Source organism: Ochotona princeps, chromosome X (genome assembly GCF_030435755.1).
Source record: "Ochotona princeps isolate mOchPri1 chromosome X, mOchPri1.hap1, whole genome shotgun sequence".
Classification (NCBI taxonomy): domain Eukaryota; kingdom Metazoa; phylum Chordata; class Mammalia; order Lagomorpha; family Ochotonidae; genus Ochotona; species Ochotona princeps.
Genome location: NC_080865.1, coordinates 60,320,170 through 60,464,348, shown reverse-complemented (window position 1 = coordinate 60,464,348; position 144,179 = coordinate 60,320,170). Strand labels below are relative to the sequence as shown.

At 37.2% G+C, this 144,179-nt stretch overlaps 1 non-coding gene and 1 pseudogene across 1 annotated transcript; both read left to right on the top strand.

The window, feature by feature from the left end:
- Positions 1-14,263: 14,263 nt before the first annotated feature.
- LOC118760527 (U6 spliceosomal RNA) lies at positions 14,264-14,369 on the top strand. Its single transcript, XR_004996835.1, has one exon. It is a non-coding gene; the product is annotated as a U6 spliceosomal RNA (small nuclear RNA).
- Positions 14,370-29,665: 15,296 nt separating this feature from the next.
- Positions 29,666-94,564, top strand: LOC101522254 (large ribosomal subunit protein uL14-like; annotated as a pseudogene).
- The last annotated feature ends 49,615 nt before the right edge of the window (positions 94,565-144,179 follow it).

Below are 144,179 nucleotides of genomic sequence, written 5' to 3'. Positions count from 1 at the left end.
CTCTGCTTGAACTAATAGTCTCCCTCTGTCTCACTCTCAAGTGTGTTTGAGCTTCCCCCAAAACTAACAAAAATAGTTCCTTGGAGCTGAAGATGTGGCATAGTAAGTAGTGATACTACTTGTGTCACTGGCATTATGCTCATGCACTAGCTCATGTCCCAGCTGTTCCACGTCTGATCCAGCTCCCTGCTAACATACTGGGGAAAGCAGTAGAAGGTGATTCAAGTACTTGGGCTCGTGCATCCACATGGGAAACTAGAACACACTCCTGACTCCTACCTTCAGCTTAATCCAGGCCTGGTCATTAAAAACATTTGGACAGTGAATGAACAGATAGAAGATTCTTTCTTTCTCTCTGTGTGTGTGTCTCTGTGTCTCTGTCTGTCTGTCTGTCTCTCTCTCTCTCCATATGTGTGTGTGTGTATCCCTTTCTCTGTAACTCTTTCACATAACTAACTAAATAATCTGTTAAAAACTGCTGCTTCTTGAACAATAGTCATATGTAAACGAGGTAGGACCTATATGTGATAAGACTATATTGGAGATTACATGTGTTTAATCAGATTCTACACTGGCAATTTTCCATGTGAGTTCCTATGGTTGGGTTGGAATTCACATATGAGAATCACGGTGGAAGGGGAAACTACTTCTGGTGCAACTTTAATATATATCTCATAATTTGCTATTTGAAAATGCACAGTTTGCACAGCAGCACATGTCTTTCATTTTATTCTTTAACTGTACTGCTAAGTACTGTTTTATTTGATGTTTTTATAAGTTAAAATATTCCTTAATTTATCTTTCAGAGAGTTGATTAAGTAATGCATGGAAATATAACTTAAGTTGTTCTTTTTTTTAGTTTGTATCTTCTTTATGTATTAGATTTGATTAATAGCTCTAATAGATGTGTGTGTATACACAGTTTTTAGGATTTTAAATATAAGGTATCATGTTACCTACAGAGATAACATTTATTCTTCCTTTCTGATTTGGATGTCTTTTTTAAAAAAGATTAATTTAACTTTATTTTATTGTAAAGTCAGATATATAGAGAAGAGGAGAGAAAGAGAGGAAGATCTTCTGTCCATTGATTCATTCCACAAGTTCCCGCAAAGGCTGGAACTGAGCTGATTTGAAGCCAGAAGCCCTGAGTCTCTTCCAGGTCTTCCACATGGGTGCAGGGTCCCAATTTTCTGGGCTGTCCTTGACTGCTTTACCAGGCCACAAGCAGGGAGCTGGATGGGAAACAAGGATGCTGGGAGTAGAACCTGCAACCATATGGGATCGTGGTGCATGCAAGCTGAGGAATTTAACTGCTAAGCTACCGTGCCAGGCCCTTGGATGTTATTTCCATATTTTTCTTGCCCAATTTCTCTTACTAGAACTTCTAGAACTTTATTAAATAGAAGTTTTAAAGAAAACATCTTTTTCCTGTTCTGGATGTTAGAGGAAATGGTTTCAGCTTGTACAAAAACAAGAGCACCATGCAGATATACTGGAGAAAGGGAAATCTTCCTCAAAAAATGGTGTTAAGAAAACTGGGTAGTCGCATGAAAAGTATAAAAACAGATTCTTATTTTACAATATAGAGAAAATCAATTTAAATTTAACATCTGAAACTAAAATTCCTATAAGAAAATACTAAGAAAACTTCATGATGTTGTCCAAGGAAGGAATTCCATGAATATGTTATGAAATGCAAGACAACAAGAGCAAAATTAAAGTGGAATAATATTAAAAATCCTTTACATAGCAAAAATAAACACGAGAATGAATATGCACCCTAAAGAGTGAGGATTCACAAACCTTATATGGCTAAAGATTAATTTCCTAAATACATAAAGAATTCCTTATGTATTCCAGTTACTAATCAGCATAGTCTTAGCATTTCAATAGACATTTCCTCCCTGTTTGAATTAAATCTTGCAAAGTATGTAAAACTGTACTGCATTTCGTTAATTCTCAAGGAAATGCAAATCAAAGTCAAAATGAGATATCAATTTACACCTGGTGAAACACACACACACACACACTCTACTGTATATACATATATATATATATATAAAATCATCTTAATAGAGGTAAGTATATTGTGAAGTGAGGGTGCAATGCAGTATGCGTCTCTACTTCCATATCAAAGCTGGACTCCCAATGAATCTGTTAAATACATCTTGACAATAAGGCAATGGACTTTCTACCATTGTCTGTATCTACAATGTCATGATATACTTAAAGAATGATGGATTTATGATTGTGCTAAAATAGGGGAAAACAGTGTGGGGGAAAGGAAATCTCTGAACCTAAGTAACTGTATCATGAAAGGTAAAAATTAAAAAAAGAAAAATAAAAATAAATAATTGAATGCTGTTTAATGGGGTCTTGGCAGAAGTACAAATAAGTGACTGTTACTCAGTGTACTTAAAGCTTTACTTTTTAAGATGAATAAGATCTGGAAATGTGGTATATATTATTGTGCTTATAGTAAATATACAGTATTGTGTACTTAAAGTGCATTGAGAGGGCAGATATAATGTAAACTGTTCTTACTAGAATTTTTAGGAAGACTACGAAGGAAAAATATATGTATAAGAAAAATGGTAGCAATCTCCCAAGTTATCTGAGTACTCAGAACAAATATCATAAGACTTATCAAATTTATCATCAAAATTTTTTAACCTCTTAACTATTCCAAGATAGAAGGTGACAAAATTTTGAAGAAAGCCAGATATTTTGAAAAGACGTTTTGATTACAACTAAGGCAGATTATCTACATTTATTTAAACATTAAAGCTCATTTACAGTTACTTACTACCTCATGGAAAAACTGAGTTGAGTTTTGTATAATTAAGGCCTCAATATGAATCTATGGTAAAATGGGGTTTTAGAGAAGAATTATATGATTTTGTGGATGAATTTTTTTCTTAAGTTCAGAATTTTCTTTTAGAAGAGCAAGCTTTTGAAATTAAAACTTAAAATTTTTCTTATAAACTCAATAAAAATTAGAAGATATTATGAAAATTGTTCATGCAACTGGAAGAGGAAAGAGAATGTATTGTCAAATGAGGGAGGAGAAAAAAGGGGAACTTTAGTCTTGTAAAGATCTGACTTGAAATTCATGATTATTCCTTGTAAGCCTGTGCATTTTTGGTGAAGTGATTTTTTTTCCTTTTCTAGACACACTTTTTTTAAAGAACTGTGATGGTGTTGTATACAAAGTGGCCCTTGCACAGTTTACTAGCAATGACTGAAGAAGTTGTATGCATGTTTAGGAGGTTGAACTAGTGTAATGGGTCCATAGTCCATAGTATAATGGGTATATATGTATTTCAGTCTGATCACATACATGCTGCAAAAGTTAGAATTGGGATGAATAACTGGAAATCATTGAAATTTTAAAGATAAGAGATGTAGTAGGAACTGGAGAAATCAATTTTAGATCTGAAATAACTATTGGAACTCAAACGTTTATGAACCTGAATATTTGAAATTTTGAAATAATCATAAACTTGGCTTGCCATATCACATGGGAAGCTAAGGAAGATTTTAATAATAGAATGCTTCATGAATATTCTTAGTACTCCACATGTATGTATCAACTTGGGAAGGAACAAAGGCTTATGCTGAGAAAAGAGAAACAGGTAAAAGCATATATGAATTTTAATTAACTAAACACTTATCCACCCATCAGTACACATTAGAACAGAATTTATAAATTAGAACATATTGCTGCATTTTATAAACCTTTTCTGATATTTCATGGCAAGAGCTACTAAGAATGATAGGCGGAAACATAATGTTAAGAAAAATCTAAATGTACCCACTCTATAAAGCTAACAGAATAGAAAATATAGAATAAAATGTTTATGAATTAATTAGGCAACAATTCTAAATATTTATTTATTTGAAACAGTTACAGAGAGAGATAGGAGGAGAGAAAGAGAGAGGTTCCATCTTCTCTAAGTGGGCAAAATGACTGAAGTTGGGCCAGTCTGAAGCCAGGAGCCTGAAGCCAGAAGCTTCCTCCAGGTCTCACAACTGGTTGCAGAGGCCAAGAAATTAACTGAACCATCTTCTATTGCTTTGCCAGGTGTATTAGCAAAGAACTGAATTGGGAGTGGAGCAGCCAGGACTCCAACGCAACAATTTTTAGAGGCAATATCAAAATAACATATAACAGATAAATTGTACTTTATTAGAATTAAAATGTTTGATCCCAAAATTATATGTGTGTTTGTGTATGTGTGTGTGTGTGTGTGTGTACACGTGGTCCTGGCACAATGGCTCAATTGACTAATCCCCTACCACCAAGTGCCAGGATGGATCCCATGAGGGTATCGATTCATGTCCTGGCTGCTCCACTTCCACTCTAGCTCCCTGCTTGTGGCCTGAGAAGGCAGTGGAGGATTCTTCAAAGACTTGGGACACTGCAATCATGTGGGAGTCCTGGGAGAAGCTTCTGCTCACCCCTGGTGTGGGTTGACTCAGCTCCAGCAGTTCTGGCCATTTGAGGAATGGGCCAGTGGATGGAAATCTTTCTCTGTGCCTCTCCTTCTCTCTGTGAAGGCTGCCTTTCTAATGAAAATAAATAACTCTTTTAAAAAATACACATTAGGGGATCTGGTGTTGTGAAGTAGCAGGTTATACTGCACCTGTAACATCATAATCCTGTATGGTCACCAGTTTGCTTACTAGGTACACCATTTCCAGTCCAGCTCCTTGCAAGCACTTGGGAAGACAATGAAGGATGTTCCAAGTTTTGGGATTTCTGAATTCATGTTGAGGACCCAGATGAAGCTCCTGGCTCCTGGATTTGGCCTGCCAATATATTGAAGCCCTGCAGGAAGTGAGCCAACTGCTAGAGTGTCTGTCTCTCGCATTTTCTCTCTCTCTTTCTCTATAACTCTATGTTACAAATACATAAATAAAAAGATTTAAAATAGCATACACATTAGGAAAATAATTTTAAATAATGAATACTGGAAAAACTGTATAGCCACATTCAAAGAAATAAAAATGAACACATCTATCATACACAAAATCAATTAAAAATGTATTAAAGACCTGGAAAAGAACATTGCAAAAATTTTTCTCTTGTTATAATTTTCTTGAAACTCACAGTGATTTCTTATATATGACACCAAAGTTCTAAACACAAAAAAGCAATACATACGATTATATCTAAATAAAATGTGAGGTTAACTATAACATGCATACCTGGTTTTAATCCTGGCAGCCCCACTTCCTATCCAGCTCCTTGCTTGTGGCCTAGGAAAGCAGTCGAGGACGGCCCAAAGCCTTGGGACCCTGAATCTACATGGGAGAACCGGAAGAAGTTCTGTGCTCCTAGCTGTGAATTGGTTCAGCTCCAGCAGTTGAAGTCACTTGAGGAGTGAATCAGAAGATCTTTCTCTCTGTCTGTCTTCCGCTCTATATATCTGACTTTGTAATAAAAATAAAATAATCTTTAGAAAAACAAATGTTTGCCAAAACTGAATTTAAAGGTTTAAGTTTACTTTGTGGTTGAAATGAATTTGAAATACATATATTTCAAAAATCTTCAGAAAGTTTTTCATAAATTCATATTAACAAAATTATTCAAAGATCTCAAATTTTCTACCAAATTATTTTTGGTTTATTTGCACATGTTTCTGGGACAAAGATTGATCATTTGAAAAATATAGTCTATATGTGAAAATCGTATCTAGTTAGCATTTCAGTTTCATTAAATATTTTATTTTAAAGTATCTATTTGCTGTTTGAAAGGCAGATTTACAGAGAAGGAGAGAGAGTAAGAGAGAAACAGAGAGAGAGAGAAAGAGATTCATCTACTAGTTCACTACCCAGATGGCTTCAATGGCCTGGGCTGAGGAGATGTGAAGCCAGCAGTCAGGAATTTCTTCCGGGTCTTTCACATAGATGCAGAATGCCAAAAATTTGAGCCCTCTTCTGTTGCTTCCCAGTTGATGAGCAGGAGATAGATCAGAAGTAGAACTGGCATCCATATGGGATAATAGTGCTACAAGGCAGAGGATTAGTCTATTGAGCTACCACAATGGTGCCTCATTAAATATTTTTGCAAACTGTGAGAAACTTTAATTATGTAGACTTGAGCAGAACACACTTGTGATACTTATTGATGTACTATTCTGTATGCCTTAAATATGCACAATAATTAAATGTTAAGTGTATCACTGTCAGTAAAATCAATATTAATGTCACAATGACATGTCACTGCACATCTGTAAGGATGACTATTACTAAAAAAAAAATGGTAGAGTCCTACACTGTAGCCTAGTGGCTAAAGTCTTTACCTTGCATGCACTGGAATTCTATATGGGCACCAGTTCTGATCCCAGTGGCTCTGCTTCTCGTGCAGTTCTCTGCCTGTGGCCTGGGAAAGCAGTCAAGGACAGCCAAAAGCCTTTGGACCCTGCATCCTTGTGGGAGACCTGGAAGAGTCTCCTGGCTTTGGATCAGCTCAGTTCCAGCCACTGTAGCCACTTGGGGAGTGAATCGGCAGACAAAAGTTCTTCCTCGATGTCTGTCTTCCTCTCTATATATCTGACTTCCTAATAAAAATAAATAATTATATATATATATATATATATATAACAAATGTTGACAATGATAGGAAAAAAGGGAAGCCTATACAATTTTGGTGGGAACACAAAATGGTACAATTGCTGTGGGGAATAGCATGATGATCCTCTCTCTCTCTCTCTCTCTCTCTATATATATATATATATATATATATATTTATTTATTTATTTATTTATTTCTACTGAAGAGTCAAATTTGCAGGGAGAAGGAGATACAGAGAGAAAGATTTGTCTGCTGGTTAACTCCCTGAGTGGTCACAATGGCCAGAGTAAAGCTGATCCAATGCCAGATCCAGGACCTTCCCACAGGTCTACAACGTGGTTTCAGGGTCCCAAGATGTTAGCCCATTGTCTACTGCTTTCCCAGGCCACAAACAGGGAGCTGGATTGAAAGTGGGCTGGCTAGGAGATGAACTGGTGCCCACATGGGATCCTGGCAGACGCAAGGTAAGGATTTAGTTACGAGGCTATCCTGCCGTGCCCAGATATATACATACATACGTGTGTGTGTATCTATGTGTATGTTTTTTCATGATATGGTTCCATAGGCACAGGGATTCCTTCTTCCACACTTTCCAATCCCCATCAATATCTCCCCCTCCCATATTATTATATTACTAAGGTCCTTCAGCAACAATCACAAGTCCACCATTCTGCTGTCAGAGTATATCATGACATTGTGGGTGTAGACAGTGATAGAAAATCTAGCATCCTGTTGCCTACATTTAATCCCTTTTTTTGGGAGTCTTCCTTTTATTTATGAGGAGAGATGTATCTTCATTTCATAATGTGTTAGTCTCCATTATACAGTTCCTGAGGATGAATATATATATATATATTTTTTCTTTAAACTCACAGTGATTTCTTATATATGACACCAAAGTTCTAAACACACACACACACACACACACATATATATATATATATATATATCTATATATATATATATATATATATATATATATATTTACCTATATATCTGTTGATCTTGTATGCTGCATGAAGGGCCCTTATATCAGAGAGAACATATGCTATTTTTTTTTTTAGGCTTGACTTATTTCACTGAGCCTAAGGGTCTCTAGTTGGGACCACTTGTTGCAAACAGTAGAATTTTTTTTTCTTTTTGATGACTGAGTAATATCTCATGGGATACATGTACCACACTTTATTTATCCAATCCTCTTTCGATAGGCATCTGGGTTGTTTCCATGTCTTCACTATTTGTGGATTTTCTGCTATAATTATGGGATTGAAGGACCCTTTTATATAGTTCTCAATTCTGGCATGTATCAATGAGAAGTACAATCAAGAAGGCAAATAAGTATTTGTATTAGCATGTTCATTGGAAAATTGATCATATTAACCAGAATGTGAGTATAAAAATTGTGATACACACACAGTGGCATATTCTTCAGCCTTCGGAAAGGACATCATGTTATATTTGACAATGTTGATGAAGCCTGAAAGCATTACACTGTGAAAAACAAACCAGTCACAGAAGAACAAGCATTGCATGAATACAATTACATGAGGAATCTAAAATAGTCAAGTTCCATAAATTAGACAGTAAAATAGTGGTTATTAGGACCTGAGGATGAAATAGAGAGTGTCACTTAATTGATATGAAGTTTAGTTTTGCAATATGGTAAATTTTTAAGGCACTCCTACTAGGTGCTTCTAGTTAATGATACTGTACTTTCTATGCTTAGGTGTCTTTTGAGAGTAAAGCTGTTCATGTAGATTAATTTCTGAGCCCTAGATTCTGTTATGTTTACTATGTATCAGCTTTTACATAAGTACCATGACATTTTAATTCCTTTAGCTTAGTAATATAATTTGAAGTCAGGTATTGTGATGCCTCCACCTGTACCTTTCTTGCTCAGGATCACATTGGGTATTCTGAGTCTTTTTTATTTAATACTAATTTTGTAATGATTTTCCCTAATTCTGTAAAGAATGACACTGGTATTCTCATGGTGATTGTATTACCTCTGTAGATTGTGTCGGGTACTACAGATAGTTTAAAGAAATTGATTATTTTTCCTGATCCAAAATCAGGAATACCTTTCCTTTTCATTTAAGTGTTAAAGCATAAGCAACAAAACAGAACTAAACAACAGTAACTATATCAAACACAGAAGCTTTTGCACAGTAAAATAAATGATCAAGAGTCGTGAGACAGTCAGCAGAAAGGAAAAATAGTAGTAAATCAATCATCTGACAGAATTAATATCCAGAATATATAAGCAACTTTGAAAAATCGAAAACAAAATCCAGTAAGTTCATTTGAGAAAAGGGCAAAGTACCCCATTTGAAAGTTCTCAGGAGGCTCTGCACAATAGCCCAGTGGCTAAAATCCTTGCCTCGCACGCACCAGGACTCCATATGGGTGCCAGATCTAATCCCAGCAGCCCTGCTTCCCATCCAGCTCCCTGCTTCTGGCCTGGGAAAGCAGTCAAGGACAGCCCAAAGCCTTGGGACCCTGTACCTGCGTGGGAGACCTGGAAGAAGCTCCTGACTCCTGGTTTCAGCCGTTGTGGCCTCTTAGGGAGTGAACCATCAGATAGAAGATCTTCCTCTCTGTCTCTCCTCCTCTCTGTATATCTGCCTTTCCAATAAATAAATAATCTTAAAAAAAAAAAAAAGAAGTGGATCTGCCAGGACAAGAACCGGCACCCATGTGGGATGCCTGCACCAGAGAGAGAGTATTATCTTACTACACTGCCATGCAAACTCCAGTTGTTAAACTCTTTATTTGGCAAAATATTGAACCTTTTTATTGTGATGTAAGTTTAAAATCTGTTATCTGAAAAACTAAAAATCAAGAGAGAGAAATGGAGAAGCAAGGAAGATGGAAGGAAAGGGGTGAGAGAATGCTATTATGTTCTGAACAATTATATGTATAAGTCACATTGAATCTGTTAAAAATAATGAAAAATTAAAAGTAAAAAAACACATCTCATTTACTATAAGTAACTTCTGTAGCTCATGATTTTTTTTCAGTCTTTCATTTTAGTGCACTCCATCTTATAATACAATCATTCTAATAAGACAACTAAAATTATCAAAAGCTGGTTTCCAACATCTAATTATATTGTCTCTGATGAGTTGAAATTCTGGTGACCAGGTTAAGCCACTGTTTGCTCTGCTTGTTCACATCTTACCTACTCCATTAACAGTACAATTCCCTATAGGAAAGCAATGGACCAAGTACTTGGGCCTCTATAAATCATAGGGAATAGTCAAATGCAGTTCTTAGCTACTGGTTTCAGTCGTTCTATCCCAGGGAACGACTGCTATTTTTGGAGTAAATCAACAGATAGAATTCTCTCTCTCTCTCTCTCCCTCTCTCTCATCCTGTCTCTCCTGCACCGTGTGTGTGTGTGTGTGTGTGTGTGTGTGTGTGTGTGTGCATGTCTTTCTCTCTGTAGCTCTGCCTTTAAAATAAATATTTAAAAATAAATCTTTAAAAAGTAAGTAGTCACTCCTCACCATGGTGTTGGGGATTTTCCTGCACACACCCCCCAAAAAAAATGTTCTGCACCTTAAATGTCGACAAATATCTTGTTAGACTTACAAGCCAGTCTAGATTATCCCAAAATCTGCCAAGATCAACAAAATTATACTTCAACACAACAAATGGCTAAATACTAAAATGAAATAGACACGAGACAGCTGAATGGTACCCTATAGCCATTTTAAGGTATATAGCAGCTGTTCCGGTCCTGTATATAAACTAAAATTGAAATGTCAATGAGCAAATCATAGGTTGTGGTTAAGAACTTGCTTTTTTTTTTTTTTTTTTTAACGTACTGGTTACGCAAAACCATGTCAATTCCATAATGTTGCAAATTGCTGTTAATGTTATATTGGGACTCTTAATTGACTGGGACGATATTCTGCCAGCTCAAACTTCGGACCAGAAAAGGTCTCCCCAAGAAACTGTTCAACCCATCTGGACAATGAGTAGCTGGACTCCATGCTTGGTATATGTTTGCAAGGAAAGAATCTTGATTGAATTTGAACTGTAATACTGCATCAAGGTGGAGGAATCCACCGGGGGGAGGGGCGTTAGGAGGGGTGGGGGGAATCCCAGAGCCTATGAAACTGTCACATAATGCAAAATATTAATAGAAATATTTTAAAAAGTAAGTAAAATTGTGTTGTAGCAACTGACAAGAAAATTAGATGATGCAGGAATCTTTCTTTTTTCCATAGTACACAATCATATCATTAACTGAAATCACCAGGAGACTATAATTTTAGGCCTAAAGTTACAACTTTCCTTACAATTTATTCTACTAATTTATATTTAATATTGTTACTATAGATTTTATTTACATTTCTTAAAAAATGGATACATTTAATGTAATTTTCTAGTTTTAGGAAGCCACCATCAGTGGCGCTCTGCTGCATTATCTGAGGCTCTTAAAAGGTACTCATACAATGTTCATACGCAGTGACACATTTCTAATTTTTGGGTGAGCAGGTTATATGTACTGATAATAAAAAAATTTACATTAACGGTATTAGACACTACATATTAAATATTTGAGTTTAGGGCAAATTTATAGCGATGTATATAATTGATTCAAACTGAATTTAGACATCTAGAAAATAAAGGTAGTGATCACGGAATAATAAACAACTCTCATGCAATTAAATCAATTGCTTAATATAGCTAGGTCAAACCATCATAATAAATTAATTTTAATTTTCTTAATGCATTTAAATCTGCCAAGTGTTCCTCAAATTAAATTATGTGATATTGACCCCAGTACATATAATATCAATTCTCCTTCCCCCCACACCTTTATATTCTCTTCTACATACGCTAAAATTGCTTCACAGGACGAAATTGTCTCCAGAGATTTTGAGACCAGAGCCACGTACAAATTCAGAGAATAATGGATCTGGAGACAGTTCTGTAACTTGTTCAACCCAAAGCATGGAAGTGCTGGTAAATCTTTAACCAATTGGTTTTCTAGAAATAAAAAGCCTTAATTTGTGGTGTTTATTATATCACTGGCCATTGCACAGGAGTCAGAAGAGATGAATGCAGTTGCCTTTTATGAGCAAGTGTTTTTGTACACTATTAAATCTAAGTAATTACTATGTGATGTATGTAGTGATTAAAATGGTGGCTAAGTGTTGGTTGCTTTGTAGGCTGGTTGAGCTGTTGTTTCATCTCCAGAAATCCCTTTTAGACATCCAATTGAGCTCTTGCCACAATCCAAGCTAATTTCATTTTGTGCTATTTGGAGATGAAATTTTTGACTAGTACTATTTGCATCTTCACTGCCTTGCAGGTCAGGTCATCAAATGATCTTATAGCATTTTTTAAAAAATATTTTAAAATATTTATTTATTCATTCATTCACTCAGTCACTTGTTGGAAAAGTGGTTATATGGAGAAAGGGATAGACACAGAGAGAAAGAGACAACACAAAATACTCCTAAAACGGGCACAATGGGTGGGGTTGAAGGCAGAAGTCTGGAAATCTATCTAGGTCTTCCACTGGCGTAGCAGAAGTACAAATATTCAGCTATTATCTGCTACTTTCCCTGGTGCATTAACAGAAAACTGGATTGTAAGTAAAGTTGCTGGGACTCAAATAAGCATAATCATGGAATGCTAGCATTGCAAGCTATGGCTTGGTTTGTTGTGCCACAATGCAGTACTTTTTTTTTTCCTTTTTAGGTAGAGTCAGTAAGCATGATTTTATGTTTCTTTAAAAACTGTTTAATACTTTATATTTTACATAATAAATGATATTCAAATCATATAACTTGATTGATGATTGAATAAGTTCAAATTGTTCTAGATTTCACATTATTCAAGGATATTATATCCACTACATGAATGGAAAGTAAGCATTTCTTGTTTATTTACATTTTGCTAATCCATGGTCATTTATTGGTACATTGTCTCTGGTCCTTATCTTTAGACTCTCCAGTTTTCTTCCTTTTCCTTATTTCATTTTATTTCTCTTTAGTTTTCTTTAGGCATATGTCTCTTACTGTCTTTAAAGAAGCTGATCACTTTTTCTAATGCTAAATGATATCACAATGCTTCTGACATTTTGCTGTAAAAACAAGCTAATAAATGTACTTACTATTTTTACCATGATGAGGATGCTTAAAATCTAAGTGTTTGCTATTTTCAAGTATATAATACATAATAACACTTTAAAATGCTTTTTCTTTGGGTGCCTGCACTATGGCTCACAAGTTAATCTTCCACCTGCCAGCACTAGCATGCCACATAGGCTCCAGTGCACGGAAAGCATCCAAGAATAACTCATGACCTTGGGCCCTTGCACCGATGTGGGAGACCTAGAAGAAATTTCTGGATCCTGGCTTTGGATTGGCTAAGCTTTGGCCTTTGCAACAAATTGAAAAATGAACCAGCAGATGGAAAATCTCTCTGTGCCTTTACTGCTCTCTGTGTAACTCTGGTTCCCAAATCAAAACCAATAACTCTCAGAAAACAAAACAAAACAAAACAAAAACACTGCTTTTTATTTAATTCAACTTCACTTGGCAATTTCACTGCTCTTAAGGAAGTTTCAAAAGTTAAAGCCATTAAAAAATGATAAAGACCCTCTCAAAACCTGATTTCCAGCTGTTGATTGCTTATACCATCCTTGTAGTAATATCTTTAACAAGCCCTTGTTAAAACCCCATTTTATTTCCTACCACTTAGTTTAATTGCTTCTAGATCGCACTTTGTGCCAATATTCATTGTCTTTTAACAACATAGATTTTTTCCACTCATATTTTGAACCTGCTGTTTGATTTATTCTTGGTTCAGCTTTCTAAATTGGAGGACTTACTGATTTAGATTATCAAATGTTTCCCAGACTACCCTGCTAACACCTTAGGAATATGTTATTTACTGGCCCGGCAGCATGGCCTAGCGGCTAAAGTCCTCGCCTTGAACGCCCCGGGATCCCATATGGGCGCCGGTTCTAATCCCGGCAGCTCCACTTCCCATCCAGCTCCCTGCTTGTGGCCTGGGAAAGCAGTCGCGGACGGCCCAAAGCCTTGGGACCCTGCACCCGTGTGGGAGACCTGGAAGAGGTTCCTGGTTCCTGACTTCGGATTGGCGCGCACCGGCCATTGCGACTCACTTGGGGAGTGAATCATCGCATGGAAGATCTTCCTCTGTCTCTGTCTCTCCTCCTCTCTGTATATCCAGCTTTCCAATAATAATAAATCTTAGAAAAAAAAGGAATATGTTGTTTATGTTTTTAATAATCATTAACATATAAAGAAAACATTCATTCACAGCGTTGGAAAAGACACAAAGTATTTTTTTTAAACTGAAACTATTTAACAATAAAATAGACCTTGTTTCCTTCCAAGTGAAACTTGTGAAGAATATAACAAATTTTAATTTTAGACTTTAAGCTGAATGTTAGAGCCAAATATTATTCTAATATGTAAGTATTTAGTGGTTATGAGATTAGCCGAAATGATAAAATGTTTACTCTCAGATTGCCTTAAAATGACAAATTATTTGAAATAAGAAAGTTTAAAACAATTTAGAAAGCTTATAAATAACTATCAATGTTTAACACAAATATTGTTGGGGAAATGTTAAATGCAAATATGTTTATACATATGGAAAGCATATTCACAGAGTAGAAATAGTTATACGTGTGCTCATTTTGGCAGCACACATACTAGAATTGAATGATACACAGTAGATTATCATGGCCCCAGCACAAGGATGACATACAAATTCATGAAGCATTCCATAGTTTTGGAAAAAAAGAAATGTGAAATGAAAACTAGTCATTTCCATATATTTTTAAATTTCCAGATTTCCTTCTGCTATTGATTTATAGTTTCATTCCACTGTGATCATAAACATATTGACATGAATTGAGCTTTCATAAATTTTTCATTATTTTCTTTGTGAGTTCATGTTTACTCAATATTGTGAAAGATTTCTTGTATCTGGAGAGAATTACGTTCTGTTGAGTAGCTTGTTCTGTTAAACAATTAATTCTATATGGGTTTTTGCTTACCTTTTGTTTCATTTTCTTTTGTGATAATTTTGTCCATTATTAAAATTTATATTTAAATTATATTATTTAATTACATATCATCTATTATATGGAATTGTATTGAAGAATTCATAACAATTATTATCAAAGTCTTCCTCAAATTGAAGAGGATGGAACACATCCACACTCATTTTTATGAGGACAGCTTCCCCTCAAAGCAAATTCAAATGAAAACAGTGTAACAATAAAATCACAAATACTCCACACAAAATAAAGTTACAAAAATTCTCAAAATGTACTAGCAACCAAATCCGACAGAACATTAAACGATCACATTTGATAACCAGTAGAAATTATGCCTAGGAAGCATGATGGTTCAAATTTATGAAAATCAATTATTGCAATATACTTCTCCAACTGATTTACTAACAAAGGTCCATGAAAATCTCAATAGATGCAGACTAATTGTAACATTTTATATCATGATAAAATTTATCTATTAATTTTAATAGAAGGAAATTACAACATTATAATGAATATTATATATGAAAACAGAAAAAAATATTATACTCAAGGATAAAACATTGCAAGATTTTTCTTTAAGATCCATAACAAGGTAAAGATATAAACTCTCCATTTCTATTCAGTAGAATAAAGTCCTACTTTAAGCAACTATTCAGGAAGAAAAGCTAATATACATCCATATTTGGAAGGAAATAAAACTGTACCTGTTTGCAAATGACATATTATGTAGAGAAGACCATAATTAATAAATGAATTGATTAAAAGAATAGAAAAATCACCTCACAAAGATCAATTATATTTCTGTAGGCCCACAGTAAGTTGTCTTAAAAGTTAGAAAATAATATCCTTTAAAATAAACTTACCTAGGGCTTGGCAGCGTGGCCTGGTGGCTAAGGTCCTCGCCTTGATCCCATATGTCCGCTGGTTCTAATCCCGGCAGCTCCACTTCCTCTCTATCTCTCCTCCTCTCAGTATATCTGACTTTGTAATAAAAAAAAAAAAAATAAATCTTTAAAAAAAATAAACTTACCTAATAATGTGAAAGTCTCATAGAGCAAAAACTACACACTTGGTCTAACCAAAAGGCCAAGAAGTGACAGAAAAAAAAAAAAAAAACATGAAAAACAAGCTATAGTTGGAATGGAGAAATTTGAATTCTTCAACAGTATTAGTAGGATTTTAATTGGTATATCATTATGAAAAACAGTATGAAGATTCTTAAAAAATAAAAACAATAAAAATAATCTTCCAATGTGGGATTTTATGAAACAGATGTGATCTTTATATTAAAGGGATTAATATTGGTCTCGTGGAGTAGGTTAGGTTTTTCAGGACTGTAGTAGCTTCCTCTATAGTGGTTTCAGCATATCTGAATCCTCCTTTTCTCTTCTTTTTTCTCTTGTCTTATGGGCTCTCATTCTTGTTACATGAATCTCATTATGTGATATTATCAACTGTGAGCCTCTCACCCAAAGACAATGCTAGAGCCATGCCTTTACACCGTAATTAACTATGTAAGATTGTTAACAATAAAAAATATATAAAAAAAGCTAAACTATAACTGTTTTTGCTTTATAGATACTCAGCTTTTTGTATTTTGTTACAGCAAAACAAAGTTGATTGTGAAAATATCTAATGATTATTTATTTAAGTTATTTACATTGTATCATTAACAAACATATCTGGAAGTTCAAAATGATAGATAAAATTTATGTACAGAACAAATTACTACAAACTGATAAATTTCTCATTCATCTAGTTTACAAGTTAGACTCGAAAGAGCTGGTAAAGCAAAATGAATAGGGACTACCCAGCTTATAGTCTTGGACAGTTATAAATTAATCTGCATTAACAACATTTACAGAAGCTATGCTTTTCAGAGGTTCATTATACAATTTCTGATTCTGACAGACCACTTAAAGATACTTTGTTCATTTTGCATAATTATCAGAATTGACAGGAATGTCTTCACTTTTCAAATGATAAAACATTTAATAAGTTTTTTTTATTCCTCATGGGTTAAACATGGTTATTTCCCTCATTATAATCTTACACATTTACATTTCTAGCAACATAAATACAATTACAACTTTCTATCACCTACTACCAGACTATACTCCTGTTCCGCTGAATTTAAAGCTGAGTTTTTTTTACATCTAAAACAGGTGATGAAATTTTTATAAATATTTTATATTAACTGTATCATGTTGAATAATAGTTCACTATGGCAATACTTTATATATGTCACTATCTTTCAAAATGCTTCAACCATAGCAGCGGAATTTTTATAACTCGGTAACAATGGTTGAGTGAATTATAAAACTCACGTTTTGAACGTGAAAATACAAGTATAATATTGAACATAATATAGTCCTCTGTGACCATTTTGATGCTTGTCATATATACAGGTTTAAAATCATGGCATGGCTTTAATTGATATTTAATTTATTTCAATGAAGTTTTATTACTTTTAGTAAATAAATATTGTACTACTTTTTGTTGTTTATTCCTAAGAATTGTACTATATTTGTGATTCGGTGTTGTAAGTAGAATTCCTTATGGATTTTTGCCACTCTCACTATAGAAAACTGATTTTGTCTACTGATCTGATACCATATAGCTTTCCTGATGAATGAATATTGTATTCGTGGAAAGTTATTTGATGAGTTCCTAGCAATTTCCTATTGGCAAAATAATAACATCCAAATGCAGAGATAGTGTTATGTTTTCCTTTTCAATATGAATGACACTTAGACTCTTTTGTTAATTTTGCTGGCTAGAACTTTGAATCAGAAGTTAAATATAAGTAGTTAGAATAATTCATATCTTGATCTTGAAGTTGGAGTCTAGGTGTTGGTTTCATTTTTAAATACTAACTATGTGTTATTAACTGATGTACTTTATCAAGCTGAGGAGTTTACTTTCATACATAATTTATTGGTGTTTTTATCATGTAAATATGTTGGGCTTTCTTAAATGCTTCAATGTGCGTAAATACAAGGTTAAGTGGATGTGCTGTTATTGAAAAGGATTTCTTTCTTTCTATGGGTGAATAACATTCTATTATACACACACATGAATGTACACACAAAATACATACATTTTCTGCCATCTATCCATAGGTTGAAAATAATTCTTCGGGGCCCGGCGGAGTGGCCTAGTGGCTAAAGTCCTCACCTTGAACGCCCCGGGATCCCATATGGGCGCCGGTTCTAATCCCGGCAGCTCCACTTCCCATCCAGCTCCCTGCTTGTGGCCTGGGAAAGCAGTTGAGGACGGCCCAATGCATTGGGACCCTGCACCCACGTGGAAGACCTGGAAGAGGTTCCTGGTTCCTGGCTTCGGATTGGCGCGCACCGGCCATTGCGGCTCACTTGGGGAGTGAATCATCGCATGGAAGATCTTCCTCTGTCTCTCCTCCTCTCTGTATATCTGACTTTGTAATAAAACTAAAATATTTAAAAAAAAAAGAAAATAATTCTTCAATGAATATGATGGTGTACATACATCTATAAGACATTGATTTTATTTCCTTTGGGTAACAGAATACCAGCCAACTGAATTCAATAGCAAAAGGATCATACACCATGATCAAATGTAATTGACCTCTGTGATGCAAGGATGAATTATAACATGCAAAACTGTAAATGCGATGTGCCACAATAATACAGTGAGATAAAAATCATGTGATCATCTCTATCGACTTGATTGTTAAGAGTTGCTCATGAGATTGCAGTGAATGCATTAACACACTGTGCTTTTGTTGACTTTTCTAAGAAATGTAGCAAAACTTTTTTATTTTTAAGAATTTTAAAAATTTTTATTGGAAAGTGAGATATACAGAGAGGAAAAGAGCTGGAGAGGAAGATCTTCCATCTGGGGACTCACTTCCTAAGTGGCCACAACAGCTGAAGCTGAGCCAATCCGAAGCCAGGAACCCAGAGTCCCCTCTGGATCTCCCATGAGGGTGCAGGGTCCCAAGGCCCTGGGCCATCCTGGACTGCCTTTCCCAGGCCAGAAGCAGGGAGCTGGATGGGAAGTGAGGCCACCCAGATTAGAATCAGTGTCCATAATGCGATCTTGGTACATTTAACATGAGGATTTTAGCTGCTAGGCTACCATGCTGGGCTCAAAACCTGTATCAGTCAGGGTGCTTCCTATGTTTTTCACCAATAGTTTGATGGTTTTTGCTGCAGATTTCAGTCCTTGATCCATGTAGTGCTGATTTTTGTATAAGGTGACAGGTGAGGGTCTTCCTTCTTACCTCAATTGTCCCAACAGCATTTGTTGAATAGACCAGGTTTTTTCCCCTGGATTATTTTAAGTTCACTTGTTGAAGATTAGTTAACTATACATATGTGCACTCTCTTCTGGGGTTTCTGCTCTGTTTCATTGATCTTCTTCTATGCCTTTGTGCCTGTACCACACTGTTTTGATGACCACTGACTTATAGTATGTCTTGAGATATGAATTTGTGATACCTGCTGCTTGATTTTTTTTTTTTTAATCTTCAAGGCAGCTTTTACTCTTCATGGTCTCTTGTGTTTCCACATTAATTGTCCTATTATCTTTTTTATTTCTAAGAAGAATTTTGAGATTTTGATTGGGATGGTATTGCCCCTGCATATTACTTTCAATGATATGGACATTTTGATTATGTTGATCCTGCGATACAGGAACACAGTAAATGCCTCCATCTTTTAGTGTCTCTTCTGTTTGTTTTATTTAATGCTTTAGATTTTTGTGATAGAGTTCATCCACATCTTTGGCTAGGTTTATTTCAACATATTTAAGGTTTTTTTCTCCACTATTTTAAAGGGGACTGTACTTAGGATTTCCTGCTCAGTCGTGGAGGTATTTGTGTATACCAGAGCCCTCAATTTATTTTAATTGATTTTATATCCTGCTACCCTTCCAAACTCTCTTATGAGTTCCAATAGTCTTTTGACTGAGTCTTTTGATCCTCCTATGTATAGAATCATATAGTCTGCAATTAGACATATGTTTAATCTATCATCTCCAGTTTTAATTCCTTTGATTTCTTTGCCTTGCATAATAGCTCTGGCGAGGAAGTCTGATAAATGGTGAACAGTGGTGAAAGTGGACATTGTTGTCTAGTTCCAGATCATAGTGGGAAAGCTTCTAGTACTTCCTCATTAGTATGGTGCTAGTCCTGGGTTTTTCATATATTTCTTTGAATATTTTATAAAATGTTCCTTGTATGCCTAGCATGAAATAGTGTTCATTTTTTTTTATATTTTCCCAGTGATCTCCCCTTCCCATCTTGACTTTGATGGAACTCCAATTGCTCCTGGGGTATTTTTTCACTGCAGCACCACTCTACTGTCTATATTTCTTATTCACAGGTATCCAGGTGTCCCTGTTTCATTGGCCTGTGCTCTCCTATTTGCAAAGACATTGCCTTCTCCGCTTCACCTAGGCTAACCCTTCTCCATCTGTTTAAACCTGCCTTCAATGTATTCTGCCATCTTCAAGCTCTTTCACAACGTCTTAAAAGAATTCTTGATAGGTTGAACTTCATGGGCAATAACAGAGATTAATGGTGTACTATAAAAACAATTTTAGGGAATTGAATACAATTTGTAAAGCACTGAAGGTATTTCTTATGCATAATAAATCATATAGTAATTAATAAAAGCATTCATAAAAATCACCCAGTTAATCACTAAAGGAGAAGAAAATCACAGATTTAGGTTAGTAATTCATGTTCTCTTTTAAAATTGATAATTGAGGCATTCCTACCTTGCTGGTAGTTGATTATATACTGTTCTAACAAAACATGAAGTTTGAAATTGAACTTTTTTTGCTTATGGTTTTTATAGTTAGCCTATTGAAAGATCTTCCCTCTTCTGCAAAAACAATTCCTAATTTTGATTCCTGGAACACTACTGAATTTATGGAAAAAAAAATAATTAAGTATTAAACAACAGAATGATAAATGATATGTGTCTTTTCTGTGACGCTGTTATGGCAGTGAGGCAGTATTGATGCTTAGGATCTCCTTCCCATTTTATTGGCAATTTTTTTCTTTTTCCTTCATAGCGTTCTTAATCAATACACACACACACATACATACACAGTTATACACAGGCATGCTCACAGCATATACATTAACATGCATACCTATTGATGAATATAGCTTTTGAATATGCAATAACAGCCAATAATATTTTACAGTGTGTTCCTTAAATAAGATTCTCACATTCAGGGTGATAAAAACAGCTGAAAGTAAAATTTCACTCTATCCACTACTATGTGCCCTGAATAAAGGGCTGCATTATCTGTCAGACATAAAAAAGATAATGACTACAGAAGGTGGGAAAAAAGAAAGAAGAAGAAAAAAGCTTACTTTGAGGAGAAACATACCAGCAAAGTAAGAAAAGCTTTATTTCTGGAGCTATCCAGACATACGTGGGAAGGGCAGCAATCCATCAAATAGAGTTTCACCATCATGTGTCACAGAAAGCTGAGGTCAAGATATAATAAGAACAACAAAAGCTTCCACTAAGTTTATGTTGCAATTTCTCTTTCCTAATCTCAATGTTTCACTGAAAGTGCAGCACTTTTATTTCAAATAATATGTTTACTCTCTTTGGTGTTTAGTTAGTGTCCACAACAGGTGTAGGTTTTAGAAGTTACAATTTAATAATTCTTTAACTGTTTGCTTCCTTTTATTCTCCTGTGCTTTTTTAAGATTTTGATTAGATGTTTCATACCATAAGTAATATGACAACCACATTAATAATTTTCTCAATATTTTTTACTCTTTCACTAATGGGTTACTTATTACCATCCAATCTTCAAGTTAATTCTGTTTTTGATTAATATGTCTTTAATCCCATCCAATATATTTTATGTTTCAAATATATTTTAGCCCAATACTTTTTATTTGAATCCTTGTTTCAGTTTCTATGATTTTCCTATAATCCCCCCAACTGATTCACTTCCCAACTGGCCACAATGGCAGGAACTAAGTCAATCTGAAGCCAGGAACCAGGAACTTCCTCCATGTCTTTCATGTGGGTGCAGGTTTCCAAGGATTTGGGCCATCCGTTACTGCTTTCTCACACCACTAGCAGGGAACTGGATGTGAAGTGGAGAAGCCAGGACACAAACTGGCACCTGTACGGGATCCCGGCATATGTAAGGTGAGGATTTAGCCACTAGGTTCTCATTCTGGACCCGGAAAAATTAATCCTTATATGTCTGAGTCAACTATACTTTTTTTCCTGCTTATTTTAAGCTTTAATGCATTTTGTCTAGCCTTTCATAATACAAAAAATGTAAGTTAATTTTACTCATAAGAATGAAAGAAGATACCATCTAGAGAGAGAAGCAACTGAATTAAAGATAAAATTATCTTCTACTTAGTTATTTCCATGAACAACGCAAAAGAAAATAAATTTAACATAAATTGTTTACTTTAATTGTAAAAATATTCTTATGGGATGAGTGCTATTGCTATTTGTATCTACACAAGAAAACCATATTTTGGAAAGGTTAGATATTTTTATTAAAAATCATCAAGCTACCATTCAGAATAATTGAATTCTTGGCTTACTTTTTGCCCTTGAGTGGGTTGTATATATATTATTCCATAGGCATGCACCTGCTCATGTGATGTTCTCTTTACAGAGCATTACTTGTAGCACTCATCGGCTGTTTGAAACTCTTTTACAACTTTTGAGTACCATTTTGATAGAGTTTTATATGTTACTTCCTATCTTCTCAAAGTAGAAAACAGAAAACCTGAAATTTTAAACTACATTTTAACCCTTGTGCAAATGTGTGATTTTGCAAATACATTAATCCAACACTTCACAGATAAACAGCATAAGGAAACAGGTTCTGAGTAGGCCATGAATTGTTCTAACCTAAATCAAACCTATGTTTTGCAAATCAGGTACCATAGTTACAAGAGAATTGATTTCCTAGCAACTGACATATGGGCAAAACAGCAGCATAATTGGCAGGAGTTTTCTCATCATTCTGATCCAACAAATGTTTATCAGTATTGTCACTAAGAAGCTTATCTTAGAGTTCATTTATCTTGAACAGCATGAGGTGTTTTAATAAACTCACTTCTGCTTAAAATAGCCATGATGGAATTGGTTTTCTACAATTAAGAATTGGCTGATATTACCACGGTGTATGGCACACAGGGATTTTTCTCAAAAATTGTTAAATTCAAACACTTTAAAATCTAGGAGTAAAATGTTATATTAGCATGCTTTTTCACATTTATTAAAATCTCTTTTTGTTGTCTTCAGTATACTAGAATGATCACAGACTAATATTTTTTTCTAAAGATGAAGTCTTGTTCAGAGGTTCAAGAAGTTTTACTTTAGCTATTTTTATAAATGAAGTGTCATAGTTAGCTAATATTTAGTATTTATCATTGTCATTAGATAGTAATTGCTGAAAAATATAATCTAATATCACTCAGTCACTTATTATATAACTTCATAATAATAAAGGTAAACATTCTTGTATGCATTTTAAGAGGACAGCATTTAAAGGTCAGATGTAATTGTAGAAGGGGATAATTTGTCATGTTATTTAAGAACACAATCACTACAAAACTAGGAAGAAATACTTTCCGCCTTCTCCCCAAAAAACTCAGAAGAAACTGTTTATCTTCCATTTAAATAGGAAAATAATATATAATTTTTATTTTAAATTAGCTAGAAATTAACCCTACCAGTAGAATTCCTCTTAAACTTAATAATGGGGGTGGGAGCACTGACATCTCATAAGGGCATCTGTTCTTGTCCCTGTAGCTCCACTTCTGATCCAGCTCCTTGCTTATGGCATAGGGAAGCAGCAGAGAATGGCTCAGTTTTTTGGACCATGCACTCACATGGGAGACCGGGAAGAAGTTTCTAGATTCTGCTTCTGATAGTCTCAGTTTAAGCAGCAGAGAATGGCTCAGTGTTTTGGACCATGCACTCACATGGGAGATCGGAAAGAAGTTTCTAGATCCTAGCTTCTGATAGTCTCAGATGGAAGATAGCTCCATCTCTCTTCCCTGTAATTCTACCTTTCAAATAAATAAATCTTAAAGAAGAAAAAAACTAACAATGAGACAATTTGGTGAAAAGGAATTTCACTTCAAAATACCCAGACTACTTTACAGATTGCATCCTATAGTTTGTCAAAGCAAGGCAATAGGACTAATTTAAAAGTTCATTATAAAACATCAAAATAAAAACAAGCAAAGTGAATTGAAATTTAAAATTGAATAATTCTGTTTAATACACTAATTGGATAACCTTGATTCTGATTAATAATGATTAGCTATTTTCTCCATAGGCAAGTCAAAACAATTGATCAGTTAGTCCTTGACATTTTTAAATAGAGGAAAAAACAAAATAATCAGATCCTAAAAACAAATTTCCCATCAGAAAATTCAAGTTTAACATCTCCAGTTTGAAAATTTAAAATCTAAAATTATTTTAATAAATAAGAAAGAAAATAAAAAATGTGGAATGTTTGGAATTCTGAAACTTTTGACCCTTAACATTCAGCCACAAATGGGCATCCTACTATTACAACTGGAAAACAATAGTTGATAGCTCAACAGCATCAGCTCTTGTCACTGACAGAGGACACTCAGATGCAGTGTCTGTCTTCTGGATTCAGCCTAGCCCAATCCTGTCTATTTTGGGCATTTTGGGAGTGAATGAGTGAACAGATCTCTTTCTCTCTGTTGTCATTCTATTTTTAAAGGAAACCAACAGATCTTTAAAACACACGCACAAGCACAATACAAATTTTGTATGAAATTACTTTCAGGACTGAGATCGACAGAGCACAGCGGTGTGGCTGGAAATCATTGAGGCAGAACTGTGATGTTCTGAATCAAGGGACTTGCACAGAAGCTAGATCAGGGAAAAAAAAAACGAATTGTAAGATGTGTGAGGATGTGATATTCTCCTTAGGGAACTTCCTCATCTAACTGACTTTGCTTGAGTCACTCCTTTTATCTTAAAAAAAAAAAAGATTGTCAGTGTGGGAAAATGGAGTATCACAATTGGATGCAAGAAATGATTAATTTGCTTACCTTTTTTACTCCATTCTGCAAATGAATAGGACCAAAAAAGTGTATCAGACTCTGATTAAATGGGCATAAGACTTCTGCTTGTTAACAACTGATTTGGCTCTGGTAAATGACCTTTATAATGAAAATACTAAACTATATAGAAATTATTAAAGGACTTGTGGTCACAGTGTGCCCTTCCACCTGTGACAGAAAGCCTCCATCAATGTACAGAATAATCAATTCCAATTTTCAGCAAGAATTAAACATAATAAAATAATGTGTTCAATGGCAAAAAAATCCTACTGTTTTCAAATGTAATGTAAGTAAATTTTGTGCTTAAATATAAGTTCTATCTCTAAGATGGCTAATTACTTGTATACAAATATTCAAATATTTTAAAAATAAAAATCTGGACACTTCTGGTCCCATACATCTTGAATAAAGGATTTTCTCTCTGTTATTATGTATGGATGATATCACAGAATAAGGTCCTTGCAAATTCTTCATAATATATCTATAGTAATAGCAACATATTGCAAATAAAATCAGTAAAATGCCAACTAAGAAATGGAAAAGGATTGATAGTGTTACAAAGCCATACTTTTTATAACCATCATGGTAGTAACTGATTCAGGAAATAATGGAGTGGAATTTTCTTATTTACTCTTTAAACAAACTCTTTAGAACAGAAACATACACATTCAAGGTATGTTATATATAGTTTGCCAATTAGGATATTATAAATGAAAATGTGTTGAACCTATAGTGAAGAAATTTAACAGTCACTGTATTATCTGTCATAAAAGGGTGCATTTAAGGACTGCAAGAATCTTTTTTTCCATTTATTTTAATAGTTGAATGTCAATTTCTGCTAAACTGAACCTGAAGATTATCCGTATCAAATGCTGACAGCGTAATTGACATGGATAGAATAGTTATTCTGTTCCAGTCCTTGTATTTTCAAAAAATGCTTGTAGCTGTATTTTTAGTTGATTTATTTTATTTCATTGAGCACATGACATGAAGCCTTAGTTGACATTTATCAGCTATAGAGTATGTAATGCCAAAAGGTTTTAGTTGTAACAAGTCTAAAAGCCTTAATGCTCCTTTTATAGTTATGTTTACACTCAAGAAAAACACCATAAAATAAAAAGCCCTATTGAGACGCACACTTTGTCTTCTGAAGTGTTAAACTGTTGGCAAGGATAACGTCAACTAAATAACCACAGCAGTAGGGCCCAACATCAAGAATATGAGCACATGGGCCCGACACGGTGGCCTAGTGGCTAAAGTCCTCGCCTTCAACGCGCCAGGATCCCATATGGGCGCTGGTTCTAATCCCGGTGGTACTGCTTCCCATCCAGCTCCCTGCTTGTGGCCTGGGAAAGCAGTTGAGGACGGCCCAAATCCTTGGGACCCTGCACCCCATGTGGGAAACCTGAAAGAGCTCCTGCTTCCCAGCTTCGGATTGGCAAAGTACTGGCCGTTGCACTCACTTGGGGAGTGAATCATCAGATGGAAGACCTTTCTCTTTTTCTCTCCTCCTCTCTGTATATCTGACTTTGCAATAAACATAAAAAATAATTCTTAAAAAACAAAACAAAACAGAAAAGAATATGAGCATATGATACTAAGAACTCTTCTGGAATTTCATTGGTTTAATGACTATTTCATCAGGTTGAAGAGTAGACATCTTCCTTATTTTGAATGTGACCCTGAAAACTATCATTTTTTCTGAATACAAAGCCATTATTATTTATTACAAACATATTTATGCCACATTTGTATTTAGTAGGACATCCAGTTGGACAAACAGTGTGAAAATCTCCTGCTCACTTTGTAAGAACTCATCTCCACAACAGTCCATCCACTCTTAAGGTTTAAAAGTAAAGACCGGGCCCGGCGGCATGGCCTAGCGGCTAAAGTCCTCGCCTTGAAAGCGCCGGGATCCCATATGGGCACCGGTTCTAATCCCGGTAGCTCCACTTCCCATCCAACTCCCTGCTTGTGGCCTGGGAAAGCAGTCGAGGACGGCCCAATGCATTGGGACCCTGCACCCACGTGGGAGACCCGGAAGAGATTCCAGGTTCCTGGCTTCGGATTGGCGCGCATCGACCAGTTGCAGCTCACTTGGGGAGTGAATCATTGGATGGAAGATCTTCCTCTCTGTCTCTCCTCTTCTCTGTATATCTGACTTTGTAATAAAAAATAAATAAATCTTAAAAAAAAAAAGTGAAAACCAAGGCCCCACGTGGTGGCCTAACAGCTAAAGTTCTCACCTTGAATGTGTCAGGATCCCATATGGGCCTGAGAAAGCAGTTGGACATGGCCAGAAGCCTTGGGACTCTGCACCTGCATGGAAGAACTGGAAGAAGTTCCTGGCTCCTGACTTCAGATTGGCAAAGCACTAGCCGTTGCGGTCACTTGGGGAGTGAATCATCGGACAGAAGATAAATAAATAAATAAATAAATAAGTAAATAAGTAAATAAATAAATAAATAAAAGCAAAGACCAGAAAAAATGGGAAAGATATTCTGTATACAGGGTGAATCAATGTCACTATTAGGAATTAGCTATTACAGAAATTGTGCGACACGGAATTATTTACTTTATTTCATTGATCATACTATTTTTTTTAAAGTTCAGAACGTATACCACTTCAAACAACACTCATAAGTTAGAGTTTCTATGATTATTTTGTATGTGATGAGACCAATCTTAAAATTGAATAGTCTTAATCTGAAGTGTCAGGGAGAGTATTGCTTAAGCTGCTACTTGCAATCATATATGAGCATCACATTAGCCCCTATGGTTCCAGATGACATCCAGCTCCATGCTGAAGCACATGGGAAAGCAACAGAAAATAACTATGAGTGCTTAGGGCTCTGCCACCTCTTTGAGTGAGCCAGACAGTGTTCCAGCCCCCTGTATTTGGCATGGCCCAGCCCCTGAATTTTTGCCCATTTGGGGACTGGATTGGTAGATGGAAAAATTTGCTGTGTCTTTCCTCTTTCTCTATAACAGTCCCTTTTAAATAAACAAGTAAATAAGTCACTATGCAGTGTTCTTCACCATTTTGCACTATAGATATTCTCAAGAATAATTACACCCCAACTGTTGTGGGCTAAAGAGTTGATTAGTGCTCATTAGTCTGGGCAGGAACAGGAATGGGGCTTGTGGCTAAAAACACCTAGACTAATTGGACTCATCTGTATCCAATATCCTGCTAAATGAGTATGTGGGGGGAAGAGTATATACATCCCAGAGTTTGGGACAAAAAAGGATGTGCATGTTACCATCAATACTTGCTCTGGATTTATTCTAGCTACTCCTCAGACAGGGGAACAAGTCAGGCATACTCTAGCCCATTGCTATGAATGTTTTTCCATCTTGAGAACTCCCAAATCTATCAAAAAGGATAATGGCCCTTGCTATATTAGCAGTAAGTTTCGTGATTTTGCTACCTCTTTCCACATACAACTAATTACAGGTATTCCTTATAATCCTCAAGGACAAGGTATTGTGGAACATGCCAACCATACTATTAAGGATTATCTTATTAAAACAAAAAAAGGGGAGTATAGCACTCCCCAAGATCATTTGACCCTTGTATTATTTATCTTAAATTTTCTAACATTGGGTGCTGAAGGATGATCTGCTGCAGATCATCTTTGGAATCCAACTCAGAAGCAGAAGGGTCACGTGATGTGGAAGTATCCCTTGACTGGTCAATGGAAAGGCCCATATGATCCCGTCCTCATATGCGGGCAAGGATTAGTTTGTGTTTTCCCAGAAAACGAAAATGGCCCATGGTGGATTCCTGAGAGGATTGTCCAGCAAGCTCCTGCTGCAGATTCTTGTGAAAGCTCGGGTACTGGCCATAGTGATGGCATTTGAGTCGGAAGATCGACGGGACAAGCAATTATATTGGGTTATTGTTAAGCACCCCTCCTTTTTGTCCTCTTCCTATGAGCACCAAGGTCCTGATATTTCCTGCCAGTTTCTCCTTAAATCAGAGTACCAGATTGCAGTGTGCGATCCCAGCTGTTGGGGATCTGGCCTTCCCTTTAAATACAGCTCAATTTCTACCCATGCTTTTTCTTATCATTCCCCTATTATTATCATGGGGAAAATACCCACCTTTTCTATGTGGCTGCTTTGTGGGGTATGGACATGAGCCGGTATGCCCCCCCCCCACTTTTTCCTTCTTCAGGGATGCAATTATTCCTATGGAATTTATTAGTTCTATCACTCCTCTGGATTTGAGGACTCGCTCACATGAGTGAACCTCAGCTCCTTGAATTTTAAGCCCATGTCTGCCTGTGTTAACCCCCTACTTTTCTCTTACATACAGAAAACGTCTCTGAAGTGAATTGCACTGAGGTCAGCTGCACCCTAACAGCATGTTGGAATGGCAATGGTGATACTGCTATTGTGATACGGCTGCCCAGAATCCTGCCTATGCCTGTTGGGACTGATGGAGAGGCCTCATTTGGCCTGATAAGGCATAAAAGAGACTTTGACATAACATCGATCATCATAGCCAGCATTGCCCTGTCGGCAGCCATCACCACAGCAGCAGTGACATTAGGACATGCCACAGCTACCGCTGAGATCATGAACAAGCTTGCAGAACTGACTGCCTGAGCAGTGAACAACAGAACCGTATAGATAAACACGTGTGGGTGGGCATGTTTACATGTTAAGAGCAGGTTGTCTGGATGGTAGAGGAGTGGCACATGCTGTGGGATATGGTTAGGGCCTGTTGTTGTCTATCATCATGTCTTTATGTATGTAATACCTGTGCAAGTGCAAAATGTTTCTCAAGCCTGGGAGCTGCTGTCTGCTCATTGCTACCAAGCTAAAGATACTCCTAGCCATGGAACAGGGCTACCAGCCTCCCCAAGTATGGTTTGTGCAGCTGCATCAGGCAACGCATTGAATGGCAGCCAGTGACGGGTAAGATGGACTGGGCACTGGCCAACCTTAAGCAGGGGCTCCGTCATGCTACGGAGATTCCAGATGACAGGTAAGGCTGATGACCTGAGAGTCCACAACCTAAGACAGGCACATTCAAGTCTGCTTTAAAACAAAAAATGGGGACCAGTTGTGGACTAAGGAGTTGATTAGTGCTCATTAGCCTAGGCAGGAACAGGAACTGGGCTTGTAGGTAAAAACACCTAGACTAATTGGACTCATCTGTATCTAACATGCTGCTAATGAGTATGTGGCGGGAAGAGTATATAAGGAGAGGTGAAGGGGTAATAAAGAGAGACTTCGCAGAGACTTCTACCATCACTGGTCTCCTGTCGGTGCTTCATCCCCAGACCCTGTCCGTGTACACGTTACTGGCTCTGCTGGCCGGAGCACCCAACAACTTGTTTTCTACATACGGTAAACTCAAGTTTAGAAAGCAGATATGCAGAGTAGCATACTTATGAAAGCCTAATATAAATTAAATCTTAAATTATATCAACAACATAGATGCAAAATCTAAATAGGTAAAAACAATGACAACTGAACACTCAGAATATAATCAAACAATCTAATCAACTGTCAACTTGTTCATTTTTATTTTCCATTACAGTTTTTCAGATATAGCAATTCCTTTCTCCCCTTCCCTCTCACATCCCTCTCATCAATTTATTTATTTATTTTTTTTTTAAAGATTTTATTATTATTGGAAAGCCGGATATACAGAGAGGAGGAGAGACAGATAGGAACATCTTCCATCTGATGATTCACTCCCCAAGTGAGCCGCAACGGCCAGTGTGCGCCTCTCCGAAGCCAGGAACCAGGAACCTCTTCCGGGTCTCCCACGTGGGTGCAGGGTCCCAATGCATTGGGCCGTCCTCAACTGCTTTCCCAGGCCACAAGCAGGGAGCTGGATGGGAAGTGGAGCTGCCGGGATTAGAACCGGCACCCATATGGGATCCCGGGGCTTTCAAGGCGAGGACTTTAGCCGCTAGGCCATTCCGCCGGGCCCTTATTTTTAAAAGGTATATTCTCAAAATAATAATAAGCTAGGTTTTTCCTCATACCACAGGATTTTTTGAGAGCTCAAAGTTGAAAAGAATATTAAAAAATATGAGGAGTCTTTGCCATATTTATTTCAATATCTAAGGGAGAAAGAATACAGATACTAAAATCACAACAGGTTTGAATAATTTAAGGATGATCTAATATGATTTTTCTGAATAGTATGAAATTTGAGCACTTGTGATAAGATTTTTTGGAAAACACAACATTTGTTAATGTGTTACATTCATGACTTCACGGGTCTTTTGTGTGCTAGTATATATTAATAATCATCCGAATGTAGAGCAGATTGAATTAGCTATGATTTCCATTATGTATTTGCAAACTTCATTCTTCTACCTTGGCTTTATGGGAATGTAGTTGGTAAATGAAAATTGTGCATGTTTAATGTATACAAATTGACGTTGATGCAGGCATGCATTCCAATATTATTACTATAGTTAATCTAATTAATATATCTTTTTTTCTATGGAGAGAACACTAGAGATCTGCCTTAGTAAATTTCAAGTGTACAGCACATTGATACTATGGTTACCCTGTTATACAATTGCTACTCAAATTTTTATCATTTAACTTTATTATGTAACAGTGCTTGTAGTTTGTTTATTTTTGGTGAAATATCTTGAGTGCCATAGAATATGTTTTAAATTCCACAAAGCACTCAAATAATAATACATGTGCCATAATGTTCAACAGAGGAAATAATAATAGCAAACATACAAGCAGAAACAGTAAATGAATGACTCCTGCTCCTGTACTTACAGGTAAGAACATTGTATTATATGCATTCATCTAGCTCTACTTCTCAATCCCTCCTCTATTTTTATATATAAATTAAAACAAGTAGATTTTCTTAAGCCACAAAGCAACAAAACTGGAAGATGAATTGGTTCTAAATGACTTAGCAAGACTGAGAAAACTGAATCCAAATATACAGGTGAGGAAAATTTAGAGCATATTAACACTACAGAACACTGAGACTCGGGGATTGGAAGCACAAGCACACCTGGAGTTGAAGAAAATCATTTTAAAATAAAAAAAGACAATTTGGAATTTATTTAAACAACAGAACTCCAAACCAAATTCCCATATCAGCAAAAGACAGCTTTTTATTTTTTGGAGTAGTGCAGAGGAATAACTGCTTCCTGGGTGCTGAATCATCCTCTTTCTGGCTCCTTAACTCCTCTGACTTAGAAACAGAGGCATTGATATTCATCAACTATTATGAAAGTAAATTATCATTAAAGAGATCTAATTGCCCATGAATAAGGTCGAACTAATCACATCAGTAATCCCAAGAAAAATAACCAAGCTAAGTCATAGGTGCATTCAAAACTTCAAAACATATTTTTTATTCTCCACTCTCAATAACTAAATATTTTAGAAAAGCATTTAAAAAAGAAATCTAAATACAGGGAAAAAAACATCTTAGACGAAACGACTATTTTTCAGAAATAAGAAATATGAAAAAATGAAAATCCATTCAGGATTACATTTTAAAAAGATAGCAGCAATTTTAAACTGTTTAAACATAAATTTTAATAAATCACCCGGAAATCAGAACAAATGGCAATGAGATGGAAGCTAGCAACAGAAGTCCTAGATCTGAAATAAAGACATTCTAGAATCCAGTATAAGCGATAAAATGGAGGGAACTTTAATATGTGAACTATTTTAAAAATATTTTCCAGAAATGAATGCAACCAAAAGAGACAGCAGAGTATCCCACATATTTGATATGAAATAAAAAAGTAACAAAGTGTAACCGTTAATGACTTTAAAACAATAAGAAAAAAGATATTATAGCTTCTAAAATGATACAAATATCGACACAAGCAGAAAATAAAATGTCAGAATGTTATGTGATACATGAGGAAGATAGTGTAGTTATCTACCACTAAAAGAAATCATTAATTATGATGTGATTTTACTTTTTAAAAAGTCATTTTTAGATATTCCTGGGCACAAAAAATTACTTCTAATAAGTGTGTTGTCAGAAAGTATTAGATGACATAGTCTATTGACATAAGGAAGAACATTTTTAAAATGAGGAAGACATGGATGCAAGATTTAAGAGTCTAAAATAGAAGATAAGGAAACAGACATAACCTCACAGAAGCTAGTAAGTGGAGATCACAGAATGATTTCTAGGTGAAAAAAGTTGAGAGAAAGCAGGTTAGAGTTTAGAAAGCTTCAGGACTAGATTCTCTGCAATCAAATAAATAAAACTGCAGATATTTCAAAATATTCTCTCTCTCTCTCTCTCTATATATATATATATATAATATATATATATATATATATATATATATATATATATATATATATATATTAGGTTTTATTAATTGGAAGGCAAATACACAAGACACAAGACAGGGGCAGGGAGGGGAAAAAAGAGAGACAGAAAGAAAATTCTATCTGGTGGTTTACTTCCCAAATGGCTACAATAGCCAGGGATGGGCAAGGCCAAACAAGGAGCCTAGAATTCCATCTGGTTCTCCAACTTGGATGGCAGGTATTCAGGTTGGTTGGGTCAACTTCTGTTACTTTCTGAAGCGCATTAACAGCTTTTGGGTCACAATGTGGATGCTGGCATCACTGATGGAGGCTTAGTCTATGGTGCCACACTGTTGACTCCAAAGAGATTTTTCTGTTTGTGTTTAAAACAAATTAGAGCTCTATAGGAAAAACAAAATCAGTTTTCCAGATGGTTCGATTTTGTTTTGCCAGATTTTTGGGAAATGGAGTGTTCCATCCAGCTGTCCATAGACAGCTATTTAGTTCAGTTACTCATATGCTATTTGAAGTATGTTGTATGTGATCCGGATATCCGCCATAACCCATACTCGGCAAAGAATCATTATTTCAGAGTTTTCTATGACAATAATAAATAATTTAAAATGCAAGTATGATAATTTCCATTAAATGTTCTTAAATGGGTTTTCACCAGGGTTTTCTTCAACCTATACAGCCTGAGCTGCCAGGAGTTTCATTCTATTCCTCAGGTTGCAGGGCCTGAGAACTCACGCAAGGAACTGTTGGATCATGTTTGGGGACTCATGCACATGTTTGAGTTCCACAGGGGTGGGTATAAACAGGAGAGAGAAAGGCTCCATGTGGGCATGGTATGTTGATAGGTCAGGCCTTGTGATTTGTGCACATGCTTGGGTCTCAAGTGGACGGAAGCGCAAGGTCCCGATCTAGTGTGTGTGCCAAAGAATTGAGTCTGGGGTATTGTGCAAGAGCTGGGGGTCCTTGGTTGATGGGCAAATCTCTAGGTCAGTATATCACCCCATCAAAAGACTGGGCTTGGGAAAACCACCTGGTAAACCCATGTGTGTCCAGGCACAGTACTGTGGATTGCTTAGGGTTTCAGGTATGTAGATGTGTGGGAGGTAGGGTCGCTAAAGGAGTATGTTGCATATGAGTTATTACTTCTTGCATGTAAGGAAGAGTGTTGAGACTGAGTGGCTTTTAAGAGGGAAGCTGGAGGACTTCCAACTCACGTGGAAGACTTAAGATGGTGTAGTTAGCCTTGACCACCACTGACCACTACCTACTCTTGCACACTAAAGCTAGGGCTGGAGGTCTACCTGGAAGGGGTAGACCACAGTACCCACCAGTGAAAGTCATGTCAGGGAACAGGTTACATTAGGTTCAGCCATGACACTAAGCAGTACATGAAGGAACCAGGTCTGGGAGCAGATTCTGTGGGGGATGTGTGGGCTCACATCTACGGGATTGCAAATGTTCACTGGCTTGCTTAAGAACTGGGGATGGTGATGGGCCAAAATTAGGCACGAGCAATACTCATAAAAACTGGGGTTGGGAATACACCAAGCTGGTTTAGGCTACAGCACCCACAGGTACAACCAAGAATTGGGTGTGCAGCTATATAAGCCAAAGTGTCCATTAGCATATACAAAGGCTGGGTGTGGATTATGCCAGGTAAGGATTTAGCACCAGCTGGCACATATGGGATCTGGACCTGGGAGTAGGCCTGGTTGAAGAACATGGGGAACTCCTCTGGTGGGATGTAGCTCCTGATGTAAGTCTAGCTGGGTGTGGGGCAGGCCATACAAGGCTGCTGCACTTGTCAGCAGGTGTGTGGCTTGGCTCTGGGTTGGGTGGTGTAATCTGGTATGTATAGGCCAACTCATGGCGCACTGGTAAGCTCAGTAGCCAGGATGGGGTCTAGTCCATGCTGGGCTAGGATATCACAACAACCAAGTTTGGATGAAGGCCAAGATAGGGCAGGATGAGCAGAACTAGGCTATTGGACCCACCAGTGAGATTTGGGACTGGGGGCAAAGTAGACCAGGTCAGACTGTAACATCTGATAGCAAAGATCAAAACAGGGTTTATGCCATGGTAGGCTGGTTCAGAGCAACCAATGGCATGAGAGGATCTGTAGCAGGGAGCAGGCACATTCCATGAGCTAAGGAGATGCTCCAGCTGGGTTGATTCCCACTGGTAAGTACAAAAGGTGGAACAGGGGCAGTGAACTGGGCCAATGCACCTGCCAAGACAGGAGTTGCATCAAATCAGCCTGAGCTAAGAACTCACTGGTGTGTGTGTGTGTGATATCTGCCACTGAGAGCTTACCTGATAGAGGAGCTTAGGGAACTCCTCTGTTAGGATGCAGTCCCTGCAGGTGAGCACAAGAACCAAGGCTGTGATCAGCCAGATCAGGCCAAGTTACAGTATCCCCTGGCATACATACATGTGGGTCAGATCAGGGTGGACAAGGTTAGGTCAGTTCATAGCACCCCAGATGTGGTGCAGGATAGACTGAGTTGGCCCACAAAACCTGTCAGTATAAGCTGGAACTGATGGCAGGTTCAAGGCTGTATCACCTGCCGTAAATGTTAATGTGAGACGGGCCATGCCAGCCTGGGCTATGGCACCCACTAACATATAAATGACTCTGGGCAAGGGCTAGGATACTAGGTGGGCTGTGCGGGCACTTATGTTAGCTACTGCTCTTGCTGGTGAGTGTGAGAGCTGCGACTGGGGGAGGAACAGACTGGGTGGGGCTATAACACATGTTGGCTTGCATATAAGCTGTGTCAAGGGAAGAGCCATGCTGGGTTAAGTGACCATATTCACTGGTGTGTGAATGAGAAATATTAGGTGCTTGCTGGTAGCACTTTGTCACAAAATCAACTGGCAAATACCAAGACTGCGGGCAGATACTGTCAGGTTTGACCACAGTACCGCCTGAAAAGGGCAAGATCTGGGGCTGGGAGTGGGCCTAGTAGAGAGACTGTGTAATTCTCTGGTGCGCCACAGCTCCAACCAGTGAGCATGAAAATGAGAGCTGGAGGTGGAACTGGTTGAACAGGCAGTAGCACCCACTGGCATAAGTGTAAGCTTGATAGTGGTGTTGGTCTGGATAGAATAATCTGTTGCACCATTTGATGGATATAAGAGCCAAATGGGATGAAGGAATGACTGGACCAGTCTGCTGCACATAGTGGTGTATGCAGGAGCAAAGCCACAAGGCAAGCCTGGTGGGAGCTATTGGGTGTCGTTCTGACTGGGCATCATTTCCCACTGGTATGCATGAAGGCCAAGTGTGTGGTGGGCAGGGATGGGCTGGGCCACAGCATCCACTGGATTACACATGAGATGGAGCTAAGGACAAAAATTACATGGCAACTGCAACCACCGGTGTATCAGACACAGGTGACAGATTGAGCTGAACCCTGCACCAGCCGGCACACACAGGAGTCAGGTCTGGAGTCACCGCAGACAAGGTTTCTTTCGTGATCTCCTGAACTGGAACACTGAATGCAAATCTCCAGCCTCGAGGAAAAACACAGGATCTGTGGTGTGATGGTGGAGTGCATATGTCAGAACTGGACCTGCTCAGTTGTTAAAGCCTTGCAGTGGACAGCATGCCCAGATGCACATGGGGAACAAGGCAGATGATTGAAGCCTGCGGAGACTGTCTAATACCATGCAGGGCAGAACAAAATGGACAACACTGATGGTTGAGCTTCAATAGCGGATATGGGGTATGCTGAGATTCTGACATGGATGATGTCAGCCAAAGGACTTTGGAGGGGTTTCTTCAACCTTGAAGCAATGAAATGAGTAATATCTCAGAACTACCAAAACTACTTTAAGCAGGACACTTATAACATAATCCACATCAGGGACTCTAGGATGACATTGATCAGTTATACCACACCCTCGGGTACTGGTGTGGTTAGGCATCTGGCAGTGGCCCTCTCTTTTTTCCTGAACTAGGAAAAAAATGGAAAGGAAAATTGGAAGCAGTTGTCTAACCCACTTTCCCCCATTCCTTGACCCTTCACACACTGTGGTCCACATGGGCATGCATCTTTTTCAAGTATGTAAGCATCATCAAAAATAAAATAAATGTATTATGAAAAAAAACAAAAAGAATAAAACATTTCTTAAATAGAAATGGAAAATTTATTTTTATATCGAATACTGTAATGACCCTAATACACACACACACACACACACACACACACACTTAAGTCAGATATACAGAGAAAAGGAAAGACAGAGAGGAAGATCTTCCATCTGCTGATTCACTTCTCAAATGGCTACCACAGCCGGAGCCGTGCCGATACGAAGCCAGGATCTAGGAGCTTCTTCCAGCTACCCCACATGACTGCAGAGTTCCAAAGCTTTGGGCCGTCCTCTACTGCTTTCCCAGGCCACAGGCAGGAAGCTGAACAGGAAGCAGGGCTGCTAGGATATGAACCAGTGCCCATATGGGATCCCAGTGCATGCAAGGCAAGGACTTTAGCCGCTAGACTATCACATAAAGCCATTTCTATATTTCTTATTAACAATAAATTACAGATAAGAATACATATGGTTACCAGAAATATGAAAATTAGTCAGCTTGGTTACTTAATGACCTGGAATGTTTTCTTAGTTATTTCAACAAGTAATAGTGTTTGAGGCTACTCTCTTGTAAACATACTTGTATTTTTAGTTTTATGGCATTTTACACATACTCCTTTAGTTTGTAAAATTGTAGGTTCCTTGGAATTGTGTAGTCAGTAGGCTTATGAGGTTTGCAATAATCTGAATCCAATTCGAGTGGTAAACAGATGACAAATCAAATCTTTGTTCCAGACCAGGTGAATATGATAGGGTATCCAGATTAAAATGGCAGCTTTCTAAATTTAAATTTTGACAATGAAAAAAGCAATAAAATAGACACAGTAAAGAGTGTCTCAGTCTGTTTGACCTGCTGTTACAAAACAATTTGCACTGAATGAATGACAGCTACGTCTCACAGCTCTGGAGGCTGGGAAGTGAAAGATCAAGGCACTAATATATACAGCATGTGGTGGAGGCCTATTCCTCACAGGTGACATCTTTAATGTGTCCTCACATGGCAGAAATGTCAAGCCAGCTCTTGTAAGTCTGTTTCATAAAGAAACTGATAGAATTCATGATGGTGGAGACTATGTTATGCAATAATTCCTCACGGGCTCCATGTCTTCATATTTTTGCATCGGGTATCAGGTTCCAATGGATCAATTTTAGGGGAATATTAGCATTCAGACTGTAGTATACCATAACTTCTTGTGTGTATGTAAAACTTATTATTTAGGATTTATATATTTGAAATTCAGAGTTAGAGAAAGAGAGAGATCTCCCATCCACTGATTCATTCATCAGATGGCTGCCATGGCCAGGACTAGCCCATACTGAAGCCAGGAACAAGGCTTCAGGAACAAGCCAGGAACAGTACCCCCTGGCAAATGCTAAGGTGATATGGACTACCCTAGACTTGGCTGCAGCACCCACCAGCACACGTGAAGCTGTGATGGGCTTGAGCCTGTTAGGGAAGCAGTAGAGACTCCAATGCTGGGCAAATGCTCTTACTGGTGAGCATGAGAGCTAGACGGGGGCAGACCATGTTGAGCCAGGCTACAACATCTGTTGGCCTACATAAGAACAGGGTTAAGGGGAGAGCCAGGCTGGAGTCGCTGATTATATCCACTGGTACAGGCATGAGCCAGAATAAGAGCAGGCAGGTTGTACTTTGCCTCAGCATCAACTGGCAAGTGCTGGGACATGGGGCAAGTCCTGTTGAGCTAGATTACAGAACCACCTGGAGAGTGCAATATCCTGGGCAGGGAGTGGGTCCATGGGGAGGTTGTGGAATCATCTATGATGGGATGCAGCTCCCACTGCCGAGCATGAAAACCAGGATTGGGGAAGGCCTAGCTGGTTAGGCTGTGGTACCTGTTGAAATGAGTTTGGGCTGAAGGGCAAAGTCGGTTGGGTTGAGTTAGGCTTCAATGAGACACGGAACAGAATAGACCAGGCCACTGCACATGCTGACAGACACAGGAATCAGAGCTGGGGGCCAATTCACTGGGAATTATTTGGAGTTCCTCTAACTGGGCTGCAGCTCCCCCTGTGGTACAAAAGAGCCAAGCTTGTGTTGGCCAGGTCTGGGGTGATCTACAGCATCCATTGGATTGCTGAGGATAGAAGGAAGAACAAATGAAGCAACTACCCCAGTGAAGCTTGACAGCAAATATCTGGGCTAATGAAGACTCAGCGGCAGACTATGACAGCCAATTGAGGTTGGAAGGATTTCCTCATTCTTGGAGCAGTGATATCAGCAACATCTTAGAACTATTGAAACCACATGCACAGATCCCTCAGAAAATGCTCCACAATGTGGAGCCTGGGATGACATCAGGTGGCAGTTTATGTGGAGGTTGAGAGGCTGGATGTCGTTTCTCCTCTTGTGTCCTCCTCTCCCCCATATACAAGAAGAAGAAAAAGAAAATGTGTGAACAATGTTTTCATCCACCAACCCTTGATCCTCGATCTTTCTCACCTTGGTCAACTATGTAAACATCATCAGAAATAGAATTTTTTTTAAAAAAATACTAACTTTTAATTAATGTGCATCCTTGAAGGCAACAGATTGTGGGGTGGCTCAAGTGTATGACTCCTTGTTAAAAGCATGGCTAACTCAGTCTAGTCCCTGACTCATGGCTTCAACTAAGCCTAGTCCTGGATATGTGGACATTCAATGAGTGAGCCAGAAGATGAACAATAACATGTCCATTTGCTACTTGAAAGGATATTTTTAAAAAAGCATTTAAAAAAAAATATAGATTTATTTATTTTGAAAATCAGAGTTAGAGAGGGAAGGGACAGATAGAGTTTGATCTGCTAGTTTACTGCCAAGATGGCTGAAATGGCCAGTGTTGGGTCAGGCAGAAGCCAAGTCCTGGCAACTTTATCCCTCTCTCTCAAGTAGGTGACAGATACCCAAATGTTTGACCCATTTTCTGCTGCATTTCCCAGGCCATGAGCAGTGAGCTGAATTGGAAGTGGAGCAGTGAGCACATGAGCAGTGGGCATCCATAGGATACGCTGGTGTCACAAGACGCAGCATTATCCCTATGCCACAGCATTTACCACAGAACATTTAAATTTTCTTCACTTTTCTGAAAATAGCATTATCTATATGATATATGCTATATACTGGTAATAAAGTATAAGATTGTACCAGTTAGAAGATATCTCTGTGCTCTTATAGAATTGGAAGACTAATGGGTAAACCGATATTGGTTAAGAAATTATAAACCAGAATGATCATGCCAAAAAACAATATGCAAAATGAGTATGTAAATGTAAGAAATGTTTGGCATAGAACATTAAATATGTTGCTGTAAAATCAGTCAGCCTTAGCAAAAATAGGTATAGTCTGAAGTAGATATATCTGAGTTCTAACTCCATGTGCTTTACATCACCTGGTCTGTTATTCTACAGTGTTGGACATTGGTATTGACCTTGGTAAATATTTTTCATACGCTATAAATAAAACATATTGTCAAGATAACATAATAGTTTATGAACATTTCCATGTTCATATGTGTGGATTGTACAAAGGAATAGAAAACTTAGTAAAGCCGGGAATTGAACTTTTTGGAGCCTTCAAAGTTTTACTTCAATTTTTGCAGGTTTTTATATGCAAAAATATGCATCTGTTTATACTGGAATATTTCCCTACAGGCTAATTATCTCTTGCATGGAATTTGTTTTACTAGAGCAGATCCTCAATGAAGCAAACAAATTCATTGAAAGGGTATTGTTTTTGCAGACAGTAACTTAGATTCTTAGATTTTAGATTGATAAGATAGAAGAAATCTTCCTTGGAGGACATCAGGTTATCAGTTGTCAACAACTTCCTAAAAACTTTTAAATGCCTATGTTTTAGAAAGAGAATTTGGTATACATAACTTCTCTGTCATTTGTTTTCAATTGTCATGTATGTGGCATAAAGGAGTAGTTCTATGGTTAATATGGCTCACTCTTAAGAAATACAGGCTGCCTTGAAAAGTAAGGGAATAAATTTTAAGTGTTTTCACTCCAAAAGAAAATTTATAAGTATGTGAGATGATGTATATTTGTAAATTAGCTCCATTCAGCCTTTCTAAATATTATAAATAATTCCAAGCATGTTATGCATAATAAGCATAAACAATAGTCATTTATCAATTAAAAAGTAAATAATCGGGTTTTTTTTTTTATTCAACAGTTAAATTTGTGGGTTTGAGAGCTCACAACCTCCATCTGAGCACCTGGGTTCAATTCCCAACTCTCGCTACTGATTTCAGCTTCCTGCTAATGCACATCCTGTGAGTCAGCAAGTGATGGTTCAATTTAAGGTGGCTCCCCATACAGGAAAGCTGGATTGAATTACAAGCTACTGGCTTTGATGCACCCGCAAAGTATTGTAGTCATTCTGCAGACTAGAGAAATAGATGGGAAATCTCTCTCTCTCTGTCAAGCCAATAATGTTTTAAGATTAAAATACATAACTGAGAGGCTGACACTATGGTTCAGTGGGAAAAGCCAAAGTCTGCAGTATCCCATATGGACATTCGTGTGAGTCCCAGCTGCTCCGTTTCCAATCCAGCTCCCTACTAGTATGTCTGAGAAAGCAGCAGAAGATGTTCTAAAATACTTGTGCTATTGATCTCATATACAGGATCCAGTAGAAGCCCAGGGCTTCTAGCTCCTGGCTTCTGGCTTTAGATTGCCCCAGCTCGATGTTATAGCCATTTAGAGAATGAATTGGTTCATGGAAGATAAGAGCAAACAAATAGATAAACTGAGTCCCTAGGAATAAATACTGAGTTTAAACACAAGGAAAGAAGTACATCCTGACTGACACCACTAAAATAGTGATTTTATATATGATAAACTGAAATCAGTGTAACAAAAATACTGCCTTATAAAATATTAGATTTGGTATATTTTTATTAAACAGTTTAAACACTGAAGAACTTTGTTTCTTGAAAATAATTTGTTTCCTAAGTGATTTAAATTTTAGGGTGCTGTTTTTTATACTAAGAAAATTATAAGATAACAAAAAATTCTGCATATTAAACATGTGTATTTTTGACAGTATTTTTCTGAATGGAGATCTGAGTACAGAAATTGTCCCAGGATCCTTAAAACTCGGTGCATCTCATAGGACATCTGAGGCTTTCATGACTGATGCATGAATGGGGCTTTAGAAAAAAGAAATATCTGAGAATACTCCAAAGAGGATGTTGAAAAAAAAAGTGATTAACCAATAAGTATCTTTAGGTGCAATAATTTTGAAATCTATGTTTTATATATATATATAATATATATGTCTAAAATTATATGTATATGTCATATATATTATGTTCATGAATTAAATATATATATATATCATATAAATTATTAAATCTTGTTAGTACTCCCATATACAAGACAGTATTATTAGCTCCCACCAGATATAGAGATATTAAGGCATGGAAAGATTAGCATTGTCACCAAACATCACTCAGTAAAAAAGCGGCGGAGTCAGGCTTTGAAATCAGTCATTCTGGGTAGAGAAGCCATTCTATTGCAGTCGCTATAGAATGAATTGCCTTGTAAGATCTAGTACAGTGCTGGCCAACAGTAGATACTAAAAAGATATGCTTTTGATTATATTCAAAGACTAAAAATGCAGATGACATAAAACCTAAACAAAATTTAATTTGCAAAATACTAAGAAAAAAAGATGCGCCATGGAAAAGCTTATGTATAATATAATGTGTTTAAAAATCAAAATCCAGTGATAATTTTTAGTGGCTACTTGTAAATTTTTTTCTCAGCTTCTGTTTTAATCTTATTTTGGGGGTGAACAATTCTCTGTTTATGAATTTACATTATATCCCATATTATTTCTCTAACATTTTATTTATGTTATGAAGTTGTCATTGTTCATTGGCAGTTATGCAGCAGAGGTAATAAGTATATTGAATCATAGTAGAAGAGATAAAAGGACAGAGACTTTTGCTTCTTTTTGTTGCTCTAGCTACACTCCAGGTAATGTTTCAGAAATAATTTCCTCTTTTAAGTACTTCTCTCTAGGTCCTTTTGATCTTCCTCTCTGTTTCTCTACCCGTACTAGACTGTTTTGATGACCACTACTTTGTAGTATGTCTCGATGTCTGGAACTGTGGTTCCTCCAGCTCAATTTTTATTCTTCAGGAGAGATTTAGCTATCTGATTTCTTGTGTTTCCAGATGAATATTTATATCTTCTTTTCTAAGAATGTTGTTGGAATTTTTATTTGAATCATGTTGAATTTGTATATTACTTTTGGCCATATGGGTTTTTTGAGGATGTTGATTCTGCCGATCCAGGATCATGGTAAGTTTCTTACTCTTAAGGATAGTTTCAGTTCTTTCACTGGGAGTCCATCTCAGGTCTGTATGCATAGAGATATACAGCACTTTGTCTTTATATCTGAACATATCAGTCTCTGCTCATTTCCATTATATATCCCCTAACTTACAGAATCAGTGAGCACAGTCCACATCTGGGTGAAAATTATAAGTTTTGATCAATGTGAAGTTAACAAATATGCTACTTAAATTAAAATGCATCACAAGAGTGGTGAAAACAGGAATCAAAAGTTTCTTGTAGGAGTAGATGCCAGCACATGACTCTAGGAATAGGGTGCCAGTGAGTGACTCCTATGGCAGTGGAGAAGCTACAATTAATAACCAGAATTTAGTTTTTCATGATATATAGCCAAACAGTGCTGAAATGGACATTTACAATCTCAAGTGTTTACAAGCCATTCATATCTTATGGATGATCAATTAAAGAACCACAAGGACTTATTCTGAGAGATACAGATAACTAGGGAAGTGCTAAAAGGAGAGGTTCACTAGAAAAACAGATTTGACTCTACAAAACTGCATTTGAAACAAGCAAGAGCCATTCTAAATGATGAGCAAAACAACCTGTAGCCATACAAGCTTCGAGATTGTTGATACGTTATCTTATATTAGGGCAAACATGTGATACGTGACCTTTCAGGGTTGGTTCACCTACCTTAGCATAATGGTCTCCAATCTGGACCATTTGTCTGCAAATGATTGTATTTCATTCTTTTAAACAGGTGAGTAGAACTCAATAGAATAGACAAATCACAGTTTCTTTATCCAGCCCTCTGTCCATGGGCATCTAGTCTGGTTACAAGTTTTTGCAATTGTTGATTGTACTGCAATGAATACAGGGGTGCATTTTGCTTTATTTTGCTTTGGGTATATTTCCAGGAGTGCAATTACTGGCTCACATGATAGGTGAAATTACAATTACCTGTGTATTCTCCATAATGATTTCCATGGTGGCTGTACCAGCCTGCATTCCCACCAGCAGTAGAGTAGGGCTCCTTCCCCACCCCGCAACATCCTCGCCGGAAGGTAAGTAAGTGGGGATTAAGTGGAACCAAATATTGTGTCTTTGCCTGGCTTTAGTATTAAGGTGATCTTTGCTTCATAGAAAAAGTTTGGAGGGATTTCCTCCCCTTCAATTGTTTTGAAGATTTTATGAAGAATTGGAGTCAGTTCTAATAGGGATGCTTTGTAGAATTCTACAGTGAAGCCATCTGGACCCAGACTTTTTGTTTTGGGGAGTGCTCTAGTTATTGTTTCAATCTCTGTCTCAGTTACAGCTTTATTTAGATTTTCTGTTGCCTTATGATTTAGTTTTAGTAGTTGGTAAGAGTCCAAGAATCTATTCATTTCTTGGAAGTCTTTGATTTGTTGGTGTATAATTGCTTGTAGTAATTTCTGATTATTCTCTGTATGGCTGAGGTGTCTGTTGTTACATTCCCTTTTTCATCTTTGATATCATCAATTCTTGTCTTCCCCCGCTTTTTTACTTTGTCAGTTGAGGCAGTGTGGTGTCTTTAGCTTATTTTCTTGAATTACCAGCTTCTTGATTCATTGATTTTGTGTATTGTTCTTTTGGTTTCTATTTGGTTTATTTCTTCTGTTATTTTTATTTTTATTTGTTGTTGTTGTTGTTGTTGTTCTTGGGATTGTTTTGCTGTTGTTTTTCTAGTTCCTTCAAGTATATACTTAGCTCACTTACCTGGTGTTTTTGTTTGTTTGTTTGTTTGTTTACTAATGTAGGCACAGATTGTGATGAATTTACCTGTTTACACTGCCTTGGCAGTTTCCCACAGGTCTTAGTATGTAGTGTTTGTGTTTTCATTGGATTCAAGGAATTTTTTTAAATTTCTTCTTTATTCTCTTCTCTGACCCATTGTTTATTCAGCAGTATGTTGTCCATCTTTCAAGAGTTCACAAATTTTCTATGGTCTTGCATCCATTGGTACATTCCCCAAATGGCCACTATTATCAGATCTGAAGTTAGAAGCCAAGAATATCCTCATGGTCTGCAATCTGGATACAAGGGTCCAAGCACTTCAGTTGTTTGCTCTGTTGTTTTCCCAGGCCATAAGCATTTAGATAAATGAGAAGTAGAGCAGATAGGACTAGACATTATGCCCATATGGGATGTCAGCATTGTAAGGCAGAAGATTAATGTGCTAAGCCACCATGCTGGCTCACTGAATAAAGATTTAAAAAATGTCGACTCTCCAGCCACTCCCACACTAATGGGGTCTCCCTGATTCTGGGGAATGCCCAAGCAGACACTTGTGGGCCAATCACTCTCCTTCACCAATGTTCTATACCCTGCATTCCTCTGCCTCTCTCTATTTCCTTGGCGATAACAGGGACTGCTGCTAGTTATCTACCTGTGTAGGTTTGAGACTCACACTGCTGTTCCAGTGTCTGTTTGCAACTGGCGTTCACCCTCCTGGACTGTAGGTCACCAGCTAAGATTCTGTGCTTTCACCAAAGCTCTTCCTTAGATTCGTAGCATCTGTCTGCCTCCGTGAACTCTAGGGAATTTCAGACACCTCGTCCACCACTTCTCTTCTTCCAGCTCCCTGTTCGTCTGGATTCTGCTCCCAAGCTTTTCTCATTTTCATCCACATCAGCCTTCCACAGTCTGCCATCTTGGATCTCCAACAGTCATGTATTTACAGATACTGTTCTTTCAAGTAACATTTAACCCAGCTTAACAGTTATTCATCAGGCGGTACTTGCTACATGCTAGGCCTGATCGGTTGATTCTGTAATATCTTAATTGTGCTTGAAGGCTTCTGCATTGCTCCTGACAGTGCCACACTTGATTTTAATAATTGCTTGTATGCCTTTAATTAAAAGTCAACATACTATTAATTGTCTTAAGCTCTCAGACTTTACAATTATTACATAACAAATCAGTTGCCACAAATTTTATACTTGGTTCATCTTTTAGTCAGAAGAATGGAAACTGAGTAACACATATCGCTATGAAATAGATTCTATTGACAAATAAAACTAAACTGTCACCTTTTGATGTCAGGAAGAAAGATAAATGTATCTTTATGGAAATTACAAATATGATTCATAATGAAATTTCTTAGCTTGATTTTAACTGGGTAAGAGAAAAATGCAAAAACAAATGCTAGGGAAGACAGTTTGTAGCATTGTGCTTGGACAAAATAGGACAAAATAGCAACTCCACCAGACCTCAGAAAAAAAGAAGTCCATCATGAATATAAATTGGTCAGCTTCATCAGTCCGCTTAGTCTTTTACAACATGCTTATATATGTTGGGAGAGTATATGTGTGATGAATTTCACAAACATAAAAGTTTTTGCTGGTGGGCACCTTGGGCGGTAAGATCAACATGCTGCTTTCACAAAGAAAACTTACACAAGTTTGTTTATACAAGCTGATTCAGCACTTTCTTCCTCAGTCCGTCACCTTATTCATCATTGTCACAAAATAACACAGCTAGTAAATCACAAAACATTTGACAAGATATTGTTCATCACCACCCCATACCAACTACATTTTCCCAAGCACCGAAATTCACTTTCTATTAAAAATAAAAGAAACAAAATTATACTTGTCAGAATAAGTTATTTGTATTACAAATTTATGAAATGCATTTGGAATATTTATACTACAAAATTGACTATACAAAGGAGCATAAGTCAGCTATTAATATTTTTTTTTAAATCTTTATTCAGTGAGCCAGCATGGACCCTTGTATCCAGATTGCAGACCATGAGGATATTCTTGGCTTCTAACTTCAGATCTGATAATAGTGGCCGTTTGGGGAATGTACCAATGGATGGAAGACCTCATTTGCTATTTTTCCTTCCAAATATAACTAAATAAATTTAATAAAAATATTTATTCAAATAAAATAATTATTTTTACTAGTTATTTCACAGTTGCCTGCTCTAAGAAGAATGTAGAAATGCAATACCACCAGTTTTTTTCTACCTTTATTAGGAGTTTGTATACATAGATATGTACTAGAATCTATAGTTAGCCATTTTAGAAAAAAAATAGTTAATAATGGAAGGTGAATGTCAAATAGCCAGTATACATGTACATTATTTAGCTACAGGGACATTTTTCATTTTGCTGTATTCAAATTTTTTTTGTTTTAAATTCTCTACAAAAAATCCTACAAATGCTTGTATCATTAGTATGTAGCTCTTTGGAAAATTACAGTAAATAAAGTTAAAAATGTTAATAACATAATAAATTATGTAAACCATTGACAATGGATTAATTAAGATTTTGCTGTACTGGGCTTTTATATTTGACTAATTATATTCTAAATAGTCATTTCTACTCAAAAATATAGTGATATCAGAGTAGTATTGATTTTGTGCTTGAAAATTTGGCCTGAGTCTGTTATGCAACAGAATGTTAGAGAAAGCAAATTGTTTAAATTCCATTTAATTATATTTGACTAGAAAATCAATGCTTTACATAATTTACAGAGCATTTTCCAGAGCTCAAATGCTTTATGAAAATGTGTTCAAACCGTAGAAGTAAAACATTCTTGGCTATGAAAGAAAAATTTGAGTTTTCATTTGATTAATTAATTAGTATTTCTTAAATATTGAAACAACAAGTCATATTTTTAAAAAAGTCTCTAGTCACTGCTATTATATACTGGAATTGGGGATGAAGTAATCTTATCATTTAAAAGTAGAAACAACCAAGTTCATTAAAGTATTAGGCTATTTACCATATTAATTAAGAAAGATTCACTATGGAAATGAGCAAGAATCCAGAGACAGAGTAATTTATGTATGATAGTATTAAAAAAAAACTTTCAGCTTTCTCTACCTAGGTGGTGTTTCTGTCATGTGGATGTCTTTCTCTGAGTGTCATATTTAGAACAAATGTATGTCTCATAATAGAGACTATTTTATAGACACTCAAATGATATGTCTTTCTTGTGTCAAAATGAAACAAACCCCCTAGTGTAAAAGCAGAACCTAGTCTCTTATCTTTTTTGCCTGTCACTCCCTTGCCTGTCGCTTATCAAAAGGAGTTCACTGATATAAGAAACTGAGCCAGGGACCAGTGCTATAGTCTCGCGACTAAAATCTTTGCCTTGCATGCGCTGCTGGCTTGCAGCTTGAGAAAGTGCTGGAGAATAGCCCAAAGCCTGGGATCCTGCACCTGCGTGGGAAATGTGGAAGAAACTATTGGCTCCTCTCTTCAGATCATCCATTGTGGCTACTTGGGGGGGGTGAACCAGCAGATGGAAAATCTTTCTGTATCTCCTTGTTTCTGTAAATCAGACTTTCAAAAAACAAAAAAAGAGAGAGAAAAAAAGAAAGTTATCTAGCTGACTGCTGACCTTATAAGATTCTTATCACTGCACTCAATAAATAGATAAGAATCTCCATAGCAAATGTTGTCCTGGAGTGATTTGTGCAGGAATATTTCCTGTCTAAGCAGAATGTAACTGCTACATATAACCGCCAGACCAACAGGACCCTAACTAAGCACTATAAATTCCCTAATAAGCATGACATCACAGACCAATCAATGGAAGGTCATGGACTCCACTGGCCAATCAGGTACTTTGACATGAGTTGATCAGGTACATATCAACACCAATTTCTATTTGTAAGAACCTTCACCCCTGACTCTTCAGGCAGCCCAGAAATAAAGCAATGGCTGTCCAACTCCTTGCTCTGCACTTTGCTGTCTGTCTACAGGATTTATTTATGCTGGGTCACACAGTTAAGGAGTTCTACAACAATGCCTCCAACCAGTTGGGGTATTGAATTTCAACAAAATATTATCATTCTACCTGATAATGTTTAGGTTAAGCAATTTGGGTAAAATCTTTATTTACAACTGTTAGCTTCTTAAAAAAGAGTTTGCTCTTTATTTGAAAGGTAGAAAAAGAAAAAGAAAAAAGATGAAGGATTGGAAAGTAAGAGGATTTTCTATTGTTCTGTCACTACCAAAATGGCGACAATGATCAGGGCGGGGCATATTTTAAGCCAGGAGTCTGAAAATCCATTCAGATCTTAGACCTGGGTGACAGTGGCCGAAATACTTGGATCATCTTTTTCTGATTTCCCAGTCACATTAGCAGTAGGTTTAATTTAAAGTGGAGCAATTGGGAACCAAGCTGGCACTCAGATAGGAACACCAGCATTGCAAACAACAGCAATGCTGGTGTTCTTATCTATGTGAAAACATCTCAAAACTCTATTTCTTAGCTTTTACAATAGAAATATTAGCTGTGGTGTGGATATCACCAATTACAATTCAATTTTACTTAGCTTATGTGCTAATCTCCACTGTAAGATGATCAGAGCTCTGCATAAATGAGTCTCTTGAATATAACTCTAGAATTTCATTCAATGTTTTCATACTAGTTCATGATTCAAGACTAGATCATATTTTCTTGTATCTTTGAAATAGCCTTCAATATTGGAGACAATCTCATGTCTAACTTGATACATAACATCATGACAGAAACAAACTCCACATATAATTGAACTTGAATCTTCATACAATAACTTCCTTTAATGGTTCATCCATCCGACAAAGAAATCTTTATTGAGTGTGTGGTACAGTTTTCTGCTTGCTTTGAAATGCAAGGTACTAAAAGTAAATTTCCACAATCAAATTTCTTGAATCATTTAGTATATTGCCATGTATTTGAGCCAAACCTGTCTACATTTCACATTGGATGAAATGCCCTCTTCCACAAACTAACAAAGAGCAACACATTTTTTACTTACAGCTAAGAGTGCAAGAGAGAAAATGAAAACAAAAACAAAAACATTGTAACCTTCACTCCAAAAGCCAGGAACCCAGATGTAGAAGAATAATTATAGAAAACCTTTTTGAATATAAGTAGCTATTGATAACAATGTAAAATCATAAATACTAAGATCATTTATTTTATTGCAAGTTATACAAAAATCTCTTGAAAGTATTGTCTTTTAATGCTCTGTTTAATGGCCCAGCCTGTCTTACTTTCTACTATGATTTTTTTTTTGATTGCTTAGAATATATTGATGGGCTCGGCAGTGTGGCCTAGTGGCTAAGGTCCTCGCCTTGATCCCATATGGCCACTGGTTCTAATCCCGGTGGCTCCACTTCCTCTCTGTCTCTCCTCCTCTCAGTATATCTGACTTTGTAATAAAAATAAAATAAATCTTTAAAAAAAAAAAGAATATTTTGATTGAGAATCTACAGAGTACGTGAGTCCATTTTTTTCCTACTATTCTTTTTATCTTATAATAATAGATACTCAAATCTCTATATAAAGGAAAGTTACTGACTTAATTCTAAATTACATAGTACAGCAAGAAGAACCATACTCCAGCAACAAAACAGTTGATAAAACAAAATTTTCTGTTGTCTTCATAGTTTTTTCCTGTTTGCTTGTTATTTTCACTGTTTTATTTTACTATTGCCAGTGTGTTTGATTTTAGCAGCCTCCTCCTCATTTCCACTCAACTCTAACATTCCCAAGACACTTTTGTGAAATGAGATAGTCTAGGCTATTGAAATTGTGTATAAAATATGCTCAAAGGCCAACAATTGTCTGTTAGATATTTTATTATATTTGTGGAAGATTATTTCTGGTTCATTTAATCCTTTTTTTGTTTGCTGTTAGGCTTTCAATAATGTGGCAGACAGTATTGAATCTGGAAGTCTTCAATATAAGAAAACTGTTAGCCCCTGTTCATGAAGATGAAGTCTCATCTTTTACATTCATACATATACATAAATATATTATATATGTATATATGTTATATTATATATTATGTTACATAATATATATGTATGATCACCTATTATATGGGAAGTGTTTTCTTAATATTTTGGTATACAATGTCCCTTAAACTCATGGAACTTATGTTAGTACAGTGTAACATCATTTAATAATTTGGGAGTAGATTTTTCTTCAAAGCCTCAAATTGCTAGGGAAGCTGAACAAGTTACAAATGAGTGATGAAATAGTAGGGGAAGAAATGTTGCTCCAATCAAAGCATTTTGGGATTAACTTCAGAAAGGGGAGACTAAAATAAAATTTTATGTTTGGGAATAAAAGCTCAATAAATCTTGTGATCCTTTTTTTATCTCATTTTAAGAAAAATCTTGAATACCAGTGTGAGTTAAGTGAGCCACAGTAACATGATAATGAATAATCACAGAAGCAAGGATTTAGCAGCACATTCTGCATACTGTCCAAAAGAGCAGATTCTTGGCTAAGAGAACTAGAGCATTCATGTTTCCTGGGCAGTATGTCTCTATAGTGGGTGAAGAGTACCTCAAGTTAACTGAGAAGTGTTTATGCGGATAAATACATTCCTATTGTTTCATGCTCATTAAGCAAACTTCTGATACTAATTTGGCAGCTTTTATACTTGTCCCATAGGCATAAACACTCTGATTAGCTAATATGAACATTAACTTTACCTGACAGTTCATTTCTCATTGTAAATTAATGAATTGGGATTCTGGTATGTTTGTAATTTCCATAATATAGGCATACTTCAAAAAATTTGGATCCTTCAATTTTACTGATAAATCATACTGTCTAAAACTTACAAGGCTAGAACCATTCTTTCCCCAGAATTTACTGTTTTGTGTGTGTTCCTTTGAATTGTAACTATCACTTTATTCAATAGGTAATAAATACGTTTTGTTAAAAAATATAAAACGTTTGTCAATATCCATTTTCTTTTATCAAATTAGGCCTCCAAGTTACATTGGTACAGAAACAAAGCTACAGAAACTCACATATAAACAAGAAAACACTGAAGCTGCATTCGACATACTGTGGGACATGAATATGAACTCTCACACATATCATGAATTCCTTTTATCTTCTGTTTCCAAAGTAAGATGAGATGTTATATATTTTTAAGTGAATAATCAGATCTCAATTCCCTATACTGGAAAGAGAAAAGATTATACCAAAGTATTCTTGGATGTTTGCGATTTGGTTTAAGGACCCATAATGTCAAATTGCTGTCGTATTTTGAGAGAAAAATTTGAAAGATGTTTTATCTAACAACTAGCCATGGAATCTCAGCTCATGTTGTATAGTTCTCTGATGATACAGCTGCATTGTATAAAGCTTGGAGATAGAAGGGGTAAAAGAAAGCCACTCACTCATGCCTTCAATTCCTCTTAGCCTCAATTGCCATAGTTTGTTTTTTGGTGGAAATAACAGTATCAAGGCACTTTTTCGTCAAATTCTGGCTTTCAGAACTATTCAGTTGCTCTTAAACTTTTATTACTTTATAAACACTGATACTCTGACAATTGTAGTATTCAAAAGGCTCTCCAATGAGAATTGTATGATTTCAACTTTCTCATGTGCTGTACAGAAAATCAATATTTGTCAATGTGTTTTACATGGCATATGTTGAAATTCAATAAAATTTTCCTCTATGCTTTAGTCAAGGTTTTCTAAGTTCAAATTAATCTATTTTGCAATATAATATATTGTAAATACGGTAAATATATGATATATGAATGGATTGATTAAATAGCTATGAACGATGGATTGTGGGGGTGCATTAAGTTTTTTGTATGTGTAGTTTTCAGATCATTGAAGAGATACATCCTAATGAAATAGAATCCATACAGTTGTGGCTTTTGAAAATGTAGGAAGCTAACTGTGATGCTTTTGAAATGGAACACTGATAGATAAAAGCAGTCTGTCAGAGTTAGATGCATTCAACAGAAGAAAAATATCAAAATAATCTGAGCAAGTGCGTGTGAAAAAACTTGGTTTTCATTTTGTATTATTTGCCAAAGAATGACAAAGTGACTTCAATAAGGTACCATGATAAATGAGAGGTCATAAAATATAGTTGTAGAGGCTATGGAACTTGAATGTCTGAATTAAGTTCCAATTCCACTATTTACTAATTTTGTAAATTTCAACTAGTTAATTGTTCTCTGTTTATGTATTAGTGAATGTAAAAGGATAAGAACAGCACCTGAGGCATTGTAAATGAGAAATGATAACTGTCATACAGGGTCCCAAACCATTCATTTTTTTCTTTCTCTCAGGTCATTAACTCAATCACACACATCAGACGGACAAAGGCTTTCAGTGCTTTACACTCCAAATCTCTCAAGAGATACAGTTGTCCCTGTATTGTGGAAATTAATGGTCTTCTTTAAGTCTCTGATTGTCAGACTTAGGTGAGCAGCTGCATTATAGCTTTGGCGTGATTAGTCAGAAACCATGGAAGTATAGTGTAATCATCTACATTTTAAAAATACCTTACTTTTTTATTGTAGAACTTCATGTCACAGTGTAGGAAGCTATGTTTGAGAACGGTCTGTTTATAGAACAGCAAATGTGCTTACAGTCAACTATAACCATATAATAGATATTTTGCTTTTATTATCACTTCTCATTTTTGATTAGAATTATCTATATATGTGCTTCCTAATTTCTACCCAATATCTGTTAGCTTCTGTAGTGCTAACTATGTTTATGAATATTTATCTTTTGTATACATATTTCCTTTGCTTCGCCTCATTATTTATAAAGGTGCCTGACCTACGATAAACATTTAGCAAAATTTTTCTGAATATATAGAAGCAATAGAGAGAATCAAAAGTGATATTCAATGAGTGATTTTCCCTCACACAATCTTCAGAGATGTGTTTCTTATTTTTATTTGAAAAGTAGAATTGTAGAGAGGGAGAAAAAGACCATGTGAGAGACATACCAATCCCCCAAATTCCTGCAACTGTTGAGGCTGTAGCAAGCCAGGCAAAATGCAGCATCCACAAGGTTCACCTTGGTTTCCCATGTGGTTGCAGGGACCCAAACACTTGGGCTATCCTGTGTTGCTTTCTCAGGTCATCAGCAGAGAGTTGGATTACAAGTGGAGTAGCAATTACTCAAACTGACACCTGTATAAGCTACTAGCATCTCCGGTAGTGGTTTAATCCACTACATCACAGCACAAGCCCCAGACACTCAGCTTTTTTTGTTTGTGTTTTTGAAAGTAATAAAACTTTTTATTACAGAAAATATTAATACATATTTTAATTCATCATCTAAATAGCTATTTTTATATCACAATTCTACTTATTTCTTTATTTTATTTTATTTTTTATTGTTACCATTTTATGATTCCGTTCCTTAGGATCTTGGATTTCCTTTATGGGACACAGTCAAAGCAGTGTTAAGAGGAAAGTTGATCTCAATAAATGTTTATATTAAGAAATTTGAAAAGCACCAAGTAAATGAGCTAGCCCATACATTAGAAGGAGTTAGAAAAACAGAAGCCAAGCAATCCCAGGATTAGCAGCGGAAAAGAAACAACCAAATAAGGGAGCGAAATAACAAACAGAGAACAATATATAAGATCAGTAAATCAAAGAGCTGTTTTTTTTGCTAAAATCAACAAAAGAGAGCCCCCTCTAGCCCAACTAATTAAAAAAAAAAAGGAAGGGAGGCAATGCAAATCAATAGGATCAGAGACAAAAAAAGGAATGTAGCAAAAGATACCTTGGACATACATAGAATTATTATGGTTAGAAGCAACTGTATGCGAACAAATCAGAAGACCTAGAAGAGATGGATAGATGTTTGGACATATATAATCTACTAAAGATGAATCATGAAATAATTAATAGTCTAAAAAGACCTATAGTAGGACTTAGATTTAATCGGTAATTAAATCCCTCCCAAACCAAGACAAGTCCTGGACCAAACGGCTTAACTGAAGCATTCTATCAAATGTTTAAGAACTAACCCCAATCCTTCATGAGCTATTTCAAAAAATAGAAAGGGAGTCAATCTTTTCAAACTCTTTATATGAAGCCAATATTACCAAAGTCAGACAGATTCAAACAGTAAAAGAGAACTACAGACCTATATCCCTGATGAATTTAGACACAATGACTTTGTATTCATAATAATATTTTTTAAAAGCTTAAATGAAAATATAGATGCACCGATAAGAAAAATTGGGAGAGAAAATATGGAAAAAAAGATGTGATGATATTGTTTGCTTTCTGTAAGGTTTCAACACTTTACAAATTATCATAAAGGATATACATTTGAAATGGTTTTAAACCTTTGTTTTTTATATTTTAGCTGCATTGCATAAAATTTTATTAAATGAATTACTTTTTTATCCTCTCAGAATATATTTTGGCTTATTGTGTAATGGAAAGATCACTGAATGGATCAGATATTTCATCAATCATGTATTTCTTTTAGGATTTATTCATTTTTATTAGAAAGTCAGATATACAGAGAGGAAGAGAGACAGAGAGGAAGATCTTCCATGCGATGATGCACTCCCCAATGGCCGCAATGATCGGTGCTGCGCCAATACGAAGCCAGGAGCCAGGAGCCAGGAACTTCTTTCCAGGTCTCCCACGGGGGTGCAGGGTCCCAAGTCCTTGGGACGTCCTCAACTGCTTTCCCAGGCCACAAGCAGGGAGCTGGATGGGAAGTGGAACTGCCGGGATTAGAACTGGCGCCCATATGGGATCCCGGCGTTTAAGGTAAGGACTTTAGCTGCCCCAATCATGTATTTCTTTCCTAATTTTGCCTATGTCTAATTTGCCTTTGTCCAATTTGTCTAGGTCTAATTCATTAGTAATTTTTCCTGTCTGGAAAAAGTAGCCACACTTTCTAAATCATTCTGTGAGCTTTGTTATTTATGTATGCACTTTGTCTTATATAGACCTTACAACAGTTCTCTGAGGTAGTATGAATTATTTTTGTTCAGGCATGGCATGATGGCTCAGTTGCCTAATCCTCCCCTTGCAAGTACCAGTATCCTATAAGGCGCTGCTTTCTGTCCTGACTGCTCCACTTCCTATAAAGCTCCCTTCTTGTGACCTGAGAAAGCAGAGGAAGATGACCTAAAATTCTGTCAACCTAAACCGTTGTAGGAGACTAGAAAAAAATTCCTGCTGCTGGCTTCAGAATGGCTTAGATCCTGCCCTTGCAGCCATTTGAGGGTTGAAAATGACCCTTTTCTCTGTCTCTTCTTCTCTCTGTATATCTGTATTTCCAAAGAAAATAAATAAATCTTTTAAAATATAATAGTTCTTATTATAGCTGACAAACAGGCCATATTATAGAAATTAATTTAACAGAAATGTTCAAAAGAAGAAGCTTGAATTTATGTGGCTAACTCTAATGACAGGGCATTTGCTCTTCTATGCAATCTTTCTTGGATATCCTGCTGAGGTCAGTGACAACGGTGACATCTATGTAGTAGCTATAAATTACCACTAATAATTTAGTTTTCTGATTTAAATACTGAACATGCGTATGAATTCAAAGCAGTCTCAAGATTCCAAGAAATCATCATCTTAGAGCTGCTAATCTGAAAATCAAAACATAAACTGATAAAAATTCACCAAATAAATGTTTCTTGTTATGCAGCCGGTTAAGTGCTACTATGGACAACCCATTACCCATACAATTTTATTCTCAAACCTAATTAAATGAAATAAGCTAGGCATACAAACGAACATAACTCGTCTTATCCAGTACAAATAAAAAAAGAACTGAATTGTATTTATAGTAGCAATTTTCCCTACATACTTCCCCAGAAATATTAAAAAAATTCAACGCACTACTTCTAAGTTATTAAATATACAATAAGTGCTGTTTTGCAAAATGTTTTAGCAAAGAGAACTAATAAAATATTTTAATGCTTTTTTTCAGATTATTCATAAGAGTAATTTATCATTTACCTGTTAAGAAGTCTCAGTCTTTTCAAATTAGATAACCTTAATTATCTTGTAAAAATTTAATTTCTTCCAGGCAAAAAAAAAAAAAAAAAGCCCAGACTATGTTACTAACCTCAAAGAAATGCTAATAAATAAAAATAATTTAAAACCTTTATTAAGTTCAATTAATTGGTTGTAACTATATTTTTGTCATGCTTTAGTAGTCAGTATATTGTGAGCAATTTAGATGATCTCCAATTCAGTACAGCATACATGTTTTGCATAGTAAAGCAAAAATTGAGTGTCTTGATAATTACCAAAATCATTGGCCTGTTTGGTGTTTGTGATAAATTGGTTAATTAAAATTTTATTTTACTGCATTCCAAGTTTCAGTGGTATAAAAAAAGGTAATTTATTTTTCTGTATAAACTAATACATTCCCATTTCCACCTTTCACTGTTCACAAAAAAATCTAAAATTACGTTTTCATATAACAAAATTGCTACAGTGCACTTAATAACCTCAGACATTCATCTTTCATTTTGTATATTATTGAGATGGATATAATTACAAGTGTCACATGAAATATTATTATTCAGAAGGTTTAGGAGTCTAATAAATTCTTATTTATTCTCTGCTCATCGTAGCATGATATTAAACTATGTGGGTCAAAAACTGCATCGTAAAAGTCAGGAAATGGCTATTTCTGCAACATGCATTGATGACAAGTATCATATATACAAGGATGTTCATCTGTCTTGTAACACTATTTAAAATTCATGGTTTTTTTTTTTGTCTTGAAAGATAAATCATCATTTCAGTGTAAAAGCTAGTAAGTAAGTGCTGATATGTTGTTTTGGCCTAAAGACCATAGCCTGTGCTTTTGAAATGCAGACTTTGAATAAGTATATTTCAATATCTTTAGGAATGTTTTAAATCATTGGCATTTTTACCTCAATCCTAACAGATATGTGAATTATAAATAAATCTTTTTGCAGGTATGTCCACTTATTTAATTCAGTCCCTATATGGAGGAATCAAAGTAGAGGCTACACAAAGTATGTTACTGAATAACACCATCTGTTGGTTACTACAGACAACTGCAAAAAATTCAAAATAAATGTATTCCTGCTGTCTACGTCTAGGTTGTAATGATGACCTTACATTAAATATTTTCTATGTGCGAGTCTCAGTGTTAGATATTTTCCGCAATTTTTTTTCTTTTTTTTTTATGATTTGATACTGAATAGATACATTCTAAATTTGGCATTGCTGTCCATTTGCAGTTGTATGTGATTATTGTTATTATGAAGTTTTACTTCTCAGTAACTTATCTCTGATTCTTTTGAGAATCCTTCTTTAATTATTTTTTCTTTATTAGTTTGCATGTTACGCTTTTGTAGGTATGAGGATGCTTCCCCTTTCTGCTTCTCCATTTCCCCTCCCACTGTTTTCGCCACATTATTTTCGTAGCATAGTCCTTTAGTAACACTTACAAGTTTAACACTCTGTTATTTGAGTTCATTATGACATTATTAGTATAGCAAAGAGAATCAGTATTATATTTTCAAGGTGTAGTTAGCTGTTTCACCTGGGAGTCCTCCTTTTGTTCGGGAGTAGAGATGCATACAGCAATGTACCTTTACTTCCTGGTATGCTAGCCTGCATTTATGTACCTGTTTACATATATATGTATTTGTTCGTATTTAGCATGAAGTCTTCCTTATATCAGAAAGAACATATGATATTCATCCCTTTTGTAGTGGTTTATTTCAATGAGCATGTAGGAAATCAAGTTCCGGAACTGAAGCTGGTAAATGAATTGAGGCAGCCTGAACCACAACATAAGCAACTTACCTGACTTAACTGTCAGGTTAATTGCCCACTTGTGCTCTATCATTTTACTTGGTCCTACATTTGTAAGTTTTGCAAAATGCTCTACCATTATTAACATTTGAAAATTCTTAACTCATTTCCTTAATAAAGGAATTTTATTGCCTTAATTTTAAATACAAGTTAGTCTGAAAATAGAAGAAACGCAAAATATTACAAATAAAAGCAATTAATTTATAACATAAACATTACATATATATGTGTGTAATCAATTATTTATCTACATAATAAGTCCTAAATGTGAGTCCTAGCTAAGACTAAAGAGTTAAGACATTATTAGGATTGAAGCAAGAATTTTGTAAGATTCATGCCAATGAACTTTTTCTGTAAGAGAACTCCAGGTGGGGCAAGCCATGCAGATATTAAAGACTGAAAGAACTGAAGAAATATATTGCACTAGATACAACACAATCTGATTGAAAAATTCAAATTTTGCTGTGATAGTGGATAAAGCTGTCTTATTTTTTTGCATTTATGGAGTCAGGAAAAGAGAATCAAGGTGAACAATGTGGTAATTTGCCAAATTCTAGACTTGAAATGCTTACCTCATCTTTATGATCAAAATTAGTTTAAGTAATTTTTCCTTAATTAACTGGTAACACAAACTTCAAACATCATGAATACATATTTTGATACATTTCCTTTAGCTTGTGCAATACTTACAAATAAGCTTGAATACTTTTATGTGGTCAGCCACACTTCAATCTATCACAAGTCCCACTCATTTTTTTACCACATATGCCTTGTTTCTCAATTCTTTATTATAATTTCCTAGGGCTTTCAGTTTAAGATCCTATAGTGGGAGAGAATGAATATTTGTAATTTTTATAGAATATAAAAACTCATGTTTAAAATATTATTTGAAAAATATGAGTAAAATTAAAATTAAAAGGTAATTTAGCTTGGTGCAAGACCTTTTGGATCCATAAAAATCTTTCAGAACACACGATTTTTATAACTTTTTGAAGGCCTCTTGATTGTGTGGATTTCAAAATTTTCTTGCAATCGGTCACCTCGTCTTTTAATTCCATTTTTTCTTGAATTTTCTCAGCTATTCTCACAATTTGAACCTCAAATTATTCACCTAAAAGTGAAGATGTGTGTATTGCTACTAGGTAGATAACTATATTACTATTTAACTTTGATCACAGCCAGCATGGTGTCATGTGAAGCATACTACATTTATGACTTAAATACGGATACTAGCGTTGAGTGTTTAATGTTAACCTTTGTCAAGAGACATAAGACCCACAAGGTTTGACTAAGAGTGTTTTGTTTTATGTTTCAAGAATCTTCCAACTTATGTGATTCTAGGAATAATAACTGAATTCAAGTGCATCTCAAATGCTAATACTTTGATCATGCATGTAATGCATATACATTAAGTGCTTTTTAAAGAAACAGCTTTGCATAATGGTGATACATTTGTGCTTCCTGTCCTCATGTAGCTTCCAGTATCTTTGTGGAATTTTCTGTGTCTTGCAGAGTATAAAATTTTTTAAAAAATGTCTTGAACAACCATGTATCTTATACTTAAAAAAGAGAACATCTTTTTTAACTGAAAATTAAAACACAGAATTATTGAAATTCCTAGAAAATCTTTAAATGGGATATTAATGAGGAAAAAAAGATGAAACAAATAAAAGATTCCTTTTTAATATATTTTTATTTGGAATTTTGAATTATGTGGTGCAATTTTGTATAGACTGAGATTCCTCCCACAAACTCTCACCCCCTACAGATTTTCCCCATTATACTACAATGAGCCATAATTCTATCAGTCTCTTGTTTAAGTGTACTCCGACATTGTTGATACATACAATGCCAGACAGTCCAGCATCCCATTATCTGCACATGTCCAACAGTTTCATTGGGAATCCATATTTCATCTGAAAGTAGTGATGTATGTTCCATCATTCCCCAATACCTGTATATGATAGGCCCCAGTACTCCATCACCATACATTTTTATAATTGAGAAGCCATGAAACAAGGTCAACAAATGGTATGAGTTAGAACAGCCACAACAACAACAACAATAAATTACAGCACCATGAAAGGCAACCCACTGAGTAACCAACTCATGAGTGACAAAAAGAAAACACAAAAGTCTCTTGGGAAAATAGATGCCACCATGTAATCCATGAGCCAGTGATGGATTTGACAAGAGAAAAGAAATTATTTGGAATAAACAAAACTGAAATAAAAAACATCAAAACACATGGGATACAGCCAAAAAAAGCAAGAAAGTAAACAAAAAACAGTATGGATCCGATTATTGAAGTTATACTTTTCATGTTGGTTTTCTTATATAAGACAGAATATATAGTATTTGTCCTTTGTGATTGACTCATTTCACTGAGTATAGTGGTCTCTAGTTGGGACCACCTGGTTATAAATAGTATAATTTGATTCTTCTTAATACACAGTAGATGTATCACAGTTTCTTTAACCACTCTTCTTTAGAAGCACATCTGGATTGTTTCCATGTCTATACTATTGTAGATTGTGCTGCTGCAAATATAGGGTTACAGATCCCTTTCTCATATGCAGATTTCACTTCTATTGGGTATATTCCTATGAGCGGGATAGCTGGGTCATATGGCAGGTTTATTTACAATTTTCCAAGCACTCTCCATACTGATTTCCACAGTGGTTGTATTAGCTTACACTCCCACCAGCAGTGAAGGAGGGTGCCTTTCTCCCCACATCCATGCCAGTAGGTGTTGTTATTTCAGTTCGGAATGTAGGCCAGTCTCATTGGAGTTATGTGATTTTCATTTGTATCTCTCTGATGGCTAGGGAGCCTGAGTATCTTTTCATGTGCTTGTTAGCCATTTGACCCTGTTCTTTTGAGAAATGGCTGTTCATTTCATTTGCCCATTTTTACAGTTATTTTTTTTTTCTGTCCCTGGGGTTCTGAAGCTCTTTGTAAATCATGAATATTAGTCCCCTATCATTTGTTTAGTGTGCAAAACTTTCTCCCATTCTATTGGTTGCTTTTCCACTTTGTTAATAGTTTCCCGGGCCCAGCAGCGTGGCCTAGCGGCTAAAGTCCTCGCCTTGAACGCACCAGGATCCCATATGGGCGCCGGTTCTAATCCCGGAAGCTCCACTTCCCATCCAGCTCCCGGCTTGTGGCCTGGGAAAGCAGTCGAGGACGGTCCAATGCTTTGGGACCCTGCACCCGCGTGGGAGACCCAGAAAGAGGTTCCTGGTTCCTGGCTTCAGATCAGCACAGAACCAGCCATTGTGGTCACTTGGGGAGTGAATAATCAGACGGAAGATCTTCCTCTCTGTCTCTCCTCCTCTCTATATATCTGACTTTCTAATAAAAATAAATCAATCCCCGGGCCCGACGGCGTGGCCTAGCAGCTAAAGTCCTCGCCTTGAATGAGCCTGAATCCCATATGAGCGCCGGTTCTAATCCCGGCAGCTCCACTTCCCATCCAGCTCCCTGCTTGTGGCCTGGGAAAGCAGTCGAGGACTGCCCAATGCATTTGGGACCCTGCACCCGCGTGGGAGACCCGAAAGAGGTTCCAGGTTCCTGGCTTTGGATCGGCGCGTACTGGCCATTGTGGTCACTTGGGGAGTGAATCATCGGATGAAAGATCTTCCTCTCTGTCTCTGCTCCTCTCTGTATATCTGACTTTGTAATGAAAATAAATAAATCTTTAAAAAAAAAGATAAATAAATCTTAAAAAAAATTAGTTTCCTTTGCTGTACAGCAGTTTTTTTTTCTTGCCTAATTGTTCTGGCAAGAACTTCCAATAATATATTGAAGAGTAGTGGTGACAGTGGACATCCCTGTCTAGTCCCAGATTTTAGCAGGAAGGCTTCCGATCTTTCACCATTTAGTATGTTGCTGGCATTGGGTTTTTCATAAATGTTCCTTCTATGCCTATTTTGCTTAGGGTTTTCAGCATGAAGTGGTGTTGGATATTATCAAATGCCTTTTCTGCATCTACTGAGAGGATCATATGGTTTTTATTTTTCAATTTGTTGATGTGATGTATCACATTTATCAATTTGTGGATGTTGAATAATCCCTGAATGCCTAAGGTGTATCCTACCTGGTCTGGGTGAATGATCTACCTGATGTGCTTTTGAATTCTGTTTGCTAGTATTTTAAAGAGGATCTTTGCATCTATGTTCATCAAGGATATCAGTCTGTTCTCTTTTTCTGTTGTTTCTCTGACATTGATATTAAGGTCATATTAGTTTCATAGAAAGAGTTTGGAAGGATCGCCTCTCTTTCTATTGTTTGAAAAGGCTTGTGTAGGATTGGGGTAAGTTCCTCTTGAAACGTTTGTTAGAATTCAGCAGTGAAGCCATCTGGTCCTGGACTTCACTGGTTCAGGACCAGTGAAGCCATCTGGTCCAGGGCTTTAATTACCGATTTAATCTAAGTTCATGTTATTGGTCTATTTAGATTGTTAATTGCTTTTTGATTCAATTTTGGTGGATTGTATATGTCCAAAAATTTATCCATCTCCTCTAGGTCTTCTGATTTGTTCGCATATAGTTACTTGTAATAGTTTCTGGTGATTCTTTGTATTTCTGAGTTATCTGTTGTTACATCTCCTTTCTCATCTCTGATACTATCAATGCGCATTTTCTCCCTCCTTTTTTTGATTAATTGGGATAGTGAGGAGTCTATTTTGTTGATTTTCTCAAAGAACCAGCTCTTTGATTCATTGGTCTTATGTATAACTCTCCTGGTCTCTGTTTGGTTTATGTCCTCCCTTATTTTGATTTCTTTTTCCTACTAATCTTGGGATTGCTTTATTGTTGCTTTTCTTGTTGCTTCAGCTGTAATTTTAATGGATTTACTTGATGGTTTTCTAGTTTCTTCACATAAGCACTAATTGAAACGAACTTTCCTCTTAGCACTGCCTTGATGGTGTCCCATAAGTTTTGACATGTTGTATTGATGCCTTCATTTGTTTCAAGCAATTTTTTAATTTCTGCTTTGATTCGTCTCTAACCCATTGCTCATTTAGTAACATATTATTCAGTCTCCATGTGTTTACAAGTCTTCTTGAGTGTTTTGACTTCTTGATCTCTAGCTTCACTCCTTGATGGTCTAGGAAGATGCATGGTATGATTTTGACTTTTTAAAAATTTGCTGAATCTTGGTTTGTGGCCTGTAACATGGTCAATTCTAGAGAAGGTTCCATGTACTGATGAAAAAAACAAGTGTATTCTCTTCCTGTAGAATGAAAGGATCGATAGATGTCAACTAAGTGCATTTGCTCTAGAGTCTGGGTCAGTTCTGATGTTTCTTTGCTGAGTTTCTGGTTTTTTGATCTGTCCATTGATGTTAATGGGGTATTAAAGTCTCCCACTATGATTGTATTGGAGTCTATTTCTTCTTTTAAACCTGTTAATATTTGTTTCAAGTAGCTAGATGCTTTGGCATTTGGCATGTATACATTTATTATGCTGATTTCTTCTTTTTGAATGGATCATTTAATCATTATGTAGTATCCTTCTTCATCTCTTTTGAGGCTCTTCACATCAAAGTATATATCATCTGATATAAGAATGACTACACCTACACGCTTTTCCTTATCATATGCTTGGAATGTCTTTTTCCATGCTTTCACTTTCAATTTCTTCAACTTCTTTTGATCTTTGTTGTTGAGATGTGTCTCCTGTAAGCAGTAGATAGCTGGGTTTTGTTTTTTTAATCCAGTACACTAATCTATACCATTTGACTGATGAATTTAAACTACTTACATTCAGAGTTATTATGTATAAGGGGCAATTTGGTCTTGTCATTTTAACCATTTGTTGTTCTATGATTGAGGTTTCTCTTAGTCATTTAGTGAGATATTCTCCATATTTGCCTTTGTTTTTGGTGGTTGCTATTTCTTCTTTTTTTTTTTTTTTTCCCATGGGAACATACTTGAGCATCATTTGTATGGCAGGTTTAGATGAGACAAATTCTTGAAGGTTTTTTGTATTATGGAAGAATTTTATCTCATTTTCAAAGACAAAGGAAAGCTTTGCAGGAGAAGTTATTCTGGCCTGAACATTTTTCTCTTTTAGAATCTGGAATATGTTACTCCATTCTCTTCTGGCCTGTAGTGTTTCCTCTGAGAGATTAGCTGTGAGTTTGATGGTGGTTCCTCTATATGTCACTCTATTTTTTTTTCAAGTGCACATTTAAGGATTTTTTTTTCTTTCTGTTCAACTGAAGAGAGCTTGATTATTATGTGTTGTGATGAAGATTGCTTTTGGTCAACACTGTTGGGAGTTCTGTGGCCTTCCTCTATATTGTTTTCCAATTCTTTCCCCAGATTAGGGAAATTTTCATTTATTATTTCATTGAATATGCCTTTAATCCAAACTTCTCTTTCTGCAGCTTCTGGAACTCCCATTACTCTTATTTTGGGCCTTTGAATCATATCTTTTACTTGTTGCATACTTTTTTTTTTTTTTTAGCTTGACCCAGCTCTGCTTCCAGCTTTTTGTTTGTTTCCCCTGATGACAGGAAATATCTTCCAATTCTAAAATTCTTTCTTCTGCCTCATTCTTTCTATTTTTGAGACTCTCCACTATACTTTTAATTTGCTCTACTGTGTTCTTAACTTCGATATATCAGCCTTGATTTGATTCATTGCTGCTATTTCTTGTGTAATATATTCCTTAAATTCTTTGAAATCTTGTATGTGCTTCTCATTGTTATCAGAAGCTTTATAATGAGTTTTCTGAATTCTGTGTCCCCCATTTTCTCATTTACTTTCTCAGTTAACTCTGAGGATGAGGCAAAACTTTTGCCCCTTTGCTGGAGAGTCTTTAGTAACATTCATAGTGCATTTGTCTTTTCTTTTACCTTTTGTAGTTGCCATTCTAGTTGACAGGCTGTTCTCTAAGATGCATTACCTACAGGCATACAAGTTGATTTTTATGTTCAATCAATGCCCTGGATTTGGAAAACACAGTTGTCCTGAATAATTGCTTTGTTGGCAGCACTGATTTTGTAGGCAGTACTGATCTTGTCGACCCTTGCTAGCCAATAAGTCTGAGTGCTTCCTCGAGTTATTTTGTGTGGAGTTGGTGGCTTGCCTTGCGGGGGCTGTTTTTTCTGTGGAGCCTGAGTAGTGCTCTAAGATGGTGGTGATTTTGTTCACAGCTTAGTTCTTGTGCAGCTCAGCTGTCCTCCCTTCAGTCTAAAAACGCTTGGTTCCGTGACATTGATATCTGAGTGCTACTGAATTAGCGCATGCACAGTTTACCACTCCTCCTCTTGCAGTTTATCAATGTTTGGAGCTCTTGCCTCTCTATGCAAGATGACACCCGTAGGGGCACCAACAAAGATCATGGGGCTGTCAGTGGTCAGCTCCAGGGATCACACAGACCCTGCAGGCTGCAAGGCTGGTGCTGTGGGCTCAGATCAGAGCAATTAGCTATTAACAAGTCTACTCTGGACCTTCACCTGAAATTCACACTTGCTGCCATACTACTCAACATGGTGCCAGGCAGAACACTGTTGGATAATTGGGGCTGCTGGCTTTGAACTCCAGGGACCACACAGACTCTGCAGGGAGTGAAGCTGGTGCTATGCGCTGCACTTGGATCAGTTCCATGTGATCAGCCAGAAATGAGCGTCCTCTTGGCCTCTCCTTCAACTCCATGCTCAACCTCTCCACACAAGACAGTGCCCTATGCCTCCTACTCTTTCTCTGCCTGCGGCTGGGCCAAGTCACCCGGCATGATTGGCAGGTCCCAGACTGCACTTGCCTCTCAAGCTCCCCATGTGAACCCAGGCTCCCACCTGGCTGTCACAAGAGCTGAGCGGAGGTCACTGAGTGATGTCTGGCTGACACTGCAAATGGATAGCCGGAACATGGATCACAGCAGTCTGAGTTGCTGCTCGACGACTGCTGGGTTTTTCTGTCTACTGCAACACTGCTCTACCACTGCCACAGCTTCCCTGTGTCCACGGGGTCCCTGCTTACTGCCTGACTCCTATTTTTCCCTATGATCTGCTTCTTGTACTTCACCCTAATGATTCTTCATCTTATCAAATGTGTCTGTATGCTATGCCACCATCTTACCTCTCCAAAACATTCATTTTTAAGAGACATACTAGGGTTCTTGGAGGGGTTAATATTGCAAAAAGTATCACTAGTTAATTTTAGATTTAATTTTTTTGAAATTTAACTGTAACATTTTTTAATTTTAGTTTCACCATAGTCTCAACTCTGTGATTTCTTTTTTTGCAAACTGAAATTATATAGAAAACAATATGAAATAAAATTAAAATGAAAATGTAGCTATGAAATTATCTGAAAATACTATTAAAAAGTGAATATAAATAGATTGGAATAGAAAACACAGAAATAAAGATTCAATTTTTGATAAATGAGGCATCACAAATTTGCAATTAAAGAAAGAATTATTTTACAATGGTACTTTGATGATTATTTAGCTGTAAAGACACATTATTTTACATTGTCAACTCGCACTATATATCACAATAAAGGTCCAGATGGTTGATACAGTTAAATGTAAATCATCTAACTATAATTAGAAACATAAAACATACTGGAAGACAAGCCATAAAAAAGAGGAAAATATGAACATTAATCTGCCTTTTGGATAGGAAAAGATTTATAAGACTAAAACCAAATCAGGAAAAGAAAACATAATGGAAATTAATATTGTTTTATCTTAAAGAACTGTAAAATTCAAATATCAAGGTATCAAGATTCGCCCTAGTGTTTAAGACACTGCATGATCTTATGTAAACCATCTGTATTAGCCATCATAGTAATTGTATTTGAATTACAGCTCTACTCTGTATTTTAGTTTTCTGCTAATTCGCATCCTGGAAGGCAACAGGTGGTGGTTCAAGTAGTGGGATACCTATCATCCATATGGGTATCTGAGTTGAGTTTTCAGCTCCTGGTTTCAGCCTCACACTAGCTCCAGCTATTGTAAGCATTTGAACTATGAACCAGCCCAAGGGAATTTTTCTCTGTTTTTCTGTTTCTCTTTCTGTATCTCATTAAAAAATCAATGTTTTACTCCAGAAACCTCTCAAACAAATAACCAAACCAACCAACAAACAAAAAATCTAGAATAGATAGAGAACAACAAGGAAAGCCTAGAATCAGACAGGAAGCGGTCAGCGTGGACTCACTTATATCTTACTAGGTGGGACACAAAGATTACTTACTCCTCACTGGGGCATTTCTCTGTACACCCCTCCATAAAACTGTTCTGCACCTAAACTGTTGACATAGGTCTTGTTAGAGTCATAAGCCAGTCTAGACTTCCCGGAAAAAAAAAAGCCAGGTTCACCAAAATTACACTTCAACGCTATAAAAAGCTAAATACTACACTGAAAATAGACACGAGACAACTGAGTAGTAATCTATAGCCATCCTAAGGTTTATAGAACCTGGTTGTATATAAACTAAAATGGAAATGTCAATGCAGAAGTCACAGGATGTGGTTAAGAACTTGCTTTTTTTTTTCTTTTTTTAACATATTGGTTAATCAATACTATGTCCACTAATCCCATAACGTTATAAATTATTTATTGCTGATGTCATGTTGGGGCTTTTAATTGATCGAGATGACACTCTGCCAGCTCTACCTTCAGACCAGAGATGGTCTCCCCGAGAAGCCGTTGAATTTATCTGGACAATAAGATGCTGGACTCTATGCTTGGTATATGCTTGCAATGAAAGAATCTCAACTGAACTTGAACTGTGGCAATGCAGCAAGGTGGAGGACTCCACCATGGGGGTAGGGTTTGTGGAGGGGTTGGGGGAATCCCAGTACCTATAAAATTGTGTCACATAATGCAATGTAATAAAAAAATTATTTATTTGAAAGGCAGACTGACACAGAGAGAGGAAGAGAGAAACAGAGAATATTCCATCTTATTATACAACTCCCCAAATGGTTTTATGGAGTAGGTCTAGGCAAGGCTGAATAAAGCAGTCTGGAATACCATGTGGGTCTTCTGTACGTGTGACAGGGATTGAATCTCTTCACAGCACAATCTTCTGATACTTTCCCAGGTTTGTTACAGGGACTGACTTGGAAGAAGAGTAGCTGGTTCTTAAACCAATTCTCTGATGTGGGATTCTGGTGCTAGCAATGGTTCAACACACTCCACTACAACATTAACCCTGGAAAATTCAGCAAACCAAAACAAAGATAAATTTTAAAAAAATGTATGTTTCAAAAGTAAGGATGTATTGCAGTTGAAATTGTGGCGTAGCAGTAAAGCCACCACTTGTGATGCCTGAATCTAATATGGGCGTTCTTCAAGTCTCATTTGTTACACATCCAACCCATTTCCCTGCTAATAAATTGCGAAAAAGAGTAGAAGATGCCCCGCGTATTTTGGCCCCTACCATCCAAGTGGGAGATGAAGATGAGGCTCTTGGCTCCTAATTTTGTCCTGGCTGATATGAGAAATAAACCAGTAGATGTATATTTCTCTCTCTTTCCTTTATTTCTGAAATTCTAGCTATTAAATAAGTAAGCTAATAAATAAACATATTAAATAAACAAATAAATAAATCATTTTTTAAAATTATGTAAAATAAAATGAAGAAAGAAAACCCTTAATAGGTATGTAGTGCCTACATCTGAGTGTTCTTCAAAAAGTTCACAGGGAAATGCATATTATGAAAAAATATACAAGTATTTCAAAAATTGTATTTTTATTTTTCTACAATTTTTGAAGTATGCATATATGTATGTATGTGGAAAAACCTCTAAAGTACCCATACAAAAGAAAACAAAACATAAAATCATAGAATGAAAATAAAAGAATAACTTTAAAAAATAAGATATATGTGCTCAATTTCATGTGTTGGTAAAGAATTGAATGTGTATGCATACATAAATATATATCAAGCTTTATTTATTTGATGAAAGAGTTAATGGTAGAGAGAGAGAGCGAGAGAGAGAGAGAGAGGAGCAATCACTCTTCCATCTGTTTCTTTACTCCTCAGTTGGCCACAGTAGCCACACTGGGCCCAGACAAAGTCAGGAGCCCTGAGCTTCATCTTGGTCTGCCACATGGATGGCAGTGTCCAAATTCTTGGGAGATATTCCACTGATGTTTCCAAATCATCAGCAAGGAACCAGATCAGAAGTTGAGTAATCAGGACATCAAACTGTGCCATATGGAATGTTGGCATAGCAGGCAATGGCTTTATCTGTTACAATAATCACCACAAATATTACATATATTTATATAGTGATGTAGTTATTTTCATAATGAAAATATTGAAGTTTGAAAAGAATGCAATAAAACTGAAAATTGTTTCTAGAGTGTCAACTTAAAAATGCTTCTGCGAACCACTTTATCAATAGAAAGTAAGGCCATCACAGTTTAATATTGTAAATCCTGTTGCCATCTTGTACTAAGGAAATATATATGCTTAATTTTGGCTAAGGTAATAATTAATAAATGTCAGGAAGTCATCAAAATTGCTAAGATTATTTTAGCAAAACTATTCAATGAAATGCGATTTACAACAAAGGCACACTGTAAACAGCAAGACTATTCAATAGAAAAAAGAATGCTTACATAAATTATGCAGGAACATAACTATTAAAATATTACAAAATAATTTACACTGATTTGAAAACAAAAGACTACAGTAATCGTTAATAAATAGTATATGTTTACAACATGCCACACATTTTAATATAAGCTGTAAATGCATTAATCCTCTAAAGAAACTTTATCACAGGGACACTGGAGAGAACAGCTAAATACAAAATTAGTAAGTTTGATCTCAACAATGTTCAACATGCATAAGAGAAAACACTGAACATTTGCACATGGAAATATATGCAAAAACAAATCATTTTCTTCTTTTGGAATTCACTTCATATTACACTTAGAAAAAATGTTTAAATTATAAAATCATAACAAGGAAAAACAAGTAGAAAATACATTATATTATCTTTATCGCATTAATTTTTGTTCTGTTTCTGACCCTTTCTTTGATCTTGATCCTTAATACTTCATGTCCAACTACACCTATGAAGCAAAATTGAAAAGATCATTTGATCTGTCTACCTATAATACAAATGCTATATAAATATAAATGTTTCTACCAAGTGTTTTTTTTTTTTAAGATGTATTTTTATTGGAAAGTCAGATATACAGAGAGGAGGAAAGACAGAGAAGTTCTTCCGTCCACTGATTCACTCCCCAAGTAGCCTCAGTGGCCAAAGCTGCGCCAACCCAAAGCCAGGAGCCAGGAGCTTCTTCCAGGTCTCCCACACAGGTGCAGTGTTTCAAGGCTTTGGGCCATCTTCGACTGCTTTCCCAGGAAACAAGCAGGGAGCTGGATGGGAAGCAGGGCCTCAGTTATATGAACCAGCAACCATATGACATCCCAGTGCTTGCTAGATGAAGACTTTAGCCACTAGGCTACAACACCGGACCCTCTACCAAGTTTTTGTTCAATTTCATTTTATGTGAAAGCATAGAGACAGAGAGTCATAAAGAGAGATATCTTCAAACATCTAATTCACTCTGCGAATTCCCACAGTAGTCATGCACCTGAAATCCAATGTGAATCTGTTATATATTTAGCAGGGAATCAACTACTTGATCCGTCAGCTGATGCTTTCCACAATGTGTGCTAGGAGGCATCTAGATTAGAAACAGAGTAGCTAGACTTTGATTGCAGAATCAGAGACTGGATGTGGAATTTCAAGTGGTGATTTAGGATACTGTGCTAAATACCCAACCTCATAAATTGTTTTTTAAACATTTATTTTTATTGCAAAGCCAGATACACAGAGAGAAAGATTTTCCATCTGTTGGTTAATTCTCCAAATGGCCACATATTTCAAAGCCAGAGTACAGAAACTTCTTCCAAATCTCCCACTCGGGTGCAAGGTTCCAAGGCTTTGGGTCATCCTCCACATTTGCTTCAGGCCACAAGCAGGGAGCTGAATGGGAAGTAAAGCTGTCAAGTCATGAGCTGGTACCCTAATGGGAAGCCAACACTTTTAGGTGGAGGATTAGGCAATTGGTCTGGGGTTTAGCCCTGTCAGCAGGCCCTGAGGTCACTGAGGCAGATGGTGGCCTTCAGCCACAAAAACCAAAAACCGCTGGAGACAAGCTGGTGAGGAATGTGTGCTTTATTATGCAGAGGTTACAGGTTTTAAAGGGTAAGGAAGGGCAGGGCAGGAGGGAGCCTTCCAGCACACCCCACGCCCACCAAAGATGCTGTAATTGACTGTATGACACGTCTATCTCCCTAGATCTTCTGGTGATGTCAGAGGTCATGTTCAGGTATACTCCCCTTGACCTTCTAGCCATGTTGGAGGTCACACTCCACCTGTAGGCCTGAAGGCTCTGCCTCAGGCCAAGGGGAGGGTTAGGTTTAAGCCAAGCTCTCCAGGCAGCAGGGTCGGGATCTGGAGCGATGCCCACAAATTGCGCCATCATTCTGTCCCCAGTAAATTGTTATTGGAAGACAAGATAAAATGATTTAGCTGAAAGTTATACAAACAAATAGGTATAAAATTTACTTAAATAGGGGCCAGCATGGTAGCCTAGTGGCTAAAGTCCTCACAATGCATGTGCCAGGATCCCATACGGGTGCGCTTATATTCTTGGAGGCCTCACTTCCCATCCAACTCACTGCTTATTGCATAGGAAAGCAGTGGAGGACGACCCAAACCCTTGGGAGCCTGCACCCGCAAGGGAGACCCAGAAGAGGCTTCAGATTGGTGCAGCTATGGCCAGTGGCCACTATAGAGAGTAAATCAATGGACAGAAGATCTTCCTCTCTGTCTTTCCTCCCCTCTGTATATCTCACTCTATGATAACAATTAAATAAATATTCCAAAATATCTATCATAAAGTTCCTTCAAGTTTAAAATATGTGTTTTTTACAGTTCTATCTAAACTGCCCTTTCTAATATCTAAAGAAATATATATATATACAATGATTCTCCAAAATTTGTGCATCCAAGATCTTACATTAATTTTATGATGTGACAGAGGTAGCAACTCTTCTATTTATGTTCCTGTTGAATACTGTATGATTTGTTTCTTACTACAAGCCTGTGTAATTTATTTATTTTTTTTGTCAATAAAGATGACATCCAAAGAGAGAAATTTTAGTATTTAAAGAAAAGCAAGTTATATTTACTGGCCAAAGAAATATCTAGTGAAAGTGTTTGAAAGAGAATAGAGTAGAATGATTTTGACATCTCTGCCACAGATACCTCAATTTAACAGAAATACTTGGATCAATTCTCTTTGTTACAAATCTAAAAACTGGTTTAACATTTCCTGTACCATGAGTGAGTACAAACTCAGCCACATTTTAGCTCTTAGAAGACTTGTAACTAAACTTTTGCCATAATCTTCACCACTGGTCAACACCATATAATTAGGAAAAAAAATGTCCAGCTCTAAATATCTCCACAGGAGATGAAAGAGATAGAGTGTACATGTAACATCCTGAGGTTTTCAGGGGCTTCTCATGACACAGTCACCTCTACTTAATGTCTTGAAGTAGGAATAACCCGGCTACTTGAGTCCACAGAAACAAGTCAGCAGTTTGAACATAAAGCGTGGCTGCTGGGATTAGAACGGGCACCCATATGGGATCTCAACACATTAAAGGTGAAGACTATAGCCATTAGGCTATTGCTCCAGACCCCCATGATGTATGATTTGTAGTCTAAGATCTGGGATTAATTCCCTCACCCTCTTCCAAGTTAATCATGAAAGTTCTCTCTGTGTGACACTTGAAACTTGAATTTTTTTTATTATGAGTATCATTTTATGATACAGTTCTGTAGACTCCTGATATTTCCCTTATCCTAGCCCCATTCCTCGCCCCCACCTAGTTCCTCTATATCATTACTAAAATATAGTTCTCCACACACAGTCATATGTCCATCATTGCAGGCATGGACAATGCCAGAGAGTCCAGCATCCTATTGTCAAGATATAGTAAACAGTTTCATTGTAAGTCCATTTTGTCTGGAAGTAGAAATGCATACTACATTGGGATATCCTCACATCTGGATGTTAGTCTCCATTTCACAGCTACTGTACATTCCCTCAAATGAAAAATCATAGTACAAAATCAACAATAGAAAGAAAAATAGAAATTTACAATGCCATAAAGTTAAATAACATGTCACTAGATATGACAGTCTCCATTACACAGCTACTATACATCCAAATGCCACAAAACAAACTCATCATCAGGAAGAAAAAACAAATTAACAACACCATGAGGTTAAATAACATGCTACTAAATGACTAACGTGTAGCTGAAGAAATGAAAATCAAAAACTTTCTTGCAGAAAATGATGCCACTGCATGATCTATGAGTCATTGAATGATGTAATCAGAAGAAAGTGTTTTGAAGAGATGAAACTTACAGAAAACATCAAAACCTATGTGATATAGCTACCGCTGATTTTTGTTGGTGAAATGTGTCTCTTCTAGACAACAAATAGATTGGTTTTGTTTTTTAATCCAGTCTACTAATCTATGATGTTTGCTTGAGCTTAAGCCATTTACATTCAGGGTTAATATGTATGGGTGGTACTTTGTTCCTGTCATTTTAGGAATGAGTTGCTTATTGGTTTAGTTTCCTGTTATCATTTTACTGGGATGTTCTTTCCATTTGCCTTTGGTTTTGTTGGGTATTATTCCTCTTCTCTGTCAAGAGAACATCTTGAAGTATCATTTGTAGGGCAGGTTTGGAAGAGGCAAATTCTTTTAACTATTCTTTACAGTGGAAGAATTTTACTTCATTTTCAAAGACAAAAGAAAGCTTTGCTGGATATGTTATCCTAGGCCAACAATTTTTTTCTTTTAGAATCTGGAATATGTCACTCCATTCTCTTCTTGCCTGTAGAGTTTTCTGTGACAGATCTCCTGTGAGTTTAATTGGCATTCCTTGATATGCCAACTGATTTTTTTGACGTGCACATTTAAGGACCTTTTCCTTATGTTCAACTGAACAGAACTTGATGATCATGTGTCTTGGTGAAGACTGCTTTTGATCAAGACTGTTGGGAGTTCTGTGCCCCTCTTGAATCTTGTTTACAAATTTTTCCTCTAGATTAGGGAAATTTTCCTTTATTATTTCTTTAAATATATCTGTAAAACCGGTTTCTCTTTCTGCACCTTCTGGGACTCCCATAACTCCTAGATTTGGCCTCTTAATAGTGTCTTTCAATTCTTGAATACTTTTTTTGGTCTGATCCAGCTCTGCTTCCAGCTTTTTTTTGCTTCCCCCTGATGACAGGAAATATCTTCCAATTGTGAGATTCTTTTCTGCTCGCTTCATTCTATTTTGGAGACTCTCCACCGTACTTTTAATTTGCTCTACTGTGTTCTTAATTTCTGATATATCAGCCTTGATTTGCTTTATTGTTGCTATTGTTTGTGTCAAAATATTCCTTAAATTCTTTGAACTCTTGTATGTGCTTCTCACTGTTGACCAGAAACTTTAGAATGAGTTTTCTGAATTCTGTGTGCCCCATTTTCTCGATGTCTTCCTCAGTTAACGCTGAGGTTGGAATAGGGTTTTGCTCCTTTGCAGGGGAGTTTTCAGTAATATTCATTGTGCCTTTGTCTCTGCTTTTGCTCTTGATCATTGTACATCTGGTTAGCAGAGTCTTCTCCTTGGGGCAGGTTTCTAAGTTGTGTCATCCACAGGTCTGAAGTTCAATTTTACTTATTGCAGTTGGTACACAATTCTTTGCTTGCAGTCAATTGTGCCACTCCCTCCAGCAAGTTCCTGGTCTGGGTACTTATGTTAGATTTCTACCACGGTCTCCACAGTCCCAACTCCTGGCTCACCAATCTCCATCTCCTGGTACCGTGCTGAGGCTGCACTTTTGTCTGTACAACCTTTCTACCACTTCCAGTTTTAGCAGTTCCTAAGATTAGGGAGACACCAGACATCCTATAGAGCTAGGCTGCTGGTGGCAGTGATCTTGCCAGAACCTGTTGGACATTAGGTCTGGGTGCCACATGGACCTATTTTGACCCGTATGATGCCACAGTCAGTATTATTTTCCTGCGGGACCAGTGGAATCCACTGAACTCAGTGAGATCTCGTGAGCTCAGCACATGCGCAGTTCACTGTTGTCCCCTGCAGTCCTAAAGCTATTGCCACTGTACAAAATGGTGCCTGATGTACCACTACTAGAGTTCTTGATCTGCTGGCCATCAGATCTGAGGGCTACCCATACCTGTCTTGGGTGGAACCTGTAGAATGGCGCATTGCTACAGTTCATTGAGTCAAAAATGATTTCACTCTCAGCTCAGTTTATGCTCAGTTCTTTCCTTGCCTTTGCCTCCTTAAGCGAAATGGCACTTGATTGAGCTCTAGGGGACTGATTCGCCTGTCAAATCCACCCTTTTCTTGCAATGGCCATCTGGGATCTGCTGCTCTGTCTCTGCTCCTGGTCAAATCAAACATACCTGCAGGACAGACAGTTCTTTGTCTGGGTTCACCTCCCAAGCTCCCAGTGAAAATCCCTTCTCACCTGGCTGCTGTTGGAGTTCCAGCTGCTGGTGGAGTTCAGATCTCCGTTAGCTGAATGCACCTCGAGTATCAGTCACTGCAACACCACTCCGTTGTGTCCACTGCTCTCCTGCATCTGTCAATCTCCAGGTACCCCTCTGCTGTTGTTCTGTCCTCTCCTATTTCCTGGAATGTGTCCTCTGCTTCATCCTGATTAAATGTTTCTCAGTCCGTTTAAACGTGTCCTTACCCTATTCTACCATTTTGATTTGTCTTATACTTGAAACTTGAGATGGGACAATGTGGGTGACTTCTTTCTCTTGCCAGTGCGTACTTTGTCATTATTATGCTAAACCCAGAGACTGTGATCTCTGACAGGGCTTCCTCATTTCTTGAGATGGTGACTCAGCACATGAAAAAATGTTTAAATTTTTGGTTCTGTGGGGAAATGGTCATCAAAGCATATTGCTCAGCTACCATCTTGCTTTATTTCTAGCTCCTCTGGATAATTAATATAATTGGAGTCATGCAAAAGGTGATATTTTGAACCTGATTTCTCTCACTTAACAATGTTTTTGGGGTCCCTTCACATTGCAGCATTTACTCCAATATTTTTGTATTATCTGTTTGTTGTTGTTTTGTTTTGTCTTAAGATATTTTTTTTCTATTTTTCTGAATGGCAATATTAGAGAGAAAGAAAGACAGAGAAAGAGAGATCTTCCATCCACAAATGAATGCACCAGTCACAGCTGAGCCATTGTTAAGCTAGGATCTAGGAGTGTCTTGAATCTCCCATTTGGGTGCAGGAGCCCATGAACTTGGGTTATCTTCTGCGGCTTTCTCATGCCATAAGTAGGGATCTGGATAGCAAGTGGAGAGCTGGAATCAAACTGACACCCATAGAGGATGCCAGCATTGCAAGTGGAACTTAGCTTACTAGGCCATGGCGCTGGCCCCTATTCCAATATTATGACAAGATAATATTCCAGTGATTGTGTATATCACTATTTGTTTTCCATTCATCTATTGATAGGCAATTAATATGTGTGCACTGTCTGTTGTGAATAGTGCTTCCATGAACTTGTTCACCAGGCATTTGTCTTTCTGTTTTTAGTTCTTTACCATACATGTTTTGAGGGAGAAATGGAGTCATATGGTAAATTATATGTTTAATTATTGGGATAACAGCCACATTGTTTTCCACAGAATGTGAGCCACTGTATGAAAGGGTTTTTTTTTGTTCATGTATTTCAACATTTGTTATTTTTAACTTTAAAGAATTATTTTAAAAATGCTCCTTGATGTTTTGTAGTGTTACCTCACAGAGATTTTGATGTATATTCCCCTAAGAACAAGTAATATGTAATGCCTGTTAATGTGTTTGTTGCCCATTTGTATAATGTTTTGGAAGAATAAATGCATTTTTTATTTCTATTGCATGGTTTATCCTTTCCCTATTGAGATACAAGAGTTATTTATATTCTGGTTACAGAATATTTAGTTATGTAGTATGCAAATAATTTCCACTTTCTTGCTACTTTCTTCTGATTAGCAGAATTTTTAATTTTTATAAAGTCTGGTTTACTTTTATAATCATTCCATGGTCTTTTTTTGTTTTTAGGGTTTTGTCTAAGAATTTATAGTCAAATTGAATTATATTTGACCAGAAAGTTTATGGTCAAATATCTATACATTTTCTTTTAATGGTTTTACATTTTTACTCATATTTAGGTTGTTGACTTATTTTGAATTCATTTTTGTGTGTTATGCTCATGAAATTAGGTGCTCACCTTTATTCATTTACATAGAGGATATCTACGTTGTCGAAGAGCCATTTCTCAAAGATAAAATACATTCCTTTATGAATGGTCTGATATGTTGAATTTCAAGTAGTCATAGATATACAAGTTCATTGCCAGAATCTCAATTTTGTTCTACTGTCACATATGTCTTTGTATTTACCAGTGCCACACTGTCATGACAATGATGTATTTTCAATAAATTTTGAAATGAGGAAGTATGATATGGTATGGTTTGAATATCTCCTCTAAAATTATGTTGAAATTCAATACTCAGCGTGGTATTAGGTAGTGGGCACTTTAACAGGGATTAAATCATGAGAGCTCTGTCCTCCTGAAGGAACTGAGACCTTAATCCTGATGGGTACACACCATGAGTCTTAGCACTCTTCACAAAAACTGTAGAAGCATGAATTCCTCTACCTTAACTTCAAAGTATGTTGTACACTACCTGGAAGCCCAGATGCAGATTTCTCATGGGAACAGAGCCCCTCCAGAAATTCTCAACTATTGTTATGCACAAAGGAACTATAAAGCTGGAATTGTTAGAAAAGGTCTCCATTGCAGCAATGTTCAAGGGAGCCATGGAAAGCCACTCAATCCTCCAGAGTTATAATGATATCAGCTCACAGAATCAACATGAGAGAACTGTAGACATGAAACCAATCTCTGTACCAGTGTACTCGATTTGTGAATATAGGGTCAAATATTATTCTCTAATTTCAAGACTTAATGCCTACTGTCTTGGGTTCTGCATTCTCTTAAGACCAATTACCTCTTGTATCACCCTTTGTAATAGGAATGTTAATCTTAGGCCTGTCTCATCATTGTATTTTAGAAATAGATAACTTGTTTTTATCTCATTGGCTTACAACCTGAAGTAAATTTGTGTCACCATGAAATATGTCTTGAGTGTTATGCGTAATTTAGATGAGATATTTGATTTTTGGCTTTTGAGTTGATATTGGAATAAGTAAAGATAACTGTGGTTGCCAGTTGAGGATAACTGCATTTGGTATGAGACAAAAAGAGGTGTTTGAAGAATGAGGAGTAGAATACTATGATTTGAATGTGTCCTTTTGTGGGGCTCAGGGGCAAAGAGATCACTAAGTCAATAAGATGGCGACTAACAGTCTAGGTTACTGACAGGCAAGATGGTGGCCAGGGACAGAACTCTGGGCGTGAACCAGGGCAGGAGTCAGGTAGCTCCAAGGAAATACTGATTAACCAGGGCCATCTCGCTCATCTACCCCTGGCCTATGGGAGGTGGCTTCCTCAGTCATGCTCCTCGTAATTGGCTCCTTGTTTCTCCTCTCCTGGAATTCCTGAAATTCCTGGCCTGAGGAATTCTGTCTGTCTGTTTCTCTCGTGGACCAGGAGACTGGGTTGCAGGCAGCAGGCTCATCTCCTCCAGCAACGAGGTACTAAAGGAATATTTGGGGAGACCACGCACCGTTTAAAACTTATGTTAAACCTTAATTATTATGATGTGATCAGGCTGGACCTTAAAGACATGATTAGGTCACAACAGCTCTGACCTCATACATGTATTAATGCTTTTAAACAGTGAGTACACTTTTTCAACAATAGAAACATTTTTTCTGATAAAACACTGAGTTATATTTATTTATTTATTTTACTTTGCTTACATTTCCCCATCTTTTTTATATACTCTGCAATATTATGACATAACAAGGAAAAAATTGCCAGTGAAGGGAAACTCCTGTCATGGAAAAAAATCCACTTCTACTCAGTTACACTATCTAAACAGAGCATTAGAGAGAGAGAATATGAATACAACTCCTTCAGCTTTATTATGTTTCAAGATCATTCTGGTTACTTAAATCCCCAAATAATCAAATAGGAATTTGAGGACTGACTCTTCTCTTTAATTTTCCACCCCCCTCACAAGAGATATTTTTATATTTTTTAGAAAATTGTTATTCCACTCAGTAATAGACTTCATTAAAAAATGATTTATTTCTACTTGAAAGTCAAAGTTACACAGGAAAAGGGAGAAGGCTAAGGAGAGAGTTTTCCATCTGCAATGGCCAGAGCTGAGCTGAATCAAAGCAGACAGCCAGCAGTTTCTTCTCAGTTTCCCATGTAGCTACAGGGGCCCAAGCACTTGGACTGTTCTCCACTGCTTTCTCAGTTCATAAGCGGGGAGCTGGATCAGAAGTGAAACAGCTGGGACTTGAACCTGTGATGTGGGATGTCGTTGCCTCAGACAGATGATTAAATGGCTACTTCACCACACAGGTCCCCATATACACTGAGTTATCCATGGTAGCACTATAGTATCCATTCATAAATATTATATGTGTTTCACTTATTAATTTCCTTCATCAATGTCTTACAATTTTCATTTAAAAAGCCTTTGATTGATTTAGTTAAAAAAAGTTACTGGTATATGGCCTGGGAGTATAGTGGTTAAGGTCCTCGCCTTGCATGTGCTGGGATCCCATATAGGCACCAGTTCATGCCCTGGTGGTTCCTCTTCCCATTCAGCTCCCTGCTTGTGGCTTGAGAAAATAGCAGAGGATGAATCAAAACCTTGGGACCCTGCACCCAAGTGGGAGACTCAGAGGCAGCTCTGGCCAATGTGACCACTTAGGGAGTGAATCAGCGGACAGACCTTCCTCTCTGTATATCTGACTTATCAATAAAAATAAATAAATCTTTAAGAAGAATTTACTGGTGTTCTTTATTTTGTTTGCTGAAAATACACTTCACATGAGACCTAGCTTTTTAACATATTTGAAGTCTACAATATTATACCATTAACTGTATTTATGTGTAATTGCATATAAATATATAAAATTCTGCACAGCAGACCTCTGAAAACTCACCCAAATGACAGACATTTTATATTAATTAAAAATGAATTCCCTCATTTCTTCCCCCAAATTCCTTGGCACTCATCATTCTGTTATTTACTTTCATGTGTCTGACTCTTTCAAATTCTTCCTGTAAGTGTATTCATATACTGGGAACACTAGGAATGCAGGCTCCTGCCTTCATGGCAACTTCACAGCTGGAACAGAGCAAAAATAAGACATGAAAAACAGACACAAAGTGTTTCTCTTATTTTACATTCCCTTTTTTTGTTTTAATTTTTTTTTTTCAGGAGGGAGAAGGAGAGCACTCCCATACAATTGTACAGTTAATTGTGTCCACAAACATGACTGGGTTAGACTAAAACTGAGACCCAGATACAAAATCCAGGTCTCTTATGTGGGTGTCAAGAACCCAATGACTGAAGCCATCACTGCGGCTGTTCGCAGTCTGGTAGCTAGACGATGGTGTCATCAACCAGAATCACGTATCAAATCCTGAGTTCCTCAGGTTACGACATCCCAGGTTAAGGTATCTTAAATGGCCTCTTAACCAAGAGGGGTTAAACACTTACCACTAAATTGCCCTTTTCTTGAATTAGCACACAGTTTGTAGCTATAAATCTTTCATTTACAGAGTTCTTGGAAAACAGAATTCTGACAGCTTCTGTGTGAGTGTGTGTGTGTTCTTAATAGTTCTGTGGATGGACAGGTGATTGGGGATGCCTATTCTGTCATTTTACTTGTGTCACATCTCACCAGAGTTATTTTATAAATGAAAGAAACTTGAGAATATTTTAGTGCTAAGACTCAGTGAATAGGTAAAGGTTGAATATATAAAAAGATTAGCAGTAATTGATGAAGCAAGTTCCCAGAGTAGATGAAAGTTAAATGTGAAAAGTTATTAGGCATACAGAATTGTAGCTCTTCAGAATCACTTGCAATGCAATTTTGAACAGTGATGAAAAAATTAGATTGTTTAGTGAAGATATATAAAACATTTCTGATCACATATTTCTATTAGTTTCTACCAATTCTCAGAGGCAAATATAAAGATTGATATTTTATTTTTTGTATATATATATATATATTAGTTTATATTTATGTCTGCATATGTATTTGTATGTGCATTTAATATAAATTTTTATATATTTGCATAAATATTACTATGTTTTATATGTGTGCAAATATATTATACATGTTATATATACATACGTTGTATATAATAGCATATATGAATATATATAGATGTGAATATTTAGATATATTTCATATTATATCATATGCATACATATTTATGTATATTTACATAGAATATATTCATATTATAAATAAATGTATACTTATAAATATATATTTTAAATAAATGTGTGGATATAAATTATGCATAAACACATAATATTGTATATAAGTGTAATTATATACTTATATATAAATTTATATTATGCATTATATTATTATAGCATGTGTTATATTATATATGTAATATAGAATATTATGTATTATATATGTATATAATACACATATAATATATACATTTTATACATATGTATATGTATAATGTATATGTATAATATGTATGCATATTATGCATACATATTATATATCACATACATATTATATATAAATACACAAGTATTATATAAAAATATTTTGCATTTTATATTCATATATTTATATGTAGATATGCTTTTTATATATTATATTTTTATAAAAATATAAAGATTGATGGGACTGAGAATTCAAAAATGAGGTTTCTGAAAAGGGAAGAGGTAAGATTGAAAACTGAACCTTTAATAGATCTCATATACGATATTTGAAAGTCATTCAAGTATAATTTACTCTATAATAATGAAAGGTATTTTCAGTTTGGGAGCAAAGTGTGGAATAAAGGACATGTTTATACACTTTGTTTTAAACGTTACTTAGAAGTCATAAATACAGCTCTGTTAGTTCAGTAGGTTGGTAGAACAGATGTCATAAAGATAGAGGGAGAGACAGAAAGGGAGAGAAGGAAGGATCCAGGTCAAAGAGAGACCTTTTATCTGTTTGTTCACTCCCCGAATGGCTACAATGACCACAGATGGTCAAAGGAGTCTGTGACTCCATTTTGATCTCCCACGTGGTTACCAAAAGCCAAAACACTTGGACCATCTTGTGCTGTTTTGCCAAGTGCAGTTGCAGCATAGAACTTGTACCTGTGCCTATATGGGCTCTTACACACTGCACTGTGTACATCTCCGCTTGTGCGTATAAGCGCAGAAATTCTCAAAGAATCCTTGCTAAAATGTTTGTGCTTTACCTTGTAGGGTGAGGTAAGGTATTAAAATTTTCAGATGTTACTTTAGATATATTTACACATATAATATTTTAAACAGTGATGATACATTTGTAGCTTAAAAATAGCAATTTGTGACTGCAGATATAATTATTACAGTATAGTGCACAAAGTCCCCAACTCCAAGGGGATGTATGAATTATAAATTCTTTAGATTAGAAAAATCGAAATGGCAAAGTTTCTGAGTCAACTTAAATTTAGAGTTAACTTTAAATTCAGCAACTGTAGCTAATATTGGTCTTTATAAAATATATCCATTTGTTACCTGGTGAGAAATATGTTTATAATTCTTTCTTGTTCTTTCTACTTCCTCCCCATTCCCCTATATCAAACACACATAAAAAATGATATAGTCCATTTAGTATACAAAATGTTTTCTTTTCAAAAACATCTCACTACTTTCATACTATTTCAGAATCAGAAATGCTTTCTGCTTTTCTAAATAAGTACTTTGTGGGTCTGGCATATGATTTTCCTTCAGCTATTTTAACATGAGATTGTTGATTTTGACCTCAAAAACTATACCATCTGTTTCTAGTAATGTGCTCACTAAGAAAGAAAGCATAATTCAGGAATCAAATATATCTGTGCAGGTTTCTCTCAATATTCTTGTTCAAGGCTTGCCATTCCTTCAGTATCCTAGAGAGCACTGTTTTCTGTTAGTAGATAATGATTCCCTGAACATTGTTCTGGTAACATTTTTACCAAGGCCATTTTATACAAAATGTGCCAATTAACTCTCTATCCAAGAAAATGCTGTATGAATAAACAGACATTACTTTCACTTATACATTCGTACTTCAATACATTTGTGCATATAAATCTTGTACTCATAGATAATTTCAGAAGCAAATGATGTGAGAAGAAAGATGAGCAATTATTCCAGAAAATATGTACAATTTATGAGTAGATAAAAATGACCACACGATGCTTTACTTGCTCCATGAATTTGTACTTTGAAAATAGTGCTCGTGCCTCAGGCAATGCCATAGATGATTGCTTTGCAAATTATTCTGTAATAAAACTGAAGAATTTCAAAATGAGAATATATTTTACATGATATGATAATAATCACAAAATTCCTATAAATGTTTCCCTCTATATTTCTTTCCGTATGCATTATTGGCATATAATTTTATATATAGGCCTGGGTTTATTGTCAGATCTCAAATATTATTAGATTGTTCCAATCTAACATTTTACTTGCAAATCGATGTACATATTTTAACTAAAAATGCAAAAAGCCACCCAAGTACAGGGTTTTACCATTACCTGACTGTAAAAATGCACATGTAGTTCAGGTCAGAAGCCACTGATTCTTATGTTGTCCCTGCTGTTGAGATGCTTTAGCTACAAATACAGTTACTAAATGTACATGTATTTAAATGTTTATGTATGTATTTATTTTCATTTTACTTGAATTTCAGACAGAGACCTGGGGAAGGGAGGAGGTGGAAAGGGAGAGGACTTCTAATTGTCCTTTCCTCAAGTGCCTATAACATCCAAGTTGGCTCCAGCGGAAACGAGGAGGTCAAAACTCAGTCTGGATCCACTACATGACTAGAAGAGATCCAATCAAGCTGAATCACCACAGTGTTTTAAGATGTGCATGATTGCGTGCTCTCTTCGGCAGCATATATACTAAGATATACATAATTAGGAACCTGAAATTGGAAGTGCAGCCAGGATTTCAACATATAAACTCTCATGTGGATACAGATCTTTCAAGTAGCAGGATAATTAAACAAATGCCATTCCCTTACATTTCAAAAGAAATGAACTTTTCAACATTTTGGAATTAGATTACTGTGGAAAGAAAAAATAGAACAATTAACTAAATTAAGTTAAAGAAAATGCTGCTGAATGACCACTGCATCCCTGAAGAAATAAAAAAATAATAATAATAAAATCAAAAACATTCCTGAAGCAAATGATGCTACTGTGTGACCTATGAGTCTGTGAGGAAATAAGAGAAAAAATAAAAAGTTTTTTGAATGAATGAAAATTTAAAAGAAAAAAAAATATCAAAACCCCTGAAAATTTAGCACAAATACTATTGAAAGGGCTATTAATCATGTATTTACACGAAGTTTGCCTTATGTCAAAGAGAATATGTGATATTTGTCCTTTTGTGATTGACTTATTTCACTGAACATTAAAGTCTCTACTTGGGATCACTGGGCTGCAAATGGTAGAATTTCATTATTTTTAATGGCTTAGTAATATTCCATGTAGTAGATGTACCACTGTTTCTTTTTTAAAAAAAAATTATTTTAGATGATGCTTACCTAATTGATCTGAATGGGAAGAATCAAGGGTCAGGAAAATGTGGATATGATTATTATTTTCAAGCTTTCCATTTCTTTTTCCTGTACTGGGAGAAGGAGGGATATTAGGGTAGAGTATATACCCAACCTTTCAAGTGCCCTGGCTCTCAGGGATGGGGAATGGTCACCCATTATTAGCCCATGATCTGGATATGGCATATACTCCTAGGGTTCTCCCTAGGTGGTTTCGCTAGTTCTGAAATGTTGTCGATCTTGCTGATCCAGATGAGTGAACATTTTCAATATCCTTTTGCTGACAAGTTCCACCTTAGAGTCTCCATTCACCCAGATATTTGCTGTCACATTTGGGCTGGGGTATTCAATCTGTTCTGTTCTTCATCCTCTGCTATGGTAACAGATATCTTCTGAAAGTCTTTAATAGGCAACCATGATCCTTTATATGGATCTGGGTCAGCTGTCCACTACTCTGTCTTTTCCACAGAGGAGGACCAGTTCTCATAGGGGTGCCCAAGGACCTGAGCATGGTGACCTGGACCCTGCAAGAACCCTGCCCCCAGGGTTCATGTGCACAACACCCACCATGCATGTAGGCCCAAGGAATAGGGCCATGTGAGCCAGGCGCCACTGGACCCAAGTGTCCCCGGGACCCATGGACCCAGCAACCACTTTTCTTTTGAGGGGCAGCTGGGTTGTTTCCAATCTTTTAGTTTTTTAAAGATTTGTTTATTTTTTGTTAGAAAGTCGGATATACAGAGAATAGGAGATATAGAGAGGAAGATCTTCCATATGAGGATGTACTGATATACTCCTCAAGAGGCCTCAATGGCCTGAGCTGAGCCAATCTTAAGCCAGGAGCCAGGAGCATCTTCTGGGTCTCCCACATAAGTGCAGGGTTCCAAAGCTTTGTATTGTCCTTGACTGCATTCCTAGGCACCCGTATGGGACCCGAGGATGTGCAAGGTGATGACTTTAACCACTAGGTTACCATGTCAGGCCCATTTCCAATGTTTGCTAAATCACTTTCTCATATGCAGATCTCATTTGCTTTGGATATATTCCCCAAACTGGAATAGCTGGGTCATATAGCCGATCAATTTTCAGTTCTTTTATCACTCTCCATACTGACTTTCATATTGCTTGCAGAAACCTACACTCCCACCAACAGTGAAAGAAGGTACCTTTCTTCCCACATTCACATCAGAAGGTGTTGTTAGTAGAGTTCTGAATATAGGCCAATCTCACTGGAGGTAAGTGAAACCTCAATATGGTTTTCCTTTGTATCTCCCTGACAGCTAGGGAGCCTGAGCATTTTTGTTTTCCATAATCTGTTAGCCAACTAATTTTTTTTCACAAATGTCTGTTCATTTCGTCTATTTCTTCACAGGGTTGTTTGCTTGCTATTGTTGAATTTATAAAGTTCTTAAGTTCTGAATACAAGTTTCGCATTGGTTGTGTAGTGTGCAAAGATTTTCTCCCATTTCATTGGTTGCTTCTTCACTTTGTTGATCATATCTTCTGCTACAGAGGAGCATCTCAGCTTAAGGTAGTATAGTTTTTATTTGAGCTGTAACTGCCTGTGCTTTTGGTAACTTTCCTAAGAAGTCTTTCTTAGGAAAGACTTTCTTAGATCTTGGAGAGTGCTTCCTATTTTCTCCTCCAATAGTTTCCTGGTCTCTAGGTGCAGATTTAGGTCCTGGCTCCATTTAGAGGTGATTTTTATAATGTGACAGGTAGGATCTTGCTTCTTACCTCTGCAGGCTGCTGTCCAATTGTTTCAACAGCATTTGCTGAAAAAAAATAAGGCTTTTCCCTTGGATTACTTTCAGTTCTCTTTTCAAATATTGGTTAATTGTACATCTGTGGGCTGCCTTCTGGGGTTACTATTTTGTTCCATTGATCTTCTCTCTTTCTGTACCAGTAATAGTCTGTTTTGATGATAAATGCTGCGTAGTATGTCTTGAGGTCTGGAATTATAACTCCTTCAGTTTGATTTTAATTTTTCAGGATCATTTTGGCTTTTCATGGTCGTCTTTTTTGCCAGATGAACTTTTGTATCTTCTATTTCTGAGAAGAACTTTTTTAGGAGTTTGATTTTGACGGCACTGAATCTGTATAGCACTTTTGGTCATATGGACATATTGATGATGTTGATCCTGCTGATTTAGGAACATGGTAAGTTTTCCTGTCTTTTAATTTTTTAAATTTTTTTCTTTTTAAAAATGTTTTGTAATTTTCATTATACAAGTCTTCCACATCTTTAGTTAGGTTGATTCCAAGGTATTTGAGATTTCTCTCCATTATTTTATAGGGGACTGCACTTACAGTTTCTCTCTCAGCTATTATGCTATTTATGTTTATCGGTATCACTGACTTATGTTCATTAATTTTGTAACCGGCTTCCATGCCAAATTCTCTTATGAGTTCCAATAGACTCTTGATTGAATTTTTTGGTTCTATGTAGAAAATCATGTCATCTGCAGACAGGCATAATTTTAATTCCTCAGTCCCAGTTTGGATTTCTTTAATTTGTTATTCTAGCCTAATAGCTCTAGCAAGGATTTAATTACTGTATTGAATAGCAGCTGTAAAAAGTGGAAATCCTAGTTTAGTTCCAGTTCTTAGTAGAAAAGATTTCAGTCTTTTCCCATTTAGTATAATGCTGGGATTTTTTTTTTTGCATATTGCTTTGTTTTTGTTATAAAATATTCCTTCTATGCCTATCTTGTTTAAGTTTGTTAGCATGAAGTGGTATTGGACTTTGCCAAATGCCTTATCTGCATCTATTGAGATGATCATGATTTTTTAAAATTTTGTTTCAATTTTTTTGATGTGGTGAATCACATTTATTTACTTGAGAATGTTAAAACATTGCTTCATGCCAGGGTTAAATCCCATCTGGTCCATGTGAATGATATGCTTGATGTAATGCTGGACCGATGTAATGCTGGACCCTCTTGGCTCATATTTTATTGAGCATCTTTTCATCTGCATTCATCAGGGATATTGATCTATAGTTATCTTTTTCTGTTATGTCTCTATCTGGCTTTGGTATTAAGGTGATATTAGTCCATTTTCTCTAGTGTCTCGGTGAGCTCTGTTGTTTCCTTGCTACATTTCTGTCCTGTCAGTCTGTCTATTGATGCTCATGGTGCATTAATGTCAACTGATATTATTGTATTAGAGTCTATTTCTCACTTAAATTCATTAATATTTATTTCTTGTAGCTCGGTACCTTGGCATTTGATGCATACACATTTATTATGGTGATCTCTTCTTGCTGAATTGATTCGTTGATCATTATGTGGTGCGTTTCTTCATCTCTTTAAGTGTTTTTCATGTTAAATTCTGTTATCTGATACAAGAATGGCTATGCCAGCTAATTTTTCTATTCCATTAGCCTGGAATATCTTATTCCATCCTTTCATTTTCAGTTTCTGCCTATCTTTATTGTTTTTGAGATGTGTCAGTTGTAGGCAACAAAGAGCAGGGTTTGGATTTTTGATCCAGACTAATCTCTAATATTTTATTAAAGATTTTAAGATATTTACATCTTAAGACACAGTTTATCAAGAAATTGTTCATTGTTTGATTTAGTCACATGTTGTTCTTTTAAAGGGTTGTTCTCCACATTTGCCTTTGGTTCTGTTAAGTGCTACTCCTTTTCTCTGTTGAGAGAACATCTTTAAGCCTCTTTTGAAGGTCAGGTCTGGAAGAGGTGTATGCTTTGAACTTTACTGTGCAAGAATTGCATTTCATCTTAAAAGACAAAAGAAAGTTTTGTTGGCTAAGTTATTCTGGGCTGACAATTTTTCCCTTTCACAATCTGGAATATGTCACTCCATTCTCTTCTGGCTTATAGAGTTTCCCCTAAGAGGTCAGCTGTGCATCTGATTGGTGTTCCTCTACGTGTCGATTTTTTTTTCACTTGAATATTTAATATTTAAAGATCTTTTCCTTGTGTTCAAGTAATGAGAGCTTGATTATCATTCATCGTGGTGATGATTGGTTTTGTTCAACCTTTTGGGGAGTTTTATTCCCCTCTGGTATTCTATTTCCCAATTCTTCATATTAGGGAAGTTTTCCTTTATTATTCCATTGAATATATCTATAAACCCAGCTTTTCTTTCTGTACCTTCTGGAACTCCCACAACTTATATTTGTCCTTTAATAGCGTCTTTTAACACCCAAATACTTTTTTTTATCTTGACTCAGTTCTACTTCCAGCTTTTTGATTGTTTCCCCATTGTAGCAAGAAATCTTTTCCAATTCTGAGAATCTTTCTTCTTCCTCACTCATTCTATTATTGAGGATTGCCACTGAATTTTTAATTTGCTCCACTGTGTTTTTAATTTATGATATACCACCTTTTTTGTTTCATTGCTGCTATTTCCTGTATAACACATCCCTTAAATACCTTCAACTCTTCAATGTACTTTTCCTTGTTGATTTAGTTTGATAACAAGTTTTCTAAATTCTTTATCCCCATTTGCTCAATGTATTCCTCAGTTAACTCTGAGGAAACTTCTATTCTTGTAGATTTTTCTCCCTGTATTTTCAAGTTCTCCTTTATCTATGTGAACATGTCTATATCCAAATTTCCTTTTCTAATTATATCAATCACACTGATTTGGAATCAACATAATTAAATCATTACAACTTGTTTTTCAGATTGAAAACTGTATCTCCATACAATTATATCTCTCAACCACTAGGGACACCTGAATATTAAGTTAAAGGAATGCAATCTAATCTAAAATAACACCTTTGGTAGATAATTTGCTAAATCTTAACAGATTTTACTTTCTGCTTCATAAAGAATTACATGGCCCTCAGAAAAGCAGAGAAAAAATGAATTAGAATGAACAAACCTTATTTTATTCCCTAATTATCCCAGTTCTACCACATACCACCTATGTGATTTTGGTCAAGGAAAGCACCTTGAGATAAGTTTGCTAATTCATGCCATGGTGGTGATAGGCTCTGTCTCATGTTCTTTTCCTGTGTGTATTAAAATAAATCTTATTTAATGGAGCCAGCGCAGTTGCAATCCTCTGCCTGCAAGCACTGGCATACCATACAAGTATCTGTAAGGGTCCCAGCTGCTTCAGTTGGAATCCAGCTCCCTGCTTATGGACTGGGAAAGCAGAAGATGATGGATCAAGTCCTTGGGACCTTGCACATGTGTAGGAGACCTGGGAGAAGCTCTCAGACTCTGGCTTTGGATTGGCTCAGCTTGGATCCAATGAATAAAATACCTCCCTCTCTATTTCTCCTCTCTGTAATTCTGTCTTTCAAATAAAAATAAATATTTAAAAAAATAAATGAATCCTATAGGTACAGAAACTATTATAGTGTCTGATCAAAATGAATGCTAAAAAGTGACTTATCTTTTCTTTATTTTATTTATATCTCAATTATGCAACTGGTCCACATTCATCCTTTCTCCCTGTGTCTGCTAAGAGAAATGTTTTACACATATTCTCATTTCAACTAATTCCAGTAATTTTAGAAGTATGCTTCATTAAGATGAACTTGAACGAATATCCTAGGGTTGTTACTTGCTGTGTAACCTAAGGACCATTATGTAATGTTTATGAGCTTAATTTCTCATGTGTAAGCTGGAGATAATATTATCTATCTCATAGAGTTGTTGTGCCTTTCATTTCACTGGTGTCTATGAGTATTTGAGTAGGTTAACTCACACCTGCCTCTCAAGCATTGCTCAATAATTTAAAAGCTGTTTTCAGACGTTCAAGTGCTAAAGCACATTGCAATTATACATTTTGTGTTGTGGACAGGACTATAGTGAAGACCAAGTGACACGCTGTATTGGAATGTTTTTGACAAGCCTTAGCACATTTTAATTATTAGCATCATAATGGGTTTGCAGGTGCTTGTACAATTTTTCATTAATTTTATTAACAGATTAATTGTATGCTAGATAAATTTCCCACTTCACTGGATGTAAGTTGATAAAATTTTGTGTTAACAAAAATCATTTTCAATAATTCTTGACATAAACTGATTTCATAAAATTTTCTTTTTCTGCAGATTTATTTATCTGAAAGACAGAATTTGAAACAGAGAGAGAGAGAAAGGTCTTTCTTCAGTGGATTCACTCCCCCGAATACCCTCACCCACTGGCTGGGATAAGCCAATGCCAGTTATATCCATCTCCATCCAAGTGTCCCTGGCGGATGTGAGAATTCAAACACTTAATCCATCTCTTGCTGCTTTCCCAGATGCATTAGCAGGAATTTGGACATAGAGTGAATCAGCCAGGACACAAACTGATGCCTCATATGGGATGTTGGCATGTCAGGCAGTGGCTTAATGCATCACTCCATAACACTGGCCCCACAACTTTCTTTCTTAATAACAGTGAATAAAGAATGGTCAAGATATTTCTTCTGCTGCTGTTGATGCAGAGAAATCATTCCTTTATCATGATATCTGTATTGTCTCGTGAGAGTAGTAGTTAAAAGGTAAGTGTAAAAGAAATTACTTACTAAAAGAAAACTAATCCTCTTTCATGCGTTAGTTTTAAATATCCATATTAATTGCAGGTTTTTTCAGACTATAAAATAATCATTGACATATCGGACAACTGATTGTTGATTCCATTTGTCCTTATTTTACGCATGTAGTCCCTACCTTCTAAGAATTTCTTACCTAAAACAAACACCAGTGGTTTAATATAACCTTGCATTCACTAAGCTAGATAATAGAGGGAGGGAGTGTGGTTAATGTGTTAGTGTAAAAAGATCAGGATAATGCAGCATACCGAGTAACAACAAAAGGACTTTTCTCATTTAGGTTTACATTGCCTGGGAGCCTGACTTGTGGTTCAAGTCCCAGTTCTATTACTGGCACAATGCACTGCCGTAGGCAAATCACTTAAGTTCCCTCTGTGCTTCTCTCTGTGAAGTAAATGAAGCAGACATGGCTTAACGTTTATGCAAGTATTAGGGATTCTAGAAGCATAATATCATTATGCATTTAGTGGTAAATATACAAAAATACACTTTTAAGATCTGAATTGCAATTTTGTAAATTTTCAATGCTCAATTAGCAGTATTATATTTGAAGTTTGATACACAGTTATGTATCTTCCCCTTCAAATAGCAAACAGTTAAATTAATATGCTGCCAAGGCTAAATAAGTCACCTGCTTTTCTTCAAGGACATGGACATTTGCTTGCTGTCAATATTTCTTCCGATAGCATAAAAAAGCCTCATCCAACATGCACAGAAGAGGTTAGAAAGTCCTTCCTGTATCCTGATACAGCATAAATAATCCCATCCATCCTCTGACTGACCTAACCTTATGGATGCCTGCCACTGGAGCCCATGATAAATATTGGGTATTTTGAGACATGCATCAGTTGTCAATTAAGTAACTGTCATTTACTGAGTGACTGCAGTAAGCTAGTTTTTAAAATAGTCTTTGTTATGTAAGCCTAACAAATACTCTACAAAGTTAGAGTATTTGTATCTTCCCTTAGAGGTGAAAATTTAGAGAAGTAAAGATAATTAAGGTCAGCTACTAAATAGATACTATACCTCTTCTCTTCCTTTACTGTCTGTTCAGAGGAGAATGGTTCCCATCTCTTGATATCTCCAGATAGTTCTTAAATTAGTCATGCACATTTGATTTTTATTGCAATTTAGTATTATCAGAAATACAATTATCTTCTCTGTTAGTATATGTTGTTATTCTAACATTACAGAGTTGAATGTTGTCAATACAGAAAATATCATTGTATTGACAAAAGTATAAGGACAAAATATAAAAATCCATTACCTGGTTATTTTATATACTTTGAGGTACAGAGCTAATTTTATGAATTGTCTTTACTCATTTCTAGTAAATATTTTTTACTCTGACACGTAACTCAGCATTTTTTTCTTTACCTCTTTGTATAACATCAAGTCTATACAAAGTTTGCTATGAAAATGCTAATATTAAGCACATTAGGTAGCAATATGCTAAAATGGTTCTGGAGTACTACGTATACCTAAGGGGTCCTACATATTTCAAGATGCCTTTAAACACTGGCTTAAATGCAGTAGTGTTTACCTGAAATCTCAAATTTCCCGGAAATGTAAAAATTTCAATTCTTCCACAGTTTCAGAGGTTTCAATTATCTTTGATTATGTTTTTACGTCCCAGGTACTCAATTGACTTTATAAAAGCATTTTGGAAAAACAAAATCAAAAGACAGATCAATTAATTGAGAATGCTTTCTGAGATAAAATAAACTCTTCTTGAAAAAGAAGATCACCTATCTATCTCTTTCTAAGCATTCAAGGTGTCAAAGCTAGGACAGAGTAGGTCCTCTGGTATGAAATTTCAGATTTCCCTGGGTCTTCCTGTAGGCACTGTGATCAACTGCTCTGACAACACATTGGGCAAAAATCTGTATATCATCTTTCTGGAAGGGATCAACGGAACTGAACGAACTTCCTCCTGTTGGTATATTGGTGACATGGTGATGGCCAGAGTCAAGAAAGGCAAACTAAAGCTCAGAAAGAAGATATATTAGCAATGGTAATTCCACAGCAAAAGTCTTATTGAGGAAAAGATGATGTGTTTTTATTCTGAAGATAATGAAGAGGTAATAGTGAACATTAAAGGCAAGATGAAAGGTTCTGCTATCACTGGACCAGCTGCAAAGTAATGTGCAGACTTGTGGTCCAGGATTGCATTCGATGCAGGCAGGATTGTATGATTCTCCAGTGCATTTGTAAAAACAAGAACAAAACAAAGCAAGAAACCACTAAAAATGTTTGCTCTTCTCTCACCCCAGCCACCTAAAAAAGGAGGGAAGGTCAGAGTATTAACAGAAGATTCCAAATTAAGATTTAAAAAAATCCTCATGCACATTTTCCAAAAATTTAGAAAAAGGCAGCTGAGTATGAGTCCATGAGTAAGTTATATTCATAGATGTAATGTTTTAAATTATCATTAGGTTTTTCAGATTAATAAGGTATTTTAATAAGTTACATTTGTTCCCCAGCATTGTTCATTATCCTGAGGCTGAAGAACATTACTCAGAAAACATTGAAAAAAAAAGGGAGGCATATTATTGCTCCTGTGATTTTGTTTTCATTTTTAAAGCTTCATTTATTTATTTATTTAAAGTAAGAGTTATACAGAGAGAGTTAGAGACAGGGAGAAAGACCCTCCATCTCCCGGTTCACTTTTCAAATGATTGCAATGGTCAATGCTGGGCCAGGCTAAGTCTGAAGCCAGGATCTTCATCCAAGTCTTTCACATAAGTAGTACAGTCCCAAACACTTGGGCCATCATGCACTATTTTCTCATGCCATTAGCAGGAGTTGAATCAGAAGTGGAGCAGCTGGGACATGAAACAGCACCTATATGGGATGCCAGTGTCTCAGGCAGTAAGTGACTTGACTTGCTATGAAACACATTGACCCCTAAACATTCATATACCATGGTTCATAAACCATATATACTGCTGGTTGGGTTTTTTTGAAGATTTATTTATTTTTATTGGAAAGTCAGATATACACAGAGGAGGAGAGGCAGAGAGGAAGATCTTCTGTCCGATGGTCCACTCCCCAAGTGGCTATGATGGCCGGTTCTACGCCGATCCGAAGCCAGGAGCCAGGAACCTCCTCCAGGTCTCCCATGCGGGTGCAGGGTCCCAGTGCTCTGGGCCATCCTTGACAGCTTTCCCAGGTCACAAGCAGGAAGCTGAATGGGAAGTGGAGCTGCCAGGATTAGAAATGGCACCCATATGGGATCCCGGTGCGTTGAGGCAAGGACTTTAGCTGCTAGGCCACACCGCCGGGCCCGGCCCTACTGCTGCTTGTGAGTTTAACTGAGTGCATATGCCTTTTGTTATCTGTAAAACCCCAACCTATTTTCCCCTAAGCTTTAATATTTAGCTCATTCCAAAAATCAGGCTTAAAAAAAAAAAGCCTGGTAAGAAATTAAATACAGCACATCTAATACAAAGTAAAAGAAAAAAAAAAGTTGCATGATCAGTCCCTCGGACTACTGTGGTTGTATTTTGCTCTCCATCATATACAAAATATTTTAGTGCTAGGCCTATTTAAAAATTTGAACCATATTATCTGGTACAGTAAGTCTTAAGACTTAACCTATCACACCATAGCAGAAAATCTTAAATACTTATGCGCAGACCCACATGTGTAAGAAATTTCATTTTATTTTATTTTTGAAATGAAAGCCCATATAGAGCAAGGCTATAAAGACTTCCATACTGTCACCTATACTGATTTTGTCTTTCTACTTACACTTACAATGCTGTGTTATAACATACCATGAACATCCATTAAATTTGCATGCTCAGTCTCACCTTTTCATTGATTTTGGTAATAACATTCTGAAGTAGCATCCTAAGAAACAATAATAAAATATATACTATATTACTACCAGTAGTACTACTACTAATAATAAAATAATAAAATCAAGTAGGTTGACACTACTCTTTCCAGAATTTAGAGTCTCATACAAGCCACATTTTTTCACCTAATTACCAGGCTTATAAACTGAGAATAGTATAGACTCTTGGCTCTGTGATAGACCCAAGCTAAGCTATGTCAGTACAATCCCTCAACAGGAATTTTCTGGGAGTTTTTGGGAAAGGGGAATTTTCTTTCATTTGAATTTCTAGCAAGAGAGGTGGCACCAACTTAGAACCACATGTCACTATCTTTGGTTGCATTATAGATTGTGGATAAAGCTTAGAAAATAAAAATGGATAGATTTTGAATGACATTGGTTGAAATCCTGGAGTCTGTTATGCTTGGTAACAATCAACCCTCTGAATGTTCCATTTATAAATGTATAAAGTTCTCATTCTGATTATTCTAGATTGAGTTGCCACAGCTCCCAAAATATATTGAAAAACACAAGTTAGCATCTCTCAGTAGCACATTGTATTCCTTTTATGTTTGTAGTGACTGCTAATAGTTTACATATTTCAAAAGCTAGAGAGAGGCAGTGGTGTCCCATCTATTGTTTCGTTCCCCCAAAAGCCTGCAACAGCTAGGGCTGGGCCAGGCTGAAACCAAGAACCCAAACTCAGTGAATGTCTCCTCTGTGAAAGATGGCAGGGCCCCAACTAATTCAACCATCACCATTTGCAGGAACCTGGAATCAGAAATAGAGTTAATCTGAGTTCTGCCTGGCCTACCCCAACCATTGCAACCATCTGGTCAGTGAACTAGCTGATGGAAAATCTCTTCTCTCCTTGTCTCTCTCTCTCTCTCTCTCTCTCTCTTTCTCTCTCTCTCTCTCTCTCTCTCTCTCTATGTGTGTGTGTGTGTGTGTGTGTGTGTGAGAGAGAGAGAGAGAGAGAGAGAGAGAGAGAGATTGATTCTGCCTTTCAAATAAACACAACACATTTATTTAAAAAGTGGAGCCAGGACTCAATCACAGCATGGGATGTGGGTTTTGCAAACATCACTGTACCAAATGCCTGCTATAGTAAGTAATTTTTATCAAAATTTTTTCTATTTTCTAAAGAGTGTGCCAATTATTATCCTGATAATTCAACATTATGTTAATTTGGAGAGGTTCATAAATGAAATGATTTAGTCATTTTGGCTGATACAATGGAGCATCACTCTCTCTCTACCTATTTCCTGAAATATTAATTTTAACTATCTGAAAGTTAGGTTTACAGAGAGAGGGAGAGAGAGAGAATCTTCCATCTACCAGTTAACTATCCATATGGTCATAATGACCATATCAGGTCCTTCCTGAAGCCAGGAGCCAGGAGCTTCTTCTGAGTCTCTCATGTTGGTACAGGGGCCCAAGGACTTGAGCCATCGTCTGCTGCTTTCCCAAGCACATTAGCCTGGAGTTGGATTGGAATTGGAAAGGCATGACTTGAACGGGCACCCACATTGAATTTTGGCAATGCAGGTAAGAATTTTACCCTAGCACCAGTCCTAGTATAACTTTCTTATAAACCCAGGAGAACAATACCTAATCCTTGACTTCAGGGTCCTCACTGAAGAAGAAATTAGTTTTTTTTTAATTATTGATAATCAAGTTTCTAGTTTATGGTCTTTTCGACTGAATGTAAGCAGACTAAGCATGGCAGTTTGAAATTCCCAGCTTTATTCAAACCCAAACTAATAGGCCTAGAGCTTGTCAATGGTAAAGATTTCTTCTATGACAATACGAATTTGCTTCATTGAATTGCTACATAATATCCATATACATAAAATGGCAAATTTCTATCTGAGGTAATCTGGTTCATTTAGTGGAAACAAGAAAATTGAAAGCCACATACAGGAAAGCCTAATTTAGAGAATTTTCCTGAAGGTGTAAAGTAAGATTCTAATTGATTTTCAAATTGCAGTATGAATAACAGCTTTGCAAGTGCTTTAGCAGTTTCTTCTTTATCCAAAGAACTGCAAGCAAATGACACATGCATATCAAAATTTAGATTTCACCAATATGACTGCTTATTTCCCTTAGTATAAGCCAGGTATTCTCAAAAAATGCTGCTTTGGGGATAAATGTTAGATTGCCATAAGTGATAATTTGGGAATACTTCCATATATAAAAGGTGAACATTTGAAACAATTTTTAATCCTTCTGGACTTTTATTAGAACTTGAAGTGATTTTCATGCTTATCCCTTATACAATGTCCTGCCACACTTGCATCACTTTATTCGAATCATGGATGGGGCATGTTCAGCCCAATGGCCATATAAGGCCGGACAAATCAGTTGGTCTATCTCTATCAAGGTAAGAACATGTGGGATTCAAAATATATAGCAGGCTAATTTTAAGTAGGTCATTGTTTATAACCTAAGTATGATATAAATATCCAAACAGCTTTGGCAGCAAAAAAATGAGCCCATCCCTGAGAACCTTCAATCTGTCTATTTTCTTTCATTAGGAATGGAATTTTCCAAATGTCTAAATATGTCAATGGTTATAGTTCTACTGTTTTTAATTTTTATGCACTATAACATCATAAAATTGTTTTTAATCATCTACCCATCTCATTGTGAGAATCAAGAGTCTTCCTTCACCTCAAAATAAGCAGATATTCACTTTTTCCTTTCTGACTCTCGTTTTCTCTCCTCCCTCCCCTCCTCTGTATCAATTTCTCTTGGTCTATCTAGCTCCTGCACCTTTGTCAGTTTCACTTTGTTCCTTCCTATCCACTTTTCTTTCTCCCCAAGAAGAAATTATCTAATAGATGGTTTTAGTAGGGATCAATTACAATTGATAGTAATAGAAGACTTAATTAACAATGTCTCAAGTGCATTAGAGCTGAACTTTCTTTTATTAGGAAAAGGTTTGTCCTATGAACCTTGGGCTTGGCACATGCTGGCATCCCATATGGCTGATGGTTTGTGTCCAGGCTGCTCCACTGCCCACCCAACTCATTGCTTGTAGCCTGGGAAAGCAGTGGAGAATGATTCAAAGCTTTGTGAACCTGCACCTGTGTGCAAGACCCAGAAGAAGCTCCTGGCTCCTGGCTCCTGGTTCCTGGCTTTGGATCGGCTCAGCTCTGGCCATTGCAGCCACTTGGGGAATGAAGCAGCAGATGGAAGATTTTTCTCTATGTCTCTCATTTTGTCTGTAAGTCTGCATTTCCAATGAATATAAATCTATAAGCATCACAGAGCAGTTCTATTCACATCTCATTGAAAAAAAAAATTAGCACTCGTTGGCAAATGAAAAGGTGAGGTGGACCATGCCAGACTGGGTCACAGCAACCACCAGCACACTTGAGGATGGGTTGGGGGAGTGATGTGAGTCTGGTATGGGGGCAGCGCAGGCTCCCCTACCAGGACATTGCTCCCGCTGATGAGCCTGAGTGCTGGGACTGGGGGCAGGCCAGGCCGGGCAGGGTTACAGCATCTGTTGTCCTGAATATGAGCTGGGTTGGGGGAGAGCCAGGCTGGGCTATCTCACTGCATCCACTGGTACAAGAATGAGCCAGAGTGGATGTGGACTGGTTGGGATTTGCCACAGCATCAGTTGGCAAGCACTGAACTAGTCTAATTCTGTCAAGCTAGGTTATAGAACCACATTGTGAGTACAAGGTCTGGGACTGGGAGTGGGCAGATTATGGAAACTGTGGGTGCATCTCTGATGGGTTGCAACTCTCACTGGTGAGCATGAGAATCAGAGCTAGGGTCAGGACTGGTCAGATAAGTGGTGGCACACACTGGCATTAGTGTGAACTGGATAATCGGGTTGTTTGGGTTGAATTTGTGTTCACTGCCCATTGATGTGTATGATTGCTGAATGGGATGTGGGACAGGATGGACTAGTCTACTGCACCTTTTGGCAAGCATAGGAGCCAGGGCTGGGGATGAGCCTAGTGGGGTTATTGGCGGCCAGTCCAACTAGGCTGCAGCTGTTGATGTGTATGTGAAGGCTGAGTGTGTGATGGGCAGGCTGGACTGCAGCACATTTTGATTGTGTAGGAGACGGAGCTAGAGATAGAACTGGCCCAGCAATTGCACCCACCAGTGTGTATGTAGGCTGATGTGGGTGACGGACTGACCAGGATCCTGTACTGGCAATCACGCATAAGAATCAGATCTGGGATCACTTCAGACAAGATTTCTTTGGGGATTCTCCTAACTGAATCACTGAATTCAGAACTCCAACCAATGGGAGAATTGTAGCATTTGCAGTCAGAGTTGGTCCTCCTCAGTGGCTTATATGGAGCAGTAGATGGTATGTCCAGATGCACATGGGAGATATAACAGTCAATTGGAATCTGCAGAGGACATCTTGTACCATAGCAGAGGAAAGAGGGTAGAACAAATTTGTCAACTACACCAGCCAAGTGTTACAGGAAATATCTGGGCAAATGGAAACTCTAGGGTGGACTATGTCAGCCAATGGAACTTTGAAGGATTTCCTCATCCTTGGAGTGACAAGATCGACAGCATTTCAGAACTATTGAACCCAATTAAACAGAACTCTCTTAGCATGCTCCAAATCATGGACCCTGGAATGACATTTGGCAGCCATTCCCCACACCTGGGTGCTGAGGCAGTTGGAAGGCTGGGTGCAACTTCTCCCCCTGTCCCTCCCCTTCTTCCAGATACAGGAAGAAGAAAAAACAAAATCTAGAAAAACTGGCCTCACCCACTTTCTCCTAAACCTCAACCTTTTCCAACCTAATCAACTATGTAAACATCATCAAAAATAAAATCAAAATAAGCAAATTGAAGATGTAAACTGAAACATACCCCAAAGATTAATACGACTATTATCTGAGGGAAACAGAGTAATCCAAGTACCGGAACATGTTTTAGAAAGGAGGCACATGTATAGAATTCTTTGGATTCGCTGATTTCATAGGGTTTTGTATTTTTATATGGTTTTCCCATGAAGTGTGGGAAACATTACAATAGTTCACTATCCAGATTTTTTAAAATTATCATGAGCATAGCTTTAAGCATTCTTACTGAAATTATGTGAAAGCATTAATCAAAAGTGCTGTAACAGAAAAGAAGGAAAATAGAAATTTCACACACCAATCTAGAATCTAAAACATTACTACTTCTTGGCAGTAGAATACCATCTATAATAGTTTCAATGCTACCTGAGGCAAACCACAAATTTGTAGTTATCACATGAAATCAAGAGCTTACATCACTGTTGTATATTTGTTCTTATTAAAGTAACTGAAAATGAACCACTCCTTGATAGTTAGAATTCCCTGCTTATAACAATTTATGACCCAGCATTAATTGATTGTTTTTGCTGTTAATCTTTCAAATATACTGCGGTTAGAATGGCCATTTCAACTGTTTCCCCTAAGTTACTTAGAGTAACAATGAGAACATTGAAAAGGTCAATGTTTTGGGTATTGATTGTTACTACAGACTATAATCCTCATATATTTTAATGGTTAATAAAATATTTAGGATGATTATCATTAAATGCCTAATGATAGTGTACACTGAAACAGGTGATTTGTTTCTCTGATAACTAACCACTAACAAGGGTGTAATGAAAAACAATAGCAAGGGTGCTCATAATGGTGTCTTAACAGCCTGCAGTGTCCTCGAGTCTTACATACCTGTGTTAGAAAGGTGAGTGTACGTGGAATAGAATACTGATAGATTTAAGAAGTATTAAGTTTTTAAGAAGATTTTATTTGTATCAATTCAGTCCAAGTTCTCCAAAATGAAATGACAGTGTGGCATATTTCAATGTGTTGATGGATTAATTTTTAGAATAAGGTGCCAATAGGATTGATCGATTCATTTATTTATTAAGCAAACATTGAGTGTTTCTAATGTGTAGAATATAATGCTTGCTAAGTTGGGGTAGTGTGACATAATGGTGCTAGTGCTGAGTAGGACAGTGCAGATGGGCACAGGGATGAAATGCCAGATGGCTCATGTAAAATGTTGGTCAAAGAATGTGCTATGGTGCAGTTCAGACACTAGTCAACACCAGTCCCCTTAACCCTGCAGCCCCAGGATTTTTAAAATACTGCTCCCATCAGTGTCAGAATCTGCATACATCTTTTACACACACACACACACACACACACACACGTCTAATTAATCAAAGAGTGAAAGAAAGCAAAAGAGAGAGGGAAAGATTGAGATACATTACATCACAGCACAAACAGCAATTACTTCTGGAAAAGAAAGGAAGGAAGGTGACAGATGAATCTACACTTTTATTTAATAAATTTATTTGAATCATTTGAAAAGAAGCTAGCATTACTTTGAAATTAAACTTTAAAAAATCATTTACTTAAAAGAATGAGAAAAAAAAAAGAGAGATAAAGATCTTCCATTTACTGGTTCATTCCCCAAAGGCATGCAACAGATGGGCCTGCGACAGCCTGAATCCAGGTATCAAGAACTTCATCTGAGTCACACACACGGGTTGCAACAATTTTTTTACTTAACTCATATTCCACTTAATCCCCATGCACTTTAACAGGAAGCTGAGTTGGAAATGCAGTAGCCTAAACTGGAATCAGCATACCAATATACAATGTAAACATTCCGTGTGATGGCTTAGCTTGCAGTACCACAACATCTGGGTTTGTAATTTGATTTTTTAAATATTTATTTTAATTTTTATTGGAAAGTTAGAAATACGGAGAAGAATAGAAAAAAAAAAGTAAGATCTTCCGTCTAATGATTTACTCCCCAAATGGCTGCAACAGCCGGTGCTGCGCCGATCCAAAGCCAGGAGCTCGGAGGCTCCTCCAGGTCTCCCACGTGGATGAAAGGTCCCAAGGCTTTGGGCTGTCCTCAGCTGCTTTCGCAGACCACAAGCAGGGAGCTGAATGAGAGCAGGGGCTGCCGAGAGTAGAATGAGAGCCCATATGGGATCCCAACATGCACAAGACAAGGACCCTAGCTGCTAGGCTACCAAGCTGGACCCTGTAAATTAACTTTTTATTTTTAATTTTTTTAAAGTTTATTCATCATCTATTTGAGATTGAGAGTTACAAAAAGAGGGAGAAAGAGCCAGGCAGCAATCTTCCATCTATTGATTCACTCCCCAAGTGACCACAGTGGCCAAGGCTAGGCCAGGCTGAAACCAGAAGCCGGGAGCTTCATCCAGCTCTCTCCCTTTGGTGGTTTGTGGTCCAAATGTTTGGACTATTTCCCCCTGTTTTCCCGTGTGCATTAGCAGAGAACTGAGTTGGAAGTGAGACAGTTTGGACTGAACTAGTGGCCATATAGGATGCCAACATTGCAGGCTGTGGCTTAACTCACTATGCCACAACACCAGACTTACAATTTTTCATCAACAATTAAAACTTAGAGCTTTCTTAAGAAAGCATAGATCCTGGCCTGGTGCGATAGCATAGTGCTTAAATTCCTCGCCTGGCACGCGCCAGGATCCCATATGATCAGCGGTTCTAATCCCGGCAGCCCTGCTTCCCATCCAGCTCCCTGCTTGTGGCCTGGGACAGCAGTTGAGGACTGCCCAAGTCTTTGGGACCTTGCACCTGCGTGGGAGACCCGGAAAAGCTCCTGGCTCCTGGCTTCTGGCTTCAGATTGGCTCAGCTGCAGCCATTGCAGTCACTTGGGGAGTGAACCATTGGATGGAAGATCTTCCCTCTCTGTCTCTCCTCCTCTTTGTATATCTGACTTTGCAATAAAAATAAATAAATCTTAAAAGAGAGAGAGAGAAAGCATAGGCCCATGTAGCTATGTGGGCATGCATTTTACATATGTGTTTACATGTATGCACATTTTACATACAGCATAAGTTTAACAAACTTGGGGAAATTATAAATAAATACTTGCAGAGAAATAAAAATTATAAATGCTTCAGTAGTTTTCCTCTGCTGTAATGAGTTCAAACAGGCAACTCTTACTTTCCAAGACACCAAAAAACACCAAAAACTTCCCTACTTGCAAGGTCGATTTTCGTTGAGATTTCCGATGTAACAGCATTATTCATGAAGATATACTTATTTACTTATTTTGCTTCTGAATCTTAGAGATTATCTGTTCCTCTAAGTAAGACAAAATGTAGAAAATATTTTGTATTATTCTCTTCATGAGGAGAAAAAAAAAAGCCCTCCTGCTATTCCAGTTGTCGCATATAGTTATAAATCTTCTGAATAAATGATTTTAAGATTCTCAGTTCTACTATCCTACATTGTGAATGTAGCAAGTGGCATTATATTGATGGCCCTAAGTGAGATTAAGCAGAATAATTTGCCTAGCACACTTCATCATTTGGCCAGTTGCATTCTTTGCTATTATCAATTCTCTGTATTTATGTCAACAGACACTAATGAAAACAAAACGTTTAAAGATAGGTGGGACTTCATTTTTTTCTCCTAGTGTCTGCCTCAGAAATTTATCTAAATACATTTCTGCAATTCATGGTTTTAAAAACACCATTATTTCAAACTACACTTCTTCAGCGACTTGTAAACATCTGTTTTGATATTTGTGAGATTACTTCTACCACAAAATCACTGCCGTTCTAGGCTCTCCCATCTATCAACTTTTCTTCCTTTATGTGTCTCAGTTCTGCTTATCTGCGGAAACCACTATATATAATATATTAAATATATTTATATACATATATATAAACGAAGGCATATTTAAATACAATAGATCAATAATATGAAGTAAATACTGCTCTGTGGGAGTAAAATTATTTAACCAATGCATCCCACAGTACAGAAACAGTTTTGGCATTCAAATGTGTAGAGCATCGCTACTTATCTGTGTCTTCAAGGTGAAAGAGAGGATTAGGAACAAAACGTAACAGTCCAATTCTGAGCAAAATCTTGGCTTATGATTTGGTTTGTATGCATGTGAACAGTTTAACACAAGCTTCTCTTAGTGCAATCGTGGTGCAAACATCAAAAAAGTTTACTGCTCTAATTGCTGTAATATATTCTCAGCAGTTATGTGAAGGATCCATATAACAAGTACAGTCGGAGGAACAGTAGGTCTAGTTTGAAAGTCATTTACAGTTTCATTTTGTTCAGAGGCTCTGAACTGGAGATAATGATGCAGAAGTTCATGTTTTTTTTTTCTAGTTACATTTACAGATTTATTGGAGGTAGCTCAGATTTTCGTTTTGTGTAGGATCTCTATAGTAGGTTTACTTCTGAGAACAATGTAGGAAAACCTCTCACTTGCTAAATTTACTTCTTGGAATAAATTTCTCAGACAAGACAGTTGATTAGGAAGCTCAAAGCATGGGTTCAATTATAAATCTCAGGATTCAGAAGGGGTAAGCTGTGAGACAGGGTTAACAAAAGTGAAGGACAGTGAGTCTGTTTGTCATTAAAATTCCAAGTCCAGCCAGGGAATGATGAGGCCATAAGAAATGCCCCTTACTTCCTGGTCCCCTGAGTTCTGATTATCTTTGGAGGATATTGAGCATGCTCCAAATGCCAATAGAAGTTGTTCATATTTTATTTATGATTAAAAAAAAAGTGGCAAGCAGGGTACAGGAACAGAAGGAAAACAGCGCAAAGATCAATTTGTGAAGGAAACAGTCATGCCCCTCACTCATTGTATGCTGACTGGGACAGTACTGCTGCCTTCTTTGTGTTTTATCTTTGTGCCAACTACTTCAAAAACAATAGATGGCTCTTGTTGAAGAAAAAAACAGGAATGTTGCTCCTTTTGTATATGTGTAAGGAGAAGGTTTGAATGTATTTGAGAACTATTATATTTGAAAAAAAATTACATTCTAATTATTCTAGATTCCCAATGCCAACAGCCACTTTTTGAAGATGCATGAATTAACTACACACATACAGCTGTGCTTCTGGTTTTTAATTATTTAAATGTGATTGATTCAGAAAGTGATTGAAAAGTAGAGGCTAGGTGTTGAACTGAATGACCCCTAACATTTCTCTGTTTCCTTTAATCTTCATTTTCTCTTTTTCATGAGAATGTGGTTTATAGATTTCCCCAAATGTCAACAGATGGCAGCAGAGACTTGCAAATTGTCAAAAGAATTTTATTTGCGCCATTATCCCCAAGCAGCAATTAAATGTCTAAAGGCAAAGCTGTTATTTTTAAACCTAGCAACCCTAGAAAATCTTTTAAGTCTTTTTCTTGGGAAAATTAATAATAAAAAAGGTCTCTTTGCTCTTTAAGCATCAAGCCCACCTTTGGTTTTGTAGTTATAATTTCTTTCTTGTACAGTTACCCAAGATTGAGCAAAATTATGATGATGATATGCATGCACACATTTTTTTCTATTTGCCTATTGAAACAACTTCCAATCTACGCACGATTTCAGTAATCCTCACATTTCCATTTAAGTTAAAACTTCAAAGAGTGCTGTGGTAAACGGAATCAGTTTTCAGTTAGTTTACCTAAAGCTAAGTAGCACTGCTTTTGCCAGAAGGTTCACATTAGCCTGTAATGCTAGAAAAGCTGACTTCAGGCACAAAACGATTACTGATATATATATATATTTAACATTTGCAAAGATGAGCCCTGTGAAATAAAAATTAGTTAAAACTAGTTTCCATTTGAAATCTTCATCTATGTTTATTGTACTCAATGAGTATCAGCTGAAACACATATGCCGAAGGAAACAAACAAACCAAATCACCTCCCCAAAACATATATTTCAAATCAATGGTTAGAGAGAAGCTTTGTCATCAGTCTCCACTGCTACTTGATGTCAGAAAATATATTACAAAAGGTTCTCAATTATTCAGACATGGATTATCCAGGCCTTTCTTCTGCCTTTCTTTTCACTCTACTACCGATGAAATGAATATTTTACTTTCCTTAGCTGCAGTTATAGCATAAGCTACTTGATTCTAACCTCTTTACTTACTGATAGACATTCACTACTTTTTATGAGCTTTCTCTGTATCTTGTATTTCCATCGTGCCCATTACCATGTCAATTGAATTTCTTTATACATCTATCTCACGTGAAGAACTCTTCCTTATCCATCTTTATAGTGCCACTGTAGTGTTCATGGTTTAAACTTAAAAAAAAAATAGAGTGAAACTCAGAACAAACAACCTACTTTTCAACACCATTGCTAAATGTCTATTGTGTTTAGAACACATTCCTAAGGGTTTGAGGAATAATCAAAAGAAATGGAAAACTTTGTCCTACAAATGATAATGATCTTATTTAAGGGAAGGCTCAAAAATAGGCCCAGGTAGAAATTAATTGATGTAAGCAAATGTGCCATGTTAAAGTGCTGCAAACTATTTCAAATAAGCCTGCTCTTTGGGACAAGAGTTTATCACCAAAGCCAAATTTAAGGTTTGGTTGGCAGTTGGTAGTTAAAAACTATTTGACAGGAAAAAAATGAAGTTTTAAAGTATCAAACACTGTACAGAATTAAAAGAAAGAAAAATGAAGAGAGGGTGACATGGAGAATGTTGCAAATAAGAAACAGAACCAGACAACAGTATCCTAGAGCAAAAATGTAGTATGATTTTGTAAAGAAAGGTGATTAACAGAGTATCAAAATCATTTAAGCTAACCAAAATAATAGAAAGAAAAAAGTACAATTGACTAAATGAAGGTCCCTTAGCACATTTAGTGCAGTGGCTCCAGTTATTTGTGAAGAGAATATAAATTCTTAGAAGATGATTTAATTATTTTCCAAATTGGTTTTCTGTTTCTGTGCTGGGGAGTATTTTGTTTTTTGTTTTGTTTGTTTGGGGATAATTATTTTTTTTTTGTAGAGAAATTATATTCAGACAACAAATGTATTAAATATTCAGAATCAGTATATAATGAAAGATAAATAAAGTTAGTTAAGTGGCTGTGTGTTTTTAAGAGGAAACTCAGAAAAACAGCCTAAATGCTTTCCTCTTTTTAACATGGAAAAACTGAAAGAATTCTAATTGAAATGAGACATTTCACGTGCCATGCTTATATTAATTTTGAAATTATAGTAGATGATTTCTCTAATGGAGCATACATAACTCCATACAGCTTTAGTTTCCACTTAAAGTCATGATGGTTGATCTATAACCTACACAGATTCGTTTGTTCATGCTTGTGCAGGTGTGTGTGATTTGTATGTTTTGCATTTGTAAAAATGTAAGTTTGTGTATAAATGTTGTAATTTTTCTAATTCTTTTTATCCATAGCCAAAATTTGCTTTAAAAAATACTAATGCCTTTATGAATTCCAACATAACTTTCATAAGATTTAAAAAGGAAGAAGCAGAACTAATTGTATCTAGTGTGGAAATTTGTTGTACAGGTTAAGACACTTTGTCTCCTATCAGATTGGCAGGCTTGATTTTCGGTTCTGTCTCTAATTCTAGCTTCCTTCTAATGCACATGCTGGAGGTAGACGATGATTGCTCCACTACATGGATTACTGCTATGCATGCAGGAGTCCTGGACTGAATCCTGTTATTCAAGAATGGAAATTCCCTATCTGTCTCTCCATTGGTCTTTGTCTCAAAAATAAATGAGTAGAACACTACCGCGCAGAAACCAACGTCATCGGAAAGACAACCAGAAGCCCTGAGCGGTCCGCAGAAACAGAAGAACAATAAACGTCCTTCGGGACCAGGGAAGAGAGCTTTCTCTGGTCCGAACCTGGCTCCACCTCTGGACCCCCACCCTCCCTCGCAATCACCATCGGGATTGCTCCAAAAACCCCTCACAGCAAACAAACAATCATACAAACTAAAAAAACCTAAAATAAATAGACAAACAACAGAAAGTAGAGCTTGAAATCTGACAGGATAGAGCTGGCGTGGATTGGCTCATGCCTCGCTGGGTGGGACACAAAGATTAGTTACTCCTCACGATGGTGTTGAGGATTTTCCTGCACCCCCCCCCAAAAAAAATGTGTTCTGCACCTTAAATGTCGACAAATATCTTGTTAGAGTTACAAGCCAGTCTAGATTATCCTAAAATCTGCCAAGATCAGCAAAATTATACTTCAACACAACAAATGGCTAAATACTAAAATGAAATAGACACGAGACAGCTGAATGGTACCTTATAACCATTTTAAGGTATATAGCAGCCGGTCCTGTATATAAACTAAAATTGAAATGTCAATGAGCTAATCATAGGTTGTGGTTAGGACTTGCTGCTTTTTTTTTTTTTTTTAACGTACTGGTTACTCAAAACCATGTCAATTCCATAATATTGCAAATTGCTGTTAATGTTATATTGAGACTCTTAATTGACTGATGATATTCTACCAGCTCTAACTTCAGACCAGAAATGGTCTCCCCAAGAAACTGTTCAACCCATCTGGACAACGGGTAGCTGGACTCTATGCTTGGTATACGTTTGCAAGGAAAGAATCTTGATTGAATTTGAACTGTAATACTGCATCAACGTGGGGGAATCCACCAGGGGGAGGGGAGGGGAGAGGGGTGGGGGGATTCCCAGAGCCTATGAAACTGTCACATAATGCAAAATAATTAATAAAAAAAAAGAAAAGAAAAAAAAATAAATGAGTAGGCCTGATGCTCTTCTCCTGAAATCTTTTAATTGCTTCTCAATTAAATCTGGAGGTTGTCAGAGACTATCTCATATGCATTTTCACAACCAGTAGTTCATCCTCTCCTCTTTTTTCTTTTTGCTTCTCTCAGCATTCAAAAAATGATCATTCTATATCATCAAGCAAAACAATGAGTAATAAAAAAGATGTTTCTGCAACTCTTTCATACTTCTATTTCCCAACGCACAATACTTTCTGACAGAGATTATCTCTCACTCTTCAACCCTCAGTAAATTGACTGCTTCCCTTACATCGCTATCAAAGCCAAACTTAATGTTTTCTTTTTAGTTTGATCTCCATCCTAGTAAATTCTGTTAGTAAATATTCTGCTGCTTACTGCAAATCTTAATGTCATTTCTATCCATTTGGCAAATCATTTGGGAAGCTTCAAATTCAGCCCGGCTTTCATTCCTTACCTCACAAAATATTTATTGTTGTATTGTTATTTGCTCTTTTGAGTTTCCAAACAACAGAAGCCACATTTTATTCATTTTCTACCTTTCCTCCATTTTAGTTCACATAGTTTAGTAGGCTCTTACTAAATAACTGTTAGTTGAATTGTTGGGATTTTTAAATATCATTCTAAGGTCTCTGTTCAAAATAATGAGAATTTATTCTCTAACGAAAGAGAAAAATTAAAAATGCATACATGTTTAGTGATATACAATATATAACAACCAAAAAGTTTGACTTAAAATTTGAAGACCAACTTAAAACATATGCAATAAAATTTATTTACAAAAATTTGAGGGTCAATTTAACCTTCAATAAAATAATACTGCAAGTCAAGAAATAGAACAAGTCTCAGGGTGACTCAGGTGAAAACACAGTGGCCTTTTTGTAAAAATTAAGCTTACCCTTTAATTTGATTTCCTTGAGAACCTACAAAAATAATTGTTTAACTGTATGTATATGCTAGGAGAAAAAATTCATATGAGCGCAGGAAAAATATAAAACAAATGGTGAAATGATTGTGAAATGAGAAGTTCTACTAGGAAAATCAAAGCATAATTCATTTTAAATCGTGTTTTAGTCTTCATTTCCCATAACAATAACCAGTGTGATTTAACAACAGCAAGTATTCTTACTAACTTGGTTATTTCATGTGTTATTATGTGTTCTACTTAATTCACGGTTCTTAGACATACAAACCCAAGCTTTAGTACATAGCTATCACTCTCTCTTCTCATGTCATCCTCTATCATTGAAACAAGATGTCTTGTTTGAATTGTCTCAGTCTTGTACTCCATTCCTTGGAATCATATCCAGAAGTAAACTATGTACACAAAAGCTGATGTTTCCACGTTTGCTTTATTGGGGTAGCAGAGGCCAAGGTTCAGTCAAAGTTCAATTTTTAATGCATTTATTTTCTCAAAACTGAAAATATCATATTTTCAATGAAAGGGATTTTTGAGATATCTAGATTTAGATACTTATATATAGATCCAGATGTCTCTACCTTTAGTTTGGCATTTAACAAAAATGTCTTTTTCTATGAAAAACCTCTGCCCCCCCCGAAATGCATATGACTTGGGTCTGTGAAAAAGTGTTCAGACATAAGAAACTCAGCACATTGACTATCACATATCAGATAATATGCAAACCTTGCCAAATCATTGATCAAACACAAAACATAGGCTTTCCAATTTTCATAATCTTATAATAAAAAAGTGAAATTACTGAACCTAAATCCCCATAATTTTTCTCCATTTTTCAGCAAATAATAATAATAATTTTTAAGGCTAATGAAAGTTGCTAGGATGGCAGTATATTAGTAAGCAGCTGCTCCCATGACATAATCAGTTGTATTCAAGAATAAAAACATAATAGCTCAGGAGAAACACATATATGGTATTAATAAATCACACATTTCATCAATAGCCAACAATGGGATGAGAATAAAGCAAAAAAACTGTTAAACCCTGGTAAAAATGGCAGGATAATTATGACTAGTGTTACTCCTTTGATTTTCCCATTTGAAAATTGATTGGATTTTCAAGATGACCGAGTAGGGAGAGGAGAGGTTTAAATAGAATGAGAAGGATTGAGTAAGGAAAAGCAGAGAGGGTGCGATTCCTAGAAATAGGCAAAGACATGTTGAGGGAAGGCGGGGATGCCTGGAGACACATGAACATGGGGAAACAGCTGAGACAGTGGAGTGGTGCTGCAATGAATAGACATTTCAGTGGTGATCAGAGCTCCACCAGTGGTCGGATTTGAAGGGGAGCTGACTGCGAACTCAGGAAGTGAACCCACCCATAGAACTATGGGTCTTGTTGATTTGTTTAATTTGACAACATCAGAAGCGATGGCAGAGTCCAAGCAGTCAGATTTGGAGACAGGGTGGATTTCATACCTCAGACCACCATCAGTGCCCCATTAGGCACCATTTTGTGTACTGAGGCAAAGACTTGGATGAAGGGTAGGGTTTGGTGACAGCAAGCTGTATATGTTCTAAGCCAGGAAGGAACTCACTTCTGGCTCAAGGCATTGCACTGGTTCCACTGACAGACCTGTGTTATAGAGCATAACCACAGCTGATGTCTCGCTAATTCCAGGTACTGTTGGAAGTGGGAGCAGGAGAAAGGCTGAACAAGTACCAGTGTAAACACTGCATAGGATCACAAGGAGTAGAGAGTACTTAGTTGGCAGCTCTGGCTGCATGACCCATGGTAGAAACATAGCACAGGAATCCTAGACTGAAAATCACTGAAGGGAGTGTCATGAGTAATGGGAAATGAAGAACCAGAGAGTGAACAGGATCATTAAAACTGATCTGTAGGTCTGTGGATAACACAGCTTAAAAATTAACACCCAAGAGTAGAATACATTAATCAGATTTCCAAAAGCAAAGTGCCAAAATGAGACAGGGGCACAATCATTGAGGTTACTGATGCCTCCCCAGCAAAAGAACAGATCTCTGTTAATCTCAGAGTAACTGAGGAAGTCATCAAGAGACTGCCTAATAAATAAATAATATATATAACTAATCTATATTATATATTTAATATATAATGAAGCTTCTTAACAACAGTGAGAAGCACATAACATTCTTAACACATTTTTAACAACAATAAAAAGCACAGAAATTGAAGTAATTTATGAGATATGTTACACAGGAAATAGCAACATTGAACCATTAAAACAAAATGAAGGATACTATACAGCGTATTAATTCAGTGAAAAGACTCAATAATAAAATGAGTGAGGCAGAAGAATCTGAGAATTGGAAGATACCTCCTACAATAATGATAAAAAAGTAAAAAAAATTGGAAGAGGAGCAGAGTTAAGCTAAGAAAAGTGTCAAGAATTAAGGGACACCATCAGAAGACCAGTTATGGAAGTCCCAGAAGGTGCAGAAAGATAAGGTGGTTTCAAAGTTGTAGTCAGTGAAAAAAATAATTGACAATTTCCCTAATATGGAGAAAAATTGGGAAACAAAGTGCTGAAAAAACACAGAACTCCCACTACATTGAATCAAAAGTGATCTTCACTATGACACATGAAAATAAAGCTCTCTTCAGTTGAACATAAAAATAAGATCCTTAAATGTGCACAGGATAAAGGTCATAAACTTATATAGGAACACCAGACTCATAGCTGACCTCTCAGAGGAAGCTCTATAGGCTGAAAGAGAATGGAGTGACATATTTCAGATCCAAAAAGGAAAAAAAAAATATTGTCACATCATAATAACTTACCCAGAAAAGCTTTCCTTTGTCTTTGAAAATAAAATATTTGCAAAGCAAACAAACTAAAACACTTCACATCTAATAGTCATGATCTATAATCATTACTTACAAATATGCTACAGACAGAAAAAAAGGAACAGCGTATAACAGAACCAAAAGCAAATTGGAGTACGTCCCAATAAAATGACAAGATATTACACCAAACAATGAACAACCAATTGCTAAAAAGACAGGACCAAATCATGATCTATTAATATTAACCCAGAATGTAAATGGCTTAAACTCATCAGTTAAACATCATAGATTATTGGATTGGATCTAAAAACAAGAAACATCTATTTGTTGCTTTCAGGAGACACATCTCACCAAAAAAAACATGTGGAAACTGAAAGTAAAAAGATGGAAAAAGTATTTCAGGCCATTGGAAATGAAAAAACAAGCTGGTGTAGTCATTTTTATATTGGATAATAGAAACTTTAACATAAAAAGCACTACAAGAGATGACAAAGGACACTACATAATGATCAAGGTTTTCATTCAGCAAGAAAAAAGTCACCGTAGTAAATGTATACATAACAAATGTATACAGCTAGCTGCATGAACCAATATTAATGAATTTAAAGGGAGAAACAGACTCCAACACAGTAATAATGTGGTACTTTAACAACTCCGAACCCCCAGGGGACAGATTAACAAGACACAAACTCAGCAAAGAAACAAACCAGCTCACCCAGAAAATAGAACAAATGGACTTAATAGATAGCTGCAGAAACATTTCTCCTAAAGATGTAGAACCTTCTCCAGGATTGATCATATTAGAGGCCACAAATCAAGCTTCAGCGAACTTAAAAAATAACATCATACCATGTAGTTTCTTAGACCATCGTGAAGTGAAACAGGAGGCCAACAAGTCAAAATACTTCTGAGGATGAAATAATACTTGGAAACTGAACAGCAAGCTGCTAAATTAACATTGGGTTAGAGGAAAAATCAACAAGGAAATTAAACAAATTGCCTGAAATGAATGAAATGGACATAACATGTCAAAACTATTTTTTATAAGATTTATTTTATTATTTTTATTGGGAGGGCAGATTTGCAGATAGAAGAAGAGACAGAACAATTTCCATTCACTGGTTCCCTTCTCAAGTGGCCACCACAGCCAGAGCTGAGCCAATGTAAATCCAGGAGCCTCTTCCAGATCTCCCAAATGATTATGGAATTCCATTGATTTGGGTCATATTCCACTGCTCCCCCAGGCCACAAGCAGGGAGAAGAATGGGAAGTGGAAAACCAGAACACAAACTGGCACTTATATGGAATCTCAGGACCTGCAAGAGGCGGATTAGCACCATGATTATGCAGCACGATTAAGGCAGTTTGAAGATGAAAGTTAAACTCTATTGCACATACTGGCTGGCACAAGAACTAGGGCTGTGAGTAGGCCTGGTAAAAGCTTTTGGAGGTCACTCAGAACAGGCTGTAGTTCCACTGATGAACACTGAGGGCTAAGTGGACAGGTTTGGCCTGGGATGCAATATCCATTGGTTTACTTAAGAGACAGTGCTGGAGATAGAAGTGACACAGTAATTGCAACTACCAGTGTGTGTGTAGACTGATGTGGGTGATGGACTGAGCCAGACTTGGTACTGGCAAGCACATAAGAGTCAGGTTTTCAAGTTTACCAGTGTGAGTTGCAGCCCATCAGAGAGGTGCCCAGAGATATCCTTCCAGGCCCAGATCACACACTCTCCAGGTGTTTCTGCAGTCCAGCTTGACCAGATTTGGCCCTGTTTCTAGCACTTATCACCCATTGCTGTGAAAAAGCCCAACTATTCTGCACTTACTCTGACTCAGGCACGTACCAGTGGATGCAGTCAGTTAGCACAGTCCGGTCACCTCCTAACCCAGCTCACATTCAGGACAACAGGTGCTGTAGCCCTGCCCAACTTGTTCTGCCCCAGTCGTAGTTCTCATGTTCATAAACAGGAGCATCGTTCCAGAAGGGGAGCCTGTGCTGGTCCCCAACTGGGCTTGTACCCTTACCCCTTGTCTCATGTGTACTGGTGGGTACTATGATCCAGTCTAGCATTACCCACCTAACCTCGGCATTTGTCGGCAGGTACTGTAGTTTGGCCTGGCCCAGTTTGCCTCCAGTTCCAGCTCATGCTGGTGGGTGCTGCAGCCTAACCCAGCCCAACCAGCACCCAATAATGTGAACTGGATGGTGTTTCAGCCCGATCCAAGCTTGTCCTGCACCCTATCCTGATTCTCACATTTACCAATGGGTGTTATGGACTGGGTAATCCTGACCTGCCCCCAAACCTGATTCATAGGTCCGATGTGGGTACCACAGCCTGGTGTGGTCTGGGCTACTCCCAGTCTTCATTCTATACCCACCCTGGCTCTCACTAGCATCAGTGTGTGTTGTAGTCTAGCCCAATCTGACACAGCCCAGACTCGGTCCACACCCACGCTAAGGGACACTAAAGTCATGTCCAGCCCAGATTGCTGCCCAAATCCTGGCTCTCATGCTCAGCAGTAGAAACCACAAGCCACACTCCTTAGCTCTCCAACAAGGCCTGCTCCTAGCCATATCTCGGGGAAGGAAGGAGAGGGAGAAGCCACTCTCAGCATCCTAACTGAATAAGTACCTGGTTATTGGGGAATGGCTAACTAACATCATCCACAGTCCCCTATGTGAAGCATGCTGCGAGTGTACTGGTCAGCTGGTTTTGATAGATATGAAATGCTATTGATCTAACTAATTCAAGGATGAGGAAATACTTCCAAGGCCCATTGGCTGATATAGTCCACTTAGAGTCTCCATTCACCCAGATACTTGCTGTCAAAATTTTGCTTGTCAAAATTTGCAATTTGTTGTGCCCTCCATCCTCTGCTATGGTACTAGATGTCCTCTGCAGGCTCCAGTGAACTCCCATGTCCTTCATGTGCATCTGGGCAGGACATCCACTAAACATGTCAGCAATTGAATAGGTCTAGTTCTGCCACATGCACCCCCATGTTACTGTGATTTTCCTCATGGTTGGAGTTCTGAGTCCAGGTCTCCAGTTGTCCCCCAAAGAAACCTCACTAGAGGTGACCCCAGTACTGAGTCTTGTATGTGGCAACCAATATGGCATCCGACTAAATCTGTCACCCGTGACAACCTACACACGCAGTGGTATCTCAGGGAGTTTCCTGTCAGTAGATCCTGGAAATCACTGAGGGGTGTTGTTTGGCTGCAAGAACCATCAGGGACATTCTGATCAAGCATGTTTAATTTTTGTAAAGAGAACACAACTTTTTTAAAGCTCTGTTAATTTTTATTGCAAAGTCAGATATACAGAGAGAAGGAGAACAGAGAGGAAGATCTTCTGTACTTTGATTCACTCCCCAAGCAACTGCAACAACTGGAGCTGAACCAATATGAAGCCAGGAGTCAGGAGCTTCTTCTGGGTCTCCCACATGGGTGCAGGGTCCCAAGGTATTGGGCAGTCCTGACTGCTTTCCCAGGCCACAAGCCTAGGGCTGTATTGAAAGCTCAGCCTCCGGGATTAGAACCGGCACCCATTTGGGATCCCGGAACTTTCACGGTGAGGACTTGAGCTGCTAGGCTACTGTGCAGGGCCAAATAGCACAACTTATATCGACTAGGAAAGGGGCAGACAGAAGGGCATTTCCTGACTGTCCTCCCACTCCACAATGGTACTGTATTTGACTAGAAGTCATATCTATCTCTTTGGACACTCCAACCTAGTCACAGGTCATGTTCAATGTACAGATGACACATATACCTTCTGGTAGCAGGATGTTAGGCCATGAGCCATGTACAGTTGCATAGGTTGGAAGCTATGACTCAGGTAACATTCAATGTGTGTGGTTGGTTGGCAGTTAGGCACCTTATCAAGGAAGTCCCAGCACAACTTGTCCAAGGACAGAGAAGAGAGACTGCAGCTCACCACTCTCCTGCATGAGCAGTGAACGGGCCATGTAGCTAAAACCATTGTCAGGGGTTTCCCCAGGGACAAAGAGCATCATATGTCTATGACCTTCCACACAGGATACTCAGATAGAGATCCAGGGACAATCATCCACACAGGTAGTTGCAGTTGTTGGGTCAGTTCTGTCCTCAGCACCATTTCTTATGCAAAATAACGGATGCTGCAACCCAGCCTAACTCTGACCACCACACACTTGGCCCTCACATACACCACTGGTAAATTCAGCCTAGTCAAAGCCATCCCTCCAGTAACCCCAACTAAACCTGCCCCCAGTCATGGTTCTTGTGCTTGCTAGTATATGCAGCAGATTGGCCCACTCTGTCCCTCATCTCATTCAGCTTTTGTACACACCAATGGGTGCTGCATCCTAACTCAGCACAACCAACCCCACTATCAAGCCTACACTGAATACCTCCTGTCCAGCCAGATCTACACCCAGGCCAGTTCTCATGTTCACTGATGGAAGCTGAAGTCTCTCAAAGCAGTTACCACAGTTTCTCTGCTAAGCCAACTCCCATCCCCAGATCTTGCACTTTCCAAATTGTTCTACATGTCCTCCCACCAAGTCTCACGTGTGCTTATTGGTGCTGCATCCAGTCTGGCATAGACCACCTCATCTCAGCATGTTCCAGTGGGTGATGCAGCTTGGCATGGACCAACCTGCCACTGTTCCATGTAATCTTGGAGGGTGCTATATCCTAGCCTAACCTGGATTGACCCAAGTACTAGCCCTGATATTAACTGGCTGGTGTTGCAGCCCAACCCTGGCCTGTTCTGAACCCAATCCCTGTTCTCACATCTGCCAATGGGTACTTCAGCTGAGGTAGGCTGGCCTATCTCCAGATCTGACCCACACACATGGGCAATGCAATCTGGTGTTGTCTGGTCCACTCCTGCTCTTGACTCTTGCATTCACCGGAAGTGACGAAGTCCTGACAAAAGAGTTCTCCAAGCTCGTCTATCAGGTCACCTCCCAGTGGCAGAGCTCACTCAAACTAGTGGGTCCTTGGTACAGCCTGACTTTGCCTATTTCCTGTCCTGACAGGAACAGTGATCTTGCCCAACTGACCAACACCCATTCTGACTCTTAGCACTGCATGCTACAGCCTAGCCATGCATGGTCCATGCCCAGGCCCAGCTCCCACATGGTTAACGCCAAGACCTAGCCCAGCCCATCGTACCCTTACCATGACTCTCGCAAGCACCAGTGTATGCTAGAGCCTAACTCAGCCTAGCACATTCAAGACCCAGTCCACATCCATGCCGAGGTATATTTTAGTCCTGACCATTCCAATTTGAAACTGCATTCTGGTTCTTACACCATTGGAAACCACAAGTCAATTGAGGCATCCCCTGAACCCCACCCAAGCCTGCATATATATCTATATCTATCTATCTATCTATCTATCTATCTATCTATCTATCTCGATATATATTCTGTATGTGTCAGGGGTTGCTCTAAACCCACCTGGCATGGCCTATCCCCCATCTTGGTCTTTGCCTTTGGATGTTGCAACCTGGTCTGGCCTGGCTTGCCCCCAGTCCCAACTATCATGTGGGTTCTGCAGCCTAGCCATACCCAGTTTGCCCCCATCTATGACTTTTATGCAAACTAATTGGTACAATAGCCTAGCCCAGCATGGCACACAATGAATCCTGGCTCCTGCACATGCCAGTGCATTAAGGTTAGACCAGGCCCTACCTGGTCTTCCCCCATTCCAGAAATATCCCACACTCTTGGTGACAAGTGGAGCTGCCTTGTTCAGCCTGACCAGCACCCAGTCCTGAATCATGCGCTCAATAGTGGGAGCTACAGCACACCAGGGGAGTTCCCCAAGCCCTTTCACCAGGTTCACTGCCAGACCCAAATCTCATGTGTGCTAGTGGGTTCTAGCTTCTTACCTGATGTATTCCCCACCTTCTTTATGGCCTTTTGTGTGTGCTGATGGATGTTGCAACCCATCCTGCCCAAAACACTATTTTTGGGCATACCTTTGGGTGCTGCATCCTGGACCAGCCTGGTCTGTTCCAAACCCCAGTAGCTAAGAATGTCAGGCAGTTCCACCTTCATACTTATCTCAGCCTGTAGCTACCCCCAACTCTTGAGCGAATCAATGGATATTGAAGTTCTACAGCAATGAGCCCACATATTCTCTATAGAATCTGCCCTCAGATCTGGTTCTCTCACATGCTGGTTAGTATAATGGCCCAGCCTAGCTTTACTTTTCCCTTGTTCTGACACACACTGTGGGTATTGTTGTCTACTCCTGCCAGGTAAGCCCACTCAGTCTTAGCTTTAGTGTGCATCAGTAGGCAGTCGCTGATGCTGACTAGTCCAGCTCAGGTTTCCTGTGTGTGTGTGTGTTGGTCTGATATGGAAAGATCTTCCAGCTTTTCTCCTCCTCAAAACCACTCCATCTCAGCCCCCAGGTTACCTGCCACTATAGTGGCCTTGTTGGTATACGTCTCTCAGAAGCCTTTCCTTATCTGCAATATACTCCCTCAGTGGTCTTTCCTTCCACACATTCCCACACCTCTTTCCCTGAGCAATCCTGATTCTCTGCACCCAGGAGCACATGGGTTCCCAAGTCCAATCTTGTGGTGATGCAGTGTGCTGATCTGTAACTTTTCCTGCCAATCAGTGACCCAAGCTCATAGATGAATCCCCAGACCCCAACCAGCCCCACTATTCAACCACACTGGCACTGGTGGGTGCTACTCTTTGTCTAGCCATTACTGCTGCTAGTCTGGTACTCATACTCACCAGTGGGAGTGGCAAGCCAAGAGAAAGGTGCCCACTGTTTCCCTATTGGGCCCACTCCCACTCCCGGATCTTGCACTCTCCAGGTGTTTCTGCAGTTCAGCTTTTCAGAATCAGCTCCCAGTGCCAGCATCTGCCAGCTGATGCTTCAGCAAAGACCAACCAAACCACACCCACTCTGGCTTATGCATACACCAATAGGAACTGTCAACCCAGCCTGGCTTTCCCCTAATCCAGCTCACATGCAGGGCAGTAGGTGTGATAGCCCTGCCTAACCTGGTCTGCCCCAAATCCTAGCTCTCATGCTCAGCAGTTGTAGTATTAGTCCAGCAGGGGAGCCCCATGCAGCCTCCCTACTGGCTTTACTCCCTACCACATGGGTCTCAAATCTGTTGGTTGAGAACTGCGGCCCAGTCTGGCATGGCCCACTTCACCTCAACATTTGACAGTGTGTGCTGTAGCCTGGCTGAGCCCAGCCCACTCCCAATTCCAGCTCAGGTTGGTGTAGGCTGCAGCCTAGCCCAGATAGCTCAGACAGTCCCCAAACCCAGCCATAATGTGACTGGCTGGTATTGTGACCCAACCCAACATGACCCACACACAATTCTGGTTCTCAGATTTGCCAGTGGGTGATATGAACTGGTCTAGCCTGACTCATTCCAGACATGAGCCAAATGTATGCCAGTGGGTACCATTACCTAGCGTGATCTGGGCTGCTTCCTCTCTTGGTTCTTGCACTCACCTGCTGGGACTATGTACCAACAGAGTACTTGCCAGGCTCCTTCATCAGGGCCTCTCCCAATGCCATATCTCACAAACACAGGTGGGTCCATGGGCTAGCCCTACCTAGTCTACCTCCTGTCCTAGCAGGAACAGTGGCCTTTTCTAACTAGCCTTAAAGCATTCCAGTTCTTACTGTTGGGTACTACAGCCCAGCAAAGCCTGGTCAATACCGAGACACGGCTCATGCTTGTCCCAGCAGGGACACAGACCTAGCCCAGCTCATCTTATACCCATCCTGGTTCTCACAAGGTCCAGTGGGTTCTGGAGTCTAGCATAGTCTTGCACATCCCAGAACCAGTCCACACCCATGCCAAGGGAGACTGCAGCCATATCAACACCAGATCGCAGTTGGCATAGGTTTTTGATTCTCTGCAGGGGAATCTTCAGTAATGTTTGTTGTTCCTCTGTCTTTTTTTTTTTTTTTTTTTTTGCTATTGGTCATTGTATTTCATTCTGGTTATCAGATTCTTCTCCTTATGGCTGGTTTCTATAAGCTGTGTCACCCACAAGTCTACAGTTCTATTTTACTGATTACATTTAATACCCAGTTCTTCGTTGTAGTCACTTGCTTCACTCCCTCCAGCAAGTTTTAGGCCTGGGCTCATGTGTTAGAGTTCCACCATGGTCTCTATAGACTCAGCTCCTGACTCATCATCCCACATCTACTGTGACCCCATGCTGTGCCTGCACCACTGCCTGTATCACCTTTCTCCCACCACTGTTTTATACAGTCCCCAGTATTAGACAGACACCAGATGTCGTAAACAAATGGATTGTTGGTGGTGCTTATCTTGCTGGAACCTGCTGGCCATTATGTCTGAGGGCCCCTTGAACCTATTTTGGGTGGGATCCACATGATGACTAATTCGGTACTTTGGGGGGGGGCAGTAAAATGCAATGAGCTGGAAGTGAGTTCACTCCCAGGTTAGCGCATGTGCAGCTCACTGCAGTCCGTCCCGTCTCACAGCTTTTGTCACATTGTACAAACTGGTGCCTGATGTGGTACTTGCAGAATTCTGGATCTGCTAGTACCTGTATCTAGGGGATACCGGGACCTATTTTGGCTGGAAAATGTATGATGTCACATCAGTATTATTTTGCTGTGGGACAAGTGCAATGCTCTGAACTGGAAATGAGTGCTGCTGTTGATTTTGTTCTGTGGTTTTTCATTTAAGGGAATGTATTACTATAGACAAAGACTATGATATCAAACATGAGGATACAACGCAGTATGCATCTCTACTTCTTGATCAAAGATGAACTCCCAATGAAACTGTTAAATGTATCTTGATAATAAGAAGCTGAACTTTGCCATTGTCAATGCCTGCAATGTCAGCATTACACTTAAATAGGGGAATGATGGACTTATCACTGTTTATGGAGAGCTATACTATTGTAATAATAGAGGGGGCAGTCAGTGGGGTCGGGGAGAAGATTTGGGAAGGGATAAGGGAAACCCCACAGCCTATGGAATTGTATTATAAAATTATAAAAAATGAATAATATTAAGAAGTAACCAACAGAATGGAGAAAATTATTGCAAACTACAACAGAGATAGTGGGTTGAAATCGTTGACATCTATGATTTGCAAAGATGCAGAAACTTAACATCAGCAAAAAGAAAAAAAAAACAATCTTGGTAAGAAATGGGTGAAGGAAATGAGCAGACTTTTTTCAAAAGAACAAAATCAAATGGCTAATATACATATGCAAAAATGTTATCCTCCCTAGCTACGAGAGAAACAGAAGTATAAACCATATTGACTTTCCACCTAAATTCAGTGATATTAGCCTGCATTTGCAAATTATCAAACAACACCTGCTGGTGTGGATTTTGGGAGAAAGTGTAGGTTAGTACAACGACTATGGAAGTCAGTATGGAGACAGCTAAGAGAGCTGAATATTAATCTGCTATATGACCCAGCTATTACACTTTTGGGAATATATCCAAAGGAAATAAAATCTGCATATAAGAAAGTAATCACATGTTCTGCCTGCTATAATGCAACCTTCATGCAAAATGCAATACAAATATATATATGTAAAGAAATATATACATATATTTAGATAGATGTTCTATATAATTGAAACTAGCATGTTTGGAAGTGAAGATACATTTCAGCATGCATTTTTAATTCTAAATGAAAGATGGACTCCTAAAAAACTTTTAAATATCTTGACAATAAGATGCTGCCATGAGACACTTAAATAACAGAATGATGTATTTGTTACTGTTGCTGAAGGACTATACTATTGTTATAATCAGGACATAGCAGAAGGAGGGAAAGGGAACGGATAGTGTGGAAAGGGAAATCCCTGAGCCTATAGGAATGTATAATGAAAAAAAATATTGAACTTTGTTTTATGCACACACAATAAAAAATTGACAAGTACAGAAATAATAAAACAGAATTACAATAATGTCACCAGAAAGGAATTTTCTAATTAAAATAGCACCAATAACCTGTATTATTGCGTTTCATGGTTGTAACCATATGTTGTGTCTTCTGTCTCAAAACAACATGGTACTTTTGAAAGTGACATTGAGAGCAAAACTTAGTGAAGCCAATCATAGAAAGCCACACCAAGGAGAATATTTGATTGGCATTTTCTTATTGTAGAGAGCTGCTTCTAAATTGGACAGGGCCTGTTGCCTTTATTGCAAACCGTGTCTGTCTCTGCAACTTCTGTGAGAGGATCTGTTATACTTCATTGTTGACCTACAAGGCCTTATAAAAATGATATCCCTACAGGTTGTTCTTCCTATTTTTCCTCAGGAAAAAAAAAAAAAGATTATCAGAGGTAATACACTTTTCAAAAGAGAAAAAAAAATGACCGTGCTAGACAACAAGAAGCTACTAGAGACAGATGCCAGAGGCAAAATGCCAAGGAAGAACAAAACACAGCATTGTATATGAAGGTCATTATGATAATTGTCAGAAAGTCACCTGCTGATGTTCAATAATCACTAACAGTAGAATTCATATACATTTCTGCAAAAATTTAAGCTGATGTACTGCAGGCATCAAATGCTATTTCAAGAAAAGTTTTTGCATTTTTGCATTTGTCTGGCTACACAGTAGATACTCACACATAACACATTTTAATTTTATATAAGTTCGGGGGATGCTAATGATTTTGTGTGTTTTGCAGGTGAGTTATAGTATCACTTGGTAAATAGCTTCTATGGTCAAAAAAGAGTTAAACAAAATAAGAGTAGACAATATATTGCATAGGGACAGTGCCTAGGGGTACTTTGCACATGCTGTAAGCTCATGGTAGACCAATTTTTCTCAAAGGTGTCAAGGTAATGGAGAATAAAACTCACTTGGTGCAGTCACCTTGATAAGAGGGCCAACAGCCAGCGGCACTGGATCCTGACTCTTTCCTTGACTGTTGAAATTCGTTTTTGGCAGACATCAAATGTGGAAACTGCTTTTCACACACATTAGTTCCACAAGAAAAGCTGCATGTGTTTTTTTCTTTTCTATTCTTTTGTTTTTGGTATTTAGATGAGACTCTCAGAAGAGAAAGGCCAGAAAATTCATTTTTATTGTTCCAACAGCCTTTTCCTGGGGGTGGGATCTGGAGTTTAGGACTGAGTTTTACAAACAGTGGTAGATAAAATCCTCACATTTCAGTACTTTTTCACCTGTATGATTTTAATTTCAAATTTCTTTGTAGTTTACTTTATTACACTGATGTGCAAAATCATGTCATTTGTTAGTTTTTATTTTCCTGCTTTTCAAACTGTTTTACACTCTATTAGTAATAATTCTAATATTCTCAGAGATTCTCAAACGAAAGAAACACCTCATTGTCTCTTAGGTAAAACGCAGATCATTGTTTCCTACTTTATGTATGAGGAAACAAGTTTGGATATACTATCATAGTGTGAAAGAGTGCATGAATGGTATGTAGCAGCGTTGAGGCCAGAACCCAGCATTTTTCTCATAGTTTAATATTGCCTTAAGACAGCTAAAATGTGTTTCTTGTCAACAGTTGTAGCATCCACATAGATAGAGGTGTGCCCTAATTAAACTAATGGTACCACCAAGATAATAAAAAAAATTAAAATTGCAGCATAAATTAAGGAAGTAATTTCCTAGAGAAGACTTTTTTTAATGTACCTCCTGCTGAAATCACGTTAACCTTGTCTTACATTGCAGCTCAAACTTAGAAGATTGTTTTTGTTTCACAATTTTAGACAATTTGAGTGTAAAAACTAGATGAGCAGAATTTATAATAGTTGTAAGGAAACAAATACCAGCTACTCTTTTTTTTTAAGATTTATTTATTTTTATTGGAAAGTCAGATATGCATAGAGGAGGAGAGAAAGAGAGGAAAATCTTCTGTCCCATGGTTCACTCCCAAAGCCGCCCCAAGGCGGGCCCATAACAGCTACTCTTTTTTTTTTTTAATTAATTATTTTGCATTATGTGACAGTTTCATAGGCTCTGGGAATCCCCCACCCCTCCCCAGACCCTCCCCCCTGGTGGATTCCTCCACCTTGATGCAGTATTACAGTTCAAATTCAATCAAGATTCTTTCCTTGCAAACGTATACCAAGCATACTCTTTTTTTTATTTTTAATTCATTAATTACATTGTATTATGTGACACAGTTTCATAGGTACTTGGATTCTCCCCACCCCTCCCCAAACCCTCCCACCATGGTGGATTCCTCCACCTTGTTGCATAACCACAGTTCAAGTTCAGTTGAGATTCCCCCATTGCAAGCATATACCAAACATAGAGTCCAGCATCTTATTGTCCAGTCAAGTTCAACGGCTTCTTAGGTATACCCTTTCTGGTCTGAAGACAGAGCCAGCAGAGTATCATCCCAATCAATTAAAAGCTCCAACATACCATCAGCAAAAATTTACATCATTATGGAATTAATTGCCAAGCATACTCTTAAAGCACCAGGTAATACTATATGTCAGGCATTTATGCTAAAGACTTATTATATTATTTCAATTAATTACTAAAATGAATCATAACTTTAGATAGTGTAGTTTCCCTTCATGTTCTGTAAGAGAATAGTTTCAGAAAGTTTTATAAACATCAAGTTCCTTATATAAAATTACATGGTGGTTTTTGACACAGTATTTTCTTTCTTTTTTTTTTTAAAGATTTATTTATTTTTATTGCAAAGTCAGATACACAGAGAGGAGGAGAGACAAAGAGAAAGACCTTCCATCCGATGATTCACTCCCCAAGTGAGCGCAACGCAACGGTCAGTACTGCGCTGATCCGAAGCCAGGAGCCTGGAGCCTCTTCCGGGTCTCCCACGCGGGTGCAGTGTCCCAAGGTTTTGGTCCGTCCTTGACTGCTTTCCCAGGCCACAAACAGGGAGATGGATGGGAAGTGGGGCTGCCAGCATTAGAACCGTTGCCCATATGGGAACCTGGCGCCTCCAAGACGAGGACTTTAGCTGCTAGGCCACTATGCTGGGCCCAACAGAGTATTTTCAAAAACCATCCATTTCTCCCTTTTAATTTAACTCATCACTACACTACATCTAAAATCTAATATAATTTAAATACCATATAATAGTTTTTGCACTGTATAGGTTAGTGAATATTAACAAGGAGAAAAGTCTGTGCATGTGCAGTCAAGATTCATTTTCTGGTCTCTGGTGAGTGGAATCCATGACTTCAGAAATCATGGATACCAAGAATACATTACGAACTAGGAAAGTAAGCCTGAGACTAGAAAACTGTCCCAAGATCATGAAGGAAAGCTGAAGACACAGGATTCTAACACGATCTTCAAATGCTGAACCAAGCAAATGCAAATTTTTGTATCAGTTATTTTATAAGTACATATTATCACTTCTAATTTTCACAAGAGCAATGAAAGTTTGGTATCTGCATAAACTTTGTAGATGAGATGTCAGATATACAGAAGTGTTATTTGCTTCAAGGTTACTGTAGCAACATAGGGATTCAAATTCCCATTGTTCTAGTCACACATAATCAAGCCATTTGTTTATTCTTTAAGGTTTATATGTTAATGAATTGATTAATTAAGTAATTTAAGGGCAGAGAGACAGAGAAATCTTACATTCATTGATTCACTTTCTAGATGGAAAATTTGTCCCAAATGGACACACATTAGAATTTTATATGATTTTGTGCTCGGCAGTGTGGTCTAGTGGCTAAGGTCCTTGCCTTGATCCCATATGGCTGCTGGTTCTAATCCCGGCAGCTCCACTTCCTCTCTGTCTCTCCTCCTCTCAGTATATCTGACTTTGTAATAAAAATAAAATAAATCTTTAAAAAAAAGAATTTTATATGATTTCACGTATCACAAGATACTATTTTGGGTTGTTTTTTCCAAATCATTTAGAAATGTGGAAATATTGAGCCAGTGTTACCATATAGCAGGTAAAACCATTGACTATGATGCCAACATTAAATATAAGCAACCATTCCTGTCCTGGCTGTTCCACTTTTTCTTTGGCTCCCTGTTAATTTGCATGAGAAAGCAGCAGAAGACAACTCAAGTACTTGGATCCCTGGCACCAACGTGGGAGACCCAGAAGACACTCCTGATGCTTCAGCTTCAGCTTGGCCTGTTCCTAACCCTTCAAGCTGTTTGGAAGCATAGACAAGAAATGCAATGCTTTTTCCTTCCCTTCTGTATAACCCTGACTTTCTAATTGATTAATTAATTAGTTAATTAAAATGTAATAATCATTCTTAGCTAATGATTTGTACTGAGGTAACCTGAGGACTAGATCTGTCCTGAGGTTTGTGTTTTGCTGAACTCAGACCTAAGGGATGTGCATAAAGCACATAGAGAGATGGGAATGTGAGATGGATTGGGTGCGGTGTGCGTCCAATTGTGTAGGGTATTAAAAATTCATTATTAGGACTATAGCTTTTACTCTGAAATGAGAAGACACTGCAATATTTTTGAAAATAGGATTAATACTTTTTTCTCTTTTTTAAAAAGGAATTCACTCAGTACCAAATCAAACAGTAAATAATGTATTGTGATTTTCAAAAAAGAAAATTATGGTTTTATGTTTTGTTTATTTTTAATTTTTATTTTCCAATGTTTCAAAAATAAAGTATAAGCAAGATTTTAGTGAACACATAAAGTTTTAACATTCCTTATTGATCTGCCTGCCATGTTACTTAATTTGTACATTTTGTATATGTACACCTATGTTTTCATCCTTTTCTATTGATATGATCTTGGTAAAATTATGATACCTTTTGAGATGTCACTTCTTCATTTGGGCATTAGAACACAAAATTGCTTTGAGATTGAGAGATATACATAGAAACTGCCTAACATCGAGCTTGAATACATTAAATAACATTAAGTTTATATTATATATAATTTTCCTTTTTATTATTATTTTCATTTGTTTCTTTTCTCCCTAAACTGATGTCTATTACCCCTTTTCTTCTTTAATTTTCTCCCATTCTTTTGTGTTTCCCAATTGCAATCAAAATACATGTCTGTGTATGTACAAACACATGTATGTATTTGTACACAAGAATGCCGCAGTAAACCAGTCACATTTAAAAAAAGCAGATGAAATATAACTTTTTTTTTACTTGATTTATTATACTCCCACATTTACACATTTTTGTGGAGAGGTCAAAACTATTGCAAGTTATTTTATCAAATAAACTGTTAAATATAAATTCCTGCCAACATTTTTCCCAGTTAACTGTATTTATGCTTCATTAAATTTAAAAAAAAATGTTTGTTTTGTTTTGTTTTGTTTTGTTTGTGTGTGTATGTGTGTGAGAGAGACTAATAGAAACAGATTCTTCCAGTGACCCACTCTCCAAATGTTAGTAACAACTCAACTCTGGAACAGGGGAGCTGATGCCGGGAGATTAGAACTATGAAACCCATCCAAATATATCATGGGGGGAGTAGGAGCTCAGTCTCTGGAGCTGCCACAGCTTCCTGGCAAAGTATGCAGTATCAGAGCGCTGGAGGTTTGAGCCATGCTAAGCACTGAACTGCAGACACACTGGTATAGGACAATGGTTTCCTCATTTTTGTCCAAAACCCATGCATATTTGCCATTTCTAATTTCCTTTACTTAGCTACTCTTTGGAAATAAACAGTTTCACATTGCCCCATTATTTAAAAATCACAATCATATTTTCTGCCTATTTTTCTTAGAATTTTCATTGTACCTTTCACTTAATAGTCATTCTTTTCTGTGTCTCTCACACAGATGCAGGATGCCAAGGCTTTGGGTCACGCTCAGCTGCTTTCCCAGGCCACAAGCAAGGAGCTGGATAGGAAGCAGGGTTGCCGGGATTAGATCCTGGCTTTGGATCAGCGCAGTTCCAGCAAGTGAATCGGAAGATATTTCTCTCTCTCTTTCCACCTCTCTATGAATATATGACTTCACAATAAAAATAAAATAAAGCTTTTAAAAAAATAAAAATAATCATTCTTTTCAATCTCCATTCTACTTAAGAAATCCTCCTATTTAAGTGTATTTTACATTTTCGGTTACTTTTGATTTTTGTTTATCTTTTAGTTTTCAAACTTTGTATAAGGGAACGAATGCCATGTCCTTCATATATGCAGGTTTAAGAGCATAGTGATAGTTCCCATCTTACTCTTCCTCACTTCCTCCTCATCATCATCCTTCCTCCTTCCTTCTTATTTCAATTTTATTTTGCAATGACTTGCTTTTAATTTACTTTATATTCACAAGCTGAACTTCCTGTTAAAATAAAGAATTCAATAAACAGCAGAAAAACACTGCTCCTCAGGAGTATAGATAAGGACTATAAACCAACTAAAATCTCAAAATGTCTGCTTCACTCATCTACATGACAGCTTTATACTCTGTATATTAGTTACTACAAATCAAGGAAAGCTTGATATTTGTCTTTTTGGCACTACGTTATTTCATTAAGCCTCATGGTTTCTAGTGTCATGCATTTTGTTGCAAAAGACAGGCTTAAATCCTTTTTATGACTAAATAATATGCCACTGTGTATATATATCATAATTTCTTTAGCCTGTCATCAATCATCAGCTGATGGATATCTTGATTGATACTATGTCTCAACATGTGAGTGGAGCTGTTATGAACATGGAAATACAAATAAGTCTTTCATATGATTATTTCATTCCTTTGGGTAAATTCCCATGAGTAAAATGGATGAGTTACATGCTAGATCTATTTTCAGATTTCTGAGGACTCTCTATCCTGTCTTACAAGATGGTTGTACTAATTTACACTCCCACAAACGCTGGATTCTGGTACATTGTCTCCCATATCCTCTCCTGCATTCATTAATATTAATTTGTGGATAACGTCACATTCATTAGGTGTGTAGTTTTCAAATATTTTCTAACATTATGCTTGTTGCTGCTTTACTTTTTGGAGTATTTACTTTGTAATGCAGAAGCTTCTTACCTCAATGTAACTTCATTTTTTTCTATATTTGCCTTTTTTTAACTGTGTTTCAAGAATATTATCAAAGGAGTCTTTTGTCTATGCCAATATCCTGCAGTGTTTACTTAAGATTTGCTCCAGTAATTTGATGGTTTTTGGATCTTAGATTTAGATCCCTGATCCACTGCAAGTTGATTTTTGTATTAGGTGTCATGTTTCTGCATTAAGACACACAATTTCTAAAAACAAACTTTTGAACAGACTGTCTTTATCTGTGGAGTGATTCTAACATGATTATCAATGCACAGATTAATTTCTGAGATCTCTAAGCTGGTCTATTTGTCTACTTTTGTGTACTTGTGCTAGTATCGTGCCATTTTGATTGTTAATACCCTAAAATATATCTTGAAAACAGCTATTGTAATGTTTTATGATTTGTTTTTAATCATTTAGAATTGCCTTAGTTATTTGGGGTCTCCTGTTATTCTATAGAAATTTTAGGGACACTTAGTTTAAGTGAAAAGGGCATGTTTGGTATTTTCCTTGGGAATACACGGAATCCATAAATTGCTTTGGATATTATCAACAATTTGATGCTATTTATTCTTTCAGTCCATGAACATAAAAGATTTTTTTCAATTTTGTGTTTATTCATTTTTTTCTTTCCTTAGTATTTTCCAATTTTCAATGTAGAGACCTTTGACACCCTTGTTTATACAAAGGGATATTGACATTTTTTAAAGTAATACCTCAGTATCATTAGTCCTTAAGGTGACTTACAGTGATTCCCTATTTTCTTTTATTTATACTTCACATTATGTCTTTCCAACAATGAATGGAGCTCACCTTCCAGTCATAGCCAAAAAAAAAAAAAAAAAAATGTACCTTTCACATGTTTTACTACAACAAGAATAGCTGACCAAGAATTACAGATTTGGCCACACCTGTTCTACTTGGCTCCCAATGACTGAACAGAGAAAGTATTAAAGTAAATTCATTCTTGTGATATATGGAGTTCATGTGACCTGGTTATTTTAACTCAGGAATTCCCAAATGATCCTGCTAAATTGTTCTTAGATTTGCGTGAGGACCGAGTATGAAGTGGGCAGGATCGAACTGGACTACAACACCCGTTGGTTCACGAGGAAGATAGGGCTGGAAACAGAACGAACCCAGTAATCCCAATGACCAGCATGAGCATAAGCTGATTGGTGTGACGGACGGTGTTGGACTGTGTACTAGCAAACTCGTGCAAGAATCAGGCCTGGGATCATCTCAGATGAAGTTTCTTTGGAGATCCCTCCAACTGAACTGCTGATCTTAGAACCCCAACCATGAAGACACTGTCAGCCAGTGGATTCTGAATAGGGTTCATTGCGATTGGAACTGAGAGATTGGCAGCAATCCAGAACTGATGAACTATCAAAACTGTATGAGCAGGACCCTCAGAGCGTGCCTCCCGTTGGGGATCTGGGATGGGTGGGAGGCTGGGTGGGGCTTTTCCCTTTGTTTTTTTCCCTGACCCCAGATACAGGGTAAAATGATATTGATGTGGAAACAATGGTATTACCCACTTTCACCTTGTAGCCCTTGACACTTTGTTCCTTAATCAACTAAGTAAGATTATTAAAAATTAATTAAAAAATAAAAAAATTAAAAAATAAAAGTGTGTTAAAAAAAAAAGATTTCCATGGATAGTATTCTCAGATGCTTCCTGTTGATTTCCTTCCTTCTGCTCTACTCCTTCATTTGATGATCAAATTTGTGTCACATTTTGATAGCTCTATAAATTCTTAATTCTTTCTCCATTTCTTATAAGTATTTGATCTGTGTGGAAATTCTCGAACTCTACATTTCTGTTTCAGTTTCAGAACTGATACTAAGTGGTTCAAGAAAAGTGACGTAAGACAGACATTTGCAACTTGTTTATGCACAGTTTTTGAGCTAAGAAAATATGGGGTTTGTGTTCAATGAACAAGATGTGAGCAGGTCACTGATAGAGCCACAGGACCTCTTCAGTTGTTTTTGGAGAAGCTCTTATCTCAGAAGGGAAGATACACTTGAGTAGCAGAAACACAACTAAATAATAAATGAAGTATTTAACTATATTGATTATAGATTCCCAGAAATAAACATTTCTACAAAGAAGTTCAGTTAGGTGAAGAACAACACCCATATTGGAAGGAGCTGAAATCTCTGCAGTTTAGGATGCAATTATGTGAATGGTGCCTCTGAGGATACTGACTCTGTATTTTTTCCCAGTGTCATTTCCTGGGGTTGCATTTTTATTATTTTATTCAAAGAGGCAAAATATAATATTAGATTAGACAGAATGAAGTAATTTATGAAAATTTCCTCAGGACAAGAATACAACATAGCACATATCCCAGGGAATGGGATCTGTGTTCTGAGATTATTTCTGTTAGGGGAGGATGGGGCTAGTGGAAAGGGAAATCTCTGAATCAATGGACTGCCTGAGCTGCAATTAAAACAAAGCAGAGGAATAAGTAAAAAATCTGAGGACATAATCAGGTTGAAATTATTATATATTTACATATAAATGTATGATTTTAATGCACTTACTTGACAATGGGACACATAGATGGGAGAGAGATAGAGTATTTGCCAATTCTCTTCTCAAGTACCTACAAAGGCTAGGAACGGAATTCAATCAGATCTTCTGCACTGGTAGCTAGAAAGAGGTACTTGAACCATGACCTTCTGCTTTGTATGGTCTGCATTTATAGGAAGCTGGAATTGGGAGTCAGAGTTGGGAATCACATTAGGATCGGATGATGGGGGATATGAGTTTTTAACTTGATTCTAAATGTCCGCATCTGGAATTATTATGCAACATAAGGCCTGAAGACCTAGGCAAGGACAGAGCTCTACAGGAATATTCAAATGATGCCTAGGCCATCAGTAACAGACTTCTGAAAGGGGCAATAAAACTTCACTAAAAATTTTGGAGGTGGCTGTTCATTACAGATCAGGCATGATGGTTGAAGAGGTTGTCACACAATTGAGTTTATCAATATCCAAGAATATCAGACAGTGTTGATAGAAGGCAAAGAGCAACCGTTTTTTTTGGTCAAAAGTCCAAAGGCCAAAATTGTCTTAACACCCAGCAGTATATACTGGCAGCCTAGGGGACTTTAGGCAAAAATAGCTGCGAGTTCTGTTAATAGGGGCGCGTGGATGAATACATGGATGAGACCATAGAAAATGTAAATTTTTGAGTTACACATTAATGACTACTAGAAAGCATTCACCAAAGGAAGGTGCTGAGCCATCCCAGAATCAGTAACATTGTCATGTGAGCATAGAGGCCACAGGTACAGAGACTTCATGTGAACTCCAAAAGCTTAGCAAAGCCTATTAATTCTCAGGGATTCCTGACCAGCAGGCCTCCACACACACCAAGGCGACAAGGCAAGCTGTGTTCCACAGCAGCCATAACCAGCAAAGACAATCTAATTGAACATGTCCGATTTTTGTAAAGCAAGCACAAATTCATATAGACTAAGAAAAGGGGAAGTCAGAAGGCATCTCCTAACAATCTTCCCCCAATTGACGGCACTGTAATTGACTAGAATGCATCTCTATCTTACGGGAGCCTCCAATCACACTACAGGTCACATTCACCACAAACGACTGGCAGGTATGCAGAAAGTCATAAACACCATGTGTGTATAAAGGAAGTCCAAGAGTAGCTCCTGTAAGGGGAGAGAAGAGAAACTGGAGAACAGCCCAGTGCTCTTGATCACATTGCCAACTATCAGGTCAAGTTGAAGTCTCACTGTTCCAAGATCATTGCCAGGTGGCACCCCCACGAACACAGTGTCCTGTGTCCTTATGACCTTCTACATGGGCCAAACAGGCAATTAATGATAACTATCTCCCACAATTAACTACCACTGTCCAATGTGATTTAACAACAGGGTTAATTAACACTGAGATCACTAATAAGGCCTCATCTTCAAGGAAACAAACTTGAATATATCAGGCACTTGTTTCTAGCAGGACTGAAAGTTTATCCTCAAAGTAACAGGTGCAATCCTAAAGAAGGACAACACTTTACAATTTGCAAACTCTTTGCCTGAACTGCTATTTAGGGCTTATAAAATACCAAATCCATAGAAAAGAAATCACATATAGCATTGTATCTGACCAGGGGATCCAAACCATGAAAGAGGTCTGGTAGTGTGATCATTTTACCACAATATCCAGAACTCATAGAATCCTGAAATATATTTCTAACTGCTCAAATGATATATTAAATCACAGGTAGCATTCTAAAAAGATGGAGTATAATTATTTAAAATATGGTATAGTTATTAAATCAGACAGACCTATCACATTTTATTCAAAGTAGGAAGAATAAGCTGGTTCTAGAACCAAAGAAAATAATAGCAAATTGTTTCACTTTCCATTCTTCCCAATGGGCCACTGAGACACCTTGTCATTATAGTCCATATTCAGTCAACTTTAAACTTCGTGGGGTCAACATGTCTTGTCTCCAAAGTGCATACTTTCTTGCTATATTCCATTGTGCTATTATAGGCACCAGTAGGCAAGAGTAGGTGGCAGGAGTAAATATTTTGAAAAATGTAATTGAGCCTGAGCAACAGGATTTCTTTCATATATGGAAATGAGAAAGAATAACACATAAGGAACTTATTTGTCCTATTCAATGATTGCATTCATCTCCTTGATTCATTGTAATTGTGAACAGACAGATGTAGAAACTGTGGACTGAGATCATGTTTATTACAAGTTCATATGCTTTGAGAATGAAGATCTGTATTCTACTTCTTGACAAGGTGGAAATTGAGCATATAAGGACTTCAGAATGAACCCTATAAGAGGGAAAAGTGTTTCAGCTATGGCCTCAAGCTCAGCTTGAGTCATGCATTGTAGGTTATTCCACTGGCCTCCCAGTAATTGGTTTCCCCTTATGCAAATGTGGCTCACAGAACCCAAAGTGGAGAAACTTCTTTAAAGTATGTGAAAAATCAAAGATTTGTTAAACAAGTAGTTGACTGTGCTGCTCATTGGAATGTACCTTGTAAACTTCCTCCTGCAGCCTGAATTATTGATCAGAAGCTCCACCATGTTTATATCAAAGCCACATCTCCCCATGGGATACCCCCAACCAAAACCTAACTGCAGATTAGGCAATAAAGCAAGTCTATGCCTTGGAAACATGGGGATCTTTTAATACTTTGACTTTGGGGTTCTTCACGAGGGTTACTGAACTTTCCTTAAAACTACTTCAGTCTAAGCTCGCCTGACCTCCATTCTTACCTTTAGTTCACTTAAAATCTCTCTTTATTTTATTTGGCAGTGATTGCAGGACAGGTTTGCTCAGCTTCTAAGAGCTACCTCTACCACTCTCACTAAGAAGTTTTGTACAGGTTTGACTCCATCTTGGTATCTGCTGATCCTCAGAAGACATAAATTAACACCTTGTAGCCAATAGGTTATTGTAGAAATAGTAATGTAGTATGTCTGAGTTTAGGTCCAAAAAGACATGGTGGCTTCCACTTCACACTTTCTTGGATTGCTCATTTTAAAGAAGTCAGCTACCACATAATGAGGATACCTCAGCAGTTGTAAAAGACATCCATGTCCATGTGGGGAGGAACTACATTTTTTGAAGATCTAATTTTTTTATTGGAAAAAGAGATATTCAAAGAGAAGGAGAGAGAGAGACAGAAAGATCTTCCATCTGCTGTTTCACTAATCAAGTGGCCACAACTGCCAGAAATGAGCTATTCTGAAATCAGAAGCCAGGAGCTTCTCCTGGGTCTCCCACAAGGCTATTGAGTCCCATGGTTTAGGGCCATTCTCTACTACTTTCCCAGGCCTCTGGGACACAAACTGACACCCATATGGGATCTTGGTGCATGATGGGAGAGAATTAGCTGATTAAACCATTGTCCAGAACCCAAAACTAAACTTTTGCCACAGCAATCATAGATTTTCAACTCATGTGGCTGAGTCTGTGAGATCCCAATTCTCAGATAAAGCTTCTGATGAATGTGGTCCTTGCAAACATTGTGACTGTTGCCCAGCTAAACCTAGGAACCATGTACCACAATATTTTCATTATCTTAAACTGCTAAATTAAGGGCATTATGCTTCCAGCATATGACTAATGAAAACCTCAAAGTGAGATACTTTTTAAAATGATATGATAGGCCATATCCATCATATGACCACAAATACAGTATTCTCTTTCTTGACTAAAGATAAAACAATAATGAGTAAAAACTGAAACTCAGTATTTTAATAACTGAGTTCTATGAATGCTACTAAAATAATCTCAGGTAAAAAGTTAACTACTAGCGGGCCAGTGGCGTGGCCTAGTGGCTAAAGTCCTTGCCTTGAACGCCCTGGCATCCCATATGAGCGCCAGTTCTAATCCTGGCAGCTCCCTTCCCATCCAACTCCCTGCTTGTGGCCTGGGAGAGCAGTCGAGGACGGCCCGAAGCTTTGGGACCCTGCACCCATGTGGGAGACCCGGAGGAGGTTCCAGCTTCCTGGCTTCGGATTGGCGTGCCCCTGCCGTTGAGCTCACTTGGGGAGTGAATCATCGGACAAAAGATCTTTCTCTCTGTCTCTCCTCCTCTATGTATATCTGACTTTGTAATAAAAAATAAATAAATCTTTTAAAAAAAGTTAACTACTAGGATAGTAGATTTTAAAAAAATCTTATTGGAAGACACTGTTACAAGCATCTATCTATGTAATTTTCTGTTAAGCCTCAGGCTCTGTTAAATTGCAGCTATTCAAATAATGGGTCCAAGATTTTCAGTAATGATTATGCATTATTGATTACTCAGAAACCAAAGTTCTAGCAGTAAAACATGTAAGTAAGAAATGATGTCTTAAAGAAAAAGACATATTATATAGTCTGAAAAATGGGAAAAGCCAGAGAAAGTGTAACTAATGACCTCTTTGTATTCTGCAGACAATAAGAGGTAAGCTGTAGAAATGGATTTTGACACTAATTGTGTGTTGACATGATTTAGTGATATTCCCATTGAACTGTCTCAAAAGCATCTTTTCTGTCCATAGAAAAACAGTCATATCTCACACTCAGAATTGATGATGGCTGCAACCCAGACACAACAATAAAAGTATGAGCCACGCAGCAAAACTTCATTCTTTTTTTAAATTGCAACTTTGTTATACTTGGAATATAAATTGCTGATGCTTTAATGACAGTTTTAAACTAGTTATAAATGTTTAATAGCCAGTATCAATTGATGGGATCTTTGCTCATTTTATTTTTAAGTTAGCCATTCCACCTTAGGCAATGGTTCTCAATGAGGAGGGAAGAGTCCCCCCGCCCCAGGGCTATTAATCAGTGTCCAAAGACATTTTTGGTTTTGCCATACCAGGTTGAGGGGGTAAGATACAGGTGAATTGATATTACTTACATCTAGTTGGTAGAAGGCAAGAAACTCATGCAATAATATTAATGTGCTGTGTGTGTCTCTAAAATTAAGAAAAACAAAATAAAAGACATTATTTTGGAGGGTTTTTTACCCTAAAAAGAAATTTAGTTTTTGTGGAGATATGTACATTTATAATCGTAAATTAAATATATCCAGGCATATAAACATTGCATGGAACCTTATCAATATACCTAATTTCTGTAATCTGTTAAAATTTCTAAAATGAAAGTTTAAAAGTTAAAAATAAATAAGCACAAGGCAATGCACAGGACAGTCCCCCACAACAGAATAACCTAGTCTAAAATATCAATTTCATCCTGATTACAAAGCTCGAATACTTTCTTCAAACTGTTTTACAAGCAAAGTACAAGTATAAAAGCAAGGTCTGTTCTGAATTGAACTTTAGTAATTTAGCTTAAAAGTAGGCTATATATTACAAGAGCAACGAAAATTCATGACTACTAACTCTAATGCAAGATAAAAATATTCAGCTTTAAGGCAGAAGTTGGAGAACTTTTAACTTACCACAAATGTCTTACCCTTACAGGACACAAATATATTTATTACAGTTCTGAAGGTCAGAAGTCTGATATGAGTCTCACAGTGCTAAAATCATGGTGTCAATAGGGCTGTGTCTCTTTCTGCAGGCTTTAGAAGGCAATCCACGGATCTGATAATTTTTTGTTATAAATTTAATCAATTTTCTTGGAAGGAGATATGCACTGTAACATTTATTATTATTATTATTATTATTATTATTATTATTATTATTAGAAAGATTTACAGCGAGAAAGAGAGACAAAGATCTTCCTTCTGCTGGTTCACTCCCCATGTGGCCAAGATAGCCAGAATTGAGCTGATCCAAAGCCAGGAACCAGGCAATTTTTCTAGGTCTCCCACGTTAATGTAGGGTCCCAAGACTTTGGGCCATCTTCTACTGCTTTCCCAGACCACAAACATGGAGCTAGAAAGAAAGCGGAACAGCTGAGATACAAACCAGTGCCTTTATGGGATCCCAGCGCTTGCAAAGTGAGGACTATAGCCACTAGGCTACTGCGCCGGGCATGAATTATAACATTCATATGAAGTTCCAGTGAAGGAATACAAAGTACACATATGATTCCCATATCATGCTGTAATTGGAAACTAAGCTTGACTGCTAAACTTGTTTTTTTTTTTTTATTTCACTCTGAAGGTTCCTACTGCTGTTATAATTTTTTTCTGATTTCTTTTGTGTGAAAATGTCACATTAGAGAGGTTGATATCACATGAGAATTTCTCAGGGCTGATTTATATTTCTGGAAAGAAACCCTGTAACATCTCTTTCTTTCATATTGGTCTCCATGGATCTGAAAATACTGCAAATGTGTTTTTGCTAGGGGAAAAAGTCATCTGTTATTGATGGGTTTCTGTAATCATGTTAAAAATATCAGGAAGACAAAGAACTGGCTATGGTATAAAGTCACTTCTACCAGCTTCCAAGTCTATACACAATTTACTTCTTATTACACACCAGATGATCCAACACCGGTTGCCTCAGGATGGTCATGATTGGTAAGTTATTGCATGGTCTCAGAACAAAAATTACCAGACCAAGAATAAATTGCCCAGGTCTAGGACAGAGAAAGCTTCTTAGGTGCTAATCTCCCTATTACTCAGTTACTGCAAAATGAAGTGACAGCTCTTGCCCTTTGACCATTTGTCTGCCTGAAAGAATGACTCAGTCTGTTAAAGATGGCTTGTTGACTTTAAATATAATAAGAAAGAATCATTAAGTCAAGGTTTCATGTGCTGTGTAAATCGAGTTTCATGAAAAAAAAATGTTTCCTAAAAGATGTACACGCTACCTTAAACTCAACCCTGATATACTGGTTTTACCATTGCTAGACACAAAATCATAGAATATTTGTGTCACAAGATAATTTGTCATACATCACCACAGATATTAGTAGAGAAACAAAAATTTAATGGCATGATTTATATTCAAATACAGGGCAGTTAGTACCTAGACTCCGTTCAATGCAGCAGAATATTTGACAGAGTATAAATGGTACTATTGAGGGATTCATTTATTGCATCTGTTTTGGTATACATACACTGAATCCAGAGATTATGAATATGTTGGAAGGAAATACACACACTTCATTATCTAATATAATTGATGTTGAGCATACCACCTAAGCTAGTTTTTATCACATTGACAGAGTCAATGAATATCTAACACAGTTTCAAAGTGAAATAAATGTGCTTTTGCAATAACTGCTTAAGGAGACTGTGGCTTTATGTAATTTAATATTTTTATCTGAGAATAGTTATATTAACAGCAAACTGTTCTTACCTTAGGTAGACAGCAAGACATTGATGTCATCTATTTTGTCATAGTGACCTTCTAAGGGTGTTAGTAGATCTGTCAAGGCCATTTGACTGATCAAATTTTGACCTCTATGAAAGAAGTCTTCCCTGAATCAAATCATTTCTTTTGTCTGTCTTTCTTTCTTTCTTTCTTTCTTTCTTTCTTTCTTTCTTTCTTTCTTTCTTTCTGATGGTCAATAGCCAAAGTTTATTAACAGCACCAGACTTTTAAAGGAAGGTTGTCAGGTACCCATCCAGGGAGGAGGGACTTAATCCATTTCCATCTCAACAGCAAGGTAAAGTTCCCCAAAACACAGCTAGTTCCTCTGGCAGATTCTTTAGCTAAACCTTATCAATTGCTCCTGGTGCTTTCAGGGGGGATTCAACTGGCTCTTGTCTCCCACAATAGCAAACATTCTGAATGTCCTTCTACAAATCCCTCTTCTGTGTTTTGTAAAATTAGACCTGAAAGACTTAGTAGCTAGGGAGAACATGCCCTTGCAAGAGCAGAAAATGGGGAGAAACAATATTATATATTATACAAAGATGACTTCACCAGGGACCACATACCCTAACTGCCTATCATCCCATCTAGTTCCTCAACATCCCTTTTCCCCCAGAGAATGGACCTTAACTGCCTGTAAGGGATAGGGGCGGGCAATCAATTTGGCTACTTCAAGCTGAGAAAGGGGTGGAGAGAGGGGGGTCACAACAGCAAGATATTCTCCAGGGAATGCATCTAAGGGTCCTTGGTAGAAGGTAGAAAAATAACAGCTATAATTTCTCCCAAGCTAACATGTTTTTGAATTTAACCTAAATCAGAGTGGCACAGAAACAGTGAAAAAAATCAACATTAACATCCATTATATATAACAGCTGAGTACAAACTTAACATCAAAGTTTCTATGCAGTTACATCTTGTTTAGCATTAACGGTTATAAACTGATAGTTTTTTTGGGGAGAATCATAAGCCACAATTTACACTTTGCAGTATATGGTGATTAAGCCACGGTTTTACAGAACTTTGCATTTTAACAATTGATGAATAAAAAAGTTTTAGGCAGACAAATAGGGAAGAGTAGAGGAGAATTTAACTATATCCTACCTAGTAAAGTCCAGAAAAAGCAAATAGGGAGCCTGACCAGTAAGTACAGAGTGAGCTAGTTGACCCTTTTCATGGCTGATTCAAATGTTCTATATCAGGGTCTCTCTCTGCCTATCTGAAAAGCCAAATAGGAAGCCTGATCAGTAAGGTACAAGCTGCGTGATTATCAACTAGCTGACCTTTATTCGTCTCTGTCTATCTGAACTAATTTTGGGGCTCACAAGCAACCCTGATCAGAGGTCTGGGAGCCAAAGCTGAAACTAAGTAAGGATCAGAGAAAGCTCCTCTCCTGAATCCAGAAGGAAATTTACAATCCTTTTATCTCTGAGTGACACCCGGGACTCCTGGCTGTAGTTCCGATGTCACCAGACCCTATGATGAGGGTTCTGGGTGCTACCATCCAGTGTGGGAAATCCAATAGGAAATGACTGACCTCAGAGTTCTCAGCCTCTGAGGGCACTCACCTTCCCTGTGATCTCCTTGGCAGTTGGGATATGGTTCTTGGTGTCCACACTGACAATATTCAACAAAGCATCCATTGCTTATGTGGCAAATATGTCTTAAATATTTTATTTAATGATATCAGTTTAGTCATTTGCAATTTCTGCAGTAAATACTTAAGTTTTATTTTCCATTTTTGACCCTAAGATAGGTGATAAGATTGTGTTGTGCTGAATTAGTACCGAAATATTCATCTAATTTTGAAGATGTTTTAGAAGATTTGAATCAGAAGAATAACTGAGGTTTGGATACACTATTTAATTTTTGTGCCTTGGACAATATTAAATGTTGTGTCATATTGATATGACCCAATATTTATTTCAGCTATTCATACATTACTTATTTTGTTCATCAAATCGCAAAAGATAAACAAAGTTCTTATTACAATTTTGACACATGATAGGCGGTCAGCACATTTTACCTATTTTTCTTTTTTATACCTGTGTAGAGCTTTAACATAAACATATAGCATATTAGATGATTCGTGTGGACTGCCAATTCCAATCACCCTAAAAAAAACGAGCATCATGTTTTCTTTATATTTCATATTTTAGACAAAGCAAATTCAATGTATCTCATGATAGAAATTTAATAAAATAGTAATACTTCTTACCCATCCTCCCCATTCCTTATTTCTTTTATTTTCCCAGTATTCACAGTGGCATATTTTCATTTCACTTCACTATCACAGGCTCAAATTGCATTAGATAAAAATATCAAAGTAGCAATTAGGAAAAAAAAAAAACTACTACTCCTCAAGAATGTAGACAAGAGCTTTGAACAAAAATCAGATCCCAAGATGTCAATATCATTCATATAGGTCACATCTACTTTTTGCATTCTAAGTATTACCTATAATAGATCAGGGAAAAATATATTGTCTTTATTGGACTGGCTGATTTCATTAAGATTAATCATTTCCAATTAGATTCATTCAGTTGCAAAAGACTATAATTCTGTCTTTCTTATGAATGAGCACTAGTCTGTAAAGTATATATACCACATTTTCTTTACACAGTCATCAGTTTGTGGATATTTCTGTTGATTTCTGAAATCAGTTGCAATAAATATGAGGGTTAAGACAACTCTCTTATATGCTGATTTTTTTTTTTGTTTGGAAAAATTTCCAGGAGTGATGGCTAAGTCATATGGCAGATTTATTTTCAGATCTATGGAGAGTCTCCATACCATCTTCCATCCTGGTTACACTTGTTTGTATTCCTACCAACAGTAGATTAGGGTATCATTTTTCCTCACATCCTTGCCAGTACTTATTGTTTTCTGATTTCTGTATGATAAGCATTCTAACTGGGGTGACGTGAGACCACATTGTGGTTTTTATTTACATTTTTCTGACGGTTAGTAAACCTGATAATATTTTCATAGGTCTGCTGCCCATTTGAATTTCATCCTTTCAAAAATGTTTGTTCACATCCTTTGCCTATTTCTTAACTGAATTGTTTTATTGTTTAGTTTCTTTGGCTCTTTATAGATCCTAGTGGTTTATTCTGTATTAGTTGTATAACTAACTTGTAACTATTCCTTTCCATTGTATTAGCTGCCTCTTCACATTGTTTAGGGTTTCCTTTTCGGTGCAGAAGTATATCAGTTTGATGTAATACCATTTATTTGGTTTCGCTTCGATTGCCTGTGCTTCCAAAGAAGCTCCTTGCTAATTTGCCTAGGCCCGTCCCTGCTTGTTGTAGAAATTTGGAAAGTGAACCAGCAGATAGAAAGTATCTCTCTTTCTCTCTTCCTCTCTCTCCTTCAATGTTCTTACTCTCTTTTCAAATGAATGTATAACTAAATCTTAAAGCTCATTTAGCAATAAAGAATTTACACATATTTAACAGTAGGCATTTGGTACAGAGTTTACGTTTGTCCCTTGGGTTGCTTGTATTCCATATGGCAGTTTCTGGTAGCCCTGGCTGCACTTTTTCTAATCCAATTTTGTCTAATGCAAACTCTAAGATAAATATATATAGCGTCTCAATTACTAAGGTGCCTGCCATTCACATGGGAGACCTGTGAGTTCTGGATTCCTGGTTTCACAATGGCTTAACTTCAGTTTTTTTAAAGGTTTATTTATTTTTCTTGTAAAGTCAGATTTACAGAGAAGAGAGACATGGAGAATGATCTGTCCTCTGGTTCACTCCCCAAGTGTCCACTATGGCTGGAGCCGAGCAGATATGAAGCCACAAGCCAGGAGCCTTTCCTAGATCTTCCAAGTGAATAAAGGGTACCAAGACTTTGGGCTATCTTCTAAAGACTTGCCAGGCTACAGGCAGGGAAGTTGATGGGAAGTAGAGCTGCTGGGA